General features: G+C 38.1%; 1 protein-coding gene, 1 non-coding gene and 1 pseudogene across 2 annotated transcripts; 2 read left to right on the forward strand and 1 right to left on the reverse strand.

The window, feature by feature from the left end:
* The first annotated feature begins 612 nt into the window (after nucleotides 1–612).
* On the forward strand, nucleotides 613–776 carry LOC114514841. Its single transcript, XR_003686126.1, has one exon. It is a non-coding gene; the product is annotated as a U1 spliceosomal RNA (small nuclear RNA).
* Nucleotides 777–16,928: 16,152 nt separating this feature from the next.
* HSD17B4 (hydroxysteroid 17-beta dehydrogenase 4) lies at nucleotides 16,929–106,848 on the forward strand. The gene is made up of 24 exons (XM_028509329.2): nucleotides 16,929–17,124; nucleotides 19,214–19,267; nucleotides 30,692–30,799; nucleotides 35,076–35,135; nucleotides 41,559–41,580; nucleotides 41,693–41,739; nucleotides 43,403–43,487; nucleotides 47,062–47,249; nucleotides 49,671–49,762; nucleotides 52,681–52,705; nucleotides 54,252–54,380; nucleotides 57,060–57,166; nucleotides 58,816–59,052; nucleotides 63,372–63,423; nucleotides 67,776–67,847; nucleotides 69,711–69,814; nucleotides 79,897–79,962; nucleotides 89,473–89,542; nucleotides 90,154–90,260; nucleotides 91,588–91,674; nucleotides 93,121–93,207; nucleotides 94,364–94,502; nucleotides 102,408–102,535; nucleotides 106,444–106,848. Exons 1-24 carry the CDS (start codon nucleotides 17,067–17,069, stop codon nucleotides 106,531–106,533), a joined length of 2,214 nt encoding a protein of 737 aa, XP_028365130.1. The 5' UTR covers nucleotides 16,929–17,066; the 3' UTR covers nucleotides 106,534–106,848.
* Nucleotides 38,377–39,712, reverse strand: LOC114494319 (annotated as a pseudogene).
* Nucleotides 106,849–144,179: the final 37,331 nt, after the last annotated feature.

The raw sequence follows: 144,179 nt of genomic DNA on the forward strand, positions 1-144,179 counted from the left end.
CTAATGGTTTCATCCAACTAAAACCAAATTCCGTCTTTCCAGTCTGCTGGCTCCCTCCAGCAGTGACCCCTCTCCTTCTCCACTGCCTGGCTGAGATCATGTTCTCCGTAGATTCCAGCTCTAAGAAAGGTGATTGGCTGGTTCCTATTGCATTGCCCTCGTCTCTGGCTGTGGGTTTGCCATAAATTCTATGTACACAATATATAAGCCATATGGACACCATCTGAGGAGAGCCTCTCTCCTCTGTTAGCTCTTTAGGATAAACTGAAAGCTTCTGAACTGCTTGCTTCTGGCTCCTTTCCTCTTGGCTGTGGCTCCTTTGTTTTGAATCCTGGAATGTCCAAGGTCATGACAAAATGAGTGTGGAAGAAGAGAGATGATCGACACTTATGTGGCTCTGGACTTATAGGTATTGATTGACTCTGGCATAACTTAATTGTTGAGTGAGAGGTGCTTTGTATTAACCGATTGAATCTATGCTTTGCCACAACATACTGCCCATGTGATGGCAGTAGTTGTCTGGCCTGGGTTTTAGGAGTTGTCCTAATTTCTAAGGTCATGTCTAATTTTCATTACATGTGCCTGGGGTTTAGTTAAGGATCTGTGTAGTCGCTCCTTACCTGGCAGGGGAGCTATCATGATCACGAAGGTGGCTTTTCCAGGGCGAGCCTCACCCACTGCACTCCGAGTGTGCTGGCCTTTGCGATCTCCCCAAGTGCCGGAAACTCAACCGCATCATTTGTGGTAGTGGAGGACTGTGCTGGCACTCTCCCCTGGATTTTTGTAAAAGAAGAGTATGTATGTATGTATGCATAGTCGAGCACCTAGGCTCATAGGGCCATAGGACCTATAATCATCTATGTTTTGGTCATTTACATTTGCAGCTAGGCCATCTATTCTCTTTCTATTGTTAACAACATTCTGGTTTCTCTTCAGGGAAGCACCTGTCCCCAAGTCTCTATCCAGATGCTGACACCACCTCTGATGACAGTTAGGCACATGACCTAGATCTGGCCAATCAGAGTGTTTCATCCTCTTTGAGTCAGGGCTGACTATGCAATGCAGCCAAGAAGTCAGGCTCAACTATAGATCATCTTATGACTTGTGCTGAAAAACAGCCAAAAAACCATTCTCTCTTCCCACTGAAGTAGAAACCATGAGGCTCTGAGCCTAGAGCCTCTGGCAGCCAATGTTCTTCCATGAGGAGAGAGCCAGCCTGAGGGAGAATCCAACCTGGAAAGCAGTGTTAAGAGACGGAGAGAAAGTGAGCCTTATGCTATCACATGAGGTAGTACCTCAGCCACACCAGCAGTCAGCCTTCCCTGGACGTCTTCAGTTTCAAGAGTCAATACACTTTGGCCATTGTGACTCAAGTTTCTTTTCTTATAACAGAGAGCATTCTGACTGATATGAGATGATTGCTAGATAGGTTTTGCATTCCCAGTGGAAAGTTCTTGCTCTTTTAGAGAAGGGAGAGGGAACCTAAGAAACCTCTGGTCCCAGGAAATTTTGCCAAGAAACAAACTTGTGGGCACCTGGCCTGGTCAGTGGAGACAATCCATCCAGAACTCAGAATTAAAGTCTGTCCTGAAATATCATGAGGATGTATTGGTTCAAATTAAGGCTTACTATTTTGAAGCATTTGTAATCATTTATTTAAACTATTTTAGAAGGCTGCAAAGTGTCCTCAGGTTGAAAAACAAACACAAGCTTTGTAGGTGAAGCTTGGGAAAGTGATTTCATTTCACTGAGCCTCAGTTTCCTCATCTGTAAAATGGGCATATCTGGAGTGCTGATCTCAAATAATCATTAAAGGCACACAAAGCACTCAGAACAGGATATCTAGTATGTCCTCAATAAATAGAAGCTATTATTGAATACTATTACTAATACAAAAGATTTATATGATCTGAAGAGTTGGAAGTAATAGCTAATAAGCTTAGTAATCAATGCATCTAAAAGCTATTGTCCCAGTCACTGAAGGTATGAGCCACCTTGACTCCAGACTATAAGCATCTCCACCTTTGTGCCTCAGGAGGACTGCAAGCAATTCAAGATGGTATCTAAGATGCTAAATCAAGTAAGACAGAGAGTGAAAGACAAATATCATATGATCTCACCTGTAAGTGGAACCTAATCAACAAAACAAACAAGTGAGCAAAATAGAACCAGAGACGTGGAAATAAAGAACAAACTGACAGTGACCAGAGGGGAGGTGGCAGAGATATAACAGGGAAAGAAGGGGAAGGGTCATTAAGGAACATGTATGAAGGACCCATGGGCAAAGACAATGGAGGTGTAGGATTGAATGTGGGAGGTGGGGATGGGTAGGGCAAGGGAGAGTAATGGAGGGGCGGTAATGGAGATAACTGTAATTGAACAAAAGTAAAAGAAAAAGTAAACAAAGAATACTATTAATAATGCTCTGAATTTTTCTTTGGGCTGGAATTCAGAGTCAAAATAATTTAAAAGAGAAGCACAAACTCTAGAAGAAGCATTAAATGTTATTAAACATTCCATACACCTACAATTTGTTTGCCAGCTCTTTCAAGTTGGTAGGTGAAGGGAAATCTAAGTACTGGTGTTTTCCTCTTTCCAGTAAGGGACCAAGTTACCCAATGGTGTTTTCCTTTCTCAGTTTAAGGCTGTTTAAGTTGTTGATAACAGTCCTCTCGATGGAAGTAAATGTTCAGGCCAGCTTTACCTCTTGAGCACTTAAAAAGAAACTAAAATTAAAAAAACAGTACAACACAAATTAAAAAGTCATTCAAACCAGTGTTCATTTAGTACTGTGTGCCCGGCACTGTGCTAAACTCTCTTTGTGCTCCATCATGTCTCTGTCACAGCTCTAGAAGATAAGAGTTCTTATCACCATTTTATAGATGAGGACACTCACACTCAGAAAGAAGGGACTGTTGACGGACAGCCGGCTGTGAGCTGGGGCTGGGATGATAGCCAAGGCTGCCCGACCCCAGAGCCCGCCCTGCCAGGTGCCAACACTGCCCCTCACTCCTCGCCTGTGCACTCTGGAGTCTAGAAAGGTGGGAGTCCTTACTCTCCAGCTCCTGAGCCCACACTTTTCTGCTGTAGGTCTGAGAGAATCAGGAGACCTAGCTCCCACGAGTCAATACTCCTAGGATCACCCAGAAGGTTGATAGTGGGATTTTCCAGCGGCAAGTTACAGGCTGTGGGGCAGAACTGAATCACTCTGAGGAAAAAGGATGTATCATGGAATAAATTGTCATGTTCTCATCATATATGCTTCTTGCTCTGAAAAATTTGGAGAAGCTGTCTTATTGTGGAAGGACAATCACTCCTTGCTAACGAACCATTCAATAAGTGATTTGATTACATGTGATTACTATGGGAGCCCAATGTGGATAAAAAATGTCTACTTACTTAACTTTATTTGTTTGTTTATTTATTATTTATTTATTTATAAATACAGTGCTCAAAGGCTCAAAGGGAGAAAAAGAGACATTTCCTTGAAAAAATGATTTATTTTATGTGAATTTTGTATTGATAACATGCCTTATTCTGAAATGAATTTAAAAGTGGTAATGAACACCCCCCACCACCCTGACCACCCTGTCACTATATGGTTACTATCTGAGGTCTTTGGTGTTGCTGTCAGATGTTGTCATTCGCTTGGCCTCTCTCCCTGTGAGGTGTGTGTGTGTGACCTGGCAACAAGAGGAGTTAATGGAAGATGTGAGCAGAGGCTGAAGTAGCACAGTCATGTGTCACATAATGTTTTGGTAAAGAATGGACTGTATGTATGGTGATGGCCCTATACCATTATAATGGAGATGAAGAACTACCACCCAGTGCTGCCGCAGCTGCCATAACACCTGGAGAAGACTGTTCATGGTGCGTCACGTGGTAACGTTAGTGTCGTCGTGATCCTAGGACTTGGCAGCTCCATGCGCGTTTGCCTCTGGAGGCCTTCCCTGGGACCAGATGTGGGGCCGGAAGCCTGTGATATCGATGCTCTTGGCCCTGTGCAGGTGTAGCCGCATGTGCGTGTGCTGTGTCTGAGTTTTTACAAAAAACTAAAAAGTAAAAGAATATATATATTTAATAGAAAAAGGCTTAGAAGTCTATAAAGAAAGAATGTTTGTGTAGCTATACAATGTATTTTTGTGTTATTTAAAAACAGTCTAAAAGTTTAAAAAATTAAAATCGTAAGCTAAGGTTAATTTATTATTGAAGAAAGAAATAAATGCTTAAAAAAATTCAGTGTGGCCCAAATGGACAGTGTTTGTGATGTCTGCAGCAGTGCACAGGGACGTCCTGGGCCTCCGCGCTCACTCACCACTTGCTCGCTGGCTCACCCAGAGCTACTCCCAGTCCTGCACGCTCTGTTTGCAGTAAGTACAGGCTCGCTGGCTCACCCAGAGCTACTCCCAGTCCTGCACGCTCTGTTTGCAGTAAGTACAGATGTACCAGTTTCTAAATTTTTATGCTATGCCTTTTCTATGTTTAGATATGTTCAGATACATAAATACTTACCATTGTGTTCTAATTGCCTGCAACTCCAGTACAGTGAGTGCTGTACAGGCCTGTAGCCCAGGAACAACGGGCTCCACCGTACGGCCCAGGTGTGAGTGGTTTGTGTAAATGCACCCCATGGTGTCAGCACAGTGACTCAGTCACCCAGTGATTCACGTCTCAGATCAAGTCCCTGTGGTTAAGTGATACGTGATTGTATTAAGCAAACAAGGATTAATGGTCCTCGTCATACAGCAATGGACGACGTGTGGTTGCTGATAGTTAGGGCCAACACACTGCGCAGCGCACAGGACTTTCTCTGCACTATATTCAGGCATCCAAGGGAAAGCCAAATGAGGTTGTGATAGGAGACTATGGAGAAGGAAGGGCTCCCAAGGGAAAGCCAAATGAGGTTGTGATAGGAGACTATGGAGAAGGAAGGGCTTGAGGTGGACATGTGTTGCCTCTGGCTGCCCAGAATCCACTTACTCTATTTCTAATAGCTTCCAGCCTTCACTGGGAACCTAACCTGTAATACTCTCAATGCAGGTGAAGCTACTTTCATACCCAGTCAGAAGAGGACATGGGACCCAGGTCCACAGAATCCAAGCTTCATAGTCCTCTGACTGCAGACATGGGTAACGACAAGCCGTGGACTCCATGCTTCTTTGCTGTTACTTCTGAGCTAGAGCTTGATGTAGGGACTTCTCAGCCTGGGTACAAGGCTGGCCTACTTCTTAGAAGTTCCTGATATGTTGGGGTTTGATTGTAAAATCATATCGACTTGAGCAGACATACAGTCGGGAAAGAATGCTGATACAATCAATGGCAGGAAGACAAGTCTGTGGTATATTGGAGGCATGTATTTCTCCATAATAAATGTGCATTGTATATAACAGGGACCAGTGTTAATGGCAGGAGGTTGTTAGGGACAGGAGTTTGGGGAATTGTATCATGAGATGTTCTAGATCTAACTCTTGAAGGATTTTAAGACTCAAGATGTGATGTGTCTCCCAGGTTGCAGTAAGCTTCCCCAAGCTTTCCAAATCGCTATGGTACAGGACCTCACTTGCACGCTCATGCCTTTAGCCCACTGAATGTTTTCACACTGAAGGATTGAGCCATTGCTCTTTCTCCAGTCATCTGAAGTCACCCCCTGTTGTTCAGGTGCTTTGGTTGTTTTTTTTCCATCTGGGATCATTCCTCCCACCACGAAGACTAGACCAGGCTTTACCTCTGACAGCACTGAAAAGGCGTTTGCATTCCATTCATTACAACACTTGAAACTCTTTGGAGACAAGCTATAGAAACCCAGTAAAAGAATAAACTCTTGTTGCAGACATTTGGTAATTTATTTTCGAGTTTTTTCCTATCGTAGTTTTGAAACCTGTTCTGTTGAATTCATGTGTCTTACTAAGCACCAGCCAGGACTCGAGGAATCATACTTCTGTTGTCACTGTCATAAATGATCTCCCACTGTGTTTACTCCACCCGTATTTCTTGCCTGATGTTCTGCCTGCAGCGTCTGACACACTGCTGAGGGAAACTACCTTGCTCAGCTCTATTCATCATTCTTTTTTTCCAGGCTGTGCTAACAATGAAAAGAAAGAATCTGAAATTACCCTATATGGTAATTAGGTATAAAATGCCACTACTGATGGGACTTAGACCCTTATATACTTTTTTTATATCTTTGAAAGATTTTGTTTTATTTTTAGAGAGAGGGGAAGGGAGGGAAAATGAGATAGAGAGAGAAACATCAAGTGGTTGCCCCTCACAGGCCCCACTACTGGGGACCTGGCCCAAAACTCAGGCATGTCCTCTGCCTAGGAATCAAACCAGTGACCTTCCAGTTTGCAAGCCAACACTCAATCCACTGAGCCACACCAGCCAGGGCAGGAATTTAGAGTTTTGGAATTTCCCCTAACACACAGGGCTCAGAGGGTGATTGTGGATTATAACTGGGGATTTCTATTTATGTCATTTCAAGCCAGGTATGTTTTCCCAGGTTGTAAATCTGACCTTTCTCTGCTTACTGAGTGTTTACTGTCAGCTGTTGAAAGCTACTCATTGCTTTAGTGCCATGATTAATTAATTCAAGATGTACTTGATTGGCTGAACAAAGGAAGTATTCGCATGAACCATATACAGCTGACCTTGAACCACACTGGGGTTAGTGGGGCCAGCCCCTGTGCAGTCGAAATTTGTATATAACTTTTGACTCCCCCAAAACTTAAATGCAAAATAGCTTGTGATTGACTGGAAGCCTCACAACATAACATAACATAACATAAACTGTAACATAAACAGTTGATTAACACATTTTTTGTATTATATGTATTATATGCTGTATTCTTACAGTAAAGTAAGCTAAAGAAATTCATAAGGAAGAGAAGATACATTTAAATAACATTTATTTTTTAAAAACAATCCACATATAGGCAGACCTGTCCAGTTCAGATCTTGTTGCCCAAAGGTCCACTGTACTTGAGCCCAGGTGGCAAATCAGAGATCAGTGACAGGCACTGGGCGGGAGGGGGGTGGTGGGGCGGGCGGGGCGGTTGGCGCTCTAGCAATGAGACAGGAGCCTACTCCAGTGTGAATCAGTATTGGGGCGTAGCTCTTGCTGAAGTCTGGGGAAGCGGCGGGAGAAATAATCTGTTCCCAGATACATTTTCCTAGTCTTCGCAGAGGTATGCAGATAATGGTCCTGCCTTTAGCCAGAAAAAAGTCTCTGGATTATTCGAAGAGGGTTAGCGTCAGGGAAGATAGAAACACTAAAAGTTCTCTTTTCTCCAAAATAGCAGTTTCAAGAACATTGAAGAGCTTGTGTGGCTCTCTACTCCCTCTTGTGGTGTAATGGTGTCACTGTTTTCTAACTAGGGTACAACTTCAAGTTTGTGCCCAAGGCAGAATCACCAAGTCGTTCACCGTGAGAACGAACATATTTAGACTGGATGTAGCAATCCAGTGAGGCAAAGACAGAAGATCTATGCTGCATTTGCACACATCTTTCAGAGGATTAATGAGTTCACCTGTGGGAAGTTGTAAATAAGCATATAGATTCACTGTTTCTACAAAGAGATGGTTTCACAAACACTTTTCCCACCAAATATTGGGCTGGTTATGGGATTTTATAATCTGAGGAGGAAAGAAGGCATTGTGTTTTCACCACTGCATTCTAGCTGAGGGTAAATCATGGGAATTTTTCATACAAAATAAAAAATTTGGGATATGAATGTCATATTTTATGTGATATAATATGTAATAACACTGAAATTGTTTTATTTATTGGATAGTTTACCCTTTATTATATACTCTATTCAGCAGCACATAGAAGAGTAGGACAAACTACACAGTTTAATTGGGAGATCCCTTTAATAAAATCCTAAATGGAATGGGCAGCTGTCCAAGAGAATGTGCTAGAAATAGATTCTGTTTTTATATTTTAAAAAATGAGTTGGCAGCACATTTTAAAGTGCCGTGCATTGAATTAGGACTGTCCTCATTAGAACCAAGTGCACCCATTGTGTTGCTTAGTAGTTTTTAAACCTTTGGCTAATTATAGTTTTCAGGCACAGACCCTCTAAAGGCACTCTTTAACTGGCCTGGCTGCTGGGGCGTGGTCAAGGTGACTGTAAACACTTGCCTCCCCTGGTGGGTTAGGCAGCTTCAAAGATGGGTTTCTATGATGGTATTCCAAGGGAATACCAAGCAGGTATTCGTGCCCTCATGTAATCCCTCCTCTTTGAGTGTAAATTGGACTTACTGACTCACTTCCAGTGCATTGAATGTCGCAGAAGTTAACGGGATGTTATTTCCAAGATTACATTGCAAAAGGATTATGGCTTTCCAAAACTTGGAAACAGCCAAGATGTCCTTCAGTAGGTGAACGGATAAATAGACTCTGGTACATCCACACAATGGAATGTTATTTAGTGCTAAAAAGAAGTGAAAAGCCATGAAAAGACATGGAGGAAATTTAAATGCATATTACTAACTGGGAAGCCAATTTGTAAAGGTTACATATTGTATGATTCCTACTATATGACATGCTGGTAACGACGAAGCTATGGAGACAGTAAAAAGATCTCTGGTTGCTAGGGGTCAGGGGGAGGGAGACATGACCGCACAGACCACAGAGGATGTTTAAGGCAGTGAAACTATTCTGTATTACACTGTGATAGTGGATGAATGTCTTTATACAATTGTCAAAACCCATAAAATGTACAATACCAACAGTGAACCCTAATATAAACTATGGACTTGGGTGATAATGATGCGTCAATGTAGGTTTATCAATTGTAATAAATAGTCCACAGTGGTGGGGAATGTCTACAGTATGGGGCGTTGTTTGTGTGTCAGGGCAGGGTAAATATGAGAACTCTGCTTTCTGCTTAATTTTGCTGTAAACCTAAAACTGCTCTTAAATGCACACACACACACACTCACACACACACACACACATACAACATGGCTTTTATCTTGGCTGCTTACTTCTGCTCTCTCATTTGCCCTGTTGTTAGTAGCTTTATGGAGAGGCCCACATGGCAAGGAACTGATGTCTCCAGCCAACAGCCAGCTGAGACCGGAGGTCAGCCAGTGGCTCAGAGGAACCTTGAGATGACTGCAGCCACAGTGGCACCTTGATTACCACCTCACAAGACACATTCTGAGAGACTCTGAGCTTGAGGAGCCCAGGTAAATCATGCCCATATTTCTAACCCACAGAAACTGAGATAATGTTTGTGATTTTAAACTATCTAGGTTTCCTGGTAATTTCTTATGTAACAAGTATCTAGGCTACCTCTCATCTTCACTGTTAAAGAGATTCTTTAACACTGAGCATTAGATGATAAGTGCTTAAACTCATAGTTCACACTAGGAACTCTATGAACAGTGAAGCTCAAGTCTATCCAACCCGACCAGGCACCGAACCCACAGCAGTGGTGCATCAGGACCATGCCCTAGCCAACTGAGTACCCAGCCATGGTGAGGTATCGCTATCATGTAAAAGTAACTTGTATGACTTTCTAGAACTTTTTGGCATTTTCTTTTCATTTTTTAAATTGAATTTATTAGGGTGACATTGGTTCACAAAACCTATAGGTTTCAAGTGTACAACTCAATAAAACCTCATCAGGACACTGCGTAGTGTATCCATTGTCCCAGGCAATTTTCTGACTCCATATCTTCACTTATCTGTGTTGAATAGTTAGGCCTTTCCCTACAGACCACAATATTTTGTACATATTTATCTTAGAAGCTGATGGAACAAGCAGGCAAAATGTCAGTAAGGATATGAAAGACTTAAATAATATGATCTATAAATTTAACTTAATGGTCACATATAGAACCCTGAGCCCTGAAATGCACATTCCTTTTAAGTACACCTGGAATCTTCCCTAAAATTGACCATGTGGTGGTTCATAAAGCCAATCTCAATATATTTTAAAATAATTGAATTCAAAGTATGTTCTCTGATTATAAATCATTAAGCTCAAAAACAACAACAAATAGATTACTAGGAAATTCCCTTATGTTTGGTATTACAAAATATACCTGTATAATAAATCATGCATCAAGAAAGAAAGGATAATAGAAATTAAGAAACATTTTAAACTGGAAAACCTCCAAGTTTTCTAGGAGTCTATGAGAGGAGGAAAAGAGAAGCAGGGCTGTGGATTGTGATGATGTGTCATGGAGTCTACACAAGACAGAAAGGAAGACAGAAGCAGGCTATGCATATTGAGAGAGCCATGGTGGTCAATGCATTGAAGGTTGTGGTCATTAGGGAAGAATTCTGCAATGACGGTACTTGATCTGGAAAGGTCAAATGTTTACATATGAGATTTCAGGAGTGGTAAGCTTTTGGTAGTGAAGAGGTCCAGGGTGTGACCATAAAAGTTAATGCCAACAGTTGATTGAATACTTTAAAAAGTCACTGGGAGTGAGAGAACTAAGTTATTAGGAAGCAAGGCTTTGGATGGACATGCACCTGGATTATGAAATCTTCAAGCAGAATGAAGGGATTTCAGGTGAAAAGTAAGGTGGTAGGAAATAAACTGTGTGATGAAAAAGGAGTTGTGAAAAAGAAGTTGGAAGGTAAAAAGCAAATGAGATAAGAAATTTGGTGGTAAATCCCAACCTGCTCAAAGTTAGCTGTGCCAAAGGAGTAGGTGTACAAGGTAAGCTGGGTTTATTCCTAAAGATCATTTCATCGGGTACATTTTAAAAAGAAAGACAAAAATGGCAGAAGCTCATCACATCCTGAAAATGGTTTTCATGATTTATACAATGCACAAGATAATTGGTTGCTTCCCACTGAAAGAAACCAGCTGTGTTCTTGCTACAATACTGCTTTGGGTGCTCTCAGCCTCACAGTGCAGTTTTACTTAGCGTGCCTCTTCTCGGTGTGGTCAACTTCTCCCTAAGATGATTTTCTCAATATGCATGACTGCTTGTGGTTTCCCTAAGGAGGATACACATCCAGTACCTCAGGTTTGACCTAACGCAGACTTCAGAAGCTACACAAATACTGTTTTCTTTAGCATGGTGTATCTGCTTGTAATTGAGTTGCTTTTAAGCCACAGAATGTAGGGAATTCTATGGAGTTTTAATTGTTTTAAGCAGTCATTCATTTGCATAATTACACAAGTACATTTTCATGTAAAAATCAGAGAAAGCAAGCATCACCTCCATCACTGCTGTGGTCCCAAACTCATGGCCTGAACTAACCAGTTATAGGATGATGTGTTCTCCTGAGTTATTCTCTATTCATTTACTTTCCTATAAATATACAGAGAGGAATATGTAGTTTTGTATGTCAGATCACTTTACTCCTCTGCCATTCAAGGGCTTGCCATTAAAAAGTATAGAATAAAATCTATACTTTCAACTGTGGCTTAAGTGACTTCATACAATCAGGTCCTTGCCTACCTCTTTGACCCCCTCTCATGCCAGCAAGTGCAAAGGTGTTCTTCCCATAGAGCTCTGTGTGTGTTGTTCATTCTGCTTAGAAAGCGCAGTGCCAATCCTTGCTTCACTGGTTCTTAACATTCAGCTCTCAGCCCAAAATTAATCTCCTTATAAGCCTTTCCTAGATACCCTCTCTAACTACGTATCTCACGTCCCTGTCTCCACTTCCACTCTCTTTCGAATCCCATCACCTTGTTTCAGGCAGAAGAGCTGCACCCCGGGGTCTGAATCCTTACTTTGCTACACACTAACTAAGTTACTTAACCTTTTTGCACTTCAGGTGTCTCACCTGAAAAATGAGGATAATTATAGCACTTACTTTATAGATTGCTTTGAAACCAAATGGGTTAACATTTGTAAAACACCAAGCACTTGCAATTATGTGGAATAATTTATTTGTTTGTATGCTCATCATCTCACTTCTCCAGAATGTAAGGTGTCTATGGGCAGGCCCTTATCGGGTTTGTTCTTAGTACAGTGCCTGACTCATAGAGGCCTTAGTAAATGAAAGTTGAATGTATGAATATTTAAATCTTACTTCCTGTGTACACATGAGATAAGTTAAAAATGGAAAATGTGGTCCTGCTTTTCTTAAACACTTTCACTTTTATACACTGGCCACTACTAGGTGCTATCACCATATCTTGGGCTGTTATACCCTTGATAGAATGAATACACAGTAAGTCTTCACTGAACAATAGGTTCTTCGACTGTTAAGTGAAATGATGTATAGTGAAACCAATTTTACCACAGGCTAACTGATCTAAACAAATTAAATTCCTATATCATCTCAATGTTATAATAAAATGTTGAACAGAACGACGTTTTTTGAAGACCTGCTGTAAATTTTCTAATATCTGCAAAATAGGATCCCAACTGTAATTCTCTTGTGTATTACTTTTCCAAAGAGCACAGAATACACAAGGTCAGTGTAGCAGTAGCCACAATCCCATGCTCTTTAGAAAAAACACCAGTGCAGTTATCACAAGCAAAAATAACATTCCTAGATTCCAGCACAATCCAGACCTATATTGCAGTTACTAGCCAATTGGTTTAGGATTATCTGGGGGCTGGAGACAGGCTTCTTGTTTGACCTTGTCAGGTTACTACTTACATGTGCCAGTAGGCTATGTCCTGTGAATCTAAGCTCAACTAGGAAAATCTTTTGTAAAGAGGTGAGCTGGGCTTCCATGTGCTCACAGGAACCTTGATGAAACCCAAGCAGCGTTGTAACTGTTGTTGCCATGAAGACCGCACTTCAGAGGCCCAGTTAGGGCACACTGCCACAAACTTTCCTACACTAAAAGATGCATGTACATTTTCTCCTGCAATCTTTTTTTTTGGTTACATAAACTCCAACCTGGGTCATCTATCCAAGGCTACAAAACAAGGTTAAAGAGAACAAGATTAGTAACAATTTAACTAGATTTCTGTCTACTAAGGTGAGCTTGAGAAAAAGCCAAGTCTAAAGTGTTTCCTTCTAGGGTGCTAACAATGGTTCTGAAGTTCACACAAAGTATAGCTGCCTTGCAGTACAGTGTCTCCTACAGAGCTTTTCTGAGCCCAGGTAAGGAATTTCTATCTTCATCTAAGACTTGATCCTGACTTATGCAGTATGTGGTCCTGGAAAGCCTATATTGACTCCCAAATGAATCTGTTTTTTTTTTTTTTTATTATTATTATTAAACTCGGCTATGGTGGTTTCCAAATGCTAAGTCAGCTTGTGCAGCTGCAATCTCAAATCAGCCACAGTTCAGTGGCAGAATTTGCAGGAAGCCAGAGAGTAGGATTCAGAGCCTCTGCAGTCAGGAACCATGGCCAAATCATGGCACAGGTGGTCTGATGAAGATGCCACTAACCTTGCAGGATACTAGACGCTGCAATTTGCACCTCTGAAACTACTACCATTGAATGTTGCCCACCCCCACTAGAGCTGATGCCATTGCTGCTTCCTCCATTTATTACCAGAATGGAGTTGGTATAGTTTGTCATTGCACCTTAATTCAATGCCTTGGGAGAAGCATCTGACTTGTAGAACTTAGGTCATGTGCTATGCCTAGTTGCAAGGGAGGCTAGAAAGGTGAGTATCTGGTATATTCAACCTCTTAGGTAGGAAATAGACAGGGGTACTGTATTCTCTAACAACTGAAAGCAGGTTTGGAGACTGAGAAGCAAACAATAGAATACTGTTTTACTCTAATACTCCTTTCTGTTCTTCCAGCATCAGGGCTAAGCCATAAAGCTTAGTTTCTTCTTAGAAAGTGACCCCTTACAAAAGAGATATCCATAAAGTTGGAGCAGAGAGGACAAACTTAGGAGGAGTTCTGACTAGCAGGAAAGATTAAGTAGAATTCTTACTGGGAAGGGAATAAAAAAGATTAGGAGGGTAGATAATAGGGGCCATCGTTGGCCTGGGTTCTTCAGGGACCTGACACCCCTTGTCCCCTTCCTGCCCTGGGCCTGAAGAGATGGGTCAGTGAAAAGGACAGAAGCACCAGTGAGATTTTGACTCTGAGAAGACATTGCCCTGCAAATGACCAAGAACCGTGATTGGGTGACTGCAGCAGAATGGCAACAGCCTTGTTGTTGGTGTGTGTGATGAGCAAGCTGAAGGTCCTCTATCTGTCTCTCTTGGCTCTTTGTTGGCACATTTTTGTTTGTTTTTTAAATTTTATGTGAATAATTTAAAAATTTGAAATGTTTAGGCTTTCACAGAGATTGCTAAACCAGCTCACAGTGTAAAACATAATGCAGAGCAGATTCTCAGAACACTGAAACCCACACACTAATGTAAATGATTCAGAGGTTAGATTTGAGTTGGGGCCCAGTGTAGGTGAGTTGAGGACCACTGAGACCCTTCAATTATGCTGAGAAAACAAACTGCAAGTCTTATCTGCTATTTGTAGGTGGCAGGGGGCGGGAAACAGAGGTCAGCATGGCTTTAAGGACCACCCCTACCCTTGCCAAAACTTTCCTCTACGGTAAGGTGAAATATAGGTTATGTGAAGGAGAGGGGAGAAATCCTGAAAAACAGCAGCATTTGCCCCAAATAGACCAAGTGTTTATTTTTCAATTGAATTTATTGGGGTGACACAGGTTAGTAAAATTATACAGGTTTCAGGTGCACAATTCCACAAAACATTATCTGTTCACTGTATTGCAGGTTCACCACTCCAAGTCAAGTGTCCGTCCATCACCACTTGTCTCCTCCATAACGCCCCTCCACAATCCAGACTGAGTTATTTTTACATGGTAAGTTTAAGTTTCCTTTTCAGACTGCCTTCCCATAAGAGTGAGGACTTGAGAACAAGATGAGGCAATTAGAGAAAATAATCTACACTTCTACTGTAGGCAAAAGTAGGTTTACAGTGATGAGTATGCAAAAGTTTATTCTTGTGTTATTGTCTATTAATTATTGTATTATTTTCTATACAAATAACTACATAGCTATTTTTTCCCACCTCTATATAGCAACACTTTTTGTAGTATTTTAAATCAGACACCTCACTGTACTTCTGTGACTGAAGTTCCTAAATCTGTACTGCCTCTCTTTCATATTCAAGACTGTTTACTTGGGCATTATACTTGTTGGCTCTGGTCTGGGACTAGCCACTGCCCAGTTGTGAGTCTGGGAAATAGAGTATCAGATCCTGGCTGTGGCTGCGAAAGCCTTAGTTCTGCTCCTTGTCACAGGTCTGTTGCTGAAGGCAGCTCAGGGTAAATTACAATTGGGTTGATTCTGCAGTTACATTTCTGAAAGTAGGAATAATATACACAGCCTTTTTTCCAGTTTATTTATTTATTTTTAAAAAATGAAACTTTGTTTTAAAGATTTTATTTATTTTTAGAGAGGGAAGGGAGGGAGAGAGAGAGAGAGAGAGAGAGAGAGAGAGAGAGAGAGAGAGAGAGACATCAGTGTGTGATTGCTGGGGGTCATGGCCTGCAACCCAGGCATGTACCCTGACTGCCAGTTTAATATTTTAATGTAAATTAAAAAAAACAACAGGATTATGGGATTATACGGGAAACATTACAACACAAGATCCAAACAGATACCCCAACAAGGACATCTGGGCACTTCCGCCAGGTGGAGTTTGGAGAAAGGGCACTGCGCAGTTCACTAGGTCTCATCCTGGGATCCAGTTTGAAGAAATTTTGGTCTGCTGCATTGCATAGCTACTTCAGCTTTCTCTACAGGAAGCAGGGGTGTGGAGGCAAAAATCTATGAAATGTCTGAGAGGCTTATCATTGAACCTAGCATTGCCATATGGTCATGCACAAGGCTCCCTTTTGCATCTTGATTCAGGCCTGGTTTCAAAATGTCCGTGGTCTAGGCCTCCAGGCCTTCCTCATGGTCAGTAAACAAAGAGGGTGATCATGGTTCTGAACTTGCCAAGTTCATGGTGGACTTGCCCTTGCCAAGAGCAGCAGGTGCAGTGGCCCCAGAGCCAGTGCCATCATGGGACTGCCAGGGGGCTCAGTCTCCAGGCAACCGGCCCTATTGGTCGGAGGTGGCACTGGGGTGGGGGAGGTCCTGGCCCAAAACTTTAGAAGCGACCTCTTTCTTGTCATATATAAAGGTGTTCCCTAGAGTAATACTGCTTACAATCTTTTTCCACATTGAATTAAAATATCTAAACGCGATCTGACTCACTTTGCATACTTTTGAGGCCTTACTTACCCTCTCCCCTTTTGCCCAGTTTAGCTAGTGTTTTCATTACCTGTAGTTCTCTCCTTTATTTGCAGATTTCATTTCTTAAAGTACTTTGTGTGCCGTCTCCTTTGGAAAGTTTTCCCTTTTCTCTCCAGCAGAGATAGGATATGTTTATTTTGGCACCATTAACTGACTTTTACACATTTGTCTTAAGTCTTATCATGCTGCATTGTTATTGAAGGGTTACTATCTGACAAACTCTGAAGAACCTTACTGTTCATCTGTAAACTTGTGCTTTGTTTAATGAATTACATAGGACTTATTAACATACAAACCAAAAATCATTTAGGAGCACTTGTGAAAACTTTTTGTCCTGAGGTTGTATTTTGGGGAGTCATCGTGGGGGTCCAAGACTGCATTTTGTGACAGTCCCTTTCTGATTTTCATGTAGGAGGTATAGGAACAACATTCTGAGAAATCTTTACCCATTGGTAAGGGTGCATTCTTTCTTAGGAGCCATTTTTAAAGTTACTTAAGGATGGGGGCTGCATCCTATTTCTCTAGGGTGACGCCTGAATCCAGAAAACACTTGCTGAGTGAATGACAAAAGAACAGGTGAATGGATAAACTGAAAGTACCAAGTCAGCCATTTTACCACACAGGTACCAGCAAATCCTCCTATAATCACTTCCTGAAGCGAAAATGGCCTTTCCAGCCAAGCCTCTTGGGCAGGCTCTCTCCCGGGCTGGAGGGCCAAGGGACTACATTTCCCAGAGGGCCAAGGATCTCCGCGCGCAGGCGCATTTTGAAAACTACGGTGTCCTCCTCAGAAATTGGCAGGTCACTCCCGCCTCGGCCCCTGCCTGGGTCTTCCCTGTCCCGCAGTCTGAGCTCCACAGTTTCTGCTTGTCTGTATGTCTGTTTGTTGGTGCAGACAGGACTCATGGCCTCGCCGCTGAGGTTCGATGGGCAGGTGGTACTGGTCACCGGCGCAGGCGGAGGTGAGTGCTTGAAGGCCAGTGGGCGAGCCCCACCCAATACCGGCCTGGAATTCGTGTGCAGCTACAGTTGTTGCGGCAGGGTGGGAGGACATAGCAGAGCTGCTGTCGGGACACCGAATTTGCTGTGGGGAGAGAGAGGTGGGACTGACCAGCCTGGAGTAGGGAGCCAAAAAGACCTACCTAGAGACATGTCAGGTGCAGCTGGTTCACCTGTATCTTCTCCGGGGAGCCTCCCATGGGGCCAAGTGTTGTGGGAGAAGAGGGGCAGGGAGGCGCTGCGGGTTGTAGGATCAGGTGGAAGTCCTAACTGACGCTTGTCTCTCCATACCGATTGCTATTGCTACTCCTCCGCCCTTAGACTCTTGGAGGCTTTCTTAGGTCTTTTAAAGGTTGCGGAAAAGCGACTGGGTTCTGCAGTCACCCCCAGAAGAGTATCAGTTCCTTGCCTTTGAAAAGTCATTCTTTTAGTGTTTCTTTCCCTCTGGGGTATGATTTTAGGCTCTCTTAATTTTTACCTAAGAAGGCCTCCTTTAAAGAGGGCATTTAAGAGTTTTCGTTGAGTTTGTGTGCTTATTAAGATGAGCACTATATACAGTAGTCCCCACTTACCCGGCTTTCAGTTACCCTTGGGCCAAAAGTATTAAATGGAAAGTTCCAGAAATAATTCATAAGTTTTAAATTGTGTACTGCCCTGAGTAGCGAGATGAAATCTTGAGTAGCCCGGCTCTGTTCAGCTCTAGATGTGAATCATACCTTTATTCAGCTTATGTGCTTTTGTGATAAAGGGAGATCACTGACATACCATTTGAGAGAATTGTATTGCCTGGTTGTAAGTTGAGACATTTCTCTGATTAACTTCACTCAGTCTCTCATGTTGAAGACCTAGTCCGTTTCTCTCACCTGTGGATTTTCTGTGTTAGCATAATTTTTTGCATTTTAATTATGAATATTTGATATCTAAAAACCCTGTGTTTAGAAAAAGTGCTTCAGCTTTGATCTGATAAAATATAAGAGGGCTTGAGTTATGTTGGTTAAGTTCTCTTATTCAGAGTGGATTAAATTTTAAAATAAATTATTTGGTGATATCTTTAATTTATATTTTGGGTTCTTTTTAGAAGAGCCTGATACTTTAGCCATCAATTTGTTATTTGTATGCTTATTTATCAATTAATTTAAACTATCAATTTATCAACTAATTTAAATTTTTAAATGTGTATATATTAAAACAGTTTAATACAAAAGTAAGCCTTCCATCCTTAGTTGCTAGTCACATAGTTCTAGCCCTCAGAGGTAAACAATAATTGCCAGCCTCATATATTTTCCTGAGATATTCTGTTCCTATATAGGTATATATTCATTTTTGGATGTATAGATATATACCTTATATCTTTGAGTTGGAACTAAATATTTAATTACTACTTGATTAAGAATTAAATATGTGTTTGGCGATTGTGTCATTAAAGCCCAGTGCAGGATATAGCAATCACTAGATATCTGAAGCAGGAAAAATGTAATTTAGCCATTTGTATTCTAGGCAGTTCCTCTTGGAATGGCTTGTGGAACAATACAGAAGTGGTCCATTTGGAGCCACATCTTGTGAAGCTGCCATTTAAACTACCACAGCTCAAGTCATCCTTGAATACCAGGGTGCAGAACATGGAAGCTGCCACCCAGAGGTTAGGGAGCTAGATCAAGAAGTTGCTGCTACATCCACTGTTTCTTAATACTTAGGAAGCTTCAAGAAATCAGCTTCTTAACCAGCAGCGACAGCTAGAAGTCACAGTAAGGTGGCTTCTGCCTCCTTCCAACTTTCCAGATGTCACAGTAATACATTTAATGGTGGAATCCTACCATCTAGGCCGAATGGTAGGAAATGGTTGGTAGAATAGGTGGAAAAATGCAGTTTTAAGATTTCTTTTTTCTGGAAAATAGGTGAAGAGGGTGAAACACTGGGTGAGAGTACAAATGAAGACATTGTAATGTAATTAATTGCTCACCAGTTACTTTAAAATAGGGATTGCATTGAGTGGACCCCCCAAAATTATGTGAACACTTGCTCAACGTTTTGATTATTTTGTTTTTTCATTAGGACTGGGCCGAGCCTATGCCCTGGCTTTTGCCGAAAGAGGAGCATCAGTGGTTGGTAAGTTGATGTCTTTTTCTTTTTAATTAGTAGTTGGTAGCTAAAGTACTATAGTCTTTAAAGTCTTATAGTCTTTATCAGAAGCCAGTCACGTTTGTCATTACATCAAATAATTTGTGAAGGTCAAATTTTATCACTTACTTTTTCTTCTGCCAACTAAAATTTCCCCCCCCTTGAGACTGACTTTATAACTTACTTTTTAAGGTAAACTAGTTTCACAGAATTTGCAACTTAACAGAATTGATAAAGATGGGATGTCATAAAGATGGTATGTCATGTCATAAAAGGAAATTACTGCATTTGGTATATTGTGGGCTATAATTTTTGGAGCTAGAAGGCTGAGGCAAGATAAATCTCTAAGTGTAAATATATTGCTAAGATTAAGAAGTAAATGCATTTTGAGAACTGGAAGGTTAGAGTTAGGGAATCCTATGTATTTTTTAAAAATATCTTTAATTAAAAAGTTTCAAATGGAAGTATTTTACAACAGTTTTTAAAATTTTTAATTGAAGGGGTAGTTGCTTGAGTTTTATTGTGAAGGGGTGGGTTGTAAGTGCTACATTGAAAAATCCCAAAGGTGGGAGTTTTAGTAATCTGAGTCGTTTGGATTGGCCTGGTATACTGGGTAGTTGGTATGGACACAGGAGCAGATTTGTCCACAGCCAAGTCTTTGTGGGGAATAACCGAATGAGTGCTCAGCGCAGGGTAGGTGGGTAGGGGAGGTGTTACGGCCTAGTATTTATTAATATCTTTTCTGGGGTAAAATTGTTGGCTCATGACAGTGACTTCCCAATCCCAGTTTTCCTACATCTTACTGAAGATCACGTAGAGACAAATTTTCCCTAATTTGTTTATGGAGACACAACAAAAGAGTAAGCAAGAAACCAGATTTTCCAAACAAGGAAGACCTAGGATGAACATTAAGTATACTCTTATCCCTCAGTGTGGATGTGTAATTTATCTTCATGGAAAGGACACCGAGACTTTGGATGTTGCTGTTTTAAGATCATGGCTCATGGCTGTTAGTCCACTCTGCTTGTGGCAAGGACATATTTTGACATTGTATTTGGCTAGGGGTGTATAGTTTAGGTCCTCTTTGTCTAATTTTCCCAGGAATATTTTTGTATCGTGGCCTAATGACACATGTTGTTACTGTTTTTTTTTTTTTTCCTTTTTTTTCTCTCTTTATATGCAGTATATTTCTTAATATTTTTACCTTATAATTTTAAATTTATTTTTACTTAATTTTGTAAATGCAAGGATCTTGCTTTATCTTCTCTATCTTCTAAAGGACCTTTTTATTGTTTGACATAGTTTTTTTGTGGGGGGCAGGGCTGGTGTGTCTTTGAGATTGGTTGAATAAATTTCTATTTTTCTTTTTTGTTGTGACTAAGATATAATTTTAGGTTATAAATGTGTTTTATGAAAAATTTACAGCAATGTGTTTTAGTGGGGATCAGTTTTCCTGTATTTGTGACCTTTGTTAAATGCTAATTAGGATTTTGAGTTCCAAGAAAAAAAAGTAAACAGGGACAGTGTGTCTATTTATTTTGTGTTGCCTTAAAGATAATAAGCATGTGATGGTGAAAGTCCAAAATGGTAGAAAATTTCTGTCTTGGAAAAATATTTACCAAACTAGGCTGAGGAAGCCAGATTTAGTTTCATTTAGGGTAGAGGCCAATCTGTGAGAAACTTGGTTTTGCACTGCCTTTCTAGTCTCTGAACTTTCTTGGCTACAAATGGATTGTGTTCTTACTTTCTTTCTTTTTTAAATATTCTGTTTTTTTATTATCGTTCAGTTACAGTTGTCCTGCGTTTTTCCCCACTGCTCACCCCAACTCCATCCCCCCCAACTCCCACAGTCAGTCCCCCATTGTCCATGCCCAGGAGTCCTCTATTCATGTTCCTTTGCTTGGCCCTTCCCCTTCTTTCCCCTGTCATCCCCCTCCCCCATCCCCTCTGGTCACTGTCAGCTTATTCTTTATTTCCAAGTCTCTGGTTCTACTATGCTCATTTGTTTGTTTTGTTCATTAGGTTCCACTTATAGGTGAGATCATATGGTGTTTGTTTTTTACTGCCTGGCTTATTTCACTTAGCGTAATGCTCTCCAGTTCCATCCATGTTGTCACAAAGGCTAGGAATTCTTTCTGATGCATAGTATTCCATTATGCAAGTGTACTATAGTTTTTTTTGATACACTCATTTACTGATGGACACTTAGGCTGTTTCCAGCACTTGGCTATTGTCAAGAAGGCTGCTATGAACATTGGGGTGCATAGGTTCTTTTGAGTTGGTGAGTCAGGATTATAGGGTATAATCCCAGCAGTGGGATCACTGGATCGAAAGGCAGTTCCATCTCAGTTTCTTGAGGAAGATCCCTACTGTCTCCCACAGTGGCTGCACCAGTCTTCATTCCCACCAGTCTTCATTACCACCAGCAGTGCGCTGGGGTTCCCTTTTCTCAACAGCCTTGCCAGCACTTGTTGTTTGTTGATGTGTTAATGATGGCCATTGTGACTGGGATGAAGTGGTATCTCATTGTTATTTTTTAAAAAATATATTGATTATGCTATTACAGTTGTCCTATTACCTCCCTTCATTCCCCTCCACCCTGCACACCCTCTTCCACCCACATTTCCCCCCTTTAGTTATGTCCATGTGTCATAAGTTCTTTAGCTTCTATTTCCCATACTATTCTTGCCCTCCCCCTGTCTATTTTCTACCTACCATCTATGCTACTCATTCTCTGTACTTTTTCTCCCTCTCTTTTCCTCCCCACTCCCCTGTTGATAACCCTCCATGTGATATTCATTTCTGTGGTTCTGTTCTTGTTCTACTTGTTTGCTTAGTTTGTTTTTGTTTTTGTTTTAGGTGTGGTTGTTAATAATTGTGAGTTTGCTGTTATTTTACTATACATGTTTTTTATCTTTTTCTTAGATAAGTCCCTTTAACATTTGATATAATAAGGACTTGGTGATGATGAACTCCTTTAACTTGACCTTATCTGAGAAGCACTTTATCTGCCCTTCTATTCTAAATGATAGCTTTGCTGGATAGAGCAATCTGGGATGTAGGTCCTTGCGTTTCATGACTTGGAATACTTCTTTCCAGCCCTTTTTTGCCTGCAAGTTTTCTTTTGAGAAATCAGCTGACATTCTGATGGGAACTCCTTTGTAGGTTACTGTCTCCTTATCTCTTACTTCTTCTAGGATTCTCTCCTTCAAATCTTGGCCAATGTAATTATGATGTGCCTTGGTGTGTTCTTCCTTGGGTCCAACTTCTTTGGGACTCTCTGAGCTTCCTGGACTTCCTGGAAGTCTATTTCCTTTGCCAGATTGGGGAAGTTCTCCTTTATTATTTGTTCAAATAACTTCTCCACTTGTTGCTCTTCCTCTTCTCCTTCTGGCATCCCTATAATTTGGATATTGGAATGTATAAAGATGTCCTGGAGGTTCCTAAGCCTCTCCTCATTTTTTTGATTTCTTATTTCTTCATTATTTTCTATTTGGTTGTTTCTTTCTTCCTTCTGGTCCACTCCATTGATTTGAGTCCTAGTTTTCTTCCCATCACTATTGGTTGCCTGTGCATTTTCCTTCATTTCACTTAGTATAGCCTTCATTTGTTCATCTAATTTGTGACCAAATTCAACCAATTCTGTGAGCATCCTGATCACCAGTGTTTTGAACTGTGCATCTGATAGGTTGGCTATCTCTTGGTTGCTTAGTTGTATTTGCTGTGGAGCTTTGATCTGTTCTCCTTTTTGGGCCTTTTTTTGTGTGTGTGTGTGTGTTGTCATACCTGTTACATATGAGGGGCAGAGCCTTAGGTGTTCACCAGGGTGGGGCAACCCAGTCGCTGGATTGTGACGCTCTATGTTGGGGTGGGGTCCGAGAAGGAACAGTGGTGCTTGCTCTGCTCTCTCTCAGACTTCAGTCCCTTCCACCGCTTCCCCCCAAGCAAACTGGGCCCTTCTAGTGCTGATTCCCATGTGGGTGGGCTTGTGCACGTTCTAGGACCCTGTGGGTCTCTCCAAAATACCCTCCTGTGAGGCTGGGAGTCTCACCCTGCGCCTTGACCCCCACAGGTGTTTTCAGTCAGTGCCCCGAGACTCTGTTTCCCGGTGCTGGGGCTCTGGGACTGCCCGGTCAGCCAGTCGCCTTGTGCACAGTGCCTCGCTTCATAACCTCTGCCTCACCGTGTTTGCCCATTGCCACCCAGGGCCTGGGGTCTGCCAGCCGCTGCTTGTGCACTCAGGGTCCACCTGCTGTGGTCTTGTGTGCCTGGGGTGCCTTCCACGCCCAGTCCCACCACTCTTTGTGCCTCGACCCCTCTCTGCCTGGCTGCCTGACTCTGCCCTTCCTACCAGTCTGGATGAACATGGCTATTTTAACTCCTTGGTTGTCCGACTTCCATACAGTTCAATTTTCTGTCATTTCTGGTTGCTATTCTGTTTCTAAATTGTTGTCCCTGTCTTGGCTCTGCGAGGAGGCACAGTGTGTCTACCTACGCCTCCATCTTGGCCAGAACTCTCCGGGTTGTGCTCTTTCTTAACCACCACTGCCCTCTACTTTCGCTTTTTAAAACATGGATACCCTGGTTCTAGATTGCATCACAAGTGCTAACATTTCTCCTGTTAATTTTTGTTCTGCTCAGCATTTTTTTTTGCCTGAGTAAGCGAAATAAAGTGGAATAAGCAAACTTAGGATCATAAGACATCAGAGTATCTTGTTTATGGAAAAGTGATTAATCAGATAAATCTATGACTAGCTCAGAGGTTAATAAGAAGTAAGACCTTAGGAATTAGAGTAGCTTGTTTCTCCTGTAAGTCAACTTTTGCTGGATTATATTGGGTTAACAAACAGATTTAAATGGCTTACAATAAAAAGGGTTATTTCCTGCATACATGACCTTTCAGCTTCTGGTCAGCTGTGTCTCAGCTCTCTGTGTCTTCCAGGGTTCTAGATGAAGGAGCAGCTATCTGGGACATTGCTATTCTTGGGGCAGAGGGAAAACAATAGATCCACTCAGTGTCGTTGGAAGCTTCTGTTCAGAAGTGGCATCCCACTTCCACTCACATTTCAGTGGCCAAAGAAAATCACTTGGCCAAGCCCAAAGTTTAGGGCATCATTTAAGATATATATATATATATTTTCTCTAACTTCATGTTAATATGATTGCTACATTTTATATTCCATAATGTAAAACATGGGATATTTATATCTGGGTAAAAGAACTAAGCCTTTACCTGACATTAAAACAGGTGACGTTTAGTTTCATATAAATTACATTTTTCAGAAAATGTTTGCACATATCTGAATAAAATACTGGGAATGGAATGGTTTTAGGGCTTCCTCAGTAGGTGAACCATATCCAGTTTTCTGGTGTTACGTGTTATCTTGAGCACATGAATGCAGTGATTGAAGTGTTATAGTAAGTGACTTGGACACCTGCTTGCAGTGTCCGTGGCATCATGGATGAGACATGAGACATTCACATGGACTACTGAGTCCTGTGTGGAGAAAAGGGATGGCACGGCTACTCTCTCAATGGGAGAGTGCCTTGGAGCGACCTGGCCACTCTCTCAGGAGGAGAGTGCCCCGATCCTCCCTTCACAGGAGTTTTATTGGCTTTTAATTTGCCCAGGAATATAGGTAAAATTCATTAATCATTGTCAGGAAGTAAGGATCAAACAATAGATAACATACAAAGAACTCTGAAGGCCTATTCTGAGTCAGGGTCTGTTAGCTAATGGGCCACAAAACTCTGGGAAGCGAACTCATTTCCTGCCCGGACCTTTATCATTTAATTGAAAGCATTCTTAGTGAAGCAGGTTTCACAGGAGTTTACATATTCTTTCTCAGGCCTGATCACCCGGGGAACCCGCCTTTTCCATCACAGGGCTACACTGTCCCCTGTCATTGTTTCAGGCTTAAATCAGGCAGGGGAAGTAAGGCAGTCAAGAGATAGGAGACTTCTCACAGGCAGAATGAGGACTCAGGTTTTGTCAAAGCCGAGGGGCAAGGGTCCATCACCCCCTTTCTCCATAGCCCCCCAAGTCCTTCCCTGGGGCCTCCACGTGATCATGCCTGTCTTAGATCATTCCCTCCTTGGGAAATCTTACTTGTCATTGGCTAACTGATCAAGCATTAGGGGCCAGTTATGAAAAAAGGAGAAGTGGCACTCCTGCGAGGGAGATAAGCTTTGTTTCCTTAGTGGCGTATGGTCTGAAGGTGGCTCACCCAGCCTTAGCTATGGGGTGGTGGTGGTGGGGGTTACAGCTCCTGAAATCAGGCAGGGTGGTTCCCAACAGTAAGAAGAACCTTTTCTTTGACAGTAAAAAAGGCAGAAAGTTTTCTGTTCTTGACCCAAAGAAGTAAAATCATTGACTAATTAAAATTACAGTTTTTTAAGATAAGATTGATAGGATTTCTTTTCTACATAATTCACAGGCAATAATGGTGGTGCTTTAGACAGGTGGTTAAGATGGAGGTGGAGGTTAAATTGTTGATATATTTTCAAGGTAGATGACGTATGATTTGCTGATTTACTGATGTGGATTGTAATGGTAAGAGAGGGGTAGAGTGACCATTTACTGAGATAGGAAAGACTGAGGGTGGACCAGCTTGCAGAGAGGAAACATTCCTGTTAGACATTCAGATGGAGATATTAAATAGGAGTGTGATATAGGACTCCATAGTTGGAGGGACAGGTTGAAGCTGTATAAATCGGAATGTTCTCAGTTTAGAGATGGTATTTAAAGCCAGGACACTGGATCACATTACCCAGATGGTGAGATAAACCAGCGATTGTCAACCTTTTTCATCTCGTGGCACAGATAAATTAATTACTAAAATTCTACAGCACACCAAAAATATATATATTTTTACATATCCGATATAATAGGTATATTTTAAAAAATTCTTTCTAGAGTATATGTTTATTGATTTTACAGAGAGAGGAAGGGGTGAGGTGGGGAGAGAGAGAGAGAGAAAGAGAGAAAGAGAGAAAGAGAAAGAAACATCGATGTAGGAAAGAAACATCAATGTAGGAAAGAAACATTGATTGGTCTTCTGGTACTTGACCCAATTAGGATTTGAACCTGCAATCTTGTAGTGTACAGGACAACACTCCGCTAACTGAGCCACGTGGCCTGAGCAGTATAATTATGATTTACTCATATTGGATGGCTATTCTTGTATTGACTGTTGTCATTCTTTAATTTGACAATCTAAGGGAAAAGAGGTCAGTGCCCCTGACTAAATTTTTCAAGTGTTGTGTGTTTTAAAAATTCTTGTGGCACCCTGGTTGAAAATTAGTGAGATAAACGGAAGTCCAAGGCCTGAACTCTGGATGACTCAGTCTCTCATTTTCAGATTCTTCTCACTATAAGGATACCTTCGATGTCTTACTGTTCAGACAAAGAAAATCAATTAAAAGGACCTAATTTAAGACACTGCTAATCTAAACTACCCCAGATTTTTGAGTCCTTCAGATATTTAGATACAATTTATGGCTATTCTGGAAAAGATTTCTCATGAACTACAGTGATGTATCTTTCTACAAAACAGTGAAAATGACATGGCAACTCTGTGTTTTCTCCTTTTTTCTTGGCTGTCAAGAAGCTTAAGGGTAAACCTGACACTGTCGCCAACTAGAGTGGTCTGTGCTTTCAGTAGGTTTGTCTTTCCTTGACATAGCATTTTGTTAATTTTTCTGTTCTTTAATATCCCTTGCATATGTATTTTATGTTTAAGCCACTTTAAATACTTTTGGTAGCATTCAGGACATAACAATATAGGAAGAAATCCCTTTTGGGCCCACAGGTCTCAAATCAATGAAATATTCTTAATGCTATTGTTTGCTGTAGGAAACTTTATCAAAATGGGGAAAAGGCATCAAACATAGAGTATAGAAATGTCTGGAGGGACATCCAAAGAATGGCTAATAGCAGTCACCTTTGGGAAAGATTGGGATAGGGCAAGTGTATTTGTACACTTTGGGAATGGGACTTCTTGTATTTGTGTCTTAAAAACATAAAGAATATGAGTAACCTCTTTAAAAATAAATATATTTCTAATATAATATTGCTCTATCTTTTATACACTTCTTGGATTATTTAGAACAAAGGATGTCTTACATTTCAATACATATAAAACTTATTCCACTTTTGTAGAATTGGAAGCATCATTTTACTTTAGAAATACGAATAGTTCAAAGATATGTCATTGGTAATAGATATGACTCATTTAGTGACACATTCTTGAATAAATATATGAACATGAATATCTATACAGATAGTTAAAAGCACTCTTGAAATATAAAGCGTTGTAACATGAATACTCTTGATAATCTAGTGGGAAGTTGGAAACTGTTGTAAGAGCAATTTCCCTGTGCTGAGCTACAACAAAAAGCAGGAACTACCTATATAGTAAATTGAAGCAGTAAAGCCTTCAAGTAATATTAATGCTCAGATATTACCTTTTTCTTTCTCAACAGTTCAGTAAAGGAATTTATGATCTGCTACACAAATGACAAATAATAAAAATCTTTTCTAAATAAAGGGACACTTAAAAATCTGTAAGAAGGCCCTGGCTGGCTGGGTTAGTTGATTGGATCACTGTCCCATACACCAAAAGGTTGCAGATTTAATTCCCGATAAGGGAACAAACTTAGGTTGTGGGTTCAGTCCCCAGTTGGGGCATGTACAGGAGGCAGCTGATCAATGTTTCTCTCTCACATTGATGTTTCTCTCTCTCTGTCTTTTTCTCAAATCAATAAATATACCTTTGGGTGAGGATTAAAAACAAATTTGTAGGGAGGACAAACATCCTAAATAAAATGTGATTTAAACAGGCAAACAATAAGAAATATAAATGGAGGATTTACAAATATATTTTATTTTGATGGTTTCAACTGAAAATACTCTGACCTTAACTGTCATCATCTTCCCATTCTTACTACCTATTTTACAGCTATTTGTTCTACTGAGGTGGCTGATTTATCATTTCCTCTGTTCCTTCCCCCAACAAACACGATTTTTTTAAGTGGGAATAAATACGTTATAGGAGAAAAGAAACTTACAACATTAGAGGAACAGAGTGGCATTGTAGTAGGTCAAGGTTCTAGTCCGCATATTGCCATTTCATACAGCCTTAGAGCCCGGGACAAGTTACCTAACCTTTCCCAAACTGTTTACTCCTCTGTGAAAGTAGGAACAGCAGTTCATGGTAGCCTTCTAAAAGGCTACGTGAAGATCAAATGTGGCAGTGTATATAATGGTTCTTTGAATGCGAAGTACTAGACATATATCAGTTTAGGATGGCAGTGGTATTTTAAAAAGTTATTTATTAACATTAGAATTTTAGCAGTACATTTAAGTTGTAACACTGTCACATAGTATGGATAGGTTTCTCTTGTGTACAATTGCAAAACTTTTAATATTTTAATCCCAGTCCTTCAGCATGTGTCACCAGCTCTTCTAGTTGATGTTATCCCTGTAATTTAGCTCTGGTGAGAGTGGGATGACTGAATGAGGTCAGTACAATTTAGTGCTCTCAAATGTAGAGACTTATTTTGAATAAATCTGATACTGTTTCACTGCATGTTATTGATCTCAATAAGCTATTCAGGCTTTAATGCTTCTATGTATGGTTGCACTTGGAACAATTTCCACTTGGGGGTGGTGTTTCATTGCACAACCGAACAGTTCTTTACTTAAATGCCACATTTGCCAATTTGCTTTGGAACTTGCCCCTGCTTAGTGAAAAAGGGTTTTAAAAGGCTGTTAGCTGCATGTTTTAAAATCTTGATTTTTTTGCTGGTTGTTTCCTGTCATGGACATGGACAATTAATAGGAATTTAGTCTTAAGTCTTACAACTTCTTTTTAATCTCTTGAAGTGTAATGTAAGCATCTTTCCATTATTTTGTGTTCAAAGCATGTTTTACATGAAGTAAAACTGATAAGACTATATTGTTAGAAAAATATATTCCAGTCTACATTTTGAAAAACTTATTTTCTTAAAAAACAGTTAAGTAAAAACACATTGATTTAGCCAATTTTAAGTTTAGATAGGCATTTGCTTTTTCTCTATATTATCTTTTTTCTCCTTTACCACCCAACCCTACTTGTAACTATTATTCCAATAAAAAAAGTCATTTTTCATAAGAAAAGTTTTTTTTCAGGTATGGTAAGCATCAGCTAATATTAAAAGTCTTTAAAATTAGTATATGCAGTTATGCCATTTATTATTTAGTATTTTTTGTTATATTCCTAAAAATCTATATAATAACCCTACAAAATCATTTTGCAGTGTGAATTGATTTTTTGTCTCAAGTATTTTTCTTAAATCCTACCTTTTCAATATTTGGCATTGATCTGTTTATCTCTTCATTAGTTTTTGCATGTTATTTCATAAATTTTACCTTAAATTATTGGGTAAATTAACTTTATGCGTTCCTGTTATTTAGTTATATTGGTGTTTATTTACTTTATGCTAAAATTTACTAAGCTTCAGAGTGTTCATCAATTATGAACTCTTTAAGATAAACCATTCTTATACATCTGTGTGTTCCTCTGTAGGTTTCCTTGCAGATAGTAAATGCTCAATTAATGTTTATATCTATATAATTGGATTCAGGCAGATATTATATGATAAGTGTGGTCAGTTAAACATATAAAGACTGAGTCATGGTATAAATTAGTGACAAAACTTTATTCTGTTTGTAATTTTGAACTTTTTTAATAGTTTTATTTCTTTCATTGTAGACTATGGCATAGTATGTTTTATGAAAATTTATAAGTTGCTTCTCTGTCTAATATTTTAATATCATACTTGTTCTTTATCACCATTTCTATAAACAAAGGCTTTCTTGACATGGAGAAGATATTTCACATTGTGTTTTTAATCTTTTTTTTTTTTTTAACTGTGGTAAGAACACTTACAGTGAAGTCTACTCTCTTAACAAATTTTTAAGAGTACAGTAGTTCCCCTTATTTATGAGTTCACTTTCCGTGGTTTCAGTTACCTGCCATCAATCACAGTCTGAAACTATTAAATGGAAAATCCCCCAAATAAACATACATCATTGTGTGTTTAATCTTATGGTGATCTATAGTTTTTTTTCTCTTTTTGGCTAAAGTTAGGTTGAATCATATTGTTTTTCTATTTTTAAAAAGTAAAAACATCTTAAAATTAAAAATTTTATGAGAAACCTGTGTTAAGTATTTTTATTGCTTCTTCATATCTATATTTAAAAAACAGAGGCATGTTATGAATGTATATACCTCATGGTGGGTTTAGTAAGATGGGGTGGGGTAGAATGGAACTGGACAGATTACTAAAGAAATACACAAATAATACTGTTTCAGCTTATACTTTGAAGGTCTAGAAATGAATTCATGTTTATCTGTTATTGCATTGCAGTGAATGACTTAGGCGGGGACTTCAAGGGAGTTGGTAAAGGCTCCTTAGCTGCTGATAAGGTTGTTGAAGAAATAAGAAGGAAAGGCGGAAAAGCAGTGGCCAACTATGGTATGGTATTTGAGAGAACTATACTATTTTAAAAATTTTTCTTCAACTAATGCTGTTGTACACATTAATAATCTCTGCATTCTGGTGTAATTATGAAGTTAGGTTTTATCTAAGTCAGCCAAAGCTGTTTGGCTACGTATTTTATATAATACGTGAGAATTTTAAAGTTTTGATGTAGATTACTTCACAAGTCTAACATTTTTTCTATTGTTTAATATTTTTATTAACGAGTAAGTGATATAATTAGTAAATTATCATAGGTATATGTATAAATATGTTCTTGTTCTTAAAAGATCTGTTTTAGCTTAAAGGTCTTAGGCATTTCTACAAAATAACATTAAATTCTCCTTTTATAAGGAGAATTGTTTAAATATTTTTTTAAGTAATATCATATAAGAAGTGAAATGCCTCCTCTCTGGGCCCAACCTCTGTATTCCATTATACACAAGTAATCATTGCTATATGTAATTTATTATCTTTATAAGAACTTAAAGAGTCAAAGTTAGGCATTAAAGTGAAGCCACAAGAAAAACAGCACATATAACCTTTACATTTGATGTATTGATACTAATAGTATTTGTAAGGAACCCTCTTGAAAAGATTTACTTTAAAAAGCTAGGGCTTACTGATTTTTCTGCAACTTAGATTGTTTTTATGGGCCAGGGATTAAATTAGATGACCAGTGACTTCATTTTGAAATTTTAGAGGAAGGGAATAGGGTATAATTTATTGAGTGTTTGTGGGAACAATAAGACAGACATTTTAGTATCTTCTTTCCACATTAAGGATTTAGAAGAATGTTTTCATTTTTTTTTTAATTTGGGGGTTTTGAAACCTATTTTATAAAGATAAAAATTCCCTTTGCCCCAGTTTTCATATGCACCCTTTATCAATCAGGTTTCAGTCAGGAAAACAGAAGCCCCTCTAGGTATTCCAGGTGTGAGGGTTTTAATACAGAGAATTAGAGGCTTACATTTCCATTGGAAGGACTGGGGAAGTGCATGTCAGGGAAACTGTCAATGACTACCTCAGCCTGAAGCAGGTGGTTCTCAAGAGCTCCCCCAGATGTGCTGCTGGTCTAACATCTTCAGGATTGCCTGCATCTGCAGGTCTCTCCTACTTTTCCATGCTTTTGGTCAGAGGTGTCAAACTCATTTTCAACAGGGGCCACATCAGCCTCATGGTTGCCTTCAAAGGGCCGAATGTAATTTTAGGACTGTATAAATGTAACTACTCCTTAACAGTTAAGCAAGAGCTTGGTGCGGCTGCTGGGTAGAAACAAGGTGCAAGGCTGGATAAAACAAGGTGGAGGGCCGTATTCAGCCTGCAGTCCTTGTGTTTGCCACCTGTGTTTTAGGTGATTATCTCTTTTTGTCATATTTAACTCAGGACTAAATGGGCCCTAGGGAAGGGACTGTATTTATTATATCCTCCCCTGCTACTGCAGAGAGAGTATAGAAAGAAGCAATGGTGATGTGGAGTTGACAGGTGACCATTTAACACACAACTCTGGGGATATGAGCCCTTTTCCTCAGTCGATTAGCAGAAACTAATGAAACCATACTATTTTGACAAGGCTTTACTCTTTGTGGTTAGTATCATGAAAGCAGTAGGTTTATTATCCATATATAGTTATATAGTGTTGAATGTGCTTTTTCAAGTTAAATATGCACCTTCTTCCCTTCCTTCCAAATTCTGATTTGCATCCTTAAGTGGAAGTGCCTATTAGGCCATTTAAAAATAAATATACAGGGTGGGGTAAAAGTAAGTTTATATGGGAAGTAATAAAATAATTAATAATAATACAAAAATGAACTCTGTGTTTTGTGTACTCACAGCTGTAAACCTACTTTTGCCCCACCCTGTAAATTACATAAATTAAATATTCAGGACTCTGGTCAACATGGAAGCATAGATTAACCTCCTCACACAACCATAGCAAAAATTACAACTAAAATACAAAACTGTCACCCAGAATTGTCAGAAAATTGAGCTGATGAAAGTCCAACAACTAAAGAAGAATTAAAGAAGTCACTTTCATCTAGATGGGTAGGAGGTGTGGAGATGTGGAGATGTGGAACTGCGGTCCCATACCTATGTGTGGTGGGTAAAAATTGGGAGCGATACCTTGAGAGCGAGGGATCCTAGCCCCACACCAGACCACTCAACCCAGGGTTCCTGTGCCAGGAAGATAAGTCCTCATAACTTCTGGCTGTAAAAAACAGTGGGGATTGGGGTAGTGGAAAAAACTGGGGTTCTCAGGAATCTCCTCTTAAAGGGCCCCAAAAGGGCTTAGGACTTACCTAGACTCACTTGCTCTGGGCTCTAGCACTGAAGCGGTAGCTGAAATGTCTGGCATCAGGGCAAGTGCTGGGGGACAGCTTCCTCCTGGACAAAACCCCAGAGGCCAGGTAATGGCCAGTGTTCCTTTTCTGAGCCCTCCCCCACACAGAGCCATAGAATGGAGGAACCATATCTGAGACTCCATTAGCCTGGTTCACATGGGTTGCCTTGCCCTGGCAATTACCTAAGGCTGCACCCTCTCCAACTTACAGATACACTTTTCTACAAGGCCATACTACCAAGACAGGGAGTCAAAGCAGCTCTACCTAATACATAGAAACAAACTCAGGGAGGCTTCCAAAGTGAGGAGACAAAGAAATATGTCCCACATGAAAGAACAACAAAACTCCAGAAAAAAGAACTAAACAAAATGGAGATAAGCAATCTATGCAGAGTTCAAACCACTGGTTATTAGGATGCTCAAGGAACTCATTGGGTACTTAAACAACATAAAAAAGACCCAAGCAGAAATGAAGGTTACGCTAAGTGGGATAAAGAAAAATTTACAGGGAATCAACAGTGGAGTGGGTGAAGCCAAGAATCAGGTCAATGATTTGGAATATAATGAAGAAAAAACATTCAATCTGAACAACAAGAAGAAGAAAGAATTTTAAAAAATGAGGAAAGTCTTAGGGACCTCTGGGACAACTTTAGATGTACTAACATTCAAATCATAGGGGTGTTGGAAGGAGAAGAGAAAGAGCAAGAAATTGAAAACTTACTTGACAAAATAATGAAAGAAAACTTCCTTAATTTGGTGAAGGAAATAGACATACAAGCCCAGGAAGCACAGAGAATCTCAAACAAGATGAACACAAAGAAGACCACACCAAGACACATCATAATTAATGCCAAATGTTAAAGATAAAGAGAGAATCTTAAAAGCAGCAAGCGAAAAGCAGATAGTTTCTTATAAAGGAGTTCCCATAAGACTTTCAGCTGATTTCTCCAAAGAAACTTTGCAGGCTAGAAGGGACTAGCAAGAAGTATTCAAAGTGATGAAAAGCAATGACCTATGACCAGATTACTGTATTCAGCAAATGTATCATTTAGAATGGAAGAGCAGATAAAAAGCTTCCCAGACAAGGTAAAGCTAAAGGAGTTCATTATCATCAAGCCCTTATATGATATGTTAAAGAAACTTATTTAAGAACAAGAAGATGATCAAAATTATTAACATTTAAATGGCAATAAATTCACATTGATCAGCAGTTGAATCTAAAAACTAAGCAAACAAGCAAAACAGAAACAGAATCATAGATGTGGAGATCATTTGGAGGGTTATCAGTTGGGAGGGGGAAAGAGGAGAATGTAGAAAAAGGTACAGAAATTAAGAAGTATGAATTGGTAGGTGAAAACTAGGAAGGGGGATGTTAAGAATAGTATAGGAAATGGAGAAGCCAAAGGAAGAAGTTAAATATGCATGACCCATGAGCATGAACTAAGGGTGGGGATTGCCAGAGGGAATGGGGAGTACTGAGTAAAGGGAGACAAAGGGAGAAAAATTGGACTGTATAGCATAATCAAGAAAGTATATTGAAAATAAATATTCAGTTTGTTGTTTAGACACATTTCAAGCACTCAACAGCCACATGTACTTAGTGGCTACAGTGTTAGTGAGGAAATGGGATGTTTTCATCTTTACAGACAGTACTATTTTAGATAGTATTTGCCAAATATTTCTCTTTCATCCCCTCCTCTTTATTTCCCCCCTTTTATAGGTTAAAGTATTACCTTAGGGACTGAATTTCTTTTGGGACATTAGATCATCACCTATATTTTGATTTATTATGTGTCTGCACTATAAATGTATTTTTCTTGGAAATGAGTTCTATTGAGTAAATAGTATTTGTCATGTCCTTTGATCCACAGAATTTAGTAATCATTTTGAGAGATATCACTGAAGTTTTGTACTAATTTCTCTCTCCCTCAGATTCAGTGGAAGCAGGAGAGAAGGTTGTGAAGACAGCACTGGATGCTTTTGGAAGAATAGGTGATGTTTCTTTGCATTTATGATATTAGCAGAGCAGCTACTACCTTCTTAAAAACTCCCTCTTTCTTGATAATCAAGTATTTAGATTTGTTTTACAAATTGATTATATAATCTACCTTATTCCACAAATGGCTTAAGGTATGACAGTTTGTGTGTATGTGTGTGTGTGTGTTGTTTTATATTTTTCTGCACTTAAGAGCCTTTAAAAAATGTACACTCTAAGTACCCTTTATATAATAATTTGATTATATCCCAGATGCATTTATAAAATAAAAAATAAATCAATATTTGGCAATAGAGGACCCAGTGGAATCCTTTGGGTGATTATAATAATTTAGATTAAAATGACTCAATATGTTGCAAATTAATTAAGATAAATTACATACAATTAACCCTTGAAAAATGTAGGGGCTCAGGGTGCCACGCCTCACGCAATTGTAAATCCATGTGTGACTTTGACTCCCCAAAAACTTAACTGCTAGTAGTCCACTGTGTACCATGTGCCTTACTGATAATGTAAGTAGTCGATTAACATGTATTTTGTACATTATATGTATTATATACTATATTTTTACACTAAAGTGAGCTAGAAAAAAGCAAATGTTAAGAAAATCGTAAGAGGGAAAATACACTTATACTACTGTACTATATTTATTGATATTGTAAGTTTGTGTCATGTGTTTACAAGATGAACTGTCTGTCAGTACCTACATTAATTTCATCTTATATGATACAAAACACTGTAAATGTATTATGAACACTAGACATCAAAAATTAAAAGATAATGTGAAAGAAATTAATATTTACAGGTAAAAAGATTCATGTATTGATAATGAAGAAGTAGTAATATGATTTCTTTATGGTATAATCGATAGGATAATTTCAGTGTAACCTAGCCTATAGACTAAGGAGTGAGTAGTTATAAGGTTTTTATGGCATACAGCATTAGTTATATTCATAATATACTATTTAAAATGTTATGGTTTTTAAAAAGCACTTACCTGTGATCATGGGCTGATACACATCTTCTCCATTTATGAGAGAGAGCCATACTTGAAGGTGATGTAATTCTTCAAAGCAAAGTGATAAAATAGTAAGAAAAGTAACGCATTATTAATTTCATAATAAATATCACTCACCTTATGCCTATTTCAGGGTAGGTTATCCACTTCATACAAGTCTTGCATACAGTGTTCTATGTGACACAAAAACATCTCATACAGTTCTTGCCATTTATTTTTACACAGACACACACATGTGCAACAGATAAGTTTATTAACTATATGGCATGATGATTATTTACTGTCCATTAAGTGGAAGTGAGTCTCCATGAAGGTCTTCATCCTCATCCTCATCCTCATGCTGAGCAGACTGAGGAGGAGGGCTTGGTCTTGCTGCTGCAGACGTGACTGATGCGGAATAAGTGGAGGAGGTGGGAGGGAAGGCGGGAGAGGCGGGCACACTCAATGTAACTTCATGGAAATATATCATAATTTGTGTCTGACTGTTTTGCAGCTTCATTTTTTAAAAAATGTTTCTATATGGTACCACCTTTCTTCCAATGTTTGCTTTAGTTTACAGTGCTTATATCATTGAAGGGTCTATGTCGTAAAAGAAGTCAAAAGCAATCTTGAATAACCAGAACCGTTCTGTCAGTTTGTTTTCTGGCAATGCTTCTTCTATGTCTTCTTCCTCGTTGTCTGGCGTTGGTCTCGTCTTTGTGAAGTTGTCTTTGCTAATTCCTCCATGTGGGTGTGGTGTCTGTTAGCACTTGAATTTCTCTCAGATACATATCTTGAAATCCTCCCCTGCCCCACATCTTTTTTTTCCCCCATATCCACAATCTTTTTCATGATTTCCTTGATTGGCTGTATTATAAATCCTTTGAAATCATGCACAACATCTGGATGCAGTTTTCTCCAGTGGGATTTATTGTTTTGGGCTTGATGGCTTTCAACGGCTTTCTCTCTAACAACGATGGCATCTTCAATGGTGTAATTCTTCCAGACTTGCATGATGTTTTCTCTATTGGGATTTTCTTCTATAGCATTGACAATTCTTTCCATAGAGTAGTATGTATAATGAGCTCTACACATTAAGACATTGTCTTAGGGAGCAAGTGCACTGCTTCAGTGAGTTCACTGTTGAACTCATGGGATTCTCTGTAGTGAAGAGCATTATCCAATATTCAAAGAACTTTGAAATGCACTCCCTTACTGGCAAGGTACTTCCTGACTTCAGGGAGAGAGTGTTGTTAAAATCAATCCAGAAAAAGGTTTCTCATTGTCCAGGGCTCCTCCTTGTACAAGAAAAAGACTGGTAGCTGGTGTTTATCTTTTCCCTTCAAGGCTTGGGGTTTAGCAGCTTTTTAGGTAAGGGCAGTCCTGATGCCCGACTGCATTTGTGCAAAATAGTAGTTAGCTATCCCTTCCTGTCTCAGGTTATGGTGCTCATTTCTTTTCCTTACTAATAAATATCTTTTGTGGCATTTATTTTTTCCAGAATAGAGCACTTTCATTTTCATTAAAAATGTTTTCAGGCAGATATCCTTCCTTAGTGATTTTCTTAATGGCATCTGGGAACTTGTTTGCTGCCTCTTGGTCAGCAGAAGCCACTTCTTCTGTTACGTTGAAGTTTTTAAAGCCAAACCTCTTTCTAAAATTATCAAACTATCTTTTAGTGCATTAAATTCTCCAGATTTAGATCCTTCATCTTCCTTTTGCTTTAAGTTGTCATATAACGAATTTGCTTTTTCAAGTCATGTTAGTGTCTATAGCCATACCTTTCTTACAGTGGTCCTGCACCCACATAAAAGCTGCATTTATAATAGGAGATAAGAAATTATTTTATAAAATGTCTAAAGTTTTCATGACTGCTGGCATAACTGTAATGATAGCTTCATGAATTTCCTTTTTTTTTTTTTTTTTTAACAATGGTCCTTACTCTGGATTCATTCATCTTGAAATGCAGGCAACTGCAGTTACAGCTCTCAATATATGGTACATATTAAGCAATTCAATTAGAAAAATTTTAAGACAGGGAATACTTTATTTAGACCCTTCAGAGAAATGGACAGATTGGGTCTGTAGTAACAAAGCATTGTGTTTTAAAGTGTAGACCATTAATTGTATATTAGAGTATACACTGCCACATGCAAATGAACTGATCAGACCACAACTTTTTCCTGTTTAAAACAGAATAAGCATCCTCATAAAAGCAGCACCTTTCTGAAATTTTAACTTTATTCTTCTTCCTGATTTTCTCCTTCCACAGAATCCACATAATCCTTCTCAAGGGCAGCCATGTCCTCATGGACCTCAGAAAACTCCCCTTCCTCCTTGCCCTCGCCCATGTTCCAGTGGACAGAGGCACACTTGACATACATTAGGTCACACTAAGGTCTAGGCGAGCCCAGGCCTCAGCAATAGCTGTGGTGGTGTTGCTCAGCATGTGCACAGTACCCTGTACTTGGGCCATGTCTCTGCCTCATACCCACAGTGGGAGGCTGCTAATTAATGTCAGCTTTGAAGCCAGTGGGGCACCAGCCCGCAAACTGGATGGTACATTTGGTCTTGATGGTGGCGAGCATCAAGCATTGACATATTTGGGAACCATGTCACCTCGATACAACAGGCAGCAAGCCATATATTTACTATGGTGAAGGTCATGTTTCACCACCTGGTTGGCTGGTTCAAGGCACACATTGGTAATGTCTGCAACAGAAAGCTGTTCATGGCAGGCTTTCTCAGCAGAGACAACAGGGGCATATGTGGCCAGAGGAAAGTGCATGCAGGGGAAGTGCACCCAGGTTGCTCTGAAATTCGGTCAGGTCAACATTCAGGGCTCCCTTCAAACCTCAAGGAATTAGTGATGAAGGCTACAATTTGACCTATCAGCCTATTTAGATTAGTATAGGTTGGGCACTGAATATTGAGGTTTCTATGACAGATACATTGTAGTTGGCCCTGTTATCATCCATGAAGGCACAGAGTGCTCGAGTGAGGGTGGTATAGGTGTTGAGGATAGAGTTGTAGGGTTTCAACTACAGCTGTGGAAACCTTGGGGACTAGGTAAATGGAGAACTCCAGTTTGGACATCTTGCCATATTCATCAGACATTCTATCAGCGGGGAGGTAAACCCAGAGCCAGTTCCCTCACCAAAGCTGTGAAAAACCAATAAACCCTGAAGACCTGGGCCCTGTTTGGCTGGTTTCTGAATTCTGACTAAGACGAGGTCAGTGATCTTTTTACCAGTGGTGTAGTGCCCATGTGCTTAGTTATTGGCACCGTCTTCCTTGACTGTGATGAGCTGCTCAGGGTGAGAGAGCTGGTGGTAGGTGCCAGTATGAATGATATCAATGACCATGGGTTTCAGGTCCATATGCTGGTCAGCACCTGTCTCACTGAAGAAGGCATTGGAGTCATCTCACCACCCACCTCCCCCCACAATGGTCTTGTTACTTGGCATCTCATCTGGCCATCAGGCTGCATGACATATTCCAGCAACAGAGCTCCCAGCAGGCATTGCCAATCTGGACATCAGCCTGGCCAGTGTGCATGGAGCTGCACTCACACATGGTTGCTGCTTTTGCGGCTGCCAGATGATGGCAGACCAGAAGAGAGGTGGTTTCTTTTTACAGTATGACTCTTAGGCAGTTGCTGTAAGATCCTACTCATCTTTTTCTTACATTGTCATGACTTCTTGCTGCTTCTTAGGAGCACTTCCAGCATCAGTAGTAGCACTTTGTATGGGTTCCATGGTGTTACTCAGGTTTACAGTATTGCACTAAAAAATGAAAAATACAAGAGAATCATGCGAAATCACTTTTTACTGCTGTGTGCAATTTGCTGAAGAGAGGAACTTTTCATGTGGAGTGATGAGCATCCCATGGCATTTTAAGCTGACAGTTGTAACGTGAGCTCACTGCAGTAGCAACAGGAGGTGGCTAGAAAATTATTGCAGTAATACAGTATGTACTACAATTAATCTTATGCAGTTATTTAATACTGCGTGTTTTTTATTTTAAAAATTTTATAGTATTTTTTTCATTACCATTTATCTCCCTATGCCTCCTTTCCCCCTGTAGTCACCACACTGTTGTGCATGTCCATGAGTCCTCCTTTTTCACTTGATTCCTCTACCCTCTATCCCCCAGAGCTGTCAGCCTCCTCTCCGTCTGTGAGTCTGTCTCAGTTTTGCTTGATAGTTCAGTTTGTTCATTAGATTCCACATATGAGTGAAATCATATGGTATTTGTCTTTCTCTGACTGGCTTGAACATAATACTGCATTTTTACAATTGTTTACATTTCTCTACTGTGAATGGTGGCACCTATGGTCTGTGTGTGCATATTTTGATAAATTTCAACTTTTTGTAATAGACTTGTAAATATTTTATGGTAATAAATGATAAAATAGACTAGTATCTACATATATTTAATATATTCTGACATACCTTTTTCTTAAATTTGTTTGATTTTCTAGGTTATGTGGTTTGTCTACAAGTTTTTTCACATTGTTGTAAATCTCCAAAAAGTTTTCTAATATATCTATTGAAAAAAAAATCACATATAAGTGGACCCATGCAGTTCAAGGGTCAACCGTATTAACAAAAACCCCTTCATTTTTAAAGCATTTCCAGTGTATCATTTAGTGCAATTTTCTCTAGATAACCTGGTTTAGTTCCACACATTTTAAATAAGAGATTGATTATTGAATTCTAGAGAGAAGCATTACTGCAGCTCAAAATATTTACAATCTGAAAAACATTATTTTCTTTTGTAGTTTGAATGTACTCCCCCCTTTTCTTGTCTAGCATGTTTATTTTTCTAGTCATGTTTGGTTGAGCTTATAAGAGATATTTTGCAAGTATATGACAGGGATAGAGACCACACAGGTGTGAACTCATAGGGTGAAAATAGAGACATGATGGTGGTTCACCTTAAAAAATATAATTTCTCTTCATAAGAATACAATTATGTGTTTCTAACTCTTAACATTTTCTTTCTGGGTTTTTGACTTTTGAGTGGCAAGAAAAATATCTTTAATCTTTTAACTTTCTGTGCGAATTTGAGGTTAAATGGGAAATGACTTATGGTTACCAATGAATTCTGAGAACCTAAGAGTTGTGCAGTAGCTAATTTTGTAAATAAGATAATAGAATTTCAGCAGAAGGAAGGGTAGAATATGTAAGTTTGAGAACAAAGCACCAATATAAGGTGATACTTGTGGTTTTATGAATCAGAATTTTTTTTGCTATGGGTATAGAATTTTCTTTTGATAGCGCTGTTCACCAATTATATATACACAATTATTTTTCCTTGGCAACCCCCCCCCCCGATTTTTGAAATAAATATAAGTCAAGCAAATGCAAATTAATATATTTACTTATATATTTGTGACTTTGGTCTTTTTATATTATAGATGTTGTGGTTAATAACGCTGGGTGAGTATTTCTTTTTTCATTTTTAGTAAAGTAACCTGCATGCAAGGTTTTTTGTTTTTGTTTTTAAAGTGTATACTTTCTGCTTCCCTAACTAATATATCACTTTTTTTAGAATTCTGAGGGACCGTTCCTTTAGTAGAATAAGTGACGAAGACTGGGGTAAGTTTTTAATATATGTCTCTTTGGAATATACCTATCTATTTAGCCTTTTAGTATTTGATAAATTTATATATTTAAGTTAAAACTTACTTTTATCTACTTTTGCTAATGTAAGTGATGAGTAAGCTTTATAACTGAAAATGGTGGATATTTGGGAGTAACGTATTTTTTTTTGACATCTGAGAAATTTTAAAAAATCAGTTGTTAGAAGTTATTCAGAAGGATTTTGTGCCTTTCATTTGTTTCCCTCTTTTTTTCCTTGAGAGCTTGTCATCATTTTATAGCAGTACCAACTCTTTCTAACAGCCTGTAGCATACTTATCTGGCTGTGTGATTCTTAGTTCAAAAGCAATAGCAGAATATGGAAGGGAGCCTGGGGCACTAAAAATGATGGAGATCTTCATACTGGGTGGGGAGAAACTAGATGTAATTTTGAAGCCTCTAATAATTAGGAAAATTTTCCATTAGGAATGCCATGTTGGAAAGATTGAGTTTAGATAATGAACAAGTCATAGTTATGAAAAAAATTTTTTTTGTTTGCTCATATTGCCCTTACTTTCATTGGCCATCAGAACTAAAACAACAATGGTGACTGAGACAGTGGCGTTCATGGTAACTGAGTTGAATTATATCATTGTTTATAGTGTGTGCTTCTGGGGAGTATTACCAGAGTTCTTTTGGAAGAAGCAAAATACCTTTGTGACTTTGAGTTAAGCAAAGAAGGGCTTTTAGTTTCCTCTTCCCTTGTAAGAATTGGGGTACAAAGCAAGCTAGGAAAGATAAGATTTGTTGGCAAAAGGGGCTATTTTAGTACTTTCCTTTGAGATCTGGTTGAGCAGGGATGTTTCTTCCTCTGGTTTTATCCTAAACTCACCTAAACTCACCACTTCTAACTACCTCTCCTCCCTTTTATTCCTGTATTATTATTATTCCTTACATTATTCTTCTAATATATATGTGAAAACATTTGATGAGGTCCCAGATTGAAACAAAAATAAGGAAGAATGATAAAAAAATAATTAAAATAATCAAATGAAATATAAATAAATTGTGTTAAAAATTAAACCTAGAGGGTTATGTCTGTCTGAATAATTCTCTAGGTTTTCTATTCATTAGATTAATATCTCTAAATAAACAGATAAGCTTCTCTCTCTTACTCCTTTTCTCCCTCTCCATACCCCCCCCCATTTTCTAACCCCCATCTCCCAGTTCTCTCTTAACTCATTTGCAAACCCTGGGAAAAAGGGATATAAGGATATACTGAGCACTTTGTAAATATTTGTCGATGATGAACTATGTAGTTTATAATTACGCTTTAACTAATGTTTGTATTGAGTCCCAACTATATAGGTGACATTTTTTGATACTTGTATTAGTGAATTTTTATATAAAGTAAGCATAAATTAAAGATGGCATTGTATTTAGATATGTATAGGGATTTCAATAATTTTATCATAAATAATATGCAAAACATGTATGAACCTTAGATTGATTTCAGAATTGGAATGAAAGCAAAAAAATACTCAGAGTGATATGACAATAGTTGAATGTTAGGTATAACATGAACATCTGCTTATAAGTAAGTCATTGCTTACATTCATTCTGAGACATGTCAGTTGGAATTTTTGACAGAATATTAAATGAAAATAATTTCTTATTTTAGATATAATCCATAGAGTTCATTTGCGGGGCTCATTCCAAGTGACCCGGGCAGCATGGGATCATATGAAGAAACAGAAGTTTGGAAGGTAGAGTTACATATGGCTTTGTATATGGGTTCTTGTGTACAGGGAATGATGATTGCTTTGACATTGAGGAAAATATCTTCAGATATGTGTAGGCTTTTTAAATGTAGCTTTGGCACAACCTGCTCATTAAGTTGGCCATTTAGTTACAGATTAGCTGAGCTGGACTGCTTTAAATTTTTTCACCTCCTATTTTTCATTATTTTTTTCTTCACATTTTTAAAATTGTTGTTCAAGTACAGTTGTCTCCATTCCCCCCCGCCCCCCCCCTACTCCTCCCCACACCAGCCATCCCCACCTCCCACCCTCGATCCTACCCTGTCCTTTGCCTTGTCCATGTGTCTTTTATACATGTTTCTTTTCTCCCCATTCCCCCTCACCTCCCTCTACCCCCCCACCTCCCCTCTCACCTCCCCTCTGGTTACTATCAGTTTGTTCTTAATTTCAATGTCTCTGGTTATATTTTGCTTGCTTGTTTTGTTGTTTCGATTCCAATTATAGGTGAGATCATATGGTATTTGTCTTTCACTGCCTGGCTTATTTCAGTTAGCATAATGCTGCCCAGGTCCATCAATGCTGTTGTGAAGGGTAGGACCCCCTTCTTTCTTTCTGCTGCATAGTATTCCATTGTGTAAATGCACCACAGTTTTTTGATCCACTCATTTACTGATGGGCACATAGGTTGCTTCCAGCATTTGGCTACTATAAATTGTACTGCTATGAACATTGGGGTGCATAGGTTCTTTTGAATTGGTGTTTCAGGATTCTTAGGGTATAGTTCCAACAGTGGAATTGCTGGGTCAAAAGACAATTCCATTTCTAGTTTTCTAAGGAAATTCCATACTGTTTTTCACAGTGGCTGTACCAGTCTGCATTCTCAGCAACAGTGTACTAGAGTTCCCTTTTCTCCACAGTCTTGCCAGCATTTGTTTGTTGATTTGTTTATGATGACCATTCTGACCCACATGAAGTGGTATCTCATTGTGGTTTTAATTTGCATCTCTCTGATGGCTGGTGATGCTGAGCATCCTTTCATATATCTCTGGGCCATCTATATGTCCTTCTTGGAGAAATGTCTGTTCAGGTCCTTTGCCCATTTTGTAAATGGATTATTTGTCTTTCTGGAGTGGAGTTGTGTGTTCTTTCTATATTTTGGAGATCAAACCCTTGTCCAAGGTATCATTTGCAAATATATTTTACCATACTGTTGGTTCCCTTTTCATTTTGCTGATGTTTTCTTTAGCCATGCAGAAGGTTTTATTTTGATGAAGACCCATTTGTTCTTTCCTTTAGTCACTTGCCTTACGGGATATATTGGTGAAAATATGGCTGCATGGAATATCTGAGATTTTCCTGCCTATGTTCTCCTCTGGGACTTTTATGGTGTCATGACTTATATTTAAGTCTTTTATCCGTCTTGAGTTTATTTTTGTATATGGTATAAGTTGGTGGTCAGGTTTTATTTTTTTGCATGTAGCTATCTAGATCCCCCAACACTGTTTCTTGAAGAAGATATTTTTACTCCATTTTATGCTTCTGCCCCCTCTGTCAAATATTAATTGACCATAGAGACTTGGGTTTATTTCTGGGTTCTCTGTTCTGTTCCACTGATCTGTGTGTCTGTTCTTATGCCAGTACCAGGCTGTTTTGATTACAATGGCCTTGTAATACAGTTTGATATCAGGTATTGTGATCCCTCCTACTTTGTTTTCTTTCTCAAAATTGCTGCAGCTATTTGGGGTCATTTATGGTTGTATATAGAACAAAGATTGTTGAATTTATAAATTGCTTTGGGGAATATGGACATTTTGATGATATTAATTCTTCCAGTGAATGAATACAGTACATACTTCCATTTGTTTGCATCTTCCTTAATTTCTTTCTTCCATGTTGTGTAGTTTTCTGAATACAGGTCTTTTACCTCTTTGTTTAGGTTTATTCCTAGGTACTTTATTTTTCTTGTTGCTATATTAAATGGGATTTTTTTCCTGATTTCTGTTTCTGATATTTCATTGTTGGTGTACAAATATGCCTTTGATTTCTGAATATTGACTTGGTATCCCGCTGTTTTGCCAGATTCACTTATTAGGTCGAGTAGTTTTTTGGTGGAGTGTATAGGATTTTTTATGTACACTATTATGTCATCTGCCAACAGTGACAGTTTCGCTTTCTCCTTTCCAATTTGGATGCCTTTTATTTCTTTTTCTTGTCTGATTGCTATGGCTAGGACTTCCAACACTATGATGAATAGAAGTAGTGAAAGCAGACACCCTTGTCTTGTTCCTGATCTTAGTGGGAAAGCTTTTAGTTTTTGCCTGTTGAGTATGATGTTGGCTGTAGGTCTCTTGTATATGGCCTTTGTTATGTGGAGGAATGCTCCCTCTTTTCTACTTTGCTTAGTGTTTTTATGATAAATGGGTGCTGTACCTTATCAAATGCTTTTTCTGCATCTATTGATATGGTCTTGTGATTTTTTGTCTTTTCCTTTTGTTTATGTGATGCATTACATTTATTGATTTGCGAATATGTACCATCCTTGCATCCCTGGGATGAATCCCATGTGATCATGGTGTATAATCTTTTTAATGTATTGCTGGATGTGGTTTGTCAATATTTTTGTCGAGGATTTTAGCGTCTATGTTCATCAGTGATATGGCCTGAAGTTTTCTTTGTTGTGTCTTTATCTGGCTTCATCAAAAGAGTGTGGGAGTCTTCTCTCATCTTGGGTTTTTTGGAATAGTCTGTGAAGGATAGGGGTTAGCTCTTCCTTAAATGTTTTGTGAAATTCTGCTGTGGAACTGTCCAGTCCAGGGCTTTTGTGTGCTGGAAGTTTTTTGATTACTGCTTCAGTTTCATCAGCTGTTAATGGTCTATTTAGGCTTTTTCTGCTGTTCTGATATTTTAGTAATACAAACATTGAGGACTTAACTGTACTTTATTCTCTAACCAAAATATCATTTTGTGTATACGGCGACCAACTGGGGAGAGATGAATGGCTATTTCCTGATAGCTGGTACTTGTGAGACATAAGTCAGTCTTTAAAAACTGTTTAGGAAACTGTAGGACCTTCATAGTTGTGTCTCTGTGAGTGACTCAGAATGTGGTAGTGCTAGAGAGTAAGTAAGATTGGGTCAGATTATGAGTTGACATTGTTTAAATATGAGACATTTAATGTTATCTAGAAAGAGAGGGGATCACAGTGGTAAGGACTAAAGAATTAGAATTGCTTTATCTAATATTTATTACTAAAATTTTAACTTACATATTCCCAGTTTATTTTGTTTTAAATATTTATTGTTGTTTTCAATAGATAACAAATGTACATTCTCACACTTAATTTTATTTGGTTCTGACCAGGGATTCTTTTAAAACAGTTAAATCTTGTATTTGAAGTTTGAGAGATTACTTTTATTATTAATATTATTTTAGATATATGAATCATGACTGTAAGAACCTAATGACAATATACAAAGTTGTTTTGGATAGGTGTAATAGTACTGAAAAGAAATTAAAGACATAGAGTTGCAACATCATCAGATCAGAAAAGATGATATTGGGGGGTTGATTTTCCTTTTAGGATCATCATGACTTCGTCAGCTGCAGGAATATATGGCAACTTTGGCCAGGCAAATTATAGTGCTGCAAAGTTGGGTCTTCTGGGCCTTTCAAATACTCTTGCAATTGAAGGCAAGAAATACAACATTCATTGTAACACTATTGCTCCTACTGCTGGATCACGGTTGACCCAGACTATCTTGCCTGAAGGTAAGTAGCTTAGATTTTTTTCAGTATTATTACCCACTAATCTTCATGGGTAATAAGTGGAACAGCAAATCAATTGTTTCTCTCTCTCTCATCAATCAATTAAAACAAACATTATCTCACACAGTTTTGGGGGGGTCAGGAGTCTTCAGTGGCACAGCTGGGAATTTTTGGTCCTGAGTGTCTAATGAAGTCTTAATGAAAATGTTTGCCGGGACATCAGTCATTTGAAATCTTGTCTGGGTTAGAGGGTCCACTTCCAGGCTCACATGCACATGGCAGTTACCAGGAGGCCTCCATTCCTTCCTTGAGATGTTAGTTTTTCATCACATGGGTTTCTCCATAGGACTATTCTTGATATGGCAGCTCCCTTCTCAAGAGCTAATAATTTGAAAGAAACAGCAATCAAGATATAAGTTGACATATCTTTTAATTTCAGAAGTGATATACTGTCAATTCTATCTTATTATATTGGTCACAGAGAGCAATCTTGGTATGTTGTGGGAGGGGACTGTAAAAAGGGGTGAATGAGAGAAGATAGCGATCATTGGGACCATCTTGAAGACAAGCTGTCCTGCAACCCTAAAATTGGGTGTTACCAATAACTTGCATGGATCTCTTTTATCCTTTATCACAACCTCTTTGCTTGCCCAAGATGTAATCACTTAAAGAAAATGATTGGTTTTCATTTCCTTACTGCTTTTTCCTTTAAAAATATTAAATATTAAGTTAAAATATTTTAAAAATAATTAATACATGGCTAAAACTCTTTATTTTGGGCTTGTTTATTTTGATATTAATAAAATCATAATGTACTACATTTTTGAGGAGGAATTACTTTTTTATTCACACAATGTTATGATTCTAAGATTAATTTATATTGCGTATACCTATAGTTCCCTAATTTTTTAAAATATATTTTATTGATTATGTTATTACAGTTGCATATTTTTTCCCCTTTATTCTCCTCTGCCTTGTAGCCCCCCTCCCACCATCATTCCTCTACCTTAGTTCATGTCCATGGGTCATGCATATAAGTTCTTTGGCTTCTCCATTTCCCATACTATTCCTAACCTCTTCTCTGTTCTTTTCTTACCTAAGATACTATATTTTGCCATGTATAATACACACTTTTTTGCCCAAATTTTTGAGGGGAAAATAAGGAAGTGCATTATATGTGGATGGTACTAATTCCATATCTATATAAATGTTTTTAATTATTTATGCTTATGTGTTAAAAATATAACTCTAGAAAGCAATAACAATATCCATATGCAAAATAATACCCTGGAATATGATAATTGGTTTTGTCTCTAAATATAAATAAATAAATAATTGAGATAAAAATTTAAATGAAAGATTTTTTTCTCTGAAAGTTTGGGCCAAAAACATGGGTGTGCATTATATATGGCAAAATACGGTAAATAACCATTTCCGAATTTGTTTCATCATGAAATTTGAGATGGTTGGAGTGTCTGTCCCTTTGGTTTTCTCCTTGTGCTTTTAATAGAGAGTGGAGAACTTTGTACCATTGGGTTTTTTTCATATTTGAGAGCTTAGAGGCTATAAAGTTTTTGGAACTGCTCTTTAATTTACAGGGACTGTAAATGTAAATATAATATAAAATTATATTTTGTCATTTCACAAGTAAAGTTTGCAGTTGTTTGATTCTTTAAAGATTATCAAGTTTATTAACAAATTGCATCTCATTTGAACCTTGGGACAACTTTTGGTATAGGCAGGGAAGGCATTTTACTTTCCATCTATCTTACTGAGAAGACAGATGAGTGATGTGCTCAGCATCCTAAATTGCCTGCATAGCAGGGTTAGCATTAAAATCCACGCCTTCATACTCCTTGTGTAGTACCTTTCTGTCCTATTAAGTTGCTCACAGAAAGGATTCAATGGGAAAACATTTCTTACACTTTGTTACTGCTCAGTAATGGTTGCAAGGTTCATTTCACATCATTATTTTACTGGTATTACAATTGTCAATGATTTTATTTTTTATTTTTAGTTTTCTAGCTTCTGGTTAAATAGCTAGGAGGGTAAAATAGTTCTAAGAATGAATGGCACCTAAGTTCTTTACGTTATACACGAGTATAGCTTTGCTCTCTAGTCTTTGCCTAAGCAGGTCTAACGTGTCTTCTTCTGAATAGTATGTTACCCACCTTGGAAAGGTAAATCTGGTATATTTAATATTAGAAGCTGGAAAGAGCTGTATGATGAAAAAAGTTATTTCAAAAGCCTTGAATGTTAGATTATTTAATTGTGTACATCCAATTTTGTTCATTTTATTCCAAATGTTGCTGAATTACCTATAAAAACATGTAAGAAATTTTCAAACAGTAAAATAATTGCTTAAATATGTGTATATTCTCATTCATAAACTTTCTTTGGGGGGGGGCGTGTTATTTATTCCAGATATTGTGGAAGCTCTGAAGCCAGATTATGTGGCACCTCTTGTCCTTTGGCTTTGCCATAAGAGTTGTGAGGAAAATGGAAGCTTGTTTGAGGTATTCTTACCCTTCCTCCTTTTTGGAAAGTATTTTTTGTGTAATTGAATATTAAAAATGATTTAAAAATTGGTATTTTTTCAGTTGCTCACATTTGTAAAAATCTACGTTAGTTGATTTTTTACATATGGTTATGTTATCATTAAGGAATAAGTGCTGACTGAGGTTGTTTTTGAGAAAGTAACTGCAACTTCATAAATTCTCTGTTTACTTAGTTCTTTATTTACGGTATTGTCACCAAATGAGAATGTGGCTGGTTTGGAGAGTTTAGTCAAATATAGAAAGTCTCATTTGGTTTGAGAAGCTCAGTAGTAAAGTGGAAGGATTTAGGGATTAGAGTCAACCAAGTGCCAGATGTTGAATTCTTGTTCTGGCACTTGCTAGCTTGCTGGAATTTTGTCCAAATTAACCTCCCTGAGCTTTAGGGTTTTTGGGGGGGTTTGTTGTGGCAACTGGAAATTGTACTTTTAAACTCTTAGCATAGGACCTAGTGCATATTACATTCCTTAATTTTATTGTATTTTTTCCATTACCATTTATCCCTCTTATCCCCACCTCCTGCAAGCACCACACTGTCCATGTTCATGAGTCCTTTTTCCTTTTTGCTTGATTCTGTAATTTTATTTTTAAAAATATTTTATTTATTTATTGTTGGAGGGGAAGGCAGGGAGGAAGAAAGGGAAAGACATCAATGTATGAAAAAAACATTGATTGGTTGCCTTTCACAGGCCCCCAGCTGGGCACCTGGCCCACAATCCAGGCTTCTGACCTAATTGGGATTCAAAACTGCAACCTTTTGGTTTGCAGGATGACGCTCAGCCCACTGAACCACACACCAGTCAGGGCCCGATCCCTTAATTGTAAACTTTATATCAGTATAGCAGGAATTTAGTCTGGGTGTGATAGATGAGTAAACACAACTTACTACTTACCTTAACTTTAAAAATAAGCTTTTTTCCTTGTCGTAAAGCTTTTGTTTATTATAAAAATAAAAGCCACATATACTGCCATTGTTCGTGGGACCCATAGTCAGAGTTCTTTTAGATCTCTTTGTGCCATTTTTATATATTTTTGATTTTTCATTTGAGTTTGATCTCTTTTTTCCTTTCTAGGATGAACTGTTATATTTTATGCTTCCTCCCACCCCTTTATTTGATTCTCTGTGATAATAGTGAACCTGTTGTATGAGAAATACTATGCTATCCAAAAATATTTCTTGGTAGCAAAGTAACTTGGCTCAGTTTGAAGTGAATAATATATTACCCTGATTCATTTAAATAAAAAGCTGATAAGTTAAGAAAAAACTTTTTATACATATTTAAGCAGAGATATGTGCCTCAACTTTCTTAATCACAACCACTGAATGTGAATTGTGTAAAATTAGAGATAGAAAGAACTTTACAACTCTTAATTTACAGATAAATGAATTTAATAATCTCAAGCTCAAAATTTGGCCTGTTTTTAAAAAGTCTTATTGGGAAAATTTCTTTAAAAAACCTTTTTACCTTTTATAATTTATTATTCTGTGAACAAAAATAATATATGCTTTTTGTAATAAACTTCAAATATCCGGGAATGTATATAGAAGAAAAAATTACCAAATAACCCCATTGCTACTTAGAGATAACTACTGTTAATATTCTTAGGTATTCTCTCCCGGTCTTGTATTAGATGTGCATTTTATGCTAATAGTCTATTTCAGATAGGCATTTTATACACACACACTCAAACTGTATAGTTAGGATCATGCATAGATGAAATTTTGTAGGTTGTTTTACTATATTGTGAACACTTTTAGTGAGGAACATTTGCTATCCATGATTGATAAAATATAGTAAGATATGTATGTGTAATATCCTGACTTAAACTTTGAAAGTAAATTGCCACTTTATTTGAAAGGCCCTAATAGATAACTAGAATGGCAGATACAGATTCTTTGGCTCAGCTGAAGCTGTTGTGTCTTGCACCCAAGAGGAGCTTGTAGTTTGTTGCTTCACTCTCAAAATATGGTAAAAGATGACTGTTACCAAACCACTGCTGATTTACCTATTCTGACACCACTGAGGCTGATTGGTCTATTATAAAAAGTGTGGACATATTAATAGAAAGACCTCTAAAGGGTGACTAAAGAAGTCATACCCTTGACCCATATTGTAGCCGCTTAGATATGTGCTGTCTGTTGATAAATTTTCTTCTGTTATATGTATGTGGAATTCTCATGATGAGTTCTGGCACATTGCAGTTGTGGTATATGAAGATATAACACACATTTTTCTTTACATCAAACAGTTTCTTCTGACAGTATCTTTGAATGGCCTTTAGAAAAAAAATTATCTTTCTGTATGGCAGTTAATATATTTCTTCATTTGCTTTACTTTTATATATAAAAATGTTTCATTAAAATGACTATATATAGTTCATTGAGTCAGATCCTGGTTTTAGTTTTCTCTGCTTTAAATTTTGTTATTCACTATGTCTTTCTAGAGGGACATGAATTTCAAGGCTATGATGTGCTAGGCAATTTTAGTATTTATATTTGTTTAGCCTTCATGGTTACCTCATGAAGAATGTACTAGTATCCTTATTTCGCCTAAGCAGAAGTTTGGATTAAGGGAAATCAGATAATTTGACCAAGGTCACAACAGCTAGTCAGTGGAATAAATGGTACCAAACCTTGGCTTTTGACATCAGAGTCATGCTTTTTTTACTACAGTGTGCTGCTTTGTATTTCTACTCTAACAACATGAACAGTGAAGGCATGAGGGCCAGTGGATTTTTGTAAAATTGTACTATTTTTTCTGTTGTCATATAGTATCCCAATTTTCTTAGTAAGATAGCTGCCTGTATTTTTAATTTTTAAAAATTTGTTAATGATGTCACACTAGATGGTATAACTTCTTTCCCCTCTTTTTTGGTAGGTTGGAGCAGGATGGATGGGAAAGCGTAAGTCTCTTTTTCCTTATGTTATTTCCATATCTTTAAACCTGCAGATCTAATTAAAGCTGGATAAAGACCTTATCAAATGCCTAACTATTGGATGCAACTCGAACCTATTCTAAAAGTTGTCCTACAGTCCTGTGGCATTTTCAAGAATCTGTTTTATTTTCTTTCTGTTGGTAGTTCTTATTGAGAATTTGACCTTTCTTATTCAGAACTGGCTGTTCCTTCAGACGGGATAGTCTCTGTAGTGATGTTTGTCTTCCCTCATCTCTGGCATCCAACCTGCCTGTTCTGACTGTCCTCAGAGGTGTGAGTGTGAGGGAGGGCTGGTTTTGAAAAGAGAGGAAAAGCCCCAGCAGAAAAGTTCTTCAGTTCTCTCATTTAGTTCATTATTTCTGGGAGCGTGAGACATCAGAAGGAGACAGTGAAGCATCAAATGGACAATTCTGTGGGACAGAAATTGCATCTGATCTGTGGAAATTTTTCCCCTTCAGCCCAATAGTAAATTCATTTAGCTTCAACTCTCTTTTACTCTAGCCCTTAAACCTTGTGAGCTCCAAATTGGATAATTGCTTTAAGGCATTTTCAAAAAACTAAAAATTCCTTTGTCCCAATTTGTGTTTTTAGTTGGCTAGAGGTGTCGAAATTAATCGAATTATTTAAAAGGTTCCCATTACTGGAGGGCGTTGTTACAATGTATTATAGACTATCAATGTTTTCATTTGTTCTCTGCAGTTATTGGAGTAAATTATATTGCTCAAGCATTTTTAAGTGTCTCATGGCATCAGTTTAAGAAAGGAAGATCAGTTGTTGCAATAAAAGCTATGCCTGGAACTTTATTGATAGCAAGCTCTAGAAGCAGTCATTTTTGTCATGCCCAAGATAAATCTTCAGTTTAATAATCATAAAAGTCTGGCCATTATGTTTAAATAGGTTACTAGTGGTTATTTATTCCTCAGTCTTTTAAAAAGGGAAACTGTTAATTCTCATAAAACTTAGGCAGCAGTAATAGTTATTTTTGTGAATAGGCCCATTCTAGTTGACTTCCTGTGGAAGAGAAGGAAGAACAAAGGGAGGAAAAGGGAGAATTACTTGGGGCTGTCTGATACAGTATTTGGTGATCTGGAATTTTTTATCTGTCTTTACCACTAGTCCTCGGTTTGCTGTCCAACAAAGCTTTGTTCTGTTATCTTGAAGTATAGTTCCCAAGTGATCTCTGGTCACAAAGTCAGTTTTTTGACATGATAATATAATTTATCTTCTGATTCAGCATTTCATTCTGCTTTAGTAGTGTCCGGTAAAGTCAGAGAAATTTGTCCCTTCAGTTTCAAATATTTTTAAAAACTATACATTACCTTAATGGGTTTGTTATTTTTGGAAAAATGCATTTTAAGGAATGTAATAGAACTCTTTAGAAGTTAGAATCTTTTTCTGAATTTCCTTTTTCTTAAGAGTTAAAAAAATGCAAGAGGCTCTTATGAATTTTACTTTATTTTCTGTCTTCACTGAAATTATGTGGTTAGTATCTTAGTTTTGTTTCTATGACCAGTACGCTGGGAGCGGAGCCTTGGAGCAATTGTAAGACAAAGGAATCAGCCAATGACTCCTGAGGCAGTGATGGCTAACTGGACAAAGATCTGTGGCTTTGAAAATGCAAGCAAGCCTCAAAGTGTTGAAGGTAAAGGGTCCCACTCAGTCCAGTCCTGGTTGGGGAACCAGAGGCAATCTCTTCTCTTATGAAATTGCTGTTTTAACTGTGGTGACTTACACTGTTGAATCATCTAGAGTACATTTTCTGATCTAGTATGTATTATAACTCTTCACATTTAAGATACGTGTGTCACTACCACTGTCAGTTTTTTATCATCCTATTTTTTTTGGTGTACATGTAGTTGGGAGGTGGTATGAGGTAAGTTACCCATTTGTGCTTAATACATCTACTCCTCATCTGATGGCTGGTTTCAAAGTCTTCCATTATTTAACCATATGCTTCTTATCTGACCTGATTTTTTCTTTTATTTCCCAAAAAGTTTATTTAAGCCTATTTAATTTAGGCTTAGCTCTGTCTAGTGAATAGATTTTGCTGTTTTAGCACTTTGTCTTTGCTTCTGTCTTTCTTTTTTTTTTTTAAGACTTTATTTATTTATTTTTTAGAGAGGGAAGGGAGGGAGGGAGAAAGAGGGAGGGAGGGGGAGAGAGGGAGGGAGGGAGGGAGAGAGAGAGAGAGAGAGAGAGGGAGAGAGATAGGGAGGGAGGGAGAGAAACATCAATGTGTGGTTGCTGGGGGCTGTGGCCTGCAACCCAAGCATGTGCCCTGGCTGGGAATCGAACCTGTGATGCTTTGATTCCCAGCCTGTGCTCAATCCACTGAGCTATGCCAGCCAGGGCTGTTTCTGTCTTTCTAAAATAGCCCTTCTTCCTTTTATTAGTATTGTATTTTAGAAAAACTTAAGCCCCAGATATTCAGCAAAATCTCTGGGCTACATTGATTTCTCTCTTAGTTGAACTCTTTCACTTGAACATCTAATCCTAATTGCTTTCATTTCATAATTATGCATTTTCTTAACTGCATAGTAAGTTCCTTTGGAATCAGAGACTGTATCTTGCATGTACTTTTGTATTTGGTGCTAGCATAATGTAGAACTAATAGAAAGGATTTTTAGTAAATGATTGTTACCTTGAATTATTGAGGCATCTGTGATATGCCACAGGAGTAAATAACCAATAAAAGTCACATTATTTTTTCTAGTATAATTCACATATGCTCATAGTATATAAAATATAAAGGACCTTTCTGGGAAAGATCATGAACAGAAAACTCGTTTTTTCCTCTTAGTAATTTTATATTTAATGCTTCGTAGAAGACTATATCCAAAAAATGACATTTTTTTTTCCCTTAATGACACTTCGCTGCCCACTGGTACATGCACTAAAATTTTACTATGCTTTTTCTCAATCGTAGCATTTTCTGTATTCTGTATTTTGATATTTGAGATAAATTTAGTCTGTCAATATCAGTTGTCTATCAGTGAAAGTGAATGAAAGGAAGAAATATATTAAAGACTTCCTTCTGATGTCAGAGTTCCACTTTATTGCCTTAAAAGTACTATACTGATATAAAGAAGAAGCTCACTAAATGAATTATGTAATTATAAATGGTAAGATATGTCTAGTATTTGAAGTACTGTTAAAAATATCAGCTTTTTAATACAGTTGAGACTTTCTAGCAGGTACTTACCCCACTTCTCATTTTACACATGATGAACTAAATTCCAGAAAAAACTAAATAACTTGTCCAAGCTTTCTCAGTATTTGGGTGAAGAGTTAACTCAGGTTGTTTCTCTCTGAGTGCAGTGCTTTCAGCCTGTGTCAAGGTGACTTTGGGTTATACAGCCACTGCCCCCTGCCCCTGGGCAGCAGTCTGAGTGGGGAGGTAAGGGAAGGATTAGAAGGAAGAATCCTCTCTGCTGGTGTCCTCAGGAATGGCAGATATCCCAGTCATCCCACATTCTGTAGTTTGGTGGTAGTTTTTATCCGAGTTTAGAAGAAGACTCATACCTCTAAGGCTGTTAGAAAGGTCCCAGAGCCTTTGGAATCACCCCAGAACAGTTTCCAAAACCTGTCTGAAATCACTGGTCATAAGGATGGTTTTCTCTGGAAGAACTTCTAGTACTATCTGCAGACCTACTACCTGTATAGAGATCTAGGGGGTAACCTTGGCACTATTTCATCCTGAAGAAGGGAGGATTGTGGGGAGAGAAGGGTAATTGTCCCTCTACCAAACAGAAATTGCATGTATGTGGATAAGGGTCCCACTTTACAGAGTTGTACAATTTCTCAAAGTTCATTGCAAAGCTTAAAGTCATAAGCTGGGAAGAGTATGTTGGACAATGTCGTGTTTTCCATTAAAAACACCGAGTTATCTGTGGCCTATTTCAAAGTCTTTCACAATTTTTTCCTTTAATAGCCTCACATCATACATTCAATGTTCATGAGTGCCAGTAAAGAGTCTGCAGCAGGCTTGCTGAATGTTACAGGAATAATTATCTAGCACAGTGATTTTCAACTGGTATGCTGCAAGAATTTTTAGAACATATAGTGCCTATTTGTCAGGGGCACAGACCTCTTTTCCCTTAGATTGTCAGATAAAGAAATGACAACAACCAACACAACAATAGTAATCCAGTGTGAATGACTCACAGTTATACCTACTTTTTTTATTAGATCGGCAAAAAATACATTTTTTGGTGTGCCGCAAGCGGAATTTTAATAGTTTATGGTTCCATGAAATGAAAAAGGTTGAAAATCGCTGATCTAGCACATTTTTTTGCTCACATTATTGTTGTTGTTGTTTTAGAATCAACTTCCAGTATACTTGAAGTTCTAAGTAAAATAGCTTCAGATGGAAGAGTTTCAACAAATCGTACCAGCCATAAGGCAGCAAAAACAGCCACAACAGGATTTGTAAGTGGGGGGAAAAACCCAAAACTGTGCCTTCTCTGAAGATCTTTTCTTTTTTTTTTAAAGATTTATTCATTTATTTATTTTTAGAGAGGGAAGGGAGGGAGAAAGAGAGAGAGAGAGAGAAACATGAATGTGTGGTTGCTGGGGGCCGTGACCTGCAACCCTGGCATGTGCTTCTGGGAATCGAACCTGCGATGCTTTGGTTTGCAGCCCGCACTCAATCCACTGAACTGTGCCAGCCAGGGCTGAAGATCTTTTCTTCAATACAAAAAATTATTTTCCAAGCTATTAATCTGTTGTTAAATAGGAAAGATAAGTGACCCCAAACCTTTTCATAATATATGTACCAAATAATTAAAGAATTTCAATGAACACAAGACTAAAATATTAAATGTGAACTTTACTTTCTTTTCTTCAGTATAATTAGACAAGTGTCTTTTTTTTTTTTTGAGAATCACAAATAATCCTACTTTAGTCACCATTTATCTAACTTTTTAGAAAAGGCTAATTTATTTCAGAGCATCTTCTGAGTCATTTTTTTTTAAGGAAAAGCATTGATAGAATGTATTTTGTAAATATTTCATAATGGCTGCAAGTAAAAAGCTTCCCATTGTGTCAGAAATTCTAACAATTGTGGTTTAAGCTCATGGAAGTTTGCCAATTTACCACCTTTTTATTTCTCCTTGAAAAAAGGTTTAGTGCATAAATAATAAGAAGTAAATTATTTTTATACATTCAGTTTTGGTATTCTGTGACTCAGGACAGACAGTGATATAATTAACCACATAATTTTAACCCTGAGAATATGATGAGTTTATAATTGTGATTTTACTTTAGAATTGAGGTTAGCAAACTTCTTCATTAAAAGGCCAGCTAATAAATGTTTTAGACTTTCTGGACCACATACTGTTTCTGTCACAAACTCTTGATTTTCTTTTTTTAACTACTCTTTAAATATGTGAAAACCATTTTTAATTCTCAACCATTATTCGGCAACTCCTGCTTTAGAATGAAAGTGACTGTAAATTGGTCATCATTCTTTAATAACCTAATAATGTATGCTTCACAGAATTGCTAAGTATATCATCACTGAATAGAAAAATACAATATCCAGTAAGATAAAGGACAATCCTGGGAAATAACTTCAGATAAAATCTCATTTTATCTAAAACCATTATGAAGCTGTCTAATTTATAAGCACTAAGCAGTGTTTTGCTTCTCTGTTTATAGTAGATTTTTATATAATAGATACTATAGGACAATTCACGGTTGCTATTTATAACAAATTTGTTTGTTTGTTTATTTTTGGGTAGCTAGTAGTTGTTAATCCAGCACCAGAATCAGGAGATAGGAAAGTTAAAATGAGACATGCTATCTGTTAGCAAGAAGCAAGCGATAAAATATTACTTAGCTATAAATGAAGTTTTTTTCATATACAATCTAATGGGTTTCTATTGAAAAATCAAATGTAATGAAACAATTGTAATAAAATTCACTAGATTGATATTCAAATTCACTAGAATGATATTTTAGTCACATTTTTTCAAAAGCAAAACTTGGTATGTATGCAATGAATAGTTTTGAAAAGTTAAAAATTTAAAGATTTGACCAAGATGAGTAAAAAATTACTTCCTCCAATTGTCCCATAGGATGGAGCTATTGGCCATAAATTATCTTCATTTTCTTCTGCTTACACGGAACTGGAAGCTATTATGTATGCTCTTGGAGTGGGAGCATCGATCAAAGAACCAAAGGATTTTAAATTTATTTATGAGGGAAATCCTGACTTCTCCTGTTTGCCTACCTTTGGAGTTATTATAGCTCAGAAATCTATAATGGATGGAGGATTAACAAAGATTCCTGGACTTTCAGTCAACTTAGCAAAGGTATATGCATAATAAATATTATTGATAAATATCATATTCTATGTGTGGTTGTATGATTGTGTGTATTAATAAAATAGTTCATAATGGTTGATTCAGGATAAGAAGTTGGCATATTTTTTGACTTTTTAAGAATAAAAGAGAAGAGGATTCAAAATACAGACAAAAAGAAGAAAACAGCCCTGTTTAGTCCCACAACCCTGGCATAATGTTATTAATTCTCTCTCTGCCATTTTCTTACTGTTTGACCAACGGTAAATAACTTCTCTAAGCTTGTTTTTCTATCTATAAAATGGATATGATAATCCTTACCCGATGATGACTGATGAAAGAGCAAACCAGGGAATTAATTATCCAGTGGAAGAGTATTTGAGGCTGACAGAACAAGTGTAAAAGTTCCTGAGGCAGGTGCATATTTGGCTTGTTTTTGGAATGGCAAGGGGGCAAGTATAGCTGTAGAGTGAGCAAGGGGCTGTGGTAGAAGAGGGCCTTGTAGTCATTGTAAGGGTTTCAGTTTATATTCTGATAAATGAGTGAGACCATTAGTAGCACTTTGAACTGAGGAGTGATATATGAGCTGCCTGTGTTCACTCAGAGGCTCTTTTTTGCTACTGTGTGGAGAGTAAATTATATGGGAGCCAAGCATGGAAGCAAGGAAACCAGTTAGTAACCTACAAAAGTAACTCAGGCAAAAGGTTGAATATAGGGGGAAAGAAAAAAAGAGTCAAGGATAAAGGTTTCTGGACTAAAGGATTTTGGGATGATGTATACAGGGTGGGTAAAAGTAGGTTTACAGTTCATTTGGAAAATAATATAATAATTAAATAACACAAGAATAAACTTTTGTGTGCTCATAACTGTAAACCTACTTTTATCCACCCTGTATACATATCTATATTATTTAGAATTAACTATATGTAACATATTTAATATGTACAGTAGTTATTTATGACTATATATAATAAAATAGATATGTACAGTTATTTTAAGGTGGGGATAATTGGAAATTGTTTTTGGACAGATTTGAGATGGCTGTTACACATTCAGGTGGAGCTATAAAGTAGGTAGTTGAGTATATGAATCTAGGATGTGGGGGTAAGGTCTAATTGGAGTTTGTAACATTTAAGTGATATTTAAAGACATGAGACTAGATGAAATCACCTAATGGGTGAGTGTAAGTAGAGAAGATCTTGTGTTTAAGGTCCCTGCAGTGTTTAGTGGTTGAAGAGATGAGAAATTGGCAAGAGAGACTTAGAAGGAATGGCTGGTGAGGTGTGAGTTATGAGGAATATCAGGAGAATATGGTATTTGGGAAGCACAGCGAATAAGTCGTTTGAAGAAGGAAGGAGTGTACAACTAAAAGAAAGCTTTTGAGGTGGCGTTTATTTTATTTCTTGGAGTAAGGTTTAGATTATAAGCCCAGTGATAATTATTGAGTCATAGAGCCGTGAGACGATTTCTGCAACTGATTGAGTGGAGAATCCATTTACTGGGAATTTCTTTAGTCCTTGGCTGCTCTGAACTTATGAGAACTTTAAATTAGAGTATTTCATGAAGTTGGGAGGTAAGCGAGAAATGAATGCCAAGCAGTTTGTTGTTTTAGTTACTCTCCCATGGTAGTTGCATACAGTTCTTCTGTTTGCATAATGAAAGAGCAAACAAAGCAAATATTTCAAACTTGTCCCTCAGAGTTCAAAGGAGTTTGAAATTATAAATGACATTCCATATCTGGGGCTGGGAACAATAGTTATCGTGGATTTTGATTCCCATCTTCCCAACCTTGAGTTTCCAGGCCATATGATACAGTGAGACAGTCCTTCATTTGTCATCCCATCACTGCCAGCCTTTCACTGCTTTTTGTTCCATTCTGGCTTCTGAGGAAGACTGGGAATTAAGCTGTCCCATGGCAGTAGAGTGTGGTCATTTGGATATGTGGGTCAGGTTTTGTTTATTCTGTCCTTTGGTCTTCCTACATATATTTGTATATCCTTGCTTCAAAACATGTATGTTAAGTGGCTGTGAAGTTATACAGGGTCCTTAGTATCTGCTCTTTGTAGATAATTTATGAGATATTATACTAAGGAGATGTTGGCATTGAAAATGCTTTTATTTTGAACATAGTTTTGAAGGTTTATGTTTGTGTTTTGGTTGAGTTGTGTGTATTTGGTATGTGGCCAATTTGTTCATTTTCTTTCTTTTTTTAAATTGATTATGCTATTATAGTTTTTCCAATTTCCCCCCTTTATCCCCCTCCACCCTGCCCCCCCCCAACCCTCCAGCATTCCTCCCTCCTTAGTTATGTCCATGGGTGTTCATATAAGTTCTTTGAGCCCTTTGTTTCCTTATACCATTTTTTATCTTTCCCTGTCTCATTTTTACTGCTTACTAATTATGCGTCTTCTTACCTGTACCTTTTCTCTCCTATTCCTCCCCTTCCTCCTCCTCACTGAACTCCAATCTGTGTGATGCCCATTTCTCTGATCTGTTCCTGTTCTGGTGGTTTGCTTAGTTTTTGTTTTTGTTGTTGTTCTTCCCTTCTAGGTTCATTTGTTGATAGTTGTGAGTTTGTTGTCATTTTTACTGTTCATATTTTTTATCTTTTTCTTAGATAAATCCCTTTAACATTTCAATAACAGGGCTTGGTGATGATGAACTCCTTTAATTTGTTGTGACCTATCTGGGAAGCACTTTATCTGCCTTCGATTTGAAATGAAAGTTTTGCTAGATAGAGTAATCTTGGATGTAGGGTCCTTGCCTTTCATGACTTGGAATACTTCTTTCCAGTCCCTTCTTGCCTATAAGGTTTATTTGATAATCAGCTGATAGTCTAATGGGCACCCCTTTGTAGGTAATTGTCTCCTTTCCCCTTGCTTCTTTTAGGATTCTCTCTTTGTCTTTAATCTTGGGTAACTAAATGATGATGTGCCTTGGTGTGTTCCTCTTTGGGTCCAACTTCTTTGGGACTCTCTGAGTTTCTTGGACTTCCTGGAAGTCTATTTCCCTTGCTAGATTGGGGAAATTTCCCTTCATTATTTGTTCAAATAAGTTTTCAATTTCTTGCTTTTGTTCTTTTCTGGCACACCTATAATTTGGAAATTGGAACGTTTCAAGTTGTCCCAGAGGTTCCAAAGACTCTCTTCATTTTTTTGATTCTTATTTTTTCCTTTTCTTCTAGATGAATGTTTCTTTCTCTTTTTTTGTTCCAAATTATTGCTTTGAGTCCTGGTTTCCTTCCTGTCACTGTTGGTTCCCTGTATATTTTGCTTTATTTCACTTTGGGTATCCTTCATTTGTTTTTTCATTTTTCAACCTAGCTCAATCAGATCTGTCAGCATTTTGATTACCAGGGCTTTACATTCTCCATCAGATAGGTTGGCAATCTCCTCATTGCTTAGTTCTGAGGTTTTGTTGTGTTCTTTCATTTGGGCCATATTTCTTTGTCTTGGTGCAGCTGATATGTTGTAAGGGGGCAGGGCCTTAGGGATTCACCCAGGCAGGGCAACCCTCCTTGCTGCACTGCAGGGCTGCCTGTGGGGGTGGGACCAGAGAGGGAACTGTGCAGCTCTCCTGCTTGCCTCTGGCACACTTTTCAACTCTCGTGTGAGGCTGGGAGTATCTCCCACTGTGGCAACCCCAGCCGTAGCCCACAGTCAGCTCTGAGTCTCAGCTTTCCCCTTAAGTCAATCCCTCCCTCACAGCCTGCTGAGCTTGGCACCCAGGCCTGCCACATGGTCTGCTGCTTCACCACGGTTTTTCTGAGTTGGCCCAAGAGGTCCGCTGCCTTACTGGTCAGGTTCTGGTTGATTTTTTCTTTAATTTCTTGGTTGTTGGAGTTCCATGCAGTTTGATTTTTTGGCACTTCTGGTTGTTTATTGATTTTAGATTGGTTGTTATTGTCCTTTTGGTTGTGCGAAGAAGAGAAGGGTTTCTACCTATGCCTCCATGTTGGCTGGAACCTGTTCATTTTCATTCAGATATTTATTGGACACCCAGTATGTTCCAGGCACAGTGATAAATACTGAAAGTACAGCTTAGTTTAGCAAACAATCCATAATTATCAGACAGTAAGGATTTATGAATGTCAAAAAGAACACAAATATAAGGTATGGTCTCTGCTCCAAAAGACAGTTTTCAGATTGGTGGACTGATTGTTTCTGAATCATGTGATTAAGAAGTAGAATCCAAAGTGAGACAGATGATTTTGGGAAAGTAGTAATGTGAGCATGTGGACAGTGAAATGTCACTTTTGATTAGCAGTATCTGTAGACAGAACCTGTGGAAAAAGAAAGTCTGCTAATAAAATTTTGCTTATCCTCACATAGGTTCTGCATGGAGAGCAGTACTTGGAGTTATATAAACCACTTCCCAGAGCAGGTGAGTTCTTGACACACTGATTCCATAATCACACCATAATTTTATTTTCTGACTAAACTTCCAACTGTGTCAGTGTGTTAAATTGGCGTACAGTGACCAGAATAAATCACGTCACAAGTTATTTATGTGCTTTGTCAGCCATTAGAAAAGGTTGATATTAACTAGTACTTGTTTTGGTTATCTTAAACTTTGTTTTTTAATAGTCTTATTTAATAATTACTTTAAAATCTAACATTTTATTGATATATGTTAATTAACAACCGAAAGGAGCATTTTTGTTTGTATGTTCTAAACTTAGTGATTGTGTATAATCAGTTATGATTCCTGTTAATATGGTATTCTTTTCTCAGGTATTTATGTTGGTGCTGATTTTCATAAAGCTATAGAATATTAAAAGATACAGAATTTTTGTATCTTTAATAATCAGTTTTCTTTTTCTTAATAATATCTTATTCAGTAAAGCTTCTCATTTTATTCTTTCACTATTATTTGATGTATTTGTTTCATTTTGCTACTTCTATGTCAGAATATTGTCTAATTAGGTACTGACCATTCAAGTTGGTAAAATACAAAAAAATGTCATTTCACAATATATAATGTAGAGGTCAACAAATAGCTAGAAACCTAATTTATTTTTTTCTTCAATATTCTTATTTTACTAAAAAAATGATGAGATTCTTATTGCTTGAGGCTGACTAGCTTTAGTTCAGTGTTAGTGTTACAGCATAGGGTGCACACAGCTAAGGCTGTGCCCAGCATGTGGTGGCCACATTTCCCTCTCTGCTGGGCACCTGCCATGTGTAAAGCACAGTGTTAGGTTTTAGATAATTTTGGGGTCTGGCTGTATATCAGAGTCACCTGTACTACATTATTATTATATTACCTGTTATTTGAAATAAAATATGGATTCCATGTCCCAGCCCTGGAGATTTTATGTGCACATGTGTGTCATATTTGGGTAGTATGATGGTGGCAATGGTGGAGTCTGGGAAGCTTCCTGTATATTTTTTTATGCATCCAGCCTGATGTGTTCATTTGGGAAACAGTGTTATAAGAAGGGGAGAAATGTGTAAGATAGGTTACTGCCACTAGAGATTTAAATATGAAGAGAGATTAGAAATACATTAAAAAATGATTGCAACAAATAGGTGCTTTCAATAGGTGTGGAAAATAGTTTTCTTAGTTTCTTGTATTTCCTTAGCCTCAAGTTATGTTTCTCATGATTACTTTTCATCACAAACTCCTGTGCATTTTCTTTAAGTAGTTTTAAAGTTTACGGTCCAATAAATATAAATGCTGAAAATTCAAGATACTTACAGTTTGGAACCTCATTAAAAACCTGCAGAAAACCAAGGTTTGACCAATATTTATAACATCTTCATAAAACACACTAGTTGATGAGACATAGGAACTCAAGCATCAGGAGGCTGGTGTCACATCTCTGTATCTCTTACTAACTCATTTGTTAGCTACAGTGATACTATCATGTTGTTTTACCGCTCCTCGTGGTCAAAATATAAACATAATTGAATGGAGTGCAAGAAACTGTATAGTGGCACTTTACTTCCTGTTGTGAACTAGCACATGTACTAATCTAGGATATGTTGGTTTCTAGATTTTCTGGGATCAAATGTTTGATCTTTATTATGCTTCTACTTGATGCCTTTCTCTCTTTTTTTGATTTACTATCTTGAGATGATTTCTGTTATTAGGGCAAAACAATATTTCATCTGGAAAGTGAGATTGATTATGTTACCAATCTCTGACAGAGAATATGTGACTATCGAATATCAGTATATGTAAATGTGCTGTGAACAGTTAAGCATTATGCAAATGTAATTATTATCCCAAATTTCCCAAATAGAACCTCATGAATGTGTGGTTTTGATTGTTAGGGTAGTAGATTTAACCATTTTCTCCCGAAGTACTCATGTTTAAGTAGATTTTAATAAAATTATAAAATATCATGTTCTCATTATAGAGAATTTGTAAACAATAGAAAAGTAGAGGAAGAAAACAATTGCCTGTTAATTATTTATTCACTCACTGAATATTTATTAAATACCAGTACTTATTTTGTGTCAGGCATTACACTAAGGGTTGGTAATGTAACCATGAAAAGACATTGTCTTTGCTTTTGCAGAGCTTAGAACTTGTCTAATGATGTATAGAGAAAATGGGCAGTGATCAGCATTATGTAATACATTGTAATGGGATAAGGGCAAAGTTTTTACAGGAGCACATAGGAAAACCTGGAATACAACTTGAGGGGTTGAGGAAGGCTTCTTGGTAGAAATGAAATTTAAATTGAGATCAGAAATTAGGAGTTAGTGTTCAGAGGAGATTGAAAAATATTTTATGCAATGGGAATACTCTATGCAAAGGTTTGGAAGTGAGGAAAAGCATTGACTGTTAGGGGAACTGAAAATAGTTACAGCTTCCTTAAAGACAGGTTGGGGAGGGAAGCAAGATGTGAGCACAGAGAGGTAAAAATGGTCTTGCAAAAGCCTTGAAAGTCAGGTGAAGAAGCTTGGATTTATTTAAAGGCAGTAGATAGCCACTGAAGGGCTGTAAGCAGGAGAGAGTTATATGATCAGATGTGGATTTTAAAAAGCATCAGTTCTGCTTGGGGTATAAACAAATGAGATAGAGGGAAGGAGATTTTGTAAGAGACTGTAGTCATAATCTAAGTAAGAGACCATGGTTGATTGGATAGGGTTGTTGGCATGTGGATGGGTACAGGTGAAGGGATTGCAGAGATATGTAGAAAGTAGGCCTGATGTTTGATTGGCCATGGAATTGATCATCTGGGGATATCATCACCAATTCGTCAACTCTTTTTTTGATGGTTTGCTAATAATAAGTTCTAGGTATTCTGCTAGGGCTATGAATAAATGGGGTATAGAAACAACTCTGTTGTTCTGCTCCCATGGAGCATATAACCTTGTTGGAGAGGAGGGTAGTCACACAGATTGTGTAATTGTGTAATTGCAACTACATGTGGTAACCATTATAGAGGAACTGACTTGAAGAGAAGTTTGAAAGAAAGATTTTAGCTTGATAACACAGTTAGGCAAAGAAGGAAGGAAAGAATATTCTAGACAGAGCCAAGGGCCTATGTAAAGGCCCTATGTAAAGAAGCATGGATATGGAGGAGAAGAGGAAGGCCAGGGTGGCCGGAGAGCCTGGCAGTGGTGGCAGGAAATAGTATCACATAGATCATGTTAGGGAATTTTATATTTTTATCACAAGAGCCTTGGGATGTGGTGGGGAGAGGCGTAATGGTGGTGGTGTTGGGAAGAGCAGTTAACTGCATTGTCAGACTTGACTTTGGGAAAAATCGCCTCAGACATGTACAGAGCAGAGTAGATGTGCAGGCACCTATTTAAGTCTGTTGTGGTAGTTCCAGTGAAATGACGGTAGCTCGCATTAAGGTGGTAGTGGAGAGACGGAAAGAAGTGGGTGGGTCAGAGAGCTGTTTAGGAGGCGATTGTGGCCAATATGGATACCAACTTTGGCTTCTGCTTTACCATCTTTCACATCCAGACAGTTACCGAGTTCTTTGATTCTCTCCCTTCAGTATATCTGAATCCTGCTGTTTCTGTCCACCTCCACTTCTACTTCTTTGTTTAGTCCACCATCACCTCTCACTTTCCAAGTGCTTTTTCTGCCTCCATCCTTGTTCCCATTAGGTCTATTCACCACACTGTAGCCAGAATATTTCCAAAATGCAAATGTGTGTCACTTCCTTATTAAAAACCACAGATGGCTCTTCGTAGACTTAAGGATGAAGTAAAAGTTTTTAGTATAATTTAACTTATTTCATAAGTCAGTGGTGGTGCTCAAGTTTCTGGCTTGAGCTATTGTGTGGATATACCTTTCATTCGTATATGGAACAAAAGAGAAAAGCAGGCTTGAGAAAAAGATGAGTTCACTCCCAGACAATGAAGGTCCATCAGGACATCACCAGTTAAATGATGGAAAGAAGAGGCATAAAAATACCCAGTGATTAGAGAGAAACAATGTCTCATTGAATCCAGTAGAGATTTGAGAAGGAATGGGGTAAATGGTATCAGTTGTATGCTTAATAAATGTTTGTTAGATAATTGAAAATTGTTATTTCTTAAAATCTAATTTATCAGAATTACTGATGTTTCAAATTTAGTGACTCAGGTATTCTGATTGAAAATTATTATTTCAAACCATACTTTTTAGTTTTGTTGAACTTCCAGTGGAAATTATGTTAAATTCTTTCATGTCTTAACTTACGTTTTTTTAACACAGCCTATTCATTTACTATGGTCTTTAAAACAGTCTATTTATTTATTTATTTATTTTACTTTTCATTTTAGGCAAATTAAAATGTGAAGCAGTTGTTGCTGATATCCTAGATAAAGGATCCGGTTTAGTAATTCTTGTGGATGGTAACTCATTTCTAATTCTTATAACAATATTGTTAAACTGATAGGCTTTGTATATAACATAATACTTCACCATAGAAGTGATTAGTAAGTCTGTATTTGTCAGTTTGTGGGAAAGCAAGATAAGCAATCTAAAATTTATAAACTTTTTTAGAAAATAAGGGAGGAGGGGAAGAAGGAGTAGATTGGGGTACAGGGTAGGGACAGTGGGACATTTCAGGCAATTTGAGACAATATAACCAAAGCACAGAAGAAATGTGGCTGGTTTGAAGAACATAGAGAATTATACTTACTGGAGTAAGTTTTTGACAGGAAGGGACATATAGATAGCCCTCAGTTGATAACTAAGCAGTATTGTACACATGCTTTTCTATGTTAGCTCTTTGGAAGTTGGAACATATTTGACCCCTGAATCATTTAGGCCTATTGAATTCATAATGTGGTTTAAACACCACAGCCACATTATATTTGCAGTAGAAAAAATATAGAGTAGTTTAATAAATTTTGACATACTATTAATTAAATCTGAGCTATAGATGCATTGCTTAAAATTAATTTTTTCAAAGTTTAAGAACAAAAGAAATAGATATTATCAAAAATTTTAGAAATAATGGCAGTGGAAAGTTTAATACTGTCTGATATTTGGAATATAGATGTTATCATTTTTGTTCTGAGTACATAGTTTATTCTGTAGATGCTGTTTTGGAACCAGCCTTATTTTTACTTAATAATATATTGAGAACATTTTTGATGCTCTTAAATATTCTGCTACATTGTTTTTGTTAACTAATAGTATTTCATCATATGTTGGTTATCTCTCCTTTTCCTCTCTTTTTATCTTCCTCCTCTTCTCTTCTTTTCTAGATTTTTTTATTTTCTTGTCATTCCATATGTTGGCCAGTATTTGGCTGTAATTCTCCCAGTTTTCTTTTAGCCTTCTCACTATCCTACCAAAAGTAATACATCACAAAACAAAACTTCTGCAGTAACCTTAGCTTTAACTTTTACTGTTTGCTCTTGACCTAATCCATTTATTGAACTGTAGCTTGGCAGTGTGTAATAATGTATTAGAATTTGTATGTAAGGCATAGATAAAGTTGGATATACAGTTTCTTATGTAATAAAGACAAAAATTTTATTTTAAATACAAATTGCTATGACTTCCCTTATTTTTTGTTATAATGGGATTTTTCCTATCATGCAATTCAAATTCATATTCCTGGTTTTCTAGAGCTGGAGATACTCAAATTCTCTCCAGGAAATTAGTCAGTAGTAAGAGGTTAGCTGTCTTAGGTTCATATATTACTTGCTTACCTGTCCACTAACTTGCTCAATTGTCATTTATCCATTGATTAATTAATTTAATAAATATTTACTAGGTGTCTTTTTTGTCCCAGCTATTCTAATTGTTGGGAATATGATAGTGAGCAAAACAGCCATGTTCCTGCCCTCCCGAAGCTTATCCCCTTGTTCTCACTTCTTTCCTGTTTTACATTCCAGGCTCTTTCTGAGTGCTTTGGCAGACTGTTTGAAAGTTTGAATGTGAGGTTACCTGAATTTATAGTGGGACTGTTTGAAATGTTCGAGATGGAGAGAATGAAATATTAAAGTTGTGAGGTTTAAAAATAGGTGAGAGAAGCTGCTACTTCATAGTCAAGAAAGGGTTTGTGAACATCATCTGTCTGCCTTCCAGCAGCTGGTACTGAGTGAATTAAAATGAATGCTTTGTAATCCAAACTCAAGCATCTTTAAATTACAAAACCTTTTAGTAATTGCATTTTGTTTTCAAAACTTTTAAAGGAATTGCTGATTGGTTATCTAGTTACATCTTTGATAACTTAAAATTTTTTTTTGTTTACTTTTCAGTCCATTCTTATTCTGGGAAGGAACTTATATGTTATAATCAGTTCTCTTTATTTGTTGTTGGCTCTGGAGGTTTTGGTGGAAAACAGACATCGGACAAAGTCAAGGTAGGCTATGGCTTTATAAGCAGAATAAATGTGCAGTTAAGGATCCTTATCTATATTTTGAATTTACCACTTCACCATACATATAATTTCATACAATAGAGGCTCAGTAATTTACATTTCTATCAGCCAGAATATGTTCCTTGGATTTGAAATGCTGTTTATGTTTGCATATTTTAATATATAACATATTACATATAGCAAAGTCTGACTGAGGTAAGTGTGATATACCTGAGATATTATAAGTATATTTTTACTTTTTCACACAAACTTCGCAGCACCCAGAAGTCTTTAGAAAATCCTAACATGTACAAGATGATTCTTATAGAAATTAAAATCTTCATTCATTAAATGATGTAAGCATTTACTTGTGTAAGACAATTCTAGTTATTCTCCAGTTCCCAAATTGTATTTAAAAACATGTTTTTCCTAAAAATATTTTAGAACTTGGATTATGACACAAATTTAACCTGGCCTTTACCTCTAATTTATTTGAGGTAGTAAGATTATACTGTAATAAATATTCTTCTGGAATACATAAGGCATTATCAAAACAGTATCAAGAGACTGCTTCTGGAATCATGGTGTGAGGAGTTCGTTAGACCCTTTCACCAGTGAAACAATCATAACTGGTAAAAATTAAATATAAAAAAAGAAAGTTTAAAGTTTCTGGGAATTCTTCTAAGGGAATTAACAAATGAAGAAATACCTATTCAACGTCTATATCTTGTTTAGAGCAGTGAGAATCTGTGGCATTTGAGCCACAACTCTCTCCTTCCTTCCTCTTCCCCTGGTTCAGCATCATAGAAGCTTCACTTCAGGCATATGCAACTGAGAATACAGGATCCCTCTGCTCTTAGCTCCCAGAATAAGGCCATGTTACCTTCCCTGGAGGAGCATGTCACTAGTTTTTGTCATTCCCCCACCAGCTGGGGATGCAGAAGCTCCATGCTGGGTAAAAGTGGCTGTGCTTTGTGTTCCCCTGACCAGCTACCCCTTGTAGGGCAGAAACTCTGTTCCACCCATGGCAGACTGGGAATGTAGGGCCCTAGTCTTTCTTGCCCCAGCTAGTTCATAGAGTGGGGGTTCCATGCTGACAGAGGCAAGCTGAAAGACCAGAAGTTACTACTCCTGTCTAGCATCCTGCTTTTAAAGTGAGGATATTGTTTGGAGAAAGGTGAGCCACCATCTCCGCCTTCATCTTTGCTGCAGTGGTGCAGAGTTTTTGCCCAACGGGCAAGGCTAGCTGTAATAATGAGAGCTCTGAAGCTTTTCCCAAGGAAACCGACTCATTTTGGAACAGAATATTTGGAAGTTCAAAGGATATCTTCAAAAATAAGGTTACTTTAGTGATAATGAAGAAGAGGCTGGTAGGTCCATGAGAGCAGTAAGTTAAACTAGCCTAACTCAAAGTTTACTAGAGAGAACCATAGAATGAGACAGCTAAGTAGAGAGAGACCTCATAGGATCCTAACACATCTCTAAGACTAGCCTCAAAGACTGACTACCCCTGTAAAGAGTCCTGACTTTATAATTTATTTATAATATTTTTATTTTTCAATTTAAGTTGATATACAATAGGATGTTAGCTTAGGTGTACACCTTAGTGATTAGACATTATACAACTTACTAAGTGATTATCCTGATAAATCTCACACCCATCTGACACCATACATAGTTATTAGACTATTATTGACTATAGTCCCCATGCTCTACTTTATATCCCTACAACTGTTCTGTAACAACTATAGGTACTCCTTAATCCCTTCTCCTTTTTCACTCATTGTTCCTTCCATTTGTCAATTGATAAATTGTTCTCTGCATCTGTGAGTCTATTTCTGTTCTGCTTGTTTGTCTATTTTGTTTTTAGATTGTTGATATTTATGTTGGTAGATATTGCCGTTGTATTGTTCATAGTGATCTAATTTTTTCCTTCTTAATGAACACCCTGTAACATTTCATGTACTAGATAGGTAGTGATGGACTCCTTTAGCTTTTTCTTGTCTGGGAAGCTCTTTATATGTTCTTCAATTCTAAATGATAGTTTTGCTAAGTTGAGTAATTAATCTTGGTTGTAGGTTCTTGCTTTTCATAACTTTGAATATTTCTTGCCACTACTTTCTGGCCTTCTGAGTTTCTGTTGAAAAATCAGCTGAAAATCTTGTGAGAGCCCTCCTGTGGGTAACCAACTGCTTTTCTCTAGTGGCTTTTAAGGTTTTCTCTTTGCCTTTAACCTTTGGCATTTTAATTATGATGTGTCTTGGTGTGGGCCTCTTTAGGTTCACCTTGTTTGGGACTCTGTGCTGCCTGGACATGTATGTCTATTTCCTTCACCAGGTTAGGGAAGGTTTCTGTCATTCATTTTTTTAAATACATTTAATTGATTATGCTATTACAGTTGTCCCATTTTCCCCCTTCACTCCCCTCCTCCCTGCCCGCCCCCTCCCACCCACATTCCCCCCCTTTAGTTCATGTCCATGTGTGATAAGTTCTTTAGCTTCTATATTTACCATACTATTCTTACCCTCCCCCTGTCTATTTTCTACCCGCCGCCTATGCTACTTATTCTCCATACCTTTTCCTCCTCTCTCCTCCTCCCACTCCCCTGTTGCTAACCCTCCATGTGATCTCCATTTCTGTGGTTCTGTTCTTGTTCTATTTGTTTGCTTAGTTTCTTTTGTTTTAGGTGTGGTTGTTACTAACTGTGAGTTTGATGTCTTTTTTTACTGTTCATATTTTTTATCTTCTTTTTCTTAGATATCTAAGTCCCTTTAACATTTCATAAAATAAGGGCTTGGTGATGATGAACTCCTTTAACTTGGCCTTATCTGAGAAGCACTTTATCTGCCTTTCCATGCTCAATGAAAGCTTTGCTGGATAGAGCAATCTTGGATGTCTGTCCTTGCCTTTCATGACTTGGAATACTTCTTTCTAGCTCCTTCTTGCCTGTAAGGTCTCTTTTGAGAAATCAGCTAACATTGTGATGGGAACTCCTTTGTAGGTTACTGTCCCCTTATCTCTTGCTGCTTCTAGAATTGTCTCCTTCATTTTTACCTTGGGTAATGTAATTATGATGTGCCTTGGTGTGTGCCTCCTTGGGTCCAACTTCTTTGGTACTCTCTGAGCTTCCTGGACTTCCTGTAAGTCTATATCCCTTGCCAGAATGGGGAAGTTCTCCTTTATTATTTGTTCAAATATCTTTTCCACTTGTTGCTCTTCCTCTTCTCCTCCTGGTACCCCTATAATTTGGATGTTGGAACGTTGAAACATGTCCTGGAGGTTCCTAAGCCTCTCCTCATTTTTTGAGGTCTTGTTTCTTCATTCTTTTCTGTTTGGTTGTTCCTTTCTTCCTTCTAGTCCATTCCATTGATTTGAAACCCAGTTTTCTTTCCATCACTATTGGTTCTGTGTGCATTTTTCTTCATTTCACTCATTGTAGTCTTCATTTATTTATCTAATTTGCAACCAAAATTAGTCAGTTCTGTGAGCATCCTGATCACCAATGCTTTCAACTGTGCATCTGATAGGTCAGCTATCTCTTGTTTGCTTAAAAGTACTGGTCAAGGGGCTTTGAATTCTGTTTGAGCCATCTTCTTCCCCCCCCACCCCCGCCCCATGCCTATTGGTATGGTTCCACTGTCACAGGTGGGCACAGGTAACCAGGTTCTTAGTGATCAGGACAAAGAATTGAACCAAACACCCAGAGTTCATAGAAGAGAACATGGGAGCAGGCCAACTCCAAGCAGAGATTGACCTCATGGGCTGGAGGGACTTTATGCTTATAGGGCCAATCCTTCCTGGCTAGTTTTGGTGGGCTTTTACTGAGTATATACAAGTAGTTGCATTACTTTAAAGCTACTGTGCATGTGGTATCCCATGATCCTCCCCGATTGGCCACCAGGGAAGAGGGTCCCACAATGCTATGGCATTAATCCCCGTTTCTCCTGGGGTCCCCCTGTACTAGGTTCACCTTTCCCTAAGCCAGAGAATTATAGCTTTCTATGCTAGAGATTGGTGAAAAAGAAAAGAGTTATTTATTCAAGTTATACAGACTAAAAGTAATGACTTCATGTCTTTGTTAAAACCCCAAAGTCCCTTGAAACATACACAAACACACATAGTCCTTCCTTCCCTTCCCCCCTTTGCCCAGTCTGGGGTACTGTATCTCAGGAAAAGAAATAGAAGTCCATGGCTTAGGCAGCTCTCGGTTTTTCCTAGTAATGTGTGCTCAGCTGGCAGGCCTTCCTCAGTTCCAAGCACCATTGGTTGTGTGGCCAGGATCTCCAGCTAAAGCCTCGTGGTGATTCTTCTCATGGCTGCGGGGGGGCGGGGGTTGATCCCCCTTTCTGGGAGAGTGACGGCAGCGGCAGCAGCAGCAGCAGCACCACCACCACCGAGAGGACTAGCACGGAGCTCATCGTGACCTGGCCAGAGCAGGTGGCTGCGAGGTTGGCTGAGCCCGAGCGGTGAGAGCGCAGGCACAGCGTGCGGAGGCCTGGCAGTGGCTGCGGTGGCCAGGCAGTGACCCAGTGCTTCCGAGTCACTTACTGGTGGCCCCTTCTTGTGGCCCCGGCTGCAGAGCCGGCTGGGGCTCGTAGCTGGGCAGTAGAGGAGCCTCAGGCAGCTGCATGGCGGACAGTGTCTGCACGGCTGCGGGAGTCCTCACTCTGCTAAAGCTTCATGGTTCTCTCCTCAGTGGCTGTTGTCTTCCCTGCACTGCCACAGCTTCATAGTTCTCTCTCCAATGGCTGCCATGTCTGGGTTTAAATCTCCGCACCAATCTTCCTCTGCAGCCCCATTTCCAACTCCTCCCACACTCGGCTTCACATGCCAGAACTCTCAAAGCCTTCCAGCTTTACTGGACTGCTATTGTGAGTCAGGGCAGGCGTGGCCCCATGTCCTAGAGCCAATCTTCTCTGAGCTGCCACGCAGGCTCTGTAACTCGGGGGACCTGCCCCTCAGTTACATCTTGGTGGGGAAGTTACTTCCATTCCCCTGGCTCAGAGCTGGTCACAGCTATTTAACATATCTATGCAACCAGTTAAAGGTTAGAGATATGTTAAATGACCATGCCAGAGGGTAGCTGCAAGGCTGTTGCTATGCGAAACAGCTCTCAATGGCCCTGCTTCATTTGTCCCTTCCCCCAACCCACACCTAGGGGGTGGTGGTGACGACATTCTCTATATTTTTCTAATATTTCCTGGACATCTTGAGTTCTGAACCCCATTCCAAATCTCTATTTGGGGACCCTTTGGCTGCACCTTCCTATACCGCCTGTTGTATATGAGGGGCGGAGCCTTAGGTGTTCAGCAGGGCGGGGCACCTCAGTAGCTGGGTTGTGACCGTTGTATGTGGGGGCAGGGTCCAAGAGGGAACAGTGGCACCTGCTTAGCTCTCTTTAGGACTTTGGCCTCCTCTGCCACTTCCCACAAGCAGATTGGGCCCCTCTGGTGCTGGCTCCCGGGCAGGTGGGCTTGTATACTCTCTAGGACTCTGTGGGTCTCCCCAAGGAGCTCTCCTGTGAGGCTGATTCTCCTGGCCTCAACCCCCCACAGGTGTTTTCAATTGGTGCTTTTAGGCTTTGTTTCCTGGCGCTGGGTCCCTGGGTTGCTTGGTCTGTGTCGCTGCCCATTTTCACTTAGTTTATCTGTGCGTGAATGTGTGACTGTGGACAGCCAGCTGCCTTGTGCCCCTCACTAGGTCTGCTCATTGCCTCCCGCACCCAGGGTCTGCCGCCGGGTCTGTCAGCTGCCCCTGTGTTTCTGGGGTCCGCCAACTGCCGTCTGCGCCCTGTGCCTGCGCGTCTGCCAGCCACTGCTTTTTCATGCCGGGACCCCTCGACCTGTCTCCATAGGCATCTAACTGCACTCGTCCTTACCGGTCTGAATAAATGGTTGTCAGACTTTCATTCAGTTCGTTTCTCTCTGTTCTGGATGTTTCTTTGTTTCTAAATTTTTGTTGTCCTTAGTTTTGGTTGTACGAGGAGGCACAGTGTGTCTACCTACACCTCCATCTTGGCCAGAAGTGGCCATTCATTTTTCAAGTAGGTTTTCAGTCTATTGCTTTCTCTCTTATCCTTCTGGCACCCCAGTGATGTGAATGTTGGTATTCTGGAAGTCGTCCCAGGGGCCGCTTACACTGTCCTCATGTTTTTGGATTCTTTTTTCTCTGTTCTTCACATTAGGTATTTTTTGCTTCCTTATATTCTACATTGTTGAATTGATTTTCAGCTTTATGTACTCTGCTGTAGCTTCGCTGTAAATTTTTCTTTACTTCAGTTAGTGTATCCTTCATTTTGAACTTTTTTTTTAATGGTTTCCACATCCTGTGGGGGACCTTTGCCTGCAGAGCCCCCTATCTGCCACGAATGAGAATAAGTGTACCAAGACATGATCTGCTTGGGGAGGAAAGGTGACCGATCTCTCAAAGGAGAAGGGCCAAGAGCCTTTTCCTCAATGGGTTTTTATTAGGTTTGTTTTGCACAGGAATACAGGTAAAGCTCATTAATCATTGTCAGGCAGTAAGGATCAAACAATAGATAACAAAGAACTCTGAGAGCCTATTTTGAGTCAGGGTCAGATAGCTAAAGAGCTATAAAACTTTGAGGAACAAACTCACTTCTTGCTTGGACCCTTATTTAATTGAGAGCATTATAAACAAAGCATGTTTCACAGGATTTTATATATTCTTTCTTAGGCCTGATCACCCTAGGGACCCTGTCCTTTCTAGCACAGGGCGGTACCCACCACCAGCATTGTTTCAGGCTTAAGGCATTGTCTCAGGCTTAAGTCAGGCGGGGGTAGTAAGGCAGCCAAGAGATTAGGAGACTTCTTGCAGACAGAATGAGGACACAGGCTTTGTGAAAGCTGAGGGGCGAGGGCCTATCATCCCCTTTTGCTGTAGCCCCCCAAGTCCTTCCCTGGGGCTTCCATGTGATTGTGCCTGTGTTAGGTCGTTCCCCCCTTGGGGAATCTTACCCGTCATTGGCTAACTGACCAAGCATTGGGGGCCAGTTATGGATGAAGTAAAAGGAGCAGAAGCGGTGCGCCTCTGCCAGGGAGATAAGCTTTGTCTCCTTAGTGGCTTATGGTCCGAAGGTGGCCCAGTCAGCCTTAGCCATGGGGGTTACAGCTTCTGAAACCAGGCAGGGCCGTTCCCAACAACATCCCTTTATGCTGTTGAGGTTCTCATTAAGTCCATTGAGCATCCTTATAACCATTGTTTTCAACTCTTTATCTAGTAGATTGCTTCTCTCCATTTTGTCTTTTTCTGGAGTTTTGTCCTGTTTTTTCATTTGAGACATGTTTCTTTGTCTCTTAATTTTGCTAGCCTCTCTGTGTTTGTTTCTGTGTATTAGGTGGAGTTACTATGTCCCCTGGGCTTGGTAAAATAGCTTTGTGTCATAGTTGTTCTATAGGGTCCAGTGACAAGCCCTCCCCAGTCACCCAAGCTGGTCATTCCAGGTCTGCTCTGCCCTGTGGGCTGTGTACACTCTCCTGTTGTACTTGAATCTTCATTGCTGTTGACACAATGGGAGGGATTTACCCACAAAATGATCAGCTGCAAGGATCATTGCAGCTGCACCTATTATCACCAACACCATGGGGGATAAACTGTTCAGGGACCCACCCAATAGAGCAGGACTTACTTCAGTGGGACTCTGGTGTTCACTGAGTCCTCTCCTTGAGTGTGTAACTTGTGGAGGTGGTTGGGTGGTGCTGTGACATGGTCTGAAGCTATTCAACAAGTGCGCTGGCTCTGGGGCCTCCTGGGAGGTGCAGATCCAGGTCAGCTGCGACCTGTGTTCTGCCTAGAGCCACAAAGTGATTCACAGGTGGCTACTACTTGTGCTGGGCTTGGAGATGCCCAGACAAGGCTAAGCTGTGAACCAAGGCTGGCTGATGCTAGTGCCCGGCCTGGGACCACTTAGTGAGAGGTATGGGCATGCTGTGGCCAGATGCTGCTTGTTTGAGAGATTTTAGGACAGTCTCAAGCATGAGCCAAGATAGGCTATTCGATTGGGAAAAACCACTGGAAACAGCTTGGGTGGGCCCACAGTTGGTTGGGGGCTATCTAAGGGAATCACCAGGGTGTGGCACAAGCTGTGAACCAGGTTGATGGAGACACAGATATGATGCTCCCCTGCTGGCTCTGTTGGGGTTGGTCTTAGAAAAGGAACAATGGCCTCTTCCAGCACTCCCCTCTAGCTCTAGCCTTGACAACAGACAATTCAGTTCCTCTTTGTATATCTCTGGTGCATTTGGAGCTGCTGCCCCAGTGCTGGAGCTCCGAGAGACGGAAAGATGGAGTCCAAGTAAGTCCATGCACTGGTCCTTTAAGAGGAATGCCAAGCACTTAGCAGCCCTTCTTCTCACTCAGTCTCACTCCTCCCTGGTTTTTATAGTCATATGTTATGGGGACTTCTCTTCGTGTGGTATTGGAACCCTGGACTTGAAGGCATGGTGTGGGGCTGGGACCCTTTGCTTCTCAGGAGGGACTTCTACAGTTGAGATACCCTCCCAATTTTTATCTGCCACACGTGGGTGTGAGGTCAGCTATTCTGTGTTTCCACAACTCCTACCAGGTTCTGTGTGGCTCCTTCTTTTAATCCCTAGTTGTAGGACTTTCGTTCATTTAGATTTGAGGGGATTTGAATGATGGTTTTTCTGTAGCTTAGTTGTAATTTTGATGTGGTTGTGGGAGGATGCAAGTACCACATTTACCTATGCTGCCATCGTGACTAACAAGAGGTCTGGCTTTAATTGGATCAGATCTTGGAGCAATTTGTGCCTAAGCCATTGTTTAAAATAATAGAGCAATGATCTGGCAGTTATTGGAGCCTGTCACCTGGGTATGATACCAAAAGAGGCAGACAGTTGAACACATTAGGGAGACACAGTCACAGAGAGCCCTGCCAAAATCACTGTCATCCCAGAGTGCCGTTCGCCAAAGGCTACACCCTATGAGGAGCAACATCAGAGGCTGTATACTATGGAAGAAATAGACTTAACTAAAATCGGTTAGCCAAGTCATTAATAAATAATAACAGCAGGTCTAGGAGGGAAGGGTAATTAGTGTCCGCATTTATTACAATATATTATCTAAAATGTCCGGTTATCAGCAGAAAAGTATAGCACATGAAAGAAACGAGAGTGCGACCCATAGGCAAGGTTAACAAAACAAAACTGGCACAGAAGCTACCTTTGAGCAGACTTTATAATAGACAAAAACTTCAGAGCAGCTATTATATGTTCAAAGAACTAAAGGAAACCATGCTTAAAGAAGTAAAAAGAAGTATGTTGACAGTGACTTATCAACTAGAGAAAAATCAATAAATAGAAACTATGAAAAAGAACCAAATAGAGGTACAGACGCTCAAAGTACAATAACTGAAATGAAGAATTTACTAGAAGGGCTCAACAGTAGATTTGCACTTGCAAAGGAAAGAATCCAAAAGCTTGAAGATCTGTCTATTCCATCTTTATCAATATCTGTCTGAAGGACAGAGAAAAGGTGAAGGGAAAGAAAAAAGAATGAAGAGCCTTAGAGAAACATGGGATACCATCAGCGGGAGGACCAGAATGAGAGGAGAGAGAGAAGAAAGCAGAAAAAATAATTGAAGGGATAATGACTTTCATGAAAAACAATCTACACATCCAAGAAGTTCATCGAACTCCAAATAGGCTATAAGTGCAAAGAGATCTGTCCTCTTTTAATGAGCATTTAAAGATTAAATCAATTTGGATGTGAATTCTTTGTCTAATTTTTATAGTTATCATCATCTTTTGCATTGTTTGGAAAAGAGTCTTTACCTTTTTTTCCTTTATGGCCTAGAGAATGGATCTCATTATATAATTTCTTTCCTTAAACAGGGAAACCATAATGTAGATGAAGGTAGCTATTATGAAACATCATTATTTAAACATCATTATCTCCTGAACATAAAATATTTTTTTTAAAATTTGTCATCCAACTTGCAGATTTTGTTACTTTAAAACATGGTTGCTTATCAAATACTAGTTTGGGTAAAGAAAATAAATATTACTTGTTAGCATTTAACATTCAACATTTTTTTTTTATTTCAGGAAGCTGTAGCCATACCTAATAGACATCCTGATGCTGTAGTTACAGACACCACCTCACTTAATCAGGTAAGATTATATTTTTAAAAAGTGATAAAGCCACCTGACTTCTGATACTTTTTAATTAAGAACTCTTGACATCCTATATAAGTTTGTGAGTCCAAAAGTAGTGCCTGTGCCCTTCAACCTAATAAAAAAAACTTTTGTGGTTGGAATTCATTTTTTCTAAATTTTTATTTATAATTTTTTTCTCCATTAGGTTTCAAAAGATAATATAAAATGGTTTTTCATTAGTCCAAAAAGCGTCATGCTTTCTTGGTGATGAACTACATGCCTTAGGGAGACTGTCATTCAGTAGTGAAGAATTTTATGAAAGCTTTAGAGAGTGGGGTAGAAAAGAATACAAAGGTAAATTTTAGTCATCCTTTCCTCTATTGGGAAAACAAGCTAAGCTTCATTGCTTGGAATCAGATTATATTATGCTAACTTTAGCAGATAGTCAAAACAAAAGCATCTTAGAAGGGGTAGGTGATTTAATCTTTTTTGTTTGATATAAATAATTTGTTTTCTGATGGTGGCTATAAAATGCCCTGTCAGTTAACAAAATCTGTATGTAGAGACTTATTTAAGAAACAAAAGGTAGCCATAAGGTTGAGAAAAACAACTTTGTTTTTGAGAAACCTGAAGATTATTTCCTAAAGTGACCAGTAAGACCAACTATGCAGAGACAGGATAGAATATGTAAAGCTCTGGTTATTCTGTGAGAGAACATGTAATGACAGCTGAGTATTTAAAAAGCTATGTTTTTTGACGCTTATTTTGATATGCTTGTCTTGAGAACTTCTGCAGGATTTATGTTTGCTGGCAAATAAAAATATAGTTTCATGAGCCAGAAAGAATTAAAGATGGTACACATTAATTGTATTTTTCTACACTGTATAATCGGATGATGGAGAGAATTCTTCTTCAGATTAGTTTTTGCTTTTAAATGGTTTTCCAATTTCTGTTTCTTATGAATTTCTTAATAATGCTCCTATATTTATGATTAACTAAAGTTTCATAGTAAAATCAAACTTTTTAGGGCACTAAAGAACAAAAAACGCTTCATGGTTTCATGGTGCAGAAAATTCACCAATGTTCTTTTATTATTCTTGGGTTATTGAAATAATAAAATGTATTTGCTATAGAGAAGAAAAACTAAATAGTTTCCAAGGCTTGAGTTTCTACACACAGAAGTAGAGAAATTTTTCTTTACTTTTTCAGATGAATAGAACTTTTTATTAGCTTTTAGCAGAGCTGACTGTTTTGCTGCATGGTGTTAACAAATATTTTTGTATGTATAATGAGCAGTCATTATTTGACAGAGATTACTGTTTTGTATCATATGGTCATCCAAGAATACGATGAAAGCTGCATACTATTTTTTTCAAAAAACATTTTGCATAAAACTTTGCATAAATTTTAGAGGATGTTTGGGTTTTTGAAACAGGATATGTGCTGTAGGAGATACAAACAAGTAGAAGAAATGTGATCTCTTTTCAAGGAGCTAAAAGGACACTCAAGATGTAGATACCTGAATAGCTAGGGCACCTGTTCCAAATAACGAATGCTGAAAATACAGGCCTTGAATTGTAGAGCAAGTGCTGTAGGCATTCAGAGGGAATGTGTATTAGGGAATGATATACAGAAGGGTTTGGTAGGAAAGATGGAGCTTGCTGACCTAAAATGCTATGTAGATATTTTCTCTTACCAGAGATGTAGGGCTTGCAGTGAGGCCAGGAAGGGGATAAGAAGTAATGAGAGCAGACTGTACGAGCATGATGTGTACAAGAAGTAAGAATTAGAGTATTTACATTGGAGAGTAGTGGGAGGTGATTGCAGATGGGCTTATCTTTAAGGAGAAGTGGACGTAAGAAGGACTAACTTTGTGCTAGGTATATCAGTGAGTACTGCAACTTTTCAATCAGTAAGGAAGCTGGCCACCATATTTTTAACTCTACTAATGTTACTTTGGAATATTGTATTTATGATGTCTTTAGGAGACTCTTCATTTTCAAGCTGGTATGAGATTACAAGTGTACTTTATAGTTTTCATAATAAATAGAAAATTTGTCTCCAGTTATCTAGACAGAACAAAGAATCAGTATGAGATGTTAGGCCTTGCATTTGGGGAGAGTGAAAACAAGTAACTAGTTTCCCCCTGTACATGTACTATTTACTCTAACAATTAGGATCTTCATTATCATCATTATTAAATAAGTTATTATTATTATGGTTATACTGTAATAATGTTATAACATTATTATTATAGTTATACTATAAATTAAAAGTATTAAATTACATTTATTATATGTACTACCTTTTTTAGTTTGTTTTGTTTTGAAATGATTTTATTATTTTTCACATCTCTGTGGATTGACTGGGTGGTCCTTCTGCACTGTATTTGCTGTCACTCCTGCAGCTGTTCTCAGATGGTGGGCTGGGCAGGGCCAGAAAGTCCAAGGTGGCTTCTTGCACAAGTATAGGGTCTTGTTACTGACTATTGTCTGGGGTGCCTGTAATCTTCCACAAGGTGTCTCATCTGTACGACCACCGAAGGGACCTCTATTTAGATCCCTGGAGCTCTTCTGTGTAGTTCCTCTTCAGTACCTATACATTCCAGCTGAGTCTCCTAGAGTGCTCTGATCTTTATCTGTTTGACTCAGTAGGACTTTTTGCTGTGTTTGGGTTTCCTTTCTTGTACTACAGTCTGGAAAGTACCATCAGGCAAGGAGTGGTGGTTCATCTCTTTTGTTTCTCTTATATCAAGAATCATAACCCTGCACTGCCTACTGTCCAGTGTTTAAGAGCAGTGTCTCCCTTCCCCTTCAAAACACATTTTTTTCTAGTTGTTTACAGTGGAAGACTTAAGCCCATTCCAGGAGCTCCATTACGGCCAGAAATAGAAGGCCTGTACCTTCTTACATACCCTTAGTGCTTAGTTTTCTCATTTACTACTATCTAGTTTTTCAGTTTTATTGCTTTCTACTTATCCTTTGCTTTCTACTTGTTTCATATATAGCAGTTAAAGAGCCTATTTTATTTCTTTGTTTTTTGTCTCCCGTATTGTTCTCATTTTTTGATATTCACTAATTCATTGCTGTTTCAGAACATTTAACATTAATATATTATTCTTTTACTTTTTTCTGCATCTTTGTTTTAGTCTTACATTTGCATCATTTTTTTTGGTCTTATATACTAACTCTTTTGCCAAAGGATTCACATCATCTCCAGGTTGGATAAAGCTTATCCTCTGGTAGTTTTCTCCAAGAAGGAAGGCCTCATGTGTAGTATTCCTTTGGCTTCTGTGTATTTAAAACTGTTTTTGTATACCTTAGATTGGGGCATCAGACTCATTTTTAGCAGTGGCCACATCAGCCTTGAGGTTGTCTTCAAAGGGCCGAATGTAATTTTAGGGCTGTATAAATGTAACTACTTCTTAACAGTAAAGTGAGAGCTTGGCACTACTGCTGGGTAGAAACAAAGTGCCAGGCCAGATAAAACAAGGTGGAGGGCCGGATTTGGCCCGCAGGCCTTGTGTTTGCCACCGGTGCCTTAGATATTAGAAGGGCAGCTTGGCTGGATATGAAATCTTGAGTTTTTATAAAATTGCGTTTTATTGTTGCCTTGCTTTTTTTTTTTTTTTAAAGATTTTATTTATTTATTTTTAGAGAGGGAAGGGAGGAAGATAGAGAGAGAGAGAAACATCAATGTGCAGTTGCTAGGGGTTATGGCCTGCAACCCAGGAATGTACCCTGGCTGGGAATCGAACCTGGGACACTTTGGTTCCCAGCCCGCGCTCAATCCACTGAGCTACGCCAGCCAGGGCGCCTTGCTTTTTTTTTAATCCTCACACAAGGACATGCTCACTGAAATTAGAGAGAGAGAGGAGGGGAGAAAGAGAAACATCAATGTAAGAGAGAAACATTGATTGGCCACCTCTTGTATGCACCTCAAGAGTGATTGAACCTGCAACCTAGTTATGTGCTTTGTCCAGGAATCAAACCCACAACCTTTTGTTGTGTGTGATGACACTCAACTAACTGAGCCACCTGGCCAGGGGTGTTCCCTTGCTTTATCTATTGTTTTTGAGGAGTCTGATGCCACCTCTAATGACCTTTCTCTAAATTACTTGATTTTTATCCTTGAGATCCGTAGAAATACATATTTTTTATATTTAAAATCTAATAATTTTACTAGAATAGTCCTCAGTGTTGATCATGCCAGGTCAATTTTCTCATGTAGTTGGGGTACTTTATATATATTCAGATTTTCTTTTATTTTCAAAAAGTTTTCTAGGATTATGATTTTAAATATTAGTTCTTATTCATTTTTTTATTTTTCTCCTTTGGATCGTTTTCTGTCTTTCAACCATTTGTCCTTTTTAACTTCTTTCTTGATTTCCATTTTGTTGGTTCTTTTCCTCCCTTTTTTTCTGTGCCTCTTAGTAAATTTTTATTTGAGTATCTTTGTCTTACAATTTAGTCTTCATTTCTGATATTTTCTTACATTTCTTTTTTTTGAGTTTAATCATCTTTTAACTCATTTCTTAATGTTTATTATCCATTTGTAGTCTTAGTTTTTGAATTTCAGATTCAAGGATTTTGTTTCATATTTTCAAATGCTTGAGTGTTAGAGTTTCCTTTCTGTTTGGTAGTTTTTTGGTTTGGGGAAATTTCATTTGTTGCGATGTTTTAGTTTATTTTCTGTTTTAGTCTTACAGTAGCTTTGTACAGACGAAGATTACTTACCTATATGCATTTTGTGGGTAAGTTGGTAGTTTGGGATGGTTTTTAAGATTTCCTCTTCAAGGAATTCAGGATTGCCTTCTGTCAGTGTAGTAAAGTGAATTTTCTTGAGTGAATTTTGGGGCACTGTGTGGATTTGTTTAATTAACAAAAAAATACTTTTAGTTCTTATCTTTCAGGATCATAAATTTTCTTTCTTCTTTTTACCTTCACTATTCAGTCTTTAAAGGGACATCTTTGCTTTATTCTCTTATCCCCCAGAAGTGTTGTCTTTTGGGGGTTGCCATCTGGAAGTCTGTTTACTTTTAATGCTTTTCTCTGGAGTCCATGTTTTAATCTCCTAGGATTCTTCTCAGGATTTTTGTCTGTAAGGTGGACTTTCTCTGTCTAGAAATGATTTTTCTTTCTTTTTCTCTTCTCTCTTCCATGTTCTGCTTTTGTACTCCCTTCCCAATTTCCTGCCACTCTCTAAGGTAGCTTTGTGAGGGTGTTCAGAGCGTAGCTCTGCTGATGCTTGGTATTTATTTTTCTATTTATAAGAATTTGCAGTTTTTGGTGTTCTCTATTTTCTAGTTGTTTTGCTGGTTTGGGATCTGTGTAGTTTTATTTGTTCTTGTTGATCTGTAAGCATTTTTGGAGGATGTGAGGATTTAGGAAGCACTAATTTCTGAATTTATTTAGCATTTAGTTTAACCTAATAGTACAATTTTTAAAAATAAAAATTAAGAACTAATTTATTCATATATAGAAAATCCTCCCACTCACATATAATATATGTCAGACAATGGGTAGTTATTTTTCTTAAGTTTTCTGTGTCTGTGTGTGACTATGTGAATTTGAGTGACTTCTTTATGCAGGCTGAAATGAAACAAAACAAGTTTTCAGCTTTCATTCTGAAATACAAAATTCCTTTAAAATATTCTGAAAAATAAACCTTGACAGTATTCCTTATTAGTATTCATAGAATGGTTGTTTTGCATTATTTCAAAATTTAGTCCAACATCCAGTCATTGCTGTCTTTAGTCATTTCTCACGATGGATCTTTTTTGTCTTTGCTTATTTACTCTGCTATTTTTAAGAAGCAATGCTATCATTGATATAATACCACATTTTTTCATATTTCTTTAATATGATATTTTTAGAAGAGTTTCTTTTCATTTATAGGAATGACATCTTTGGTATAAGAATACTGGTACTAACCTTAAAAATGTGGCCGTCATATATTGTTGCTAAAGTTTTTATAATCATAGTTCACATTTATTGAGGTATTAATATTTATCAAGGATAATGCTTTGTAAGAGGTTTATTAACCTCCCAGTTTTTTATATTAGAAAATCGAGCCTTAGGGTGATAAAGAAATTTACCCATTAATGGCAGAGCTGTATTTGAACTCAGACCTGTCTGATGCCAAAGCCTATTATAATCTGTCATGAGTTTGATAACTTCCCCTTCAGACTCTGAAGTGTATCTTTTCTTTAATTTGTATGTAAATGATAATGTATATTTGCCTAGTGTTTTATTGTTTGCAAAAGGCTTTTAAAAATTATCTTAAAAAATAAAAATTATCATTTATCTTTTAATAGAATTTTGGATTTTCTGTTTGCCCTTGTAGTTCCATTAATTTTTACTTCATGTAATTTGAAGCTCTTAATGGGTGAATGTGTTTTTTTTTTAACATTTTGTTTATGCTATTACAGTTGTCCCAGTTTTTCTCCCTTAGTCCCTCTCTGCCAAGTCCCACCCTCACTCCCTCAGGCAGTCCCCACACCATTGTCCATGTCCATGGGTCATGCATGTATGTTCTTTGGCTAACCCCTTTACCTGCTTTCAGTCAGTCCCTACCTCCCTCTTCCTCTCTTACAGCTGTCAGTCTGTTCCATGTTTTCTGGGCCTCTGATTCTATTTGTTTGTTAGTTTATTTTGTTCCTTAGATTCAACATATAAGTGAGATCATATGGTATTTGTCTTTCACTGATTGGCTCATTTCACTTAGCACAATAGTCTCCAGGTTTATCCATGGTGTCATAAAAGGTAAGAGTTCCTTCTTCCATATTGTTTCATGGTATCCCATTGTATAAATGTACCACAACTTTTTTATCCACTCATCTATTGATGATGTACTTGTGCTGCTTCCATATCTTGGTAATTGTAAATAATGCTGCAGTGAACATAGGAGTGCATATATTCTTTCAAATTGGTGTTTTGGGATTCTTAGGGTATATTCCCAGAAGTGGAATCACTGGGTCAAAAGGCAGTTCCATTTTTAGTTTTTTAAGGAAACTCCATACTGTTTTCCACAGTGGCAGCACCAGTCTGCATTTCTAAAACAGTACAAAAGGGTTCTCTGTTTTCCACACCCTCGCCAGCACTTGTTTGTTGATTTATTGATGATAGCCATTATGACAGGTGTGTGGTGACATCTCATTGTAATTTTAATTTGTATTTTCTGACAATTAGTAATGTTGAGCATCTTTTCATGTGTCTGTTGGCTATCTGTATGCCCTTCTTGGAGAAATGTCTATACAGGTCCCTTTCTAATTTGTAATTGGGTTGTTTGTCTCGCTGGTGTTAAGTCATATAAGTCCTCATATATTTTGGAAGTTAAGCCCTCATCTGATGTATCACTGGCAAATATGTTCTTCCATACAGTTAGTTCCCTTCCATTTTGATGATGGTTTCTTTAGCTGTGCAGAAGCTTTTTAATTTTATGTAATTTCAGTTGTTTATTTCATTTCCCTTGCTCTTTGAGATATATCAGCAAAAATATTGCTTTGCAAGGTATCTGAAATTTTATTGCCTATGTTTTCCTCTAGAATTTTAATGGTATTGTGACTTATATTGTCTTTTATCCACTTTGTGTTTATTCTAGTGTGTGGTGTAGATTTCATTTTTTTGCATGTACTAGTCTAGTTTTCCCAACACTATTTATTGAAGAGACTCTTTTTACTTCTTTGTATCCTCTTGCCTCCTCTGTCAAATATTAATTGACCATAAAGGTGTGGGTTTATTTCTGGGCTGTGTTCTGTTCCATTGATCCACATGCCTATTCTCATGTCAGTACCAGGCTGTTTTGATTCCAGTGGACTTATAGTATAGTTTGATATCAGGTGTTTTGATCCTTCCAACTTGGTTCTTGGCAGACTGCTGAGGCTGTTTGGGGTATCTTTTGGTTCAATATAGGTTTTTGGAATATTGGTTCTAGATCTTTGAAATATACCATTGGTATTTTAATAGGAATTGCTTTGAATCTATAGGTTACTTTGGGTAACATGAACATTTTAATGATGCTAATTCTTCCAATCCATGAATATGGTATATGCTTCCACTTATTTGTATCTTGCTCAATTTCTTTCTTTACTGTTCTAAAATTTTTTGAGTATAGGTATTTTATCTCCTTGGCTAAATTTATTCCTATTTACCTTATTTTTGTGTGTGTTGAAATAGTAAATGGGATTGTTTTCTTAGATGAGTAAATGTTTTTGAATATTACATTCTCATGATTAATTGATCCTTTTTTAATCTTGAACTCCTTATACAGAATCTTAATAGTTGATTGGATTTAGTTATTTTTTGAGGACATATAAAGGGAAAAATAATGAGTTATTGAAAAAGTGAATAATTTTCATAACTATAATGTGGGGATAATGAAGAAGGGAAAGGGCTTATTTGAAAATTGTACAAAGCATATTAAAAAGGAAATGACATTTTCCTAATGTTAATTTCTGTAAATAAAATTTATTTAAAAAGAATAATCAGTAATTACGGATAACAAAATAGCTACAGAAATTAAGAAAGTCACTGACATAGCTAGTCTATACTGACATAGCTAGTCTATACACAACATTCTAATAGTCCTAGGAAGATGAAGACAGCAATTGATAAGATGGAAAAAATCTTGAGATAAACCCAAAGGAGTCAAGTTAATATACAGATACATTAAATACTCAGCTGCTTTGTGAAATTCTTCCCTTTGGTAGTGAAAAGTATTCTCTAGTTTGAACAATGCCCAATTTAAATGCTGGGAAGTATGGTGACTTATTGTTGTTATTTATATCTTTCTGCTAATTTTGTCTTATCTAAGTAAATAAGTGATATGAAAATCTGGACTAAGCAGAAATTTAATCTTAATGGCAAGCTACCAGTCCCTCTTCTTGCAGGATGAGCTGATGCTCAGGATTTAATGTACTAACTAGGAGAATGAAAGTTTGTATGAAGTTTTTGCTTTGATGTTCATGGGTCTAGATTGTGTTACAAGCTTCAATTTAAAATACCCCATTAAAAAAGTTGGCATAAATTTTGTTTAGTAAGAAGAGGCCATAAATATGTACCTTATCTTAATTGTGTTTTTTAAAATAGACTTTAACTTTTTAAAATTTATTGATTCTACAAAGAGAGACAGAGGGCATGAGGGAGAGACAGAGGTAGAGATTTGTGTTCTTATTCATGAATGAATATTGGCTGTTTCTTGTATGAGAGTAGACTGATGGATTTCTTTTTGTGGATTTCTCCTTAGGCAGTGGTAACCAAGTTATCCCAGACGTAGTTCTTAGCTCTCCTTCCTATTATTTGACAGCCCTCTTTCAACTGGTTTCAGTGTCAGGTGTTAGAAAAATACATTTGATTTACAGTTAGTCTTTTTGTTGTTAGAAATAGTTATTTTTTAATCAAAGCTTCAACCAGGTCCATTATAATGGACTTTGTATACAATAACCAGCTGTGTTTCCTGTTTTTCTTTTAATGTATTCTAAGAAAGCACTGACTACCAGTTACATTTATAATTCTTTCTGCTCAGGCTGCTTTGTACCGCCTCAGTGGAGACTGGAATCCATTACACATTGATCCTAACTTTGCCAGTTTGGGAGGTGAGTTGCTAATAATACGTACCAATGTAAAATAGCTCAGTTATCTAAATAAGACTTAAGGACATTGCTACTTATGACTGGCAGTTTAACATTTAAAAAATAGCCATCTCATAATGTATTTATGCAAAGGGTATGGAAAATTAGGAAATAGTGTTCAGAAAATGGTGTATTTGAAATTGAGATTATAATAGAAGGAAACTCCTGCTAGTGTAAGGTCTAGGATAGGACTATGGGGGTCAGTGTCTGAGGTATTATGAAGGGCAAGGTCATTGGAGGAGACAGCAAGAAACTGAAAAGTTAAGAGAAAGATTATCTGCATACATGGATATTAAAATCACCATGAATGATTTCATGGTTACAGCCAAAACTAAACCAAACAGTGCTTTGTGTTCCTAGATCTCTAACATTCTTGTTTTTCTTTTTCTTTCTTTATTTCATAATTTTCACCCAGGAAATACTGTTTTTAGAATAGTTTCTATATTTCTTAAAATAGAAGATGTATAATTCATGCTAATGCAGTTTAAAGGTATATTTTGAAATCCTGAATTAATTATTCTTGGTTTTTAGATATGAAATGTATCCATATCTAGCTAAACTCTCTCTGTTTTTAGGTTTCAACAAGCCCATATTACATGGATTATGTACATTCGGATTTTCTGCCAGGCATGTTTTACAGCAGTTTGCAGATAATGATGTGTCAAGATTCAAAGCAATTAAGGTATACATTATATTACTGTATAATTTGGACATTAGTTATTTTGTTTTTTATTTTTAGAGAAGAAAAGGAGTTTTAGTAACTTCTTTTAAAATAGGTACTATACTGAAGTAATATACATTTTTATTACATTGACTTGGCAATTAGCACATTTTCTTTTTGTAGCTAAAAATACTTCTGTTACACATTTATCATGAAGCATATATCATACACAGTTATAATCATATCATACTAATTGTATTATAAATTAATGAGGACAATACATATATCAGCATATATACTTTAACAAAAACTTAAAATATACTTAAAAATTTTTTAACTGTTTTGTAATTTTCCTTAATTTAATTGAAAATGCTGAGTGTCTGCATTTGAGTTCTAATAAACATGCACCTCCATCAATATGCTGGTTGCAAATTTATTTATTTAACTTTTGTACTTTTAAGGGGTTTCAAGTTTTTGTGGTTTCAAGTTTTCATCCATCATAAATTACAAAGAAAACTGGCTCTGGGTAATGTCTTTGTGTAAGTGTAAGGAAGAGATACACACTAAAAAAATAATACAGTGTCAAGGAGCTCCCAGAGCTTTTGAGCTTGTGTTCCACATAGCAGTGAAAATGCATTTTTCTGGTGCCTTACCTTTGATAGCATTGACTCTTGTCATGCTTTTATTTTAACTATTTTATTGTTATTCAATAACATTACACAAAGCAAATAACATAGTATAGAAATTTATGAAATAAAAAGTGTAATGTTATGTTCTATAGACCCACCACAGATCTTATTCCCTAGACATAATTAGTACCAACTTTTTATTTTATTTTTCAATTATAATTGACATACAATCGTATATTAGTTTTAGGTGTATGGCACATGATTGATTATGCATTTATATAACTTACAAAGTGATCAATCACCCCAATAAGTCTAATACCTCCTGACACCATACATTGTATTACAATATTATTGATTATACTCCTTATAATGTACCTTACTTACATCACTGTGAATACCACTTTTAACTGCTTTAATTTGATTTGGTGATTACCTTACGTAGTGCTACTAAATATAATTATGTTTCTATTTCTTGGTCTGTCAGTATTAAACATTATTTATTGACTCTGTACTTTAAAAGACAAAGAATTAGCTTATGCCAGCTATATTCTTTCTCTGCTAATTTTATCATATTATTTTTATTCCTTTATAAATTTAAGTGCATCTAAACCTCTCATTTCTTTTTTGTATGCTCTTTAACTTCCCTTCCAGTTTTTTCCCTCCCAAGTAGAAAAGTTCATTTTAAAATATTTCAGTCCCAAAACTCATTTTTTTTAAAGGTTCGTTTTGCAAAACCAGTGTATCCAGGACAAGTTCTACAAACTGAGATGTGGAAGGAAGGAAATAGAATCCATTTCCAAACAAAGGTATGAGTGTTTTGTTACCTGCTTCACTATATCCTATCATTTTTTCCATCCTAACATATTTTGCTTATTACTATGCATATGAGACAAAACCTAGATTGTATAATCAGTGGCAACTTTTATTTGGAAATCAGGTGTCTGTGTACCTTGTTTTTTGTTTTGTTTTATTTTCAGTGAATTGGTTTCTGTCTGTGTAGCAGTGGTATAGCTGTTCTGACGATCTAGCCACATCCTTTCGGCTCAGGCAGGCAGTCAAGTTGTCAAAATCTAGTCTTCATCAAGTCAATGACATGGCTGTCAGAGATATTTAAATGAAAACAACAGATCTATTTAATTCCTTAATGAGGGAGCTAGCAAGTAAGATGATAAAACTGGTTCAAAAGAGACTTAGAACAACAGTGTTTATGTAGTCCAATAGGAAAGGCATTCTAAAATAATTTTTCTGAGTTAGAGACAAAACCAGTTAATGTCCTACAGAAAAATAAAACCATACCCTTTATGGTTATGTTTTCTACTGAGCAGAAATCATGTGCACTTAATCACACAAGAATCCACAAATTAAGATTTTATATGACAGAGTCTAAGCCAAAAGCCAAATTATAAGCAACAGTACAAATAAAATATATCTCCCTTTAGAGTTAAGTAATTTTTGGGTGAGTCTGTTAGCAGTGTTCCAGTAAAATACTAAAAGGACATACAATCATCCTTTTATTTGTAAGTTTTTAAAAAATGTATTGAGTTTTTAGAGAGAGAGAGAAAGAAACATCGATTTTGTTTTACCTATTTATGAATTCAGTGGTTGATTTCTCATTTGTGAAACTGGGAGTCCAACCTGCAACTTTGGCATATTGATTGGGCGAATCTCTAAACAACTGAGCTACCTAGCCAGGGCTATTTTTAAGTTTTTTTCAGGATCATTTTTGTTAATACAGTTTACCAGGCTGATACTTTTTGGCCTGATTATGTTGTACTACACATTGGGTTGGCCAAAAAGCCTGTATGGTTTTTTCCATAGAATAAAAGACAGTTTTCATTTTATGTGGATATTGTGCCATGCTTTCTAATTAAGAATTCAGCAATTCTCCCCCTGGCTCCCCATTAGACACATAGTTGTATTTTTTTTAAAAGTCCCTCAGTGCTCAGGCTGCACTCAAAATTATCTAAACTGGTATTTTTGGAGATGGGACCTGGTCATACATTTTTTTTAAAAGAGCTACAGTTGATGTACAGTTAGCATTAATAACTTCTATTAAATCAATAAGGCTTCATTTTTATTCATCTTGACATTTAACTTATGAACTTTCCATTTAATTTGGATTATTATTTTCTTTTTTATATGAGGAAAATGTAAATTTATCTAAGTTACTTTATACTGTTTCACATGACATTGTATTTTCTTGGAATCATCAGAGTGAATTGGTTTATTTTTCTTTCTGTACCGCATATAAGACCCAAGAAACTGGAGACATCGTCATTTCAAATGCATATGTGGATCTTGTGCCGACATCTGGTGTTTTAGCTAAGACACCTTCTGAGGTAGGTTATAAAAATGGTATCCAGGTCATTTCCTAATTCTGAATTTCAGTTAAGATTGTTTTAAGAATATTCAGGCTACTTTAGAAAGTTAAGTGCTATGAAAGGTTCTTAATTCTTGAACTGAAAGACATTAATTCAAAACTGCTTATAATAAAAAGAATATTTGGACATGAATTTTAAAAAATTTTTGGAGGGGATAGTAGGGTGTGTCTCAAGAAAAAATAATTAATTTTCTAGTTTTAGCATACTTAAATCAGTTGTTTAATGAGAAATGTCAAGCAAATAATATTTTGGAGAAAGGTAAAGGAGAAGGTTAATATCCTGTACCACCTTGTGATTTGAAGATTTGTATGAAGCTTTATATATAAGTATAAAAACAAGAGGATATATTGTTTACTGAAACAATTTTGTTATTCTCTGTTAACATGTTGAGGCTTTTAATAAAAAAGTTTATGTTCTCTGTCTCTAAAATATTAACTTTGTAATGTTGAGGTTTTCGTGCCTTTACGATCTTTAATGAAAATTAAAATCTCTTAAGACTCTAAGATCAAAAAATTGATGAAGTTTTAGAGTTAGAAAGTTCAGTTTTTATGTACTTTAGTCCTACTTTGTAAATAAATAAATAGGACCACAGAAGTAGATTAATTATCTTCCTATTGAAGATAGTTAAGATACAGGTTGTTTAGTTCCTAATTTATTTTTAAATTATTGTTTCTGAATTCTGATAAAGGTAAAAACCTCTTATTTAGAGGACTGAGGTTCTGTTTCTTTTTAATGTAATCTTTATTGTATTTTTATTCCATTACCACTTAGTCCCCTTTATCCCCCCTCTCCCCAGCAATCACCCGTTGTCCATATCCATGAGTCCTTCTTTTTCTTTTTGCTCAATCCCTCCCCCACAAATCTCCCCCCACTGACTAGCTGTCATCTGCTCTCCATCTAGGGCTGAGATCCTGGATGACATGAATAAATGTAAGGAAAATGTGAAAGAAGCCTGGTGTAAAAAAAAAAACAAAAAAAAACCCCCAAAACTAATTTGCCTTATTTATATGCAGATTTTGGAAAAAATTACCTTATTATACATATATTTTGTAATAATTTTCCCCTTGACTCATTTTTACATAATTTTTAACATTAAATTTTCTCGTTTTCCTAGGGTGGGGAGCTTCAGAGTACCTTGGTATTTGAGGAAATACGTCGCCGTCTTAAGGACATTGGGCACGAAGTGGTCAAGAAAGCCAATGCTGTATTTGAGTGGCATATCACTAAAGGTGGAAATACTGCGGCTGAGTGGAGTAAGTTATATCCCTGACTTTGTAATACTCTAAGGCAACTCTTAGTAAACAGAGAAAAAGTATCCTTGTTATAATTCAAGCCTGTGTCTTTGAAAAGTAAATCCTACTTCGTAGGTCAGTTATTCTTTTTTTTTTTTTTTTAAAAGATTTTATTTATTTATTTTTAGGGAGGGAGGGAGGGAGGGAGGGGGAGAGACAGACAGACAGACAGACATCAATGTGCGGTTGCTGGGGGTTATGGCCTGCAACCCAGGAATGTACCCTGGCTGGGAATCGAACCTGGGACACTGTGGTTCCCAGCCCGCGCTCAATCCACTGAGCTACGCCAGCCAGGGCTGGTCAGTTATTCTTCATGGGAATAACAGGTTTAAAGTACCCAAAGACATCTGTGTTTTTTAGAGATGTAGGGAATCAATTAAAATGAAAATACCTCTTTTAAAGATTCTGTTGTAGGACTTTGGGCTAAGATGGAGGCATAGTTAGACACACTATGCCTCCTCGCACAACCAAAATAAGGACAGCAAAAATTTAGAAACAAAACAACCAGTACTGACAGAAAATTGAACTGTATGGAAGTCCAACAACCAAGGAATTAAAGTAGACACGTTCATCCAGACCAGTAGGAGGGGTGGAGTCAGGTGGCTGGGCTGAACAGGGTCGTGGCAAAAAAAGTGGTGGCTGCTAGACCCTGATTGCATGGGATGACAGTGGGTGGACCCAATGAGGTGGCAGATTGTGGAGGGGCGCAGCTTGTAAGGTGGCTGGCAGACCAGGGAGACCCACATTCACACACAGATAAACCAGGCGGAACTGGGGAATGAGACAGACCATGCAACCCACGGCTCCATCACAAGGAAATAAAGCCTCAAAACACTGATTGAAAACACCTGTGGGGGTTGAGGCCGCAGTGGCAGGAAATCCCAGCCTCACAGAAGAGTTCATTGGAGAGACCCATGGAGTCCTAGAATGTGCACAAGCCCACCCACACGGGAATTAGCACCAGAAGGGCCCAGTTTGCTTGGGGGAAGCGGCGGAATGGACTGAAAACTGGCAGAGAAGGGAGCAAGCACCATTGTTCCCTCTCTGACCCCTGACCCACATACAGTGTCACAACCTAGCAACGTGGGTTACCTTGCCCTGGTAAACACTTAAGGCTCCTGGCAAACACTTACATAACTCACTATATAATAGGCGTGTCAAGACAAAAAAAAATGGCCCAAATGAAAGAAGACATCAAAGCTTCAGAACAAATATAACTAAACAACGAAGAGATAGCCAACCTATCAGATGCACAGTTCAAAACACTGGTGATCAGGATGCTCACAGAATTGGTTGAATTAGTCACCAATTAGATGAAAAAATGAAGGATATGCTGAGTGGAATAAAGGAAAATGTACAGGGAACCAACAGTGATGGGAAGGAAACTGAGTGTACATTAAATGAACACTTTATATAATGAACATGAGGAATATGTGCTCATTATATAAAATTTGGTATAGAAAGGCATAAAGAAGAAAGTAATAATGTATAATCCTATGACCCACAGTTAACATTTTGATGTTTGTTCTTCTGGAATACATCTGTGCTTATAGGATATTAATGCAGAAAGGGTATAAATGAAGGCAAAATGTAGTGTGTATTTGGTCCCCCAAATTTCAAGTGTCTAATATTTTCCTATATAACTGCATAGATTAACACTGTATATGTAGGGGTCATCACTTTCTTCTTTCTATCCTTCCTTTTCTCTTTCTGTGTGACCATGATGGAATTCAACTTTTTTCCAGTGGATGACAGTATATTAGAAGTTGAGTTATAAATATAAAGCACAGGACTTTTGAAGATATTGGTGAAGAAGAGAAATGAGGGCTATAAGAGTGAGGAAAGGTGCTGGAACTATGTCACTGTTGGCAGAATGGAACTTTGAAGGGATTTATGAAGTATACAAGTAACTCTCTCAGCAGACAGTTTCAATACAGTTTCAATAGCCAACTAAGATTTTCTCCTTGTCTTGGTGACACATTCCTCATAGGTAATATTAGAAAATGTGCTCACATTTAAAAATTAGCTTGAATTAACCTAAAAAAGGATTTTTTCTTTATATTTCCCCTGGAAAATGGGAATATTGGAATATTCTTAATAAGTACTTATTATTGATGCTTTGTGACTTATGTTTGTTTTATTATCTCTTCTTCAGATGCTTATTTATCAAAGTTAACAATGAAATTGAATCTTAAAGCTGTCTCTGAAAGGATTCACTGTTAACCTTTGGTTATCTGCAGCTTGTTATTTCATTGGATTCTCAGCTGTGTGACTGTTTTTGGTTCTGTTTATTGTGTTCTTGCAGTCTTTGCGTCACTGAGTTAAATCACAGTATCTGGCAGCAGTAGAAACTATCTAGGTCTTTAGCTTATGGTATTTTGGAAAGTGATCCATGTTGGCATCTCTGTTTTGCGTCCTGGCACCTAGTGACATGAAGTAAGTGACTGAATGTTTTGATTTAGAGAATACGGAAGGTGCTTTTTTTTTTGCAAGCAGTTTTAAAAATGTTTGGCTAAGCACTTTATTACCAAATATTTTATATGTTAAATTGCTGTTAGTTGTCCCAAGATGTTGTTCACATCTTGGCTGACTGGAACCTTGTTATAGAGAACAGGGCTAGGCTACTCAGTTTACCTTGGCTGGGCTCAGGTGTCACTGGAATTTCATAAGTGACTGACCTTGAGCAAGCCTAGGAACCAAGGGTTTTGGGTTCAGTGGCTTTGAAGGCACATTCCAAACCAAAGATCCTGGACTGGGCCTGTCTTGCCTATTTCCTCCCTCACCCTGCCATCTGAACAACAGCAACAACACATCCCTGGGCAGAATGTGTGTGTGTTGTGGGGAACAGGGGAGTCTTCTAAAACCAACTTAGTCTAAATCTAGTAATGTTCTGTGTGTGTGCTGGGTTAGGGTTGATTTTGGCTGTGGAGAAGGAGGAATCCTATCTGTGTTTTCTGAGGTGAGGCCTCTGAGCCTGTCCTGGTCGTCTAGGCGCCTCTAGGCGCCGCCTGGTTGTCTGGTCGCCAGTGTGGCCTCTGCGTCCCTGGGCTGAGATGATCTGAGAGAGGCTGGAGAGCCTTTTTTTTCTCCTGTGGGCCAGGAGCGTGTGTATAACAGAAGGCTGTAGATCCTTGGTATGAGAAATCAGAGGGGGGCCTTGGTGTGACATTTTGGGGAAGGAAGCCCCATTTGTTGGAAAGCTCATGGACATCTCATTTCTACCTCTGGAGACTGTTTTGATTATGAAGCATTGTTGTAGAATTATTCAAAACATTATGATCTGATGATAGTGCTTCCCTACATAAATGAGGTCAAAATAGAAGCTTTATTTCACTGTTAATATTTATTTTAATATCAAGAACACAGTGATTTTGTCATCTATGTTTTTTTATTACTCCAAAATGTTATTGAGTGCCTGGACATGTTTGAACACGTTTTTTTGACAACCTGTGCCTTCAGGTGTTTTACCTTTTGGAATAAAGGCAGTCCTTTGGCTTTTTAATTTTCTGGAGATTCTTGGATTAAGTTGGAAAGGTAAAAATGGATATCAGATGGAAAAGCAAATTCCTGAATTCCCTTTGAACAGAGCCTGTTGCTCATGACTGTTATCTTATTGTTTTATGATCATTTCTAATTATCTGTCTTCTCCTACTTGATCTTGGGTTTAACACTGAGAAAGAGCTTCAGATTAATTTATTTCCAGCCTCAAAGAAGTATTTCAAGTCATGAAAGGCAAGGACTTACATCCAAGATTGCTCTATCCAGCAAAGCTGTCATTTAGAGTGGAAGAGCAGATAAGGTGCTTCCCAGATAAGGTCAAGTTAAAGGAGTTCATCATCACCAAGCCATTATTATATGAAATGTTAAAGGGACTTATCTAAGAAAAAGAAGATCAAAAATTCGAACAATAAAATGACAACAGATTCACAATTGTCAACAACCATACCTAACAACAAAACAAAGCAAAAACAAAAGTAAAAATGAACTAAGCAAACAACAAGAACAGGAAAGATTCACATAAATAGAGATCACATGGAGAGTTATCAGCAAGGAGGACATGGGGGGAGGTTGGGGGAAAAGACAGGAATAAGAGGCATAAATAGTGGGTACAAAATAGATAGGGGGAGGCTAAGAATAGTATAGGAAATGGAGACAACAAAGAACTCATATAATCCATAGACGTGAACTAAGGTGGGGGACTGATGGTGGGATGGACTGTGCAGGCTAGAGAGGAATAAAGGGGAGAAAAGAATGGGACAACTGGAATAGCATAATCAATAAAATATATTAAAAATATTTTTTAAAATGATTTATTTCCAGCTTTAAGTATGGTTTATAACACATAGTAACCTGACTCCTTAAATGTTGAGTAAGTGCTAAAAGTCATATAGAACACACAATTTGAGATAGAAGCAGATGCCTGCCTTTTTAAAAATGTGCTGAAATTGGTGCCTTTTCTTCTATGAAAACAATAAGTTTATTGTATGGATAGTGTCTACTTAGCATGAATGAAATATTCAGGAACAATATACAACTGAGGCATTTTATAAGTAAGCAGTATATCTATGATATTTGTTACTATTAATTTCTGAAACCAGCCAAAAGCTGTCTTAGTAAATAAACCCTTTGGATCTCACTCTGTTCTAGGCAAAAGTAAAAATTCAAAGGAAATGAAAGATGACAGGAAGGCATAAAGAAACTTAAAGAATCAGGGGCCTTGTATGACCTATAGAACAATCTGCTGAAAATTAAAACACAGTTATTTTTATCTGCAACTCCAGAAACCAAAAGTTCTAAAAATGGATTTTCTTTTTCATAACTCTTCAGTGTGGAAACCTGACATGAACTGAGATGTTACAACTGTTTGTTGTCGTCTCACCTAGTGTGAGTTAGTCCAATGTAGAATGTAGAAATTGTGTATTTTTTGATAATGTGTCGTGACTTTGGGGGTCTTTTATAGTATTTAATACATGTTTTATGAATGGTGTTTTCTTCCTAAAATGTGAAAAATTCTGATTCTTAAAACACATGTGGCCTGAAGGATTTTAAATAAGGAATCGAGACCTGTTCATATATACAAATAATTCTGATAGAACAGAAGTGGTAAGAGACAGGGGAAAGGTGCTGTTGGCTCTCACGGATGGGAGGGTTGGCTCATTCAACAAATACTTGAGTATTTAGTATGTGCCAACTTCTCTGCTAGGTTGTGGATTACAAATATGAAAAGACAGGATTTTTTTTTTTCAGAAATTAGTATTAGAGGCAGTGTATCAGGAAAGTTTGTAGTACTGAAGTTAAGGAAACAAAGGTTGTTGAATTCAGGTTCAAAGGAAGGAAGACCTGTAGTAAAGTGCTGGCAGTGATGGAGAGGAAAGAGCCTATATGGATCTATTGCTAAGATACAATTGACTGTCTTGGCTATTAATAATGTCTGAAAAACAGGAGGAACAAAAAGGAGACAACAACACCAGAGTGTTGAGCCTGTGTGACTGAGGATGTCGACTCTGGTACTGCAAGTGTGAAAAATGAAGAGGAGAGAAGTTTAGGAGGGAAGATTTGATAAGCTGTGGTGCCACAACTGTAGCAGACAGAGATCTGGACTAGGTTGTGGAAGCTATGGGCCTGGAATTTAGGGATGAGTTCACAGGTGGAGACAGAATTAGAAACTATATTCATGAAAATATTAGTTGGAACTCAGACTGTTAGCTTTGCTACTCTGCTTCATATTTTGTTTTCCTTAGGATGATAGATTTAAGCTCATTGGCATTGAGCAGTTTGCTTATTTTTCTCCAAAAGGAAATTTGGTTTCCTTTTACATATTTATAATCTTTTCCATTATAGGAACATAATTGGATTTTACATTTATATAGCAAGATTATAGAAATATTACACATTGTTGCTTAAATATTGTTAAGTTATAAAGTCAGTTGGCTTTTTAAAAAAATTTTATTTTGATTGTTATTCAAGTACAGTTTTCTGTCTTTTACTAGGCCTTTTAAAAATGTATACTGTAGCTAATTATGTACAGCTAAGTCTACCTATTTGAATTAAATCCAAGCATCTGTTATGCACTTTGGTTTTTTACATCATGTAACCTCTAATTCATCTGTTTTGGATCTTGGAAATTTGCCAGAATGTGAAAGACTATACACAGTTTAGCCAGCCACCATTCTTTTAAGATCTGATCATTAAAACCTGTTAGTTCCTGGGCTGGTGCATCTCCTAGCAGTCACACCAGTTTACTTTTTAGGGTTTTTCAGCTTGGATGTAAACTAAATCATCAGAATGTTGATTCCACAGTTAGGATTGGGATCCAACTAAATGTCTCATGTGTTTATAGAAAAGACATGAAAGATGATCTTTGGAAAGAAGAAGCTGTCCAGTCTGAGATGGTGACCTGTTTGTTAGAGAGGCAAAGTCTAGATAAAGATCGATGTCACCTGGCCTTCCCCTTGTCCATCTTCTGCTGCTGCAGTGGCTCCCCCTTTCTTTCTTTTTAACTATACAAAGAATACATGAAAACACATTCATGATGTGTAAGTGTCAATAAGAACAGAGCCTTTGCTCTTCATGCTTCATTTCTAGTACCTTGTATATCATGTGACACCCCCAGTAGAAACAGTGAAGTGAGTGAATATACAAGGTCAAGAAGTTTCCTTTTCTTTGCCTCTTCCCCTCCCCAAGGTAACCATTATTGTTAAATTATGTTTTTAGTTTAGTTGGCAGTATTCTTCTATGTGGAGAGTTAGAGTAATTAATTTTCTCTCTGGAGCAAGGCTTGACTAAGCAAGATGTAGTTAAGCACTCTGGTTTTTTCTTATGTATGTGTAGCCTTTCCTTGACCCTAAATTGGGAGTCCCCTATACCCTCTTAGAGAGAGTGATGTGACTATAGCTCCTTCACTGTGGCAAGGAAAATCACCTTCAAGAGGCTGAAGCTGGATGAGTAGAATTGGGCTTACTAGATGATTGGTCTTAGTCATGTATGAGATAATTAAAACTTTCTAAAGTGTAACTATGGCATAAACTCTATAAATGTTACACAGAGAGCAATGAAGGGAAATTTTTAATAGCTTTTCTTGCACCCAGCCTGTTTCTGGGACACTTAATTCTTCTATCAAAAACAGTTAACAGACAAGGAGCTAATTTTAAAGTTTATGTATAATAATTAGGGCAATAAATATTTTATAAAATCTTAAGTATAACGAAATTGATTAGAATATTTTTAAAAAGATTTTATTTATTTATTTTTAGAGAGGGAAGGGAGGGAGAAAGAGAGAGAGAGAGAGAAACATCAATGTGTGGCTGCTGGGGGCCGTGGCCTGCAACCCATATGTGCCCTGACTGGGAATCGAACCTGTGACACTTTGGTTCGCAGCCCGTGCTCAATCCACTGAGCTACGCCAGCCAGGGCGATTAGAATATTTTTTAAAATGTATGTTGATTAGCTTGATGAATTCAGGCATTTGAAAGGTGACTATAGTGTGTATTCCCTTCCTGCAATGTGCAGCTGGTTTGAAATCCAGCTTCCTTTGTTGACTGTTGAGTATTTGAACCTAGTGGCTTTGACATATAACCTCCACTAACTTATTCCTTACACTATTCTACATTGATTCACATTTAAAATGTTTTATAAGCTGCTTTAATGAGGAAAAAGTTGATTTGATTATTTTGAAGAACTTCTTTATAAAAAGAAAATGTCAAAAAATAAAGGACTTAATTTTTTTCCTAAATGACAGGTAATATATATTGTAGAATAAGCAGTACATTATCTTAGGAACTGTAAAAATGTCTGCATATTAGTTGGTTTATTTTACTCTCACATTGTGAAGAAAATATGACACATTTTTTTTCTTATTTTTCTCAGCTATTGACCTAAAAAATGGTACTGGAAAAGTGTATCAAGGCCCTGCGGAAGGCTCTGCTGATTTAACAGTCACTATTTCTGATGAAGATTTCATTGATGTAGTCCTGGGCAAACTTGATCCTCAGAAGGTAAGAACATTCCTAAAATGTTCATTTATTCATCACTATTGCTTCCTATTTGACAGTTGAGGGTTTTAGCTGACTTCCAAAATCTGATTTATGGTACAGAATTCTTACAACTCTTAAGACACAGTGGATGCCAATATCTGAGTTGACAGATCATGAATTTTTCTAATAGGTTTTCAATTGACACTCCTCAGAACTGAATTTTTGGTGATATTCTTCTTTAGCATATCAACAGTATAAAACCCACATTTAGACTTTTTATTATGTCATTAGTTCAAAGGTGAAAAATCTTATGATATTAGTAGATATTTCATAAAATTAGACATTTATTCCTGACAGTAAGATTAAGAGCTTGTCATAATCATCTTTGAAAACTGGAAATAAAAGGATAGAACATAACAGCCAGTGTCTTATGGAAGGTGAAATATTTAGAAACAGACATTTCAGTGGAAAATCATGGTTAAGACAAGAGAGCCCTCTTTGACCATGATGAGTTAATACTGTTCTGAAACTTTTGGCCAAGTTATAGACACACAGAATGAAAGTAACTGATACAGTGATTAGAATGCAGTAGAAATTTTTTTTTTCAAATTGTGATTATGTAGCTAGAAATCCCAAGAGAATCAACTTATGGGTTCTCAGAATAGAGGAATTCAAAGCAGTTAAATGCACAAAAATTATTTAAAAAATAGCTTTTACATAGGAAAACCAAGTAGAAGATACAATTGAAAAATTTGTTTATAATCACCATGTAAACTAAAAAATACTAATTACTACCCTAATAAGAAATTTCAGTACTTATTTGAAGAAAACTATGCAACTTTACAAGGAACAGAGCAATTTAAATAAATAGAAAATTAGTTTTTCTGGATAGACAGACTAATTTTAAAAGAATTGTAAAATAATTTTAAAAGAATCGTAAAATAATTTTAAAAGAATTATAAAGTGTTACAATAAAAAATATGTTCTTCGTCATCAGATAAACCTGAGTTTGAATCTTAGCCCTGCCACTTACTCTCTAAACCTCAATTTTCTTATTGGTAAAATGAATAATTGTAACAATCCCAAAGCGTTGTTATGATAACTAAACCCAATAATATATGAGAAGAGCTTACTATGGTGCTTGGTACTAAGCGAGTCCTCAGTTAATTCCTTCCCAGAAATTCATTTAGTACCTACTCATATTTGGGTTCTAGGGGTGGCTGAAGACAGTACCCTGACCGTGTGGAACTTAGTACTAGAGGTGAATGGAAAAGAAATATAATTTCAGGTATGAAGAAAAATAAGTCAGGGTAGTAGGTTAGAGTGGTGATGGACAGACTTTCTGTACAGGGTCACATTGTTCATATGTTAGGCTCTGTGAGCCGATGGTCTGTGTTGTACCCACTCAGAGTTTCACCATTGAAGAGTTAAAGTAGCCACAGGTAATATGTGAACAAATGGATGGGGCTGTGTTCCAGTAAAACTTTATTTACAAAAATAGGCAGCAGGCTAGTTTTGGCCCACAGGCCACACTAGCACACTAGTTTGCCAGTACTTGGATTAGAGTGTGACAGGACAGAGGAACTATCTTAGGGTAGGGGTGTTCAAAGCAGCCTGATAGCGGCTAGAATGAAGTGAGGGGTGAGCCATATGGCTAAGGAAACTACTAGTGCCAAGGCCTGAGGCAGGAGTAGTGTCATGTATTCGAGTGCTGTAACTGTGAGGAGGCCTGTGGTTGGGAAGAGTGGTAGGAGGTGAGATAGGAGAACAGGCAAGGGCAGATCACACAGGACCTGTCTTCATAAGGAGGTCAGATATTGTGTGGGATAGGAAGCCGTTGAGCTGCAGAATGACAGCATCTGATTTTTAAAGATTGTTCTGGATGCTTAGTGGAAAATTGACTTCGGGAGAGTGGGTAATTGAGTTCTTTTTTAGATATGTTATATTTGAGATGTCTGTATTTAAAGATTAAATGTAGGATTAAGTAAATATTTATATAATTGCGAGGAATATCAGACCTTTGGGGGCAAATGGGTTAGTCAGTGAATGGTACTGAGTGGTTGCTTAGGAAATGGTAGTGCTTTATGTTATTCTGATGCCTAAGTTGATACCATGCAGAATGGAATTAAGTGTAAAAAATAAAAGCAGAAGTGAAAATGTAGGTGTTTATTATTCTTAATGATGATCCTTAGAGAAATGCTAATTAATATTAGGGGCTTTCTAAACTCATTTGGTTCTGTTACCTTCTTTCCAACCTCAGTGCTGTTTGTCATTACTATAAATACACAGTTGGCCCTCTATTTCCAGGTTTCACATGCATGGAAGTGGAGGCCTGACTATATATTTTTGGGAAAAAAAGTGCATATAAGTGGACTTGCACAGTTAAAACCCATGATGTTCAAGGGCTAGCTGTATTTTATTTAACTCAGTATATTTAAGTATTTCAACGTTTAATCAATATTAAAAGTAATAATGGAATATTTTATATTATTGTTTAAATATATTTTATTGATTATGCTATTTACAGTTGCCCCATTATCCCCTCTTCACTCCCCTCCACCCTGCATACCCTGTCCCATCCACATCCCCCCCCTTTAGTTCATGTCCATGGGTCACACATATAAATGCTTTGGCTTCCACATTTCCTATACTATTCTTACCCCTCCCCCTGTTTTCTACCTACCATCTATGCTACTTAATCTCTGTGTCTTTTACCCCTCGCTCCCCCTTCCACTTCCCTGTTGATAACCCTCCATGTGATCTCAATTTCTGTGGTTCCTCCAGCTGATGAGGATTTGTTTCTGAGTTTAAGTTGCTACTAGTTAATAAGCAGTTAATGGCCTTACTTCTTGCTGACTTTGTGGTCTTGAGCAGGTTATTTAAGTTCTCTGAACTTCAGTTTTCCATCTCTCAGCTGGGGTTAAGAATTACTGTTATGCCCACTTTAGGTTGTTGGCTGTGCTTCTCCAGTGAGATTATGTTTGTAGGGCTGCTTTGTAATGTTAAGTATACATAGCTATTACTATTTATAATCTAGATAGAAATCTAGGGACTTCTTTTTATTTCACATTCTGTTATTTTCTCAATAAGCTATATAAACTGATTTATTATTTTTATTTTACTGATAGGGAACTTGACACTGAGGAAGGACTTTAGCAACTTGCATAAGTTTCAGGTCAGATATAAAGGTGGTACAGGAGCGCTTAGTATTTTAACATGACAGGCTTTTGCTTGGTAATAATGAGCTTGCACAGCTCTTACCATGTATAAAAACACTAAGCTAAGCACTTTACACTGTTTCACTTAACTCACACAACAAAGCTGCATGATTTAGGTACTGTTGTCTTGCCTTTTACAGATGAGGAGGCTGGAGCTCAGAGAGATTACATACTTTGCCCAAGCTCAGCTTGCTAGTAAGGAGCAGAGACTAGATTTTAACTTGGGCCTCTAATGCTATAGTCCAGGATCAATTCACTGCTTTGTTTTACTGCCTTAATTTATTATTATATGGCTTTTTATTTCATGAAGATGTAGTAAATATTTTTAATCTGCTTTTAAAAGTTCTGAATTTAATATTTTAATTATTAAGAATATAGTAAAGACTTTTATTTATATGGTCTCAAACTCATGTATAAGAATATAGACTAAAGCTAGAAGCATAGGTTGAAGCAGAATACCCAGATCTGTCAGTTCAGTTAAATTATTTTATGGTTTTATAAAACACACAAGGAGTATATATTTTCTTAGTTGTCTAAAAATATCTATAATCATTAAACTACCATTGCTAGATAAAAGTTGCCTTTATTGTTAACAGTTAATTCAATTGTATTCAGTCTGAAAAAAATTGTTTTTGAACAATGTTTTTTAAAAACACAAATAAAATGTAACATGATAAAGTTTGATGCTCTTTTTCCGTCTTTCCTTCCCAGGCATTCTTTAGTGGCAGACTGAAGGCCAGAGGGAACATCATGCTGAGCCAGAAGCTTCAGATGATCCTTAAAGACTATGCTAAGCTCTGAAGGACATACTCCATTATTAACAAAAGTAGAAGAATACTCTTTTCACCCAGATATGCAAAAGTGATGAAAACTGAGATGCAGGGAAAATTGCTTAACATTTTCACATTTCAGATAATCTTTCAGATTTTCATTTTCTACTAATTTTTCATGTTATTATTTTTACAAGGATCTGTAAAATAGCACATAATAGTCCTTATTAGATTTTATCTTCATAATAAAAAATTTTCATTCAAGTCTATTCTCTTTAGAATTGTGATAGCATTTATAAGTTGAAAGGAAAATTAAATGAGTAAAGGCCACTTTGATGCCTTTTGAGCTTTTTGGTTTTTTTTTTTTTTGTTCTCTAATTTATTGAAACTCCAGTTTTAACACGAATCTTCATATACGTACTCATTTTCATACTTTGCTATGGTAGATAGTATTCTGCTTTAAGGCAGAGGAAAAGTTTTTGTGTTTCCAAATAGTTTTATTTCTTCTTTTCCCTCTTTTTCTGGATATTCTTTACTTTCATCTAATGCTTGTAAATCTGCCAAATACATAGCTTTCTTCCTTAATCAGTAATCTTAAATCATAAAATGGTCACCAGCAAGTACTGTCCTGTTATTTCCCCCAACATTTAGCTCAGATTATGTATGTTGAGAAAAATGCTCTTTTGAAGGCTTGGCTGCAGAGGTAATGAGAAAGTGAGTGGGATGCTCAGGTCAGGGATGGAGGAAGTTTCAGTCATGGAGCACAACTGAGGAGAGTGTGTAAGAGTGGGTAAGTTCTCAGGGAAGCAGACTTTGAGATGGAGATTCATGGGCAGAAAATGTATTTGGAAATGTTCTTGGGATCAACAAGCAGAGGGGTGGGGTGGTTTAGGGGTTAAGCAAAGGAAGCAGGGCTAGGCAGAGAGAGAAGTTACACTGTGGAGCATTTACCGGAGGCCTTCAGCTCAGGAGCTGGATTGGCCTTCAGATGTATCATTGATTATGGCCTGCCCCTCAGTCCTGAATAGGGCTTCTGGGAGCACACAGCACAGTACTTTGCTTCAGAGAACAGGAGTGAGGGAATTAGAGTTTAGGGATGAAGGAAGAAGTTCTCACAAATACAGAATTTTAATGTTTAGCACAGTGCTGAAACATACTTCAGGACCTCAATATATTATTGATTTAATGAATAAGCAGGATATGTAGAAGGCATAGAAGAAAAGTTAGCTTTTTGGAAATTATGTCTGTCGCATGAACTTTGGTATCATAAAATTAATTTTAATTCAAAGTCATCATTAGGCTGACTGAATTGAAAAACAATGGCAGTCTCTTAACGTTACTATAAAATGGTAACTATTATCCCTGTTGAGCTTGGAAAAGCTAGTGTCCTTCCAAATAGAAATAGCATATTAAAATTAATCAAATGCACAACAAATTAATGGATATGTTGAATAGGTACCTTAGATGCTTAAAACATGTTGAGAAAGTGATGTTTAATTATCTTACCTGTCAATCTTAAAGGTATCCAGATTTAGCAACAGTTTGTTATTAGTCCTCATGCCCCTTAACTTTTCTTTTTATAAAAATATAATCTTCTTTGTATTTTTTTCCGTTACCATTTAATCCTCTTATATCCTTCTCCCCCCAGCAGTCACCACACTGCACAACCTTATTTTTCCAGAATAAATCCCAATTGATCATAGTGTATGATCTTTTTGATGCATTGCTGTATTTGGTTTGCTAATATTTTGTTGAGGATTTTAGCATCTATGTTCATCAGGGTTATTGGCTTATAGTTTTCTTCCTTTGTAGTGTCCTTACCTGGTTTTGGGATTGGGGTAATGCTGGCCTTGTAAAATGAGTTTGGGAGCTTTCCCTTCTCTTGAATTTATGACATAGTTTGAGGAGAGATATTAGTTCTCAGAATGTATGGTAAAATTCATCTGTGAAGCCATCTGGTCCAGGACTTTGTTGTTTGTTGGGAGTTTTTTGAATACTGCTTCAATTTCACTAGGTGTAATCTGTCTGTTCAGATTCTCTGATTCTTCCTGACTTAGTTTTTGGAAGATTGTATATTTCTAGGAATTTATCCATTTCGTCCAAGTTGTCCAGTTTGTTGGCATACAGTTGTTCATAATATTTTCTTATAATCCTTAGTGTCATAATATTTTCTTATTTCCTTAGTGTTAGTTGTTGTTTCTCCTCTTTCATTTCTGATTTTATTTGGGTCCTTTCTCATTTTTTTCTTGATGAGTCTGGTAAAAGGTTTGTCAATCTTGTTGATCTTTTCAGAAAACCAACTCTTGGAATCATTGATCATTTGTATGGTTTTTTGGACTCTATTTCATTTCTTCTGTGATCTTTATTATTTCCTTCCTTCTACTTACTTTGGATTTTGTTTGTTGTTCTTTTCCAAGTTCCTTTAAGTGTAAAGTTAGATTGTTTACTGGAGCTTTTTCTTGTTTGTTGAGATAGGCCTGTAAATGCTATGTATTTCCCTCTTAACATTGCTCTCCCAATGTCCCACAGGTTTTGGATTGTTGTGTCATTTTCATTTGTGTCACTGTATCTTTTGATTTCTTCTTTGATCTCATTGTTGACGCATTCATTGTTTAATAATGTGTTATTTAGCTTCCATGTCTTTGTGTGCCTTTCAGTGTTCTTGTGATTGATTTCCAGTTTCATAGCATTGTGGGCAGAGAAGATGCTTGATCTGATTGAAATCTTCTTAAATTTATTGAGACTTGTTTTGTGTCGTAACATGTGGTGTATCCTAGAAAATGTTCCATTTGCACTTGAAAAATATGTATATTCTGCTGCTTGGAAATGCTCTGAAGATATCAATTAAAGTCATTTGATCTAGCATGTTGTTTAAGGCCACTGTCTCCTTGTTGATTTTTTGCCTGGAAGATTGATCTGTTGAAGTCAGTGGGATTTTTAAATCCCCAACTATGAATGTATTTCTGTCCATCTCTCCCTTTATGTCCATGTATTTCTGTCAATCTCTCCCTTTATGTCCATCAAGATTTGCTTCACATATTTAGGTGCTCTTATGTTGGTGTGTAAATGTTTACTAGGGTCATATCCTCTTGTTGGATTGTTCTCTGTATCATTGTGTAGTGTCCTTCTTCATCTCTTACTATAGCTTTGGTTTTAAAGTCTATTTTGTTGTATATAAGTACTGCTACCCCACTTTTTTTTTCTTTTCCATTAGCACGAACTACCCTTTTCCATCCCTTCACTTTTAGTCTGTGGGTATCTTTTGATCTGAGATGGGTGTCTTTGAGGCAGCATATATATGGTTCTTGTTTTCTTATTCATCTACTCTATGTTTTTTGGTTGCAGCACTAAAGCCATTACATGTTGATAGATAAACATATGTTGTCCCATTTTATTAGACTGTTTTCCTCTGTTTTTTTTTTCTGTATTTCTCTTCTTAAAGCAAGCCCTTTAATATTTGTTGCAGTGCTGGTTTGATGTTAACAAACTCCTTTTGCTTTTTTCTTGTTTGGGAAGCTCCTGATTTCTTCTTTAAATTTAAATGATGGCCTTTCTGGGTAAAGTAGCCATGGTTGTAGGCTCTTGCTTTTCATCACCATGAATATTTCACCCCATTCCCTTCTGGCCTGAAATGTTCCAGTTGAGTAATCAGATGCCAGTCTAATTGGTGCCCCCTTGTAGGTGACAAGCTGCTTTTCTCTTGTGCTTTTAGTTTTCCCTCCTTGTCTTTAAGCCTTGTCATTTAATTATGATGTGTCTTGGTGTAGGCCTTTTTGGGTCCAACTTATTTGGGACTCTCTGAGCTTCTTGGACTTTTATGTCTTTTTCTTTCACCAGATTATGGAAGATTTTGGTCATTATGTCATCAAGTAGGTTCTCGATCCCTTGCTAGCTCTCTTCTCCTGGTAGTCCCATGATGTTAATATTGTTATGCTTCATGTCATTTATAATGTTTCTTAAGCTCTCATTTTTTTATTGTTGTTCAAGTACAGTTGTCTCCATTTTCACCCCATCAGGCACCCCCCACTCCACCCATCCCTGCCTCCTACCCTCAAACCTACCGCCTGTATCTCTGTCCATGTGACCTTTATACATGTTCCTTGATGGCCCTTCCCCTATTATCCCTCTCCCCTCTGGTAACTGTCAGTTTGTTCTTTATTTCTGTATCTCTGGTTGTATTTTGCTTGCTTGTTTGTTTTGTTTATTAGGTTCCACTAGATAGGTGAGATCACATGGCAGGGGTGTCAAATTTATTTTCACCGGGGGCCACATCAGCCTCACAGTTGCCTTGGAAGGACTGAATGTAATTTTAGGACTGTATAAAAGTAACTACTCCTTAACAGTTAAGTGAGAGGTCAGCGCTGCCGCCAGGCAGAAACACAAGGTGCAGGGCTGGATAAAACAAGGTGGAGGGCCGGATTCAGCCTGGGGCCTTGTGTTTGCCATCTGTGTCATATGGTATTCCTCTTTCACTGCCTGGTTTATTTCACTTAGCATAATGTTTTCCAGTCCCATCCATGCTGTTGTGAAGGGTAGAAGCTCCTTTCTTTCTGCTGCATAGTATTCCATTGTGTAAATGTGCCATAGTTTTTTGATCCACTTGTTTACTGATGGGCACTTAGGTTGCTTACAGTACTTGGCTGTTGTAAATTGTACTATGAATATTGGGGTGCGTAGGTTCTTTTGGAATGGTGTTTCAGGACCCTTAGGGTATAATCCCAACAGTGGTATTGCTAGGTCAAAAGGCAGTTCCATTTCTAGTTTTCTGAGGAAATTATATACTGTTTTCCACAGTGAGTGCAGCAGTCAGCATTCCCACCAACAGTGCACTAGGGTTCCCTTTTCTCCATGCCCTCTCTAGCACTTACTGCCTGTTGATTTATTTATGATGGCCATTCTAACTGGTGTGAAGTGGTATCATTGTGGTTTTAATTTGCATTTCTCTGATGGCTAGTGATGTTGAGCATCTTTTCATATGTCTCTGGGCCCTTTGTATGTCCTCCTTGGAGGAGTATCTGTTCAAGTTCTTTGCCCATTTTTAATTGGATTTGTCTTTCCGGAGTGGAGTTGTGTGGGTTCTTTATATATTTTGGAGATCAAACCCTTGTCCAAAGTATCATTGGCAAATACGTTTTCCAGTACAGTTGGTTCTCTTTTAATTTGTTTTCTTTAGCCATGCAGAAGCTTTTTATTTTGATGAGGTCACATTTGTTTGTTCTTTCCTTTATGACCCTTGCTATGGGGAACATATTGGTGAAAATGTTGCTGCATGAAATATCTGAGATTTTCCTGCCTATGTTCTCCTCTAGCACTTTTATGGTGTCACAACTTATATTTAAGTCTTTTATCCACTTTGAATTTATTTTTGTGTATGGTATAAGTTGGTGCTCGAGTTTCTTTTTTTTTTTACATGTAGCTGTCCAGCTCTCCCAACACTACTTGTTGAAGTGGCTATTTTTACTCCATTTTATGCTTCTGTCCCCTTTGTCAAATATTAATTGACCTTAGATACTTGTGTTTATTTCTGGGTTGACTGTTCTGTTCCATTGATCTGTGTGTCTGTTTTTATACCAGTACCAAGCTGTTTTGATTACAGTGGCCTGGTAATACCATTTTATATCAGGTATTGTGATCCTTCCTGCTTTGTTTTCTTTCTCAAAACTGCCACGGCTCTTCGGGGTCATTCACAGTTTCATATACATTTTTGAAATGTTGTTTTATATCTGTGAAATATGTTATTGTTATTTTAATAGGGATTACATTGAATCTATAAATTTAAGTTCTCATTTTTAAAAATTCTTTTTGCTGCTCTGTGTTGGTGTTTTTTTTCTACCTTGTCTTCCAAATCATTGATTCAGCCCTCTGCTTCATCTAACATACTGTTCATTCCTTCCAGTGTGTTATTCATTTTAGATACTGCATTCTTTATTTCTGAGTGGTCCTTTTTTATGGTTTCTATGTGTCTTCATGCTTTTGAATATTCTTATAATCATCACTCTGAACTTTCTATGTGATAAATTGCTTGCCTCCATTTCATCTAGTTCTTCTGGAGAATTCTCTTGTTCTTTCATTTAGGGTCTGTTTCTTTGTCTTCTCGCTTTGGCTGCTTCTTTGTATTTTCTGCCTTAGCTATTAAACCAATCAGTCGCTAAACTGATCAGGTGTTAAACTAATTAGGCTGTGATCAGCTTAAGCACCACACGGTAGGGCAAAGTAATTCCTGCTGGAGAGGCTGTTGCTTCCCCTCAGGCTGATGCCACTTGGAGAGGAGTCTTCCACCTGAGAAGGATGGCTTCTGTAGTATGGGGAATGGCTCAGCACAGGGATCCTGGCGGCTGTTCCTTCAGTTCTCTCACCAGAGCCACCAACCTCAGACTCTCCTCAAGCTTCTCTCTAGTCCACTCTGTCCTCCCTCTGCTGGAGCCCAGGGTAAGTGGCTGCAAATGAAATGCTGTGTGTTGACACTTTAAATGGCTCTCTGCATCTCCTGCTGTCTCTTTCTGGCAGACAGAAATTCTGAGGCTTTTCACAGCTGGGTGTTAATATGGGTTCCTTTCCAGTTCTGTTGCTGTACTCTAGGGAGCCCAGCTTGGTGTTTAGAGCCCACACTTCTGAGGGGGAATCCTCCATCAGCTAAAATATCCCTCTAGCACTTTCACTGGAAGCCAGCCCTCTTGTGCCTCTCCCACACCCCCTACCAGTCTTGTGGTGGAAAAGTGGTTTCTTCTGTCTGTCCGTGGTGATAAGGCCTCTCTCCAGCTAGTGTGCAGTTGTTTATTCAGGATGTTTTTCTACAATTCAGCTGTAATTCCAGTTTGTTCCTGGGAGGAAGTTGTGTAGCTTCCACTTACTCCTCGGTCATCTTGGATCCCACCCTCCTTAACCTTTCTATAATAGTTGAGATTATTGAATGCACTATTCTCCTAATTCATTACTTTCCTTGTATCCTCCAATGAGAACTATATTAACTTTATAATGAGTTTCTGAGTTAATCTCTCTTGTCATTTTCTCTACCTATATTTTTCAGGGTTTTTGATCAAGGTTTCAGCCTTCTCTTTTGGGGAGACATTTTCTTCCTGGATAATTTAATGTACTCATATCTTCAGTCATTACCTAAGTGTTGGTGACTCCCAATCTGTATTTTCAGCTTTGATTTCTCTGTAATTCCACAGTGTCATCCACAGGTCCCGATCATTTCCAGACTGCCGTCACGTAGTTACTGCAGATAAAGGTCCAAAGTAAACCTGTGGTCTTCCTCTTCCCCCTAAATCTGCATTTCTTCCTGTTTTTACCTTAGTTAAGAGCGTCACTTTTTGCCTAAACTAAGAAACCAGTCACCTTTGACCTTTTCTCACACCCCATATTTAGTCTTTCACCACCTTTTGTCACTTCCACTTCCTGAAGATTTAGGGGTTTTGTTCTCTGATTCCACACCCAAGTATGCCTTCATGCTTGACAGCTCATTTGGGTGGCTTTTCAGTTGGTCTCTCCAGTCTTTCACCACCTGCCCTCACCACCCAGCAGATTGGCCTTCTGAACGTGTGACTTCCAACTGAAAAACCTATGATGGCCGTCTTATTATCAGACTCTAGCATGGTTCAAAGTTGCATCAGTTGGAATTCTTTCAGTTGCAAGTAATAAAACTAGTTCAAATCTGCATAACAGAACTTATCCACATAACTGAAAGATAGGGCTGGCTTTTAAGAGGCTTGAATCAGGTGTAGTATCAGGGCACTTAGAGTACTGCGGAGCCAAGTCAGAAATGTCTACCCCAAAGGCTCTTTTGCCCTCCTAAACTGCTTTTCCACCCATCACCTGGGAAACTCCTCCACGTCGGTCAGCCTCCCAAGTGTCACGTGTGTAAAGCTGGTAGAATGGCCTCTAAAATCTCACAAAACTTTGTATTTTAAAGTGAATAATCTGAGAAAACTAATTGTCATATTGGAGAGAAATAGTAATAATCTATTTAACAATAATACCCTAACATTAACTTTGTCCTTTAGGTCAACAACATAGCAGCAAAACTAAATGACAATCCAGTTCCACTGTACTTCTGAAGTAGAGAAGTCTCAATAAGTTGAAAGTGATGAAAAGTGATTTTCTTGAAGAGCAGAAGATTTTAGTTCAGTGTACACTAAGCTATTTAAGAGAGGAGAGGAAAGAAAATAACCTATTTAAAAACCCATAAATAGGCACGATAGAGAAATTGCAAGCCTTGGTTAAAAGTGAATCTGGGTTTATATCACATGCATATGCAATATATTGGCTGAAGTTGCCTAGTAAGTGTCTTCTAGAGATCAGGTTACCGTAGCTTAAAAAATAGAAACCCAGAGGAGGCAAAGTGTTGACTCACTAAAATTCAGCGCTGTTTATAGCCTCATCCAGAATCCATCTTTTAAGAAGCTTTGTTGAATAACTTTTGAATCTATAGCTGACAAATATAAAGAAGTAGAGAAGTAGAAAGCTGTATGGTGTTTGGAGCAGTGGCTGGGAAGCTTTTGGAGGCAGCATGGAAGAAAACACAAAATTAAACCAGGAAACATGGACTAAAAAGTATTGCTTCAAATGAGTATCATGTGAAGGAAGGTTAAATGGCTCTACAGAGAACAATGAGTGGTCACACCAGGATTCAGCAAACATTTTCTGTAAAGGGCCAGATTGTAAATATTTTAGGCTTCATGGTCTACATATGGCCTCTTGCATATTCATTTTTTAAATAGCTTTGTTAAAAAATGTGAAAACCTATACAAAAACAGGCCAGGGGCTGGGCTGGGCCCACAGGATGGGACCTAGACCTAGCTGTTGTGAGCACTGGTTTAGAAAACACAATTTTAAGGTGTCATTTTTATTTGCTTTAAATAATTATAAAAATATAAGTTCACATGAATTACGAAAGCATGGGAGGCTCTCTCCCACTTCCACATCTGGACAGTTAAAACTGCACAGCACATCCTTGGCCCTGCTCCCACCAGCCCACATTATGACACTGTGTGAATGCTGTGTGCTGAACCAGAGTGGCACACCTAGCACTTTGCAGACCAGCAACTCAAGTATCACCTTTTCATCCCCATCAGCATTCATGAACCACCACCCTCTATTTAAACAGTACTGTTACAGACATTTCACTTCTGAATTGTTTCCTTAGATTAAAACTTTTAGGATGTGGAATTACTGGGTCAGGGTAAGAGCCATTATAACATCCTTTACAGTCCCAGGGAGGTGAGGAAAGGAGAGCAAGTGTCAGTATTTTAGGTATGGTGGGTTCTGTCATGAAAAACGAGACAGCTTTATATAAGTCAGTGCCTGCTGACTGCAACAGTGCCTTAGTTCCTAGAGTCATGTAATTTTGTATCGCCAAGCAAGAAAGCAATGGAAGCCATAGGACTTAGATCTCTGATTCCAATGAGGTGATGAGGTGGCCGTGGGAGAAATTAGACAAAAGTGTGCTTGCTACTGTGTGTGCAGATAGATGATGGACCAGGAGGAGCAGGCCCCTGCTTGTGCTTGGGAACAGGTACTCTAAGAATACACAGTCCTGTTCACAGAATATAGCATAAGAAGATGGGTAATGCTGTGGGTTTAAATGGTTTGAATCTTTGGCCTTTTTTTTGAATAATGGACTGAAGCTGGGGCTCAATGGCAAACAGGCCTTGGCCCAAAGTGAGCCACAGCCTTTTGTTGGGAACTGCCCTGACTGGTATCAGAAACTGAAACCCCGCCTAGGCTAAGGCTAAGGGAACGCCCTTGGAACCGTAAGCCAGCAAGGAGACAAAAGCTTATCTCCCTGGCAGGAATGCTGCTTCTGCTGCTTTATTCATAACTGAACCCCAAAAAGCTTGGTCGGTTAGCCAAAGACGGGTAAGATTCCCCACGGGGGGAATGACCTAAGACAGGCACGATCACTTTGGGAGGCCCCCCAAAAGAAGGACTTTGGGGGGCTGCAGCAAAAGGGGGTGATGGACCGTCACTCCTCGGCTTTGACAAAGCCTGAGTTCTCATCGTCTGGGAGAAAATCTCCTTATTGCCTTAGTTCCCTTGCTCCACCTAAGCCTGAAACAATGACAGGGTGGTGTAGCTCTGTGCTGAAAAGGGCGGATTCCCCGGGTGTTCAGGCCTAAGAAAGAATATGTAAATTACTGTGAAACCTTCTTTGTTTAGAATGCTCTCAGTTGAATGAGAGGGGTCCAAGGAGGAAGTTAGTTTGTTCCTCAAAGTCTTACAGCTCTTTGACGCCGACTCATAGACCAGCAGAGTTCCTTGTTTTCTATAGTTCCTTACTTCCCCCTGATAAGTACTGTACTTTACCTGAATTATTATGCAAAATGAGCCCAATAAAAGCAGGTATGGACGGTAAATCACGGCGCTCCCCACTGGGGGGGTGCCATTTCATCCCTACTTCCCCACAGAAACTGGTCTGTCTCTGTGCATGTGTTTTTTCTCGCGTGTTTTCGTCGAGCCATCCACAGCATTCCATGGTCACTGCTGGCCGGTGACCCACGTGCAACAGCCTTTGCCCAGTTCCCAAAGGAGGGTACCTGGACAGTTAGAGTATCTCACCTTAGATTTCAGATTGGGAAATTAGTAAGGTGGCTGTTTGGTACTACTATCTTCTGGCCCACTATTCTCCATAAAAATAGGTCTCTCTTGTTTTTCTTCTGCCTGTTTAGGAGTACCTGATTTTATTGGCCTGTGGAAGTGAATTAGGACAGATTGGAACAAACCATTTCCCCTTACTCTTCACCTTTCAGCTTAATGTGGGAGCTATTCCAGAAAGAGGGCTTTTTTTTTTTTTTTTTTTTAGATTTTATTTATTTTTAGAGAGAAAGGAAGGGAGGGAGAAAAACATCAATGTATGGTTGCTTCTCATGCATCCCCTACTGGGGACCTGGCCTGTAATCCAGACATATGCCCTGACTGGGAATTGAACTGGTGACCCTTCGGTTCGCAGGCCTGTGCTCATCCACTGAGCTGCAGCAGCCAGGGTGGGCTTTTGTTACATATAACCATATTGATTCCCAAATAACAATTTTGAAGACCATTAGTGGATAGTCAGTTGAGTATTGAATTCCTAATGTGTACTAGGCATTGGGAGTTTAGATGTGAATAAGGAAGAAAAAATAGGTAACTTTAAGCAACTTATTACATTGAATGAGTGAATCTAATTTTACTGTTACTTCTTACGGATTGTTATTATTTAAAGAAATTCTTTAGTATATGTTAATGGCTTCTGAAGTTTGATTTAAATTGCATTTAAAGTTTTTTAATTCAAATTTTTAACATAAAATAAACCAGCTCAGTTTATTTCTGAGCCCCCATCCCACATTCCCTATCTCTGATGATCATCAATCTGTTCTTTGTATCTGTGAGCTTGGTTTTCAAATGGCTATTTTTAATTAATTAGAGAATTAACATTTTCCCATGAGTTGTTTAAGAAATACGTATTTCCCCACATGTGAATTGTCAGTTTTCTTCTTTAGAGTTGACAATTAAAAAAACACACCCTACTTGGCAGATGGCAATGAGACTCCAAGTGAGTTGTTCTAGGTCATACTGGGAGAGGTATGAGTCAGACCAAGAAACTAGGTCTCCAGCTCCTAGTTGGTGTTTAGTCCACTGTGCATGCTAAGCACTATTTCTAAACATATTTTTCCATCTGTGTCTTTTAAGGATGATATGATTTGCCTTAAAGTAGACTCTTTAATTAAGGTGATTGGGTCTCTGAAAAGTGCTGTTTCTTTAAAGCTAGAAGTATTTTTACTCTATAATTTTGGAATTACAGAAAATTCTTAAAGGTGAAACAGGAGAAGGCTGGGTATTTTATAACTACCTGGATCAGAGAAGCTCTTTTGATGTTTTTGAATTCTGACTGCCCTTGCAGAGTTGAAAATGTACCCCAGCTGACCCTCATAAGCTCCTTTACACATTAAAGTTCCATTCCCCAAGTGCCTTTTCACAACACCTCAGGAGCTCATCTCCTCCAGTGCTCCACCTCTCTTCCACTATCCAAACCAATACAATATTCTTTGTATTTTTTTCTGATAAAATCTTGTAGCTGACAAGGTCAAATTCTTTCTTGAATTTTATTAGGCTTATACTGTAGCCATTATAAAAGAATAATACTTAGAGACCTAAGACAGTCTATTAACTCCAATTTCTATACAGTAGTTCATCTTTATCATTTTTATATATCTTAAAAGTGAAGTATTACTTATAAACACATTGGATTACTATAGAACTGTGACTTTGTCATTAAGTCATTTAAAAGAAAAAACATTCCAAACAGGCCAGCTCCAAAACCTGCCTGCCTCCCCTCCTCCCCCCATGCCTCCAGAAGCTCCAAACTCCTACTTTATTATACATAACAGCTCAGCTCTGTTTCTTGAACAGGCTCTTGGAGAGTATTCACAGCTAACGAGAGTTTCAATGTATATGGCTAAAGAAAAAGATTTCTCCCAAAGACGAATTCTGCCTCTACCTTACATGTATTTTTGCCTTCTGGCAAAACTGTAGGATGGCAAGGTAGGAAGAAGTGAGTGGGAGGTCCCAGAGGTAGCTTGGGAGAAGGATGCCAGCTAAGGGAGGTAGCGTCCAAGTTCCCACCCCCTGCAGTGCCCCCTGCTGAGAGTTTACAGGTACCATCCCAGTTAATCACAACAAGCCTGTGAGGTAGAGAATATCATTAGTCCCCATATAAAGAGGAGGAAACAGGTTTGGGAAGGTCAAATACCTTCCTCAAGATCATACTGCTGTTAAATGGCAGACTGGGGGTTGGGTACAAGCAATCTTTGTGCTTAATCACTATAAAACACTGCTGCTTTATGCATTATGCTGGTGCCATACCTACATTATTGCATTTTATTTCTGTGAGTTATATGCATTTTTTACCATTGTTTTTCCAAAAAGGAAACTTTCCCAAAGTCATAGAGTTGGTATGTATTTGTGCCTGGAGTGTAACCCAGCTCATTTAACTCCTGAGTCTCTGTGGCATGTTGCCTTTATGGGCTTTCCACTTAAAATATTGATGTGCTTTTACTTGGGTGTATCAGCAGAAGTTCTTTATAATGATTCCACTAAAAATGTGCAATTAGTTATGTAGGGTAAACAAAGTCAGCCTGGCTCCCTCACTTAGGTGTCTGGGGAACCAAGGTAAGTAGTGTTTTCATAGCCTCGAGACTGGGTCTGATAAACGGTTCCCATACCATTAAGTGGGCTTACATGTGCAGAATCACTCTGTATTATACAATATTCTGTCTCCCCGCTGGTTTTGTGTGCATGTAGTATATTGGGAGTTGGGATTTCCCACTGGGGGACAGGTGACATACAGTGCGCCATGCAGGGGGACGCACAGCTTGCAGCATGCATGGATCGCCCACCCTTGAATCAAGGCAGGTCAAGCATCCCCATGGCTCCGTGTGTAGTCTTCCATCTGCTTGAATCCTAGAACCCATCTGGCCTTGAAAGGTCACGACACAATTTATAATTAATAGCACAGAGTTGGTGTCTACAGACATTTATTTTACTTTATTATTATTTAAAGCAGCTTTATTGTAGGATGTTTATTCTAAAAGTTTACAGTGTGAGCAATATAAAGAAAAGGAGCAAGTGCATCTGAGATTAAGGAAACACTTCCAGATAGTCAAAGTTCTACTGGGCAAGAAACACACACTCTGTATTTCTTGTGGGGTAAGAATTGTGGGGTACTAGTATTCTATATTTGGAATTCCAAAATAGATAAGAAACATCTAACCATGTATTTCAACTTGTCAAAAATAAACTAACTTGCAAGTATGAAAAAAACATACATTGTCATTTATGTTAACCTGCAGTAAAAACACAGCATTCTCATTGTCTTGAAATTACAGGGCCCAAAGAAGCATTTAATAGGTAAAAAGTACAGAAAGAGTGATAGGAGTGTTGTCTCTTTTTAAAGAGTAACCTAACAGAGCCCTGGCTTGAGTGGCTCAGTGGATTTGAGTGCTGGCCTACAAACCAAAGAGATGCTGGTTCAATTCCCAGTCAGGGCACATGTCTGGGTTGTGGTCCAGGTCCCCCCATGTGGGACGCGTGAGAGGCAACTACACATTGATGTTTCTCTCCCTCTGTTTCTTCTCTTCTGTCTAAAAGGAAATAGTCTTTAAAAAAAGAGTAGCCTAACAGAGAAGTTAAGAGAATTTAAAATCAGTAGATTCAACAACATAGTCAATATCCAGCCCCCTCGAAATACCCAATTCCTTTTTTACTGCACCTGGTTCAGTAAAGGCGGTGCAGCCTTTGCTTGGTTACTTCTAATGATGAAGAACTCTTTTTCCTAAGGCAGGAAGGGTCTCCCTTGGGAAATGGGTTGTGTGATGTGTTTGAAAATTCAGTGCGATGATGAAGTATGTTTCCTTGTATGGTCTGTTGATTTTGGGTTTTGTTTAATGAAGCTGGAGAGATTAAATTTCCCCTGCTCTGTGGAGTTGGTCCAAATCCTTTCTAAAAGAGTGGAGATGTGGTCTGATGGGAACAAGATTGGACACTGGTCTCAGATTCACAGAATGGGAGGTCTGAGGGCTGCTTCTGTGATGCCTGATAATCCCCTTTCCTGGATGTTCTCTGGCTTTATCTGAAGGGATTGTTTTAAGAGTTAAGAGAAAATGAATAAGAAAGTGCTTTAATAACACTGCCTTATAGTTATGTATTCTATGATTCATCAAATTAGTGCAGACAATGCTCTAAATGTAGGCAGATGAGTGTCGAGTTCAGTGATTCAGATATTTTACTTAATTATACAGGAATTGTCAAGACCTGGGGCACTGGTGGGCAAATTTGTCTGTGTGGAGGTGGGGGGAGGGTTCTGGTTGTCAAAGATTTGATGTCCACAGGGAACGTGTGCTTCAGTCTACCTGTGGACGAGTCAGATATTTTTCGTGGGTAGGAGGAGATGCTCCCAAGTCCCCTGCTCTGAAGCTATCTGTCCCAGATTCACTCCTTGGTTGTGCAGGGACCTTCCACAACATATTGGCTAGGTTCTTTAAGGACGGGGGTCCTAACCTGGCTCCAGCAGGCAGACTGTGGCTGTCGGGTCCGTCTGGCTTTGTTCACCTTTCCCAAGGTGAGACTTTATTTCTCAGCTAGCGGCGATGGGGCTGCTCTTAATGGGCAGATTTCTGGGACTCAACAACAATTATCCGTTTACCTCTTATCATTGGTGGCTCAGGCTTCTCCACACTGTGTTCTGCTTTTTGGATTGGATTCACCTGATATCAAACCATTTCCTAAGGAATGCCTCAGTTTTATAAACTTTAATGCACTATGTCCTACACTAGTGGTTCTCAAAATATGGTGTCTGAACCAGAAGTATCAGCATCTCCTAGGAATTTGTTAGAGAGGCAAGTTTGGGGGCCCTACGCCAGACCTGAATTCTGAATCTCTGGGGATAGAATCCAGCAACTGGTGTTTTAACAAGCTTCTAGGGGATTCTGATGCACATTAATGTGTGAGCTCCCTGTTTAGGCTGTTCGGTTGTCCTCTGTGAAGGCAGATTAGCCACTCCAACTCCTCCTCCCTGTCCTAGTCCTAGAGAAAAGTTCCTGCCTGGTGTCAGCTTTCAGTGTTTCTCTGCCAGTGTGCTGCTAAAACCCATCCATTGGACCACCCTTGTTGCTACATACGCATAGCCTAGGTTACGGCGTAATGTCCTCATGGGAGCACAATGAGCCACATAGTCTAGTGCTATGATTTACAGACACCCATCCTGATCTGAATTATAACCAGGCACTTATGCTGCAATGTCAATTATCACACAATTTTTTTTTCTTAAAGAACTGCTGTTGGGGTAATGGTGATGTGGAGGAGGGGCTCCACGCCAGCCAATTAGGATAATACCCTACTTCATACGTGGGCTAACTTTGCTGTAGTTTATTCTTTTCTCCTCTTCTTTTTCCTTCTAGTTCTGTTTTTCTTTCTTCCTACAGGAGCAAGTGGGTAGTTTGACAATGTTATTACCTAATAAAAAAAAGAGAACATTACCTTATTTATAGACTTTGGGCGTTAATATCCAGAGGTTTAAATGTGAAAGCTGAGGTAGGTCTTCATGATTGCTACTTAATTTCCTCAGGAATAACTAAGTGGGAGCTACAATACATCTTTGTTTAGCAGCTATGGTTTTCATTAAATTTAATTAAGACTCCCAGAAGCTTTAAATTTAGGGCAACTTCAAAATGCAGGTGGCTTCTGTTAAGTATAATTATATTCCCTTTATAGCTGCCGTGGTTTGGGAGAGCTGGGTTGTCACGCTTACAATCTGTAACAAGCTCACCAGTGCTTTGGTTTCGAGGAAGTTCATTTCCAAGCATAACCTGCCCTCCCTCTTTTAACCCTCCTCCCTTTCTCCCTCCCTCCCTCTGTTTCTCTCCCCTTCTCTCCCTCCTTTCCTCCCTTTTTGCTGAAGGCCCAGGTTATTGTGAACATAACAAAAGCTGCCCAGTTATGGTTAAAACCTTACTAAATAGTTGAGGCCACATTTCAGAGGTTAGTTTTCTCAGGATTTTGAGTCAGTCTGGTTGACCATTGGGGCAGGTTGGAGTCCTTGAGTTCAGTAGATGCTGTGTCCATGAGGCCTGCAGAGAATGAGAACTGAGGTCTGGGGTGGTCTTAAAGGCAAACACCAGCTACCGGTGTGGAAGGAGACTTAAGTGTGTGGAGCTCCTCCTTGCCTTCCGTTTACTCTTTTCCTTTGAATCAAGTACATTCATTTTACACTTGGACTTAGAAAGAAATCTGTACACATTTGTCGTGAAGGTAGTACAATAACATTGCAGAGAGTCTTCTGATGTAACTATTAGTGTTTCCCAAAAGACAGACTGAATTATAATAAGCAATTTGCTCAAGGTCAGTTTTCTGAACCCTTACCTGCAAACTGAGTGGGTTTAGGGAGTAAGAAGAGAAAGAGGAGTTTTTAAATAGCTACAGGGTGCAAAGCTAGTCCTTCAGGTACTTCCTATAAAAAGAGTTCCTTCTCAGAAATCCCAGAACAATTTCATTTTCCGTAATTGTGCTGAAGTTTCATATCAGCATTTTTCTCAACTAGCTAAGAGCACAATATATCATTGCAAAGGTAATGAGAGGTGGTTGTCAGGAGTTTGATGAAGCCCAAGTTTTTTTTTTTTGTACTCTTGGTATCAACTACACTTCCCTGGGTCTGAAAACAAATTATCTAGGTCAATTCAGTGCCTTTGGAAGAAAACAATTTTCTTATGAAGCTGGAAGCAGAATTCCTGTACTACTCACATACATTTTTTTTCATTCCAACTGTAATCCCATGCACATTTAATGACATGCATAATTGTTATTATGATATCGGGTCATTGGGGATAAATGTGAGCAATTGAATGAGCTGTTTTAGTTAGTTTTATTTTAATAACAGTTAAATCCAATGTAAGTTTTGTTTCTTTTTGATAGTTGTTCAGTATCTATAATCAGCATTACTATAAGCAACTTTTTAGTATTACCAGTTTTCCTGCTATCCACATCAAATAAAAACATTTCTCCCCAATTCATGATTAAATATGGACTGGATGTGAGATGATATCACGGAATTTTATTTAGGGCAACAGTGGTGTTTTGTTTATTTAGGAAAGTGTCCTTATGTTACAGAATGCACACTGAATTAGGTAGGGTTGGAGTAATGTGACAGTTGGTGATACTGTTCTTTCTACTTTTGTGCATTTTTGAACATTTTCATGATAAAAAGTTATCCCACTCATGCTTATGCGTGCTGTAAAGGCAAAGACACTGCACGTGACCCACCCTGACGCCAGGCCTAGTCACGGCCCTTTACTGAAGGCGGCAGTTACGCTGGTTCACCCTTTTATGGGATGTGCTCTGACTTGATCTCCTGGCTTTTACGTTATGTCCTTTTCTGCAGCACTCTGACTTCTGGGACGCAGCAGGTTGAAGTAAAAGGCTCTATTGTGGCCTTGGACCTAGGATGGATTTTTCAGTTTTGTTTACCAGAAGCCCCTCATTTAGAGGACTCACTGGAGCTTTATGTGACTCAACGAAGGAGTGACCTAACACACTCTGCCTGGTTTGAGAAGATGAGCAAGGAAGTCTGGGAAATGCTAGGGCTGCTCCCCAGTTCTTGTAGCCATCAGAAACACCCCCATCTGTCAAAAAACACCCATGTGGGTAGATGGGGCTGGGGTGGGTGAGGCTGGGAGGTGGGGAAGGAGAGGCAGCGTATGCTGCCCACATTCAGGTTGAGACTGCAGGAAAGTTGGGATATTCGTGCTAGGAAGGAAGGGCTCCACTCCCTGGCTGTGTTCATGGGGTACCACTTTCCTCTGGCTCCTGCCTCCCACCCATCATATCCCCTCCATTTCCAGAAAGTGGTTCTTAAGTGCTCCCTACAAATTTTCCCTCCATCTACTGGCTCATGGCTAACACACCTGTAAGGGGAGAAGACATTCCAATCTGTAATCAGTGATAAAAATGCATAAAAGCAAACACCTGGCTGAGATGAAGCATTTTAATTCATTTACCCTAAAGTATAATCAGTCAACTGGTGTTCGTGGTGATGTGAGCGCTTTTCCTAATGAGAGAGAAGTGGTGGTGGGGACGGTGCCGGAAAGCAGGAGCCGCTGCTCTGGTCGGCCTGGGATGCGGACTAACGAAGGCCTTTCCCACCGCTGTTGCCTCTTGGTCCTCAGGCCGGGGAGACCCAGAGGCAAACCCTGAGGTGCGCTTGTGAAGCAAGAAGTCTCCCTGTTATATTTATATGATGGAAATCAATTTCATTGCTCTGCAGTGTGAAATTTCCCCTTCTCCCAATGTGACAGGGGGAAGAGGCCTTAGAGTTTCAGACAAGGGAAATGCAAATTAGGGAGCCGAAGCCAGAGTGCAGTAAGTGTGCTTCTCTGACTCTGTTACAAAGACACTGGGGCACACCAGCGACACAGGTGTATGATTCCTGACACACGATATTTTTACTTGTGCCTTTTAAATCCTTGCTCTTTGCCATAAATTGATTATAATTGTTAATATGCTTTGGCATTGTCTTAAATCATTGTGTTAGTTGTGAGAAGATAATTCAGAAAGGTTTTTTTCATATAAATTACCATGACTGCTTCCTGAACTATCTCACATATGTATTAGACATAAGATAATCAGTACATAATTTTGCTCCATGACCAAAATAGCAGTGCCTTATGCGGACCACCTTTGTGCCAGGGACTCTAACAGAACCTAAGCTGTGTTGTCAGTGCATCTGTAAGTGGCTTGGAATGAGGAGGAATAAATTAAGATGATTGTAAAGGGGCTGTGAGTCCCAGCCACATTATCGCTTCCCCTGCCCTTATGCCATCTGTACTGCAGTTACTGGCTCATTGAGGACATGTTTTTGCCTCTCTGAATTGTTCACAAGCTATTAAAGTATTTGCAATAGTGGAAGCTAATATGAGATACTTCCCCGCCCTATGAGTTTGGAGATGTTTTAAATTGTATGGGGACTTCCTGGATGGCTAATGCATATTGCACCCTTAGAAAGACTTGTTCTCGAGAGCAATCGTGACCTGATCAGTTTTCAGCCACCTTCAGAAAACGGTCAATTTTTTTCTTCATAAGGCTTTCATAAGAGTTAGAAGACTTATCACAATAATGCCATGATACTGAGAGAAGGGCCACAATAGTCTAGTTGTGAAGCAGAGGGAGTCTAGAAAATTCTGAAAATCTAGGCAAGGGAGCAGGGTCCAGAATCCAGGCCAGAGATTCAGCAGGAGTGACTTATCCACCATCTCTAGTTGGTGCAAGCTGCACCAAGCTGCACCAACTAGAATCCTTCAAGGTTTTAGCAATTTTTCTAATCTTTTTACTCTTTAAAGTTGATATGTGTTGAGAAAAACAGGGATCTATGCAGTGGTTTTCAAATTATGGTCATTGCACCAGCTGCACCAGCATCAACTTGATAGAAATGCAAATTCTTGGGCCCAGATCAGAGCTACTGAACCAACAGTCTGTGTTTTTTTTTTTTTTTAAGATTTATTTATTTATTTTTAGAGAGAGGGGGAGGGAGGGAGAAAGAGGGAAAGAAACAGCAATGTGAGAGAGAAACATAGATTGGTTGCCTCTTCCTGCATGCCCCCAACCAGGGGCCTGCCCTGCAACCCAGGCATGTGCCCTGACTAGGAATCAAACCAGCAACCCTTTGCTTCACAGGCTGGTGCTCAGTCCACTGAGCCATACCAGTTAGCAATGTCTGTTTTAACAAAGTTTCTGGTGACTCTGCTTTGTGCTCAAGTTGGGAAGCCTCTGTTCTACATGCCTTCAGGGGATCCCGGCAATAGGAAGGTGACATTTCCAGAAGACCCATGGTGAGGTGGTGAAAATTAGTTTGGTTTGTAACTTCTCAGTTAGTGAATGGATGAATAGGAGGTTGAGTTTTGGTGGCTAAAACGGGTCACAAATCTAAGAACAAATTTTATTTTTTCGATAAATCTTGGAGATATTTTGCCTCTTTAGTATAAAATATTCCTGAATCTAAGAAGGAAAGTACTGATTTAAAAAGGAAAAGGTGTGATTTTGGGAAATACCAAGACACATACCTGACTAATGGTTAAGTTGACAATATGTAAATTACTATCCTTGAAAGGGAACTTATTTGATGATTGTAAATAAAATTTTATCCCAATGAAAGCATGTAAAAATTAAATATGGATAGATGAAGTTGTTGAATTTCAATAAAGGCGATTTTCTTTTGCAGAAATTCCATTTAAATCAGCTGAGAAATGACAGCAGTAGGGAAAAGAGTCGTGGGGTTTTAGCCTTGCATCAGTTATGTAAAAGGTCCATGATGAGAATTAAATAGTGTAAGATATGATTAAATGAGAATTCCCTCTTGCAAATCATTGAACATGTAAAATTGTTCTTCTGATTAAGATTAATTCATTTGAGCCCTGGCTGGTATAGCTCAGTGGATTGAGCGCGGGCTGGGAACCAAAGTGTCCCAGGTTCGATTCCCAGCCAGGGTACATTCCTGGGTTGCAGGCCATGACCCCCAGCAACCGCACATTGATGTTTCTCTCTGTTTCCCTCCCTCCCTTCCCTCTCTAGAAATAAATAAATAAAATCTTATAAAAAAAAAAAGATTAATTCATTTGTTGTCGTACAGAATTCCAATCGGAATGTGGAATTTTATCAATGTTGTCCTCCATCAACGGGATCAGAACTTACTCAGTGGTTTCTGTGGACAGGAGCAATCATCTTCTCTCCCTCTCTCCAGATACCATTCGAAGGAATTGGCCACATCCACAAGAAGGGTGGGTGAACCTTTGACCACAGAGTTGCACCAAAATGAAAAGGATACAAAATTAAGACAAATAAACTTTGCCTCAAGCTAAATGTAAATCTTTTGAAAATGAGGACCTCTGTAGGCATAAAGGAAAAACAATGTACAAAACCAAAAGGTGGCCTTGGGAATGCCTCAACATGGGGACACGGGACTCTTAATTTTCTAAAATCACCCCTCCTCTTGCACAGATACGATACAATCAGCTATTCATTCCTAATTTAGCAACAGTTGTGGCTGAATAGCTTCCCTATCAGACTGTGTTGAAATGACAAAGACTGAGTTGTTTTTTAGAAGGCTGGATAGCATATTAGATGCTGACCAAAAAGGATGCCTCAATCTCTCAAGTGTCCACTATATAACTTACTCTTCCCAGTACATGTGTTAGAAATAAGTTGTGAATCAGATTTCATAAGTTGTGAATCAGATGTGTCATTTTACAAACAATAGTCTTTTGAATATTTTAAATAAAATAACTACTTTCTGCTCCTAGTGTTCTAGAAATAAATGAAATAACATCTTTCTTGGAGCTCTGCTAAGGATTCTTTTATGTTAACCTTCTTTTTAACAATTGAAGCTTCAGGGTAAAAGTCCATTCAACAATGCCTACTGGGAAACAAATGATGAGCAACAAACCATAACCATAACTGTGATTAAAAACAAGGCTATCTTTTAACTTAGAGCTGGTAGGACCTAAACTCATTTTAGAAGGCTGGAGGTATATATGTAAACATATGTCATTTAACTCAGCAAAAGTACCTCTTCCCAAAGCAGGCCACCCTAAGTCTTTGTAATTTACAAGATGTGAATAAAATGTTTATTATATTTAAGCAGTGAGAATATAAGAGATTAAGAAGTTGGGAGACAAAATGTAGGAATACACATTAAAATGAAGGGAGGAGGATCTAATATTTCCACTATAAGACAAGTGTTTTTATACATTATATCATATAATCCCCAGGATAGTGCTCCAAGGATAATACCTCCATTTTACAGGTGAAATGCAGAGGGATCAAGAATACCCTCAAAGTCCTGGACTAAAAAAAAGATTTATTACAGAAATTTCAGCAAAACCCCAATTTTGAGTGTTGGGAATGGTCAGGTCTGGCAATGCCAGAGCCCAGATGGGATAAATAGTTGACCAGAGCATGTGCAAACTGACCTGCACCTTCCCCACCTCCCTGCCCCAACCCTGTCCTCCGAGCCCCTAGCACTGCAGTCACACTCGCAGGAGCCTGTCTCTTCTCCTGCTGCCGCTGCTGACTTCACCAGTGGAATCCAGGCCAAAGGAATCGATTGAAGGTTGTGGATTAAATCCAGTATCCAGAATATACAAGTAACTTTTACAACTCCACAGTAAAGAGACAAATAACCCAATTAAAAAATGGGCAAAGATTTTAAATAGACATTTCTCCAAAGAAGATATACAAATGCCAATAAGCACATAAAAATGCACAATATCATTAGTTATTAGGGAAATGCAAATCAATACCACAAGGACCTACCTCTTCATACCTACTAGGATGTGGAGCAATTGATACTCATTTTGTGAGGGGAATGTGAAATGGTGGATAGCCACTGTGGAAACACTTGGCAGTTCCTCAAAAAGTTAACATGGGCTTACCACATGACTCCACCATTTGACTTCTCAGTGCATACTCTGAAGAACTGAAAACATGTCCACACAAAAACGTGTACATGAATGTTCATAGCCCAAAAGTGGAAACTCAAATGTCCATTGGCTAATGAATACATGAACAAAATAGGGTATATCCATGCAACGGGATGTTATTTCGTCATAGAAAGGGAGAGGCACTGATATGTGCGACAACGTGGGTGAGCCTGGGAAACATTATGCTAAGTGAAAGGGGTCAGACATAAAAGGCCAGATATTGCATGATTCCATTTACATGGGCTATCCAGGGTAGGAACTCTGTGGAGACAGGAAGCAGATCAGTGGTTTCCCGAAGCTGGGGAAAGAAGTGAGTGGGAAGTGATGGATGCAGGGTAATGAATATATTCCATAGTTAGATAGGGACAATAGTTGGACACTCTTGTGAATATACTAAAAGCCACCAAGTTGTATACTTTAAAAAGGTGAGTTTGATGGTATATGAATTACATGCCAATAAAAAAACGATTTATGTCTTATTAAAGGCATAGAAAGATTAACAAAATCAAAAGCTTTTTTTAGACTAGATATATGAGATTGACAAACTCTAAATAAAAGTGATAGGAAAAGAAGAAAATAATACAGAAAGAAATAGCCAAATAAATACAGACACAGCAGGAATGTAAAAAATAATAATAAAAGTACCATGGAGTCCCACAATAACATGACATTGACTTCTTGGGACTGATAATGTGTTCTGCCCCTACTTTGAAATGGCCATGGGCTCAGCTTTTTATCTTTTCTGGGAGAGCCATGTGGGGGTGTGGGGCAGATTGAGGAGGAGTAGCAGGCAACATTTGAAGAGGCTTCAAAGGGGGCAGGAGACCCTTTCGACCAAATCTGCAGCATTGGGCAACCAACTGACTAGGAAATTCCTGGAACTGCTGTCCCTGACCTGGAAGTTTGTTTGTTCTAGGCTTGGGCCCCAGAATTGTCTAGACTGAAGCCAGACTGAACTGTTACCACTAGATGGCACCACATTGCAGCTCACTGGGATGAAGTTGAACTAGACAACTCAACTCTTGGCCCCTGGTTGTAGAAGCTCATCGAGGACATTTTACTAACCTAAGAACTAAACATCATTCTCTTCATGTGCATGACTGATAGTTTTGGTTTGCATTCTGCTTATCCAATTACATGCTTTGCTATGAATAACTGTGTACAAAGGAACTTAAAAACCTAGATGAAATGGACACATTCCTTGGAAAATATAAAATGGCAAAACTAGCACAAATATAGAAAACTTGAACAGAACCATAAATAGTAAATAAATTGAACTGGCATTGAACAACTCCTCCATCCTGAAACCCCAAGCTTAGATTGTTTTACAGGTAAATTCTATCAAACTTCAAGAAACAGTTTGTTCCTAACCCATTCTAAATATTCCAGATGATAGAAGAGATTAAAAACTGTCTGACTCATTTTATGGACATACAGTAGTAAGGTTCAGAGTGTGTATTTGGGTGCACCTCTCTACTGGGACGTGTGGCTCCCTCAGTACCAGCCAGACTTGATGATGATGCATGATGCCCACTGTACCCAAATATGTGCCACAGGGTGCCCAGTCCTTCCTTTCCCTTCTTCCCCTAGCTCCCCGACAGAGAAGCTCTATACTCTGGGTTGAAGCCTTTGGGTCATGGGTGGGGATTGAATGTCACACCAGGACCTCCTGATCAGTGGAAACTGAGGCACAGGGAAGGGGAGTGCACCTGTGAGGGTGAGGCTGGGGTATGAAAAGAGCTACCCAGAGCCTAAGAACTATCAAATATTGGAACTGGGAATGACCACAGACTGTGGATTCCAGGACTTTGCAGGCTTCTCTTCCCTCTGACCAGGCTGAGTGAACATCCTTTTCCTTGAGGTGAGGTTGTGAGGTTATAACTCAGTAGTGACTGCTCCCTCCTAGGGAAGCTGGCTCAGAAGGCCTTTCCTTGGGCTTAGTTGAAATGCACATCTCTGAGGCATTCCCTGAGAACCTTATCTGCTTGAGCTGCTAAACTGGGAAGGTGAACAGCAACCTGCTGGGAAGACACTGGGACCTCAGGTCTGTGGGGCTTAGGTTACAGACCAGTGCTGGCCCTCACACGCTGGGGACTTGAAACCTGTGAAAGACAGACCAAGACAGGGAAGGGTCTTGACTGGAGGAACCAGGGGCAGCTGTGGGATAGCACAGGCTGTGTGAATACATTGGGAAAATCCCGAATTAACCAGGGGCTTCTCTTATGCTGATACCATTTCTCTAACAGCCCATAAACTGACAGGGACTCCTGCAAGACAGACTGCATTTAGGAATTAATTTCTCCAAGATTATAAACACACTTTGTGGAGATGAGTTTAAAATATAAGTGAAGAACAAAGATAATCTGAATAAATAGAGAGATGCTCCATGTTCTTGGATGAGATGACCAAAGAGAAGGAAGATGGCGGCTCTTCCTAAATGATCTATAATTTCCATTCAATCCCAACAAAAATTCCATTTGAAGTTTTTGATGCACTTGTCAGCCTTTACTCTAAAATTTATGTAAAATAATGAAAGTCCACAAATAGTGAGCCGATCTCTCTTTTTTTCAATTGTGGTAAACACGTAATATGAGATTACTCTTTTAAACAAATTTTCAGTGTTTGGTACAGTATTGTTAACTACAAGCACAATGTTGTACTGCAGACCCCCAGAACTTTTTCATAGTAAGTCAGCCTTGGAAAAGAAGAGGAAATGGGGTAACATTCCCTGGCAGATATTAAGACATACTACAAAGCCATAGTAATAAAAAGTGTTATATTGGTACAAGGACAGATAAATAGACCAATGAAGCAGCATAGAGAGCTCAAGAACAGATTCATATACTGATTGGAAATTAATATAAAGGTGGCACCACAAGTCAACTGTGTAGTAGATGCTATTGGAAAAGCTCATTATAAGGAGAAAAATAAAATTGATCTTGTCATAATACCACATCTAAAGGTAGATTTCAGAAATTAAAGATCTAAATGTGAAAGTCAAAACTATACAATTGTTAGAGGAAAATGTAGGAACATTTCTTTTTAAAAATTATCTTTTATTCTGTTATTACAGTTGTCCTAATTTTTTCCCTTTTGCCGCTGTCCACCCAGCACCCCCCACTCCCTCAGGCAATCCTCACACCATTGTCGATGTCCATGGGTCATGAGTACAAGTTCTTTGGCTGCTCCATTTCCTATACTGTACTTTACATCCCCATGGCCATTCTGCAACTACCCATGGAAAATTTCTTTGTGACCTTAAGGTTGGGAAGGATTTATTAAATAAAACTTCCAGTGTAAAATCCATAAGAAAAATAAAGCTGATTTTGATTATATCTGGGCAATGTTATTACAGAGATTAGAAAGTTAATAGACTGTAAATAACATGAATGGTGCCAACAAGGGACTAATATCTAGAAGACACAGAGAACTATCACAAACTAACAAGAAAAAGACTTTGATGGAAAATGGCAAAGTATAGGAAAAGAAAGTTCACAGAACACATGCAGAGTTTTACAAGAACATGTGCAAATAAAACAATTAAGTGTTTCAAATAAAAGACCTGTTAAGGGAAAAGCAGATGAAAAAGAAAATATTAAAGTGGGGAAGAAGAAACTACGTGGTTGCTTGTAAAGAGGAGAGAAATGCTACTGGCCGTGGAGTAAATAAGTAAAGGAGTTAGTGAGTAAATACATTTAGAGACGGGTCTGTGTGGACCAGTGCACTGCGTCCCACCAACTGAGCATAACTGCCTTAGTCTTTTCCGAAGGAGACCCCAAAAGAAAAGAAGTTGAAGATAATCTGTCTTTTAAACTTTGAGCTCACTCCCCATCCTAGTTCTATGTCTTGAGATGAGGTAAACACCTTCCCTTATAATTAGGTAACCTCAGCGGCTATCTTGATGGTTACCCGAAGACTCCCTGATGCATGTAGGGCACCTGGCACGGCACACAGACTCAGATGCTAGTTCCCTATTTTCCATTTTAATATTTACTTTTTCCTCTGCTTCCCCCCTAAAAGTTCCTCGTTGGAAACATCTACAAATTCCTCACTGTTGGGTTCATTCTTCTCCATGTTTCTCTCAATCCATTTTGCAGCGGGGCCCCGTTAGTGCTCTGTTTACTGCAGGTGTATCCCTCTTTCTGGAACTGCATGTCTGTTAACGCAGCTGGGAGACAGTGGGAGCAGCCTGGGCCGCTACTGCACCCTCATGACTCTTGTGGAGGTGCTGCTCCCAGCCCTCCATCCCTACCTGGGAATCTGTCCTGCAATGCATGCTGCTAAAGCCCTTCCTCCCCCATCCTCTCTGGGTACAGTTTCTTAGCCCTAAGTTAAAGAATGCAGACACCTGTTGGATTTCCTTTTGTTAAATTTGGCCTCAACTTTGCCCTCAGCCTGTCAATTGTTCTATTGAAGGAGTTCCTCCAGGTTTGTATCATTGTGTATATTTTTATTGGCTCTTGTGGGCTGAGCTGGAAACATTCGGTGCCTGTTTCAGAAAGGCAAGTTGAGTCAGCACAAGGAAAACCTTTACAAACCTGAGTGGTCTTTAGAGAGAATAAATTCCCATGCAGAGCGGTGAATTCCCCATTGCCAGAAGTGTTCTAAACGTGCCTCTGACATGCATCAAGGTGGGGATGGTGGGGTCTGGTGGGCCTCGACCCTCCTGTCTCATTAGACCGTCTGGGAGTGTTGACACCTCCCAATGTGTGCCCCCCTTTCTCAGATACTCTTATTGAATTGGTTTGGTGTGGGACCTGACACCAGATTTTTTTCTTAAAGTTCCCCAGGTGGTTCCAGGGTGCCCCCATAAGCTGAGGGAGACTTTTGTAGACTCGAATGAAAGCCCAGGCTAGGAAAGTGGGGTCTGACAACCTAAAGGTCTTACTTTTATCTCTGAAATGGTATTATTTTACCTTTCTATTTGGTATAAAGCTGGTGCTTAAGTGCTTTTAGATGCTGACCTCCTTTTCCTCCCCATGTTTTCTTTCAAGGAGGCTTTCTCCCTGTGTCTACCTGGAGCATCCACGTGGAAGGAAGCAGCTGCAGCTCCTGCTGCTCTTACTCCTGGGGGCAGGCCTACTCAGCTCCCTGTGAGGTCCATTGCCTGAAAGTGCCTCTTACCTGGGCATGTTGCAAATCACAGCACTCTCACCAAGGGGAGAATTTTTGTAGAATTGACTACTTAAATAGCAGCACAAAATTAAGAAAACACATTTAACTGTGGAAAGGCCATCGGCAGTAGCCATAAGTGTAAATTTCCTTTTCTGGGGGTGTCCATATGTTGAACTAGTTTAGAAAACCCTAGATTTTTGTTTGCTTACACAATTGGAAAAGACATTAAAGAATGATTAAAAGGGCCTCCATCTAGGGGCTCTTGTTAATTATCTCCATTGCTCAGAGAAAAGGATGAGGTTGGGAGGGAAGGGGAATAAGGCCAGGGAGAGAAATCCATTGCAGAACTCCAGCCTGTCATGGCATTAACTACCTGAAATTCCCTCATCAGAGAGTCTACTTCCTGTTTTTCTGCAAAGTGAACTTATCATGAGATTTGAATCCTCAGCTGTCCCTTTACCTCTGTCCTTTTCAGACTTAGTAGTGTCTGCTCCTTCTGTCTCTGTGGCTCCCCTGAGGACCGATGGATAGGCTGGCTCTGCTGTGACTCTGCTATGTCTCTTGCCTTCTTTCAGGAAAGAGATCAGAGCTTGACATTATAATAGGCCTCCTTAAATATCTGTGAGAGGATAGAGTTCACTAAAAAACAATTGAGTTACTTCTAGGTGAATAGCAATAATTTTTGCTCCAAAACCTTAACCTTCCAACCACTAAAATGTTAAGTGTAAAGAAGATAGACACCTTTTATTGCCTTAAATAAATGCCTTCCTTAAAAAAAATTCCTTCTCAGATAAAGTTTCCAGCTAGCTTCATGGATTTCTCTCTTTAACCTGACAATTGGTCATATATTTACTCCTTCCTAAATTCTTATGTTGGTTGAGGTGTGGTATATCAGAGTATATTTTTTAAGACACAAGCAAAATACTGCCTGTTACCTCACTGATGAGTGCTCCTGTTTCTTCTGGGAGGGCTTTTTTGCAGCGAAGACTGAAATGTGAGCCTCTCCACTCAGCCATCGCAGTGCCCCCTGGAGCCAGGTGCTGTCACCCATGGCCAGAACGCTGGGTGAGGAGGAGGAAAGCCTGACAGACAGGAACAGGGGCTTCTTATTCATGAATTACAGCATTTCCTTGGGCTGATGGTGAAAAACATGGGTTTGTGCTTACGTGGATCATTTTAAATTCACATTTTAGGAGTGGGGCATAAAAATGATCCTCAAACAAAACACAAGTGCCAGGCTTCACCTGCAAGTTTTGAGCAGCATTGGCTGATGCCTTGTGCCCAGCGGGCTTCTAGAGAACAAGACACAATAATTGTTGCTCGAGTGGGTGAGGAATTTCAGGTCTGGCTGCTCTCTAATTGGCACCCAGAGATTTTACTTTAGAAGTCTGGTCCCTCAGAAGGGCCAGGGGATGGATAAGTGATAGGGCTCTAGGAAGTTCTTCTTAGCTGTTCTGGGCTCCCTTATGAATCATCTGCATGACTGTAAGAATTAGGCTTAAGAACTTCATAACCAAGAATCAGTGCCCAGTGGCCTGGCAGAGACTGACAATGTTGGCATGACAAGTGTGACCGTTATACAACCTTCCTTAAAGCTTCTGGGAGCCCTACTGCAGTGGAAGTGTACAGGTACCACCCTGGAGAAATGGAGACTATTACATCCAGGAGGCAATGTGGTGTGTTGGCCCAGCTGCCAGGGAAAGGTTCTCAGACAAGCGCAGCTACCTAACCTCTGGGCTCTGGCTGCCTGCAACTTTTGGTTGAACTAAAAAAAAAAAAGATCAAATAAGGGCACACACATACATTAACTTGTGCTGAATACAGCTGTCAGAAATCATATCAGCAGATGTGATGGACATGGTTGTATTAATTATACAATTCTGAACTATTTTAAATCAGCTAAAATTGCACCAGAACCATTTGATGAATAAAAAGATTGTGAGTATGAATAATTGCCTTGGTATTCATTTGCCTTTTATCTAAGTAAACTTTCATGTTTATATGTCAGTCACTGATTTTTTTCCAGCTCTCATTATCAGTTCAAACAATCTTCTGATTTATGTCTTTATTCTCATGTTACCTGCTCTTAAAAAAAAAACGTGGATACCTTTGGTCTAGACTATGGTGATCTTAGATCTGCTCAGCTTCACATCCTTTTTTGTGCCCTTGGTGTGTTTTCTGTCATGGAGAGGCTGACCCACGAAGGCTGTTGTTTCCTAAACCTTGTCATTTGTTGGCTACTCATGAGTTTAGGCAGTGAAGGCACTGAGAAGGCAGGAGCCAGGGTATTTCCCCTCCTCTTCCTCTGACTGGGACTGGTTCACTAACATAACTGAATTTATCCCATGGCTCTAACTTCTGTTTTACAGGCCCATTATGGTTCCAGCCCTTTTTTGGCTAATGGACTTTCCTGAGCTCCAGCAATTCAGCCTCCTCTCTTTGTTCTGCAGCCTAGAGGCAGTATTGGCTTCCTGCTGTTTCCAGTATTGGGGTTATGCATTATCCTATTTGGCTCTACCTTCTCTATCATCTGAGTAACTCATTCTGAGCATTAAATCCCCTGTTATAAATACTTGCAGTGGTACATAATCCTACCCCCTCATTTTGTAAAGAAGGAATTTGAAATCCAGAGGGATTAAAGTGTGCTTTTCAAGGCTATCTGGAATTTGGGCCACTAGCATTTCTAATACCGACAATGCAGTTAAGAATCCAGAAGTTAGACACTGGTGGTTTCTTTAATGTGAGTAGTTATCAAAAAGTCCTTGCTCTAATGTCCATGCAATAGCCCCTCTAATTCAAGTCTTTAATTCATTTTGAGTTAATTTTTGTGTATGGTGTAAGACAGTAATCTAGTTTTATCTTTTTTTTGTATGTGATTGTCCAATTTTCTCAACACCATTTACTGAGGATACTGTCTTTTCCCCATTGTACATTCTTGCCTCCTTTGCCATAAATTGGTTGACCATATGTGTGTGGGTTTATTTCTGGGCTCTCTCTTCTGTTCCATTGCTTTCTATGTCTGTTTTGATGCCAATAACATACTATTTTGATTATTATAGCTTTGTAATATAGTTTGAAACCAGGGGGTTGGTACCTCCAAACTTTGCTCTTCTTTTTCAAGATTATTTGACTCCCTGGGTCTTTTGTGGCTTCATAAAAATTTTAGAATTGTTTGTTCTATTTCTTTTAAAAATGGCATTGGAATTGTGACAGATTTTACTGAATCTGTATTTGCTTTGGACGCTTTAACAATATTAATTCTTCCAATTTATGAGCACAAAATATTCTTTTACTTATTTGTGTCTTCAATATTTTTTATCAATGTCTAATAATTTAGAGTGTGTAGGTCTTTCACCTCCTTGATTAAATTTATTCCTAGCTATATTTTATTCTTATTGATGCAGTTGTAAATGGGAGCATTTTCTTCATTTTTTGTTTGGATAACTTGTTGTTGGTGTATAAAGACATAACAAATTTTTCTGTGTTGATTTCCTACCAGCAACTTGACTGAATTTTTTATTAGTTCTAATATTTTTCTGGTGTAGTCTTTAGGGTTTTCTATATATAACATTATATTGCCTGTAAATAGAATTTTACTTCTTCCTTTCCAATTTGGATGCTTTTTATTTCTTTTTCTTGTCTAATTGCTTGAGTCCTTCCAATACTACATTGAATAAAAGTGACAAGAGTGGGTATACATGTCTTGTTTCTGATTTTAGAAGAAAAGCTTTCAGGTTTTCAACATTGAGTATGATGTTAGCTGTCAGCTTGTCATACACAGACTTTATTATATTGAAGAATGTTTTGTCTATACCAACTTTGTTGAGAGTTTTTATCATAAATGGATATTAAATGCTGTCAAATACCTTTTCTGCATCTATTGGAATGATCACATGATTTTTATCCTCTATTTGTTGATGTGGTGTATCACATTGATTGATTTGTGAATGTCGAGTCACCCTTGCATCCCTGGAATCAATCCCACTTGATCATGGTGTATGATCTTTTTAGTGTATTGTTGTATTCAGTTTGCTAATATTTTGTTGAGAATTTTTGTGTCAGCGTTCATCAGGGAAACTGGCCTATAATTTTCTGTGTTTGTGGTATCCTTGTCTGGTTTTAGTGTCAGGGTAACAATGTTGGTCCCATAAAATGAGTTAGAAAACATTTCCTTCTCTTTGGTTTTGGTAAGTATTTGACAAGGATTGGTAGCAAATCTTTTAATATTTGATAGACTTCACCAGTGAAGCTGTCTGGTCCCAAAGTTTTCTTTGTTGGGATTTTGATTAGTGATTCAATCTCCTTACTAGTAATTGTTCTACTCAGATTTTCTATATCTTCATGATTTAGTCTGGGAAGATTGTGTGCATCTAGGAATTTATCCATTTCTTCTAGATTGTTCAATCTGATGGCATATAATTGTTCATAGTAGTCTCCTATGATCCTTTGTATTTTTGTGGTTTCAGTTGTATAATTTTTCTTTCATTTCTGGTTTTATTTTCTTGAACCCTCTCATGTTTTTCCTTGGTAAGTCTAGCTAAAGGTTAGTCAATTTTGTTTATCTTTTAAAAGAATCTGTTCTTAGTTTCATTGATCTCTCCTATTTTCTTTTTAGTCTCTATTATTTAATTCTGTCCTATTCTTCATTAATTTCTTCCTTCTACTAACTTTAGCTTTCATTTGTTCTTCTTTTCTGCTTCCTTGAAATGTAAAGTTAGATTGTTTATTTGCAGTTTTTCTTGTTTCTTGAGGTAGCCCTGTGTCGCTATGAACTTCCCTCTGAGAAGTGCTTTTGCCTCAGCCCACAGATTTCGATAAGTTGTATTTTGATTTTCATGTGTCAAGAGGCATATTTTGATTTCTTCATTGACCTATTGGTTATTCAATAGCATGTTGTTTAATTTCTACATATTTGTGATTTGTCCAGTTTCTTCTTGTAATTGAATTCTAGTTTCAATTCTAGTTTCAACCACAAGTTTATAATGGTTGAAAAAGATGCTTGATATGATTTCAATCTTCTTGAATTTATTGAAACTTGTTCTGTGACTTAGCATATGATCTGTCTTAGAGGATTCCATGTGTACTTGAGAAGAATGTGTATTCTGCTGTTTTTTTTCCTATGGAACATTCTTTAAATATTTATTACATCCATCTGTTTTAATGTATCATTTAAGGCCAATGTTTCCTAGTTGATTTTCTGTCTGGCTGACTTATCCATTGATGTAAGTGGGGCATTAAAGTCCCCTACTATTATTGTATTGCTGTCAATTTCGCCCTTTAGGTCTGTGAATATTTGCTTTATATATTTATGTGTTCAAATCAGATTTTTCAAGTAAGAAAATCCAAAGGCTTTTTGTGGCCCAATCTTATTTCTCCCTCATCTGTTTTTTATCTTTACTCTCCCAGTAATCCTCTTGTGCTCCTTACTGTTACTGGGTGTCTGCTTAGCAGAAGCCCAGACAGGGCTTCTTTTGATCCGTCCCTACTGTTTTACTTGAGGTTCCTGAATGGCTATCTCACTTCCAGCATCACATTGGCCCCCATGTTTCCACCAGAATGCAGCACTGTCAGCTGATTCTGTTTCTCTTTTAGGCAATTTTACTGACTTCATTTCTTAGGGCAGAAATGATTCATATAACTATAGCAACCATGAAGAAGGTGGGAAAATATTGTTTGTCTTTTTTAACTGAATATATTACAGTTCCCAAAATTGAGTTCTGCTACTGAGAAAGAAGGAAAGCATGGGTATTCTATAGGTAACCAGTAGTTTCTGCCCCTCTTTATTTTTATTTATGGAAAATATTGAGGTCATGAAAGCAAAGTGCCTATTGATAATGCAGACGGTAATCAGCCATGAGGAAGAGAGCGCTGACCATCAGCTCTTTGGTGTAGTTTGGAGAGGAACTTCTGCCATTGGAAAGAGGGGGGAAAGATGAGGCTCTACTAGCAAGTACATCCTGTGATAGGAATCTCTTGGTCTAAGCTAGTATCCTTATTTAACAGATAAGGAAATGGAAACTTAGAGAAATTAAACCTTCTTATTTCAAATATTTGTTGAGCACCTAAAAATGTATATTATTAGTGCTTGAGATTCATTAATGAACAAAACAGACAGAGTTCTCTGTTCTCAGTAGGTCAAGACCCTATGGCAGAATGGGACTGGAGTCCATGTGTCTTAAGTGCCCATTGTTATATTGCTCAGGGCCAAAAGGACTATAGTTTTAAGGTTACTTGAAATTCAAGTAATGAAAATATTATGATTGGAAATCATCAGAGATTTGTCTGGTTGTTTTGGAGGTACTGGGAGATTCTGAAACAGTCTTCTCCTTGCCTTGTCAATCTGATTGATCTCTAGATCAAACAATATCTGTTGACTGACTCCCATTTCCAACCGCCTAGAACTTGTCTATTTTTTTGAATCTCCTCTTAGGTTTTTTCCTTCCTACATAGTAAATGGGAAGGAGGCTGAAGAGGAAGAGTAAGTGTCATTTCTCCTTCTAAATAATACTTTAAAAGGAAATATTCCATTTGAATGAAAATAGGTATCTAGTTCTTTAGGGATTTACTTCAAGTTAACTAGTCATTTTTGAAAAATGTTGAAAAAAAGTAATGAGAGCTATTTTGAACAACCATATCAAATGTTCATAAAAATGTTATTCTTCATATTCATTTTGGAAAAGGTATCTTTTCTAATAATGCTGCCATTAATTAAAACACTTTGGGATATCCCCTATCCTATTGATTTCAGAACCACTTCATAAGTCACACAAGAAATTTGGTGTAATTATTTTATAAAAAGACCCCAATTTGATCAAAATACCATTTCTTGGAAGGACGATTTAACCTTATTTTTCAGATCTGGCTCTGAATGTCTATTTTCACTACTAAGATTTAAATGTCTATGTTGCAAGCTGAAGGCAATTTTAAAAAGATGTTCAAGACACCTATTCCATGACATGCCACCTAACACACCAGGAAATTTCTGGGAAGTTGGTTTTCCTTCCACTTGGACTTGTATGGAAAGAGGTTCCATAAAGGAAGCTCTTGGTCCTTGATCCTTGTCCTTGTCCAAAAATATGGCAGGCTTACAATGCAATCTTTTCTCCAAAAGGCAAGGAACAGAAGATATAGATGTTGAAGCAAAAACATGATAGAGAATATTTTTTCTTTTTAGTTATTTATAGCTAAAGTTGGTATTAAATACTAATTTTTAAATCTTCTATAAACTGATTTATAAATCATTTTTCTATTGAAAATGTGTGTTTTTTGAGGATTTTATTTATTTATTTTTAGAGAGAGTGGAAGGGAGGGAGACAGAGAGGGAGAGGAACATCAGTGTGTGGTTGCCTCTCACATAGCCTCCACTGGGGACCCAGCCTGCATGCAGGCATGTGCCCTGACTGGGAATTGAACTAGTGACTCTTTGGTTCACAGTCTAAGTTCAATCCACTGAGCTACCCCAGCCAGGACCAAAAATGTTTTTAAATGGCATTTACCTATCATGTAACTACTGAAAATATGGATAAGCTTATATTGTGTTTTCTTGCTTTTGCACCTTTAAACAATAAGGTGCTTTCATTTTGTACTGTAACTTAGGAGTTGTTTAATTTATTTGGTATTACCTAATTACAGTTTTGAAAATAAAAAAAATATTTCGAGTAATGGCATTATTGTTGGAGTAATATTACATGTTATCATACTCCCAAAGTATCTTCTTGGAAAAAATGCTAACTATTTTGGCAGGTATCGAACCACCTACTCCATGAATAGGATCAAATACATAATCCAGCATCCTTCTTCATCCAAATCTTAGCAAAAATTTTGGTTGTCAAATTTTTGAATAGGGGTAGCATATATCCCTTTAGGGTTTCTAGCCCACTGCAAAACACAAAATAATTTCCCCTCAAATCACTAAATCCCTTTTTCATACCTATAGAACACAGCCAAGTTTTCTGGAACCACATTTTCAAATATCTGTAGAAGATTTTTATACATTTAAAAAGATCATAGACTTGGCGGACGAGGACCTGTGGCTAGCCGAGCTGGTCTTTCACAAGTTAACCTCTCTTCATGAGCCTCATCGCTGCTCCTTTTTATTCTAGTATGTGGGCTTTCCTCGCAGGCCTTGCTATGCGTCTGCTCCGTCAGAGGCTGTTTCCCTTAGTGATGTGAGAGAGTGCCCGTGATAATGCACAGCGTTTCGGTCAGAGTGCACAGGCCCCAAACCTGTCTTCAGAACAGCTGAGAGGGGACATTTTACTAAGGATTTTGTGCCACATAAATGTTTTTTCTGGCATGTACATGCAGGCTCATTGAAACAATTTTTTATTTGAATAGTGAGTTTTATGTAAGCACTTTTGTAAGTTATTAAAGCAGATATTTCTATGGAAAATGTTCAGCAAGTGAGGAAACCTGTACAAAGTACCTTGGGTATCTACTTATCTAATATTTATTGGCATGTCAAATTTGTTAGCATATCAAATATGTTTTGTTCTTTAGGAAAATTTTGATATTTCCATGGGATTGATATTGGAAGTTAAGTTTTTGTTTTGGTATTTTGAAAGAATCACCTAAGTGGCATTTGTACATATTTCATACAACATTTTTTTTGGACTGTTAGTCTTGCTTATGCTCAGCATGCTTTTTGTTGGATGAAGGCAGAAATTTCTATGGAGGTCAACTGGTAACCCAAAGCTAACTTGCGGAATTATCTTTAATTTAGTGTAATTTATTAGATAAGTTGTTTTTCAGGTTTATATTTTTAAAACAACATTCTAGAAATTAATAGACATGGTTAAAAGTGTTTCATTGTAAAATAAGTATGGAGGGCATATGTCCCTTCTTTGGAGATTCACAACTTATGAGAACACATTGATGATTGTGAGAAGTCTTATGGATAAAACAAAGCAAAACAAAACAAAAAAAATCAAATTAACTTTGTTTTATTAACATGCCCCATTTTAAAAAATGAAATACCTATTAATATCCTCCAGAACACCAGTTTGGAAGACATTCCATTAAACCATTTCTTTATTTCTATCACAGGTTGAAGAGGCTATGCTAAAATTTGATGGGAATTCAGACATGTTCTACAGTTATGCACTGCATTTCCCAGCTGTTAAAACTACTTCAAAGAAGTTAATTCTGATGCTAGACATCAGAATTTGGCAAGGACCAAAAGATGTAGAAGTTGGCAAAATGTTATGCTATAATAATTAAAAGTGGTTTTTCCATGTTAAGCATAGATCAGTTTCAGAAAAGGCTGAGAATTATTTGTTTAGAATTCCAATAAAAAATAAATAAAATATAATTCTAGTTTACCCAAAGTGTATTTCAAATTTTGAATAATTTCTCAAGGGATATTATTATATAAATGCAGTATTTGATCCATTACCTCAATATAATGTTTATTGTTGCAGTGAAAAGAGAGAGATATTTGCAGTAATAATATTAGTGTTATTTTACATGAAATGCGGCTAGTCTTGTATTGGTTATTACCAGGAACAGATGGAATGGACTGGAAATGAGCGCCAGAGACAGCTGTGGAGCTGGTCTTCCCTGCTGG

Source organism: Phyllostomus discolor, chromosome 3 (genome assembly GCF_004126475.2).
Source record: "Phyllostomus discolor isolate MPI-MPIP mPhyDis1 chromosome 3, mPhyDis1.pri.v3, whole genome shotgun sequence".
Taxonomy (NCBI): Eukaryota; Metazoa; Chordata; class Mammalia; order Chiroptera; family Phyllostomidae; genus Phyllostomus; species Phyllostomus discolor.

Bases quoted from the DNA above. Each gene is read 5' to 3' on its own strand.
- HSD17B4 (XM_028509329.2), top strand. From the start codon at position 17,067: ATGGCCTCGCCGCTGAGGTTCGATGGGCAGGTGGTACTGGTCACCGGC. The intron at 54,381-57,059 runs GTAAAGGGTCCC...TTGTTGTTTTAG, and splicing joins CAAGCCTCAAAGTGTTGAAG to AATCAACTTCCAGTATACTT. The intron at 59,053-63,371 runs GTATATGCATAA...ATCCTCACATAG, and splicing joins TTTCAGTCAACTTAGCAAAG to GTTCTGCATGGAGAGCAGTA.